Below are 140,684 nucleotides of genomic sequence, written 5' to 3'. Positions count from 1 at the left end.
CCTCTGCATAGAGGGCTAGCACAGACAGCATCTCCTAAAGGGCCTTTCCCACCACCATCCTCAGTCTCTCTGCCGTGTGGCCCTGTCTCATTCCCTTCATAGCACTTAACACTGGCTGAAATTGTCTTGCTCTTTTTCCTTTTTCTTAAATAGGTGACAACTAGAATTCTAGTCCCTGAGGGCAGGACTCTGTCTTCTCCACTGCTGTGTCTCCAGCCACACTTGGTGCATTGCTGCATATTGGAGGCTCTCTGTATCCACAGGGTCCGCATCCTTGGATTCAAGCAATCACAAATCCGATGGGTTGGATCCATGGATGTGGTACCCAGGATAGAGAGGACGTACTGCACAGCACCCTTTTATATAAGGAACTTGAGCTCTGCAGATTTTGGTATCCACTGAGGTTCTTGAACCAATCCCCATGGATATTGAGGGATGACTGTATGTCAGAATCCTCCAGCCACATCCTCCAGAGGCCGCCCGAGGACTAAGTGAGCTAAGAGAGGGGGCTGCTGGCCAAACTGTAGTCTTCTGTCCAGGGTGCTGACAGCCCTGGTGCACCACCGCTGTGCCTTCTCCAGGAGACGAGGAAGAAGGCTGCCCATTCTGGGAGGACGAGCTGCTTTGTGTCACCAGGAGGTTGCCATGGGAACGCCTCACTGTGCAGCAGACTCCCCTGAAAGTTAGAGATATGGAGATATGAAGCGATTGCAGAGTCGATGAAGAATTGACCAGCAGCTGCAGGGCCCTGGCTGTGGGCAGGGAAGGACTTCGGGTCACCCTCAACTGTCCTCAGCTCTCTTGTGAACTCCTCTTCTTCCACTGCCAGTTTCACCGCTCCCCAGCCTGCTCCCACCTAGGGCCAGAGCACTCACCCAGGAGTTGTGAGAAGGAAGTGAGGAGCAGAAGGAGGCCAGGGGTCATGGCGAGGTCATCCCAGGCTTCTGTGATGCTCAGTAATTGTGGGGCTTCACAATTTACACATGCATAGAGCACTCACCACAGGCATGCCGAACACGGGACTTCAATGGAAACATGCTATGGCTCATCAGACCCGTGAAGTAACAGACTGAATCCTCACACAGCCCTTGTCAATCTGATCTTCATTTCACAGATGGGAAAACTAAGGCTCAGAGAGGTTACATGACATTTTGGGTAACTGTCCCCTACTAAAAGGTAGTTCTAGGATTTTAACCCAGGGACTCCAAATCCAGAGTTCAAGGTCTTAACCACACTGTCCTCTTGGCAAGTCTGAACACAAACAAATGAAGTAACTCCTCCCTGTTGAATGGTTACTGTGGGCCAGGTATCCTGCTCAGTGTGTACGTCTGTTATTTCAAACTGGGTAATTGAGGATTGCAGGGATAAGTCACTCACCCAAGTGGAAGAGTTTGGATGTGCACTCTTGTTCAGAGTCCAGGTTCATTTTCCAACATCAGTGAAGGCCTGGAGCTGACCTCCAGGGCCAGAGAAGACCCTCCAGTCTGGCCAACCTGGACTGCAGGAGGGGCTGCTGATATCTGTACCATCTTGGTCAAGCCCAAGGCTCAAGGAAAGGCAATGACCCCTTTTTTCAAAGCCCATCATGGCCTGGGCCTGGGGAGGACACTGAGGATGCCGGACAACCTGCCCACAGCTGATGTCCTGCTGGGCTGCAGGCTGCCGTGGTAGCACAGCCTGGGGGAAGAAGCACCTATCACTGCTTACCAGGGTAAGGCTCTTACCTTGAGCCCAGCTTTCCTTGTCAGGTCTATGGAATAACTCCCCTCCTTCCACTCAGACTCATCAAAGCTGGATGTGACAGTGCTTCCTAACCTGTCAGGGTGAAGATGGCTGCTACAGCATAGGTGAGCCCACTGTTAGAAAATCAGATACACTAGAGTCAATACTTACACTGTGAAGCTTCGTCTCTTCCTTACCCTCCAACTGGATGCTCTAAAAGGCATTTCCAATGGAGATTAAACTATAAAACTTTAATCTACATGCTGTTTTCTAGGAACGTGCCAACTGCACCCAGAAGCTTAGAGCCAAGCAGCTATGTTAGGGCCAAAACCAGCCCAGACCAGTGGCTGCCCCAGGCTAGCTGTGAGGACATGCTCCCAGGACATCTCCTTGGCTCTTCTGCTCTCTGTTTCCTGGTTCCGCCTTCATCCATCATCAGAGAACAGGCAGCAGAGCTCAGCTGGTGTCAGGGGGACTTGGGGTCTCGTTGTTCTCTTGGGGCACATTCTGGTATCTTCCCCCCTCAAAAGAAACCTCTTTTTTCCCAGGCACCCTGGCAAGAAAAGGCATGAAACATCTCTACAGAAAGGATGGTCAGACATCCTTCTAAATTCCAGAGAGCAAAAGGGGCTTTGCGGTGGGGTGGAATCCACCAATATCCTCTCTGAAATTGACACTCTCAGTATGTACATCCAGAATGTCAAAGCTCTAATTAATCTAGCATCTTCTTTGTATTGGCATTAGTCAGCTATTGCTGCAATAATGCTGTGTAGCAAACAACCCTAAAATCTTAGTGGCTTAAATCCACAATTTTTCTTGTCCATAAACTGAGAGTCAGCTGAATGGTTCTGTTTGGGGCCACAGGTTGTGTTCTGCTCTGCTCCACATGTCTCAACTTCTGAGACCAGTGGCTGGGCATGTTCTTTTCATGGTGGCAAGAGGCCAATCTAAACAACACAAACAGATTTAAAGCCTCTGTTCACATCTCATCCCCTAACTAGTTCCACTGGCCAAAGTGGTCACATGGCCAAGCCCAACATCAAAGGGGTGAGTGGGATGCTAAGTCACAAAGCATCCTCAGATCTCAGCCTCTATGTTAAATAAACAGCAAAGCAATAATTAAAATAATAAACCACATGACAGAGGGTATAGCTATACAATTACCTCCCAGGGAGGGGATGGTTACAAACAGGATGAAGTGGGTTTACATTGGTCACTGCCCTCGAGATCACTTTCCTGAGGGGGGATTCATCCCACCCTGTTTGGTACAGACTTGCTCGTGGTTAACGTGAGACTGACCCCCACTACCAGCTCTAGAGGTGGACCTGGACTGGTTCAAGACAATCTGACAGCCTGCCCCACGCCCACAGTCACTGAGTCAAGGATGGTCATGTGACTTAATTCAGGCCACTGAGCAATGCTGAATCCCAGAAAAGAATCCACAAAGTGCCTCCTTTCCTCTCTGGAAAGAACAAAGAAACACGGAATCAGAAGAACTTCTGGCAGCCAACCTGTGATCCTGAGGGGACCCGGGCTTAGGATGAAGCTGTGGAGAAGAGTGCAGAGATCCAGGAAGAAGTCAGGTTTTAGGGGGATGTAATTCAGCTGGATCAGGCAGTACCTGAAACCGGACCTACTGCTTGACTTTTCACTTAGAGGAGCAAATACCTTCCCGTTTTTGTTTAAGCCAGTTCGAGTTTTATCTTCTTATCATTTCCAACCCAAAGATTCCAAGTGATTAGAGATGGTATTAGAGAGGAAATAGGAAGTGAACTGGAAATAGGACATCTCTAGCTATTGTCAGGCCCCTATAGCACAAGCCTGAAACACTGGGGCCAAGAACATCACAGGACTTGGTCAGCTCTGCTTGGACCGTCCAGAGCATCTTTGTCCCCAGGTACCTCGCTGCACCCACCACGGGCCTTCAGTGCCCCTCAAACCACCCTGCTCATCCAGACATGCTCACTGTCTTGATGTGACCTCGAGTCTCTGGCTGGCCCCAAAGCCCTGGGATTCCGGAGCTGCTGCCCCATATATCACAGATGCTTTTGCATGGAGGGAAAAATGTAGGTCATTTTTCAATGCATGTGGCTATCTTCAGGCAACCCTGAATGCCAGAAGTGGGGCTGTGAGGCAGGGCTAGATAAATGGGATTTGTCTCAGAAGGAGCCGCCTACACCTGCCTGCTCTCCCACTCAGGTGGGTGGGGGTGGGGGCATCTGGGAAAGGAGCTTTGACGTTCGTTTCTGCCCCTTACCCACTCCCAGCCGGAGCTCCTGTCTCTCTCGACCTCAACATATTGTCCTCAGCCCTTAGCCACTGAAAGAAGAAAGAACTATCTTTGTTATTGTTATTCTTTTTCAGTCTTGTTTTGTGAACAAGAGGAAGAAAAACGGCAAGTCCATTAAGCCATTTATTCCTAACACTCTAGCCAGAACAGGCTTCTGGTGCTTGAAGAAAAATCAAGAAAATTCGTGCTTGTGAAAGGGAAAGAGCGACAGCCCTGGGCTGGGGCAGCCATAGCTGGGGATCCTCAGGCCCTCTCCACCCCACTCAGCCGGTCCCCGCTCCCTGAAGCCGGCTCTCTGCTCACCCTAAACGTTCAGCGCTCCTTCTTCTCCCAGTCCTCCCCTCCATTCCCCGCCCAACTCCTCCCTGCCAGCCTCTGCACAGCCCACCCCTCCCAGAGCCAGGCCGGCCCTCTCCCGTCCTGCCCTCCCTTGCCTTCTCCCCACTTCACGTTGGTGCTCCGCCCGCTGAGCCGCTCCCCAGCCTGGACACACAGTGCCCCCCTCAGGCCACACTCAGCGTTGGGCTGCAGCGACCCGCGTGACAAAGACAAACACCCCTGGGGGCTTGGGGGAGGACAGAGGCAAGCCTCACCGGTGACCCCAATTCCAGATTCGAACCCAGGCCTCCAGAGGTGAGTATGAAGAAAATGCCTAAATTAAAATGCTAATTACTGTCTTCAGCAGTTCCTTACCAGACAGTCAGTTGTATCTATTATTAACAGCTTCCCGCCACAGCCCCGGCTCGCCAAGAGACTCGGATGATTTAAAGGTTCAGGTGTAAGAGAAAATAACAGAAAGCCCAGTGAGTGCTGCGAAGCTCGGCCTGCAAAAGTGTCACCCCCACTCTGCCCACCCCGCAGAGAGAAGCCCCCTGAGGGCCGCAGGACGGCTTGGCTTCTGGGGGGCCCTGGGGACTCCTCCAGGTGGGAACTTGGGAAGTGGTTAAATCAGCTGAACCCTCGTGTCTAAAGCTATCTGCAGAACTCTTTGAAGCTCACAAAGTACCCCCACATTGCCTTAATTAAGTACTAGAATTTGGTGACGGCAGAAGTCTGAGCCCTGATGCCCAAGTAAAATGCCACCCTTGAGCATTAAAGCCAACCCTGCATGCTCCTGGAATCTGGGAGGGTTTGCTGCTGGCGAACAGCTGGCCCAGGAGCTGGCAGTCCCCAGGAGAAGCATATGATGGCTCCTGGAGAGCCCCAGTGCCCTTGTCTCGACCCTTCTGTCACACTGACCACCAGAAATAAGACAGAGCAGGGCTTATTATTCCCTCCAAGGGAAACCCTGGGGCCTTGGCAGTGGCCATGAAGGGTCTGCCCAGGTGGAGGGCTCAGGTGACTGGGAGAGAAGAGGCAACATGTGATAAGGAGTAGAGAGTTGCAGAAGGACGGAACAGTCAAGCCCAAGCATTCTCTCTCCTCTTTGTTCACTCCAGGCAGAAAGGGACGGGGCTGCCCAAGGTCACGAGGAGATGCCCAGGCAGGGCAGAGGTGGGTTCAGATCTCCTTCCTAGACTCACAGTCCAGTCATCAGAGAGATGACTACAGAGGCCTGGAGGCCACGTCCCCCACCTTCCAGCTCTGTTACGTTGCTGTCACAGTCACTCCATCCCTCTCTGAGATGCTCAGGTCCTGTACCTGTGCGCTCCCAGAAGCGGCGCTGGGTCAGCCTGGTGTTTCCAGAACATGGCTCCAGACACAGAGAGGGTACCATGTGATTTTTCATGAACAATGAATAAATAAATTCAATCCTGTACGTGAACAGCTTAATACACAGGGCATTCTAGGGCTGGCTCCTACCGGCTCTTAGGAACTAACTGTTAAATATTAAAGATTCCTGAGCTGGTTATTTAAAAACTGGTAGCTTGAAATCAGCCTCAGTGAGAGTATTTACACCACAGCAACCAGCTAATATTATAAACCAGAGTTGTTTTCCGTATCCCACCCCTACCCCCAGCAAAACACCTATAACCAAGCTTCTTAAGCTGGGTTAATCTTTCTTAACCTTCAGATCTTCCAAATAAAGGAAAAATTGACACGCCTCCTGCATTTTATTCCCCCATCCCGTTCCCCCTGGTGCATGAGCACTCTACACTCTGAGCCATCCGCTGGCAAGCCCCAGCACCTCTTCCTTATGACAGCTCCCGTCATAAGGCCAGGCTCCCTTCTGGAGACAGTGTTAGATGAGTTAATTTCCCATCACCTCCTACCCCTCTCAGTGCATCACCTGTTCTGCCCAGTCCAGTCCCAGGCAGAGTGTAAACACACCCAGTGATGAATGATCCCACGTGTCGCAGGCTGGAGCCCCCTGCTCCCTCCACCACCTGTTCTGTCCCAGCTAGAGGGAGAGAGGAGGAGGAGGCTCCCATCTGAGTTAGAATCATCCATCCTAGGTAATTAATTGCCAAAGAAAACGCAAACCCGCTGAAGGGGAGTGGAAGTTCCCCCACCAGCTTCTCAAAACTCCTCCTGCCCCAGGCTTGCCTCTGAGGCTGCTGGGAGAACCAGAAACGTGAGGGGGCCAGGGAACCATCTGCCAGGGAACAGGGTCTCCTCCTGGATCAACAGCTAAGACACTGTTTTCAAGCCCTCGCTGTCAGTTCCTACCAAAGCCCAGTCCCCGAAGCTAGTGCTGTGGCCTCTCAACAACCCTCTCCTAGTCTGAAAACAGAAAGTGTGTTAGGCAGACACCATTGGTCATCTGCCAGTGTCCATTTCCTTCTTACCTGACAGCATTCAGGTTGACTGTTGACGATTCCATATCCCAAGGCTCTGATTTGTTTAGGGGGAACGGGAGTGTAGTTCAGTTACAGTCAAAGACACATAAAGGAGAGTCAGAGATTTCTTTAATCCTGTGAGAGAATCACCAGGATGAAAGATATTTTCTTTCATCTCCAAGCACTATGGCATCTGGAGGTGAATCTTGGAGCTTCAGCAGCCTTATTGTGACCCTGAGAGGTGACAGACTGTGGCTGGGACTGCCATACCAACAAAGGCAATGAAGAGGAAGGGAAAGAGCTGAGCTCCCTATGACGTCACTGGCCCTCTGAGTCCCCTGCCTGGAGTCACTCCTTCTCTAGACCTCTTGCAACCTGAGATAAGAAAGGGCCTTATCCATTCTGAGTTGGATGGTTACCTGCAGCTAAAGGCACCCCAACTCAGGGAAAGCAAAGCTGGGACCATCTCAGTCGCCAAGGTAGGAGATGCTGGCACCTGGAGCTCCCCGTGTTCTCTGTAGGTGAATCTTCCATTTGCAAACCTGCCTCTCTCCTCTCTCTGCCTAGGACCAGACTCTGACCTGAAAATGTCATTCCCCTGTCCCTTCACCAGGCTGGAGGTGACCTCTAGCCTAAGACCAATGCCTGAACCCTTGTTGCCCCTGGACACCCCATCTGCAAGGGGACATTCTTGCTCTCTGTGCTTGAGCTTCTCAGGGGCCTCCCAGCCCTACCCCCAGTTCCTCCTGCCCCCTAAGTGAGCAGGCATCACTCCAGACCACAGCACCACTCCCACTCCCCCCGAGACTGAATGGTCAATGTGAAGGGCTCACCTTGCTGACTGAAACCCCTGCTCAGAGCCCAAGGCAATTATCATTTAGAGGCACTGAGGACTCAGGCAGTAGCATTCCCTGAGTTTCTCAGAACACCTTACCCACATTATTTTTCACTCAATACCCGTCAAGAAACCCTTGAGAGAGCTGAAGGACGTCACTTAGCCCTAGTTTACAGAAGGGCTGTACAAACGGAAAGGGATACACATTTTTCAAGAGCCCAGAGTGACAGAGCCCACAATTGTTGGAGCCTAAACTAGCACCAATAACAAATGGGCACAGTTAGGGGAAGACTTGCAAGCCTCATATGAAGGCAAGTGTGCAGGTTTGGACCGCACTGTTCCCTCTGCTGGGAACAGGTACCGCAGACCCAAGGTGGCCCAGATTGCTGGTGAGCAAACACACGGATCAGTCAGAAAAGGCCCTGCTCCTTGAAAATACTCAAGAGAAACTGAGAGCTATGTTCCAGTCCAGGGCAGAAGCAAGGTAGTTAACAAAGGATGGAGAGAAAGAGAATACAAAGCATTCTGGGCAAATCTTTCCATCTCTTTCCACCTCAACCTCCTTATTTGGATAACATGAGAAATACAAGTTCCCTCTCCCAGAGTGGTTGGTGAAACCATGAACACATTTACGGAGTCCAAGCAACAGACTATTCGTTATCCTTCAATATCCGTGGTCCCCTCCCTCTGATCTTTAGCTGGGCCCATGGCTAACTGACACACAGGGCTTCCCTGGCGGCTCACACGGTAAAGAATCTTCCTGCAATGCAGAAGACCTGGGCTTGATCCCTGGGTCGGGAAGATCCCCTGGAGAAGGGAATGGCAACCCACTCCAGGATTCTTGCCTGGAGAATTCCGTGAACAAAGGAGCCTCGTGGGATACACAGTCCATGAGTTTGCAAAGAACTGGACACAACTGAGAGACTAACACTTTCATGGCTACCTGGAATGCAGACTCTCTTCTCAGCCTCCCTTGCCACCATCTTGCCCATCTGACTATTACTAAATTCTGACTCTAACACTGTAAACACACGTAGGGTGTGCAGTTCTGGAGAGCATCCATAACGGGAGGACCTGCGCTTCTTTGTCCCTTTCTCCTTCTGGGATCCAAGCAACCATCTTGGACCATGAAGTGGAAGTCACTGGAAGAAGACTGAATGTAAAAAATGACTGATGCTGACTTTGAGAAACCTCTCGTCCAGACTCTAGGCTCTTGATTAAGAGACAAATGTATTTCTATCATTTTGGCCCTATTTTTCTCTTTGGGATGGTGTTCGTCACTCACAGCTGAATCTACGCTAGCCCCTACAGTCTAGAACCTCGACCAATCTGTCCCCCAAGCCCAGGGGACCACCCGCCACAGGACCCACCACTCCATCATAAATCCTATGGAACGCTACAGTGCTCACACTGGGTAGGTACTGCTCAGCATGTGTCAATAAGCGACCCACTGGAAGGTGGGCCCTGGCTCCAGCTCACCCACCAATACTGAATTCCAGCTCGAACTTGCCGGTGGCCAGCCCGCAGTCTTTCCAAAATGGCTGGAGAGTCGGTTTTTGAGAAGGGCAGGAAAACAGCTTGAAGAATAGGGATGCGGAGGACAGAAGGGCAAATTACTTGCTGCTTGGCTCAGATTCGGAATCTGGAACACAAGAAAATGTGTTTTTAACCAGCCTGCAAATGGCAAAATGACAGCCTCAGATGCCAGACCCCCTCTCTCCCCACCCCTAGAGTGGCTGGTAGGCCAGTCCCTGTGCCCACCACGCAGAAAAGACCCTGTGGTTCCCCTTTCCATCTCCTGGAAGGACAGAGTGCCACAACCCACGAGTGGTCGCATAGTGACCCAGCAGCCCGGCACCTGTTCATTGTTTTCAGTGCTAACAGCAGCCAGTTTTCCCTTAGCAGTCCCTACTCTTCTCTTTCAGTCCCCAGGCTTCAAACAGAGCTGACGCCACTCCGGCTATCATGTGACTCAGGCCTGGCCAATCAGAATGCCTGTATTTCCCCAACCACCCTGATTGGTCAGGGATGAGCATGTGACCCAGAAAGACAGAAACTTACTAAGAGTGTTGACAGAAGAGTAAGCCTTTTTCCCCCTGGGTTTTATTCTGGGAGGTTGTAACCCTCGGGCTGCTGGCAGCACCCTTGCTATCACATGGAGCCTCCGGATACAGCAGGAATTGGCAGAGCCAAGAAGCAGAGAGGCATCCAGGTCCTAGTTGGGTCCCAGCCCGACGTTCACCACCCCTCACATTTGTAGTTATCAATGTTTCTTCCCCCATCACCACCCAGAACCACTTGCCTGTGCAAATTCTGGTCGAGTTGAAACACCATTTCTTCTCGTGCTAGCAAACTCCCCCTCCTGTATCTCAAAGTCCAGCGAAAAGCTGCCTGTTCCCCAAGGAGGCCAGCTCTCAGGCCCCTCGATAGGTGAGCATGGATCATACTGAATGAACATTTCCACGTTACCTCCGCCAGCAGCATGGGGGTCTCTCCAGGACAGGACCTGCATGTCCTCTCACTCTGTATCCAGTGCCCAGCATCCAGTAGGTGCTTACTAAATGCTGGTTGAATAAATAAATGAATGACTGCAGAGAAGCAAGCTAATCGTTCATCAAGTTTATGGATGACATGAAATTGGGAGCAGTTTCTAGCCAGAGGTTAGAATCGTAAAGCAGATTGGCTTTCACAAATGAGAGTATGGCAGGCTGAAACGGAATTGGATGACGTTCATTAAGTAACTAGTTGGAAGAAGTCGTTGCCGGGAGTCTGTGAGAGCTGGGAATGTAATGATTTCTGTGCACATTCCCAGACAAGCTGTGGGTGGCAGGCTGAATGCGGAGTGAAAGAAGCCGGCCATTGAGAGCTGGTCCCCCCACTGAGGTCAGTTCATGGGTTTGTGACAAGCAAGACCTAGGCAGGTCCTTCTGCCTCCAGGAAGGCACTCCTAGCTCTGTATTTTGGGGAACATAGAAGATTCAAGGAAGCAAGTAAAAGAGCATTTAAAATAGTGAAAGGGAAGACAAATTGGATTTCTCCAGCCAGGTTAAAGAGGCTTGGGTTATTGCATTTGGAAAGAGAATGGGCTTTAATGAGGGGCCTCACCTCCCAGCGTGGAGAAGGAGCCCCAAAATGAGAGTGATGGGCAGGGAGGCAGTGGCAGCCTGCCTTGCCCCCACTGCAGCCTCCGGAGCTGCTGCCACCCCTGCTGTTTACACTTTTATCGTTAGCAATGAAAGACGATGATGTGTGTGTGAGCTGTATTGATTGTGCCTCTTAGATTTTTATGTCATTGTGGAAAGTGGCAATTATGCTCGCCCGCTCTGGAGGGAGCAGACAGCCCCGGGGGAGGACAACACAGGGCCGGGATAACTCGGAAGACAGCCAGAGGGGGTCTAGCTCAGGAGCTGGGGGTATGAGACAGGCAGCCTGGGGATGGGGCTGGTTGAGCCTGAGAAGGGACAGGAATCCCACCAAGTGATGCACCTACTCTAGGCCATAGACATTTCTTAAGCACCTACAGAGTGCAAGATGGTCAAGTCATTGTCCCACACTTGTCTGAAAGCCCTCTGATGGCTTCCTTTTTGTGATTAAAATAAATCCATTCTACCTATTGGAGCATATGTCATCAGACCCCCACCTACCTCTCTGGTCTCACCTCCATTCTTTGCCTTTGTCATTCACGACTGCCTAGTCATCTAGCCTTCCTCCTGGTCTGCCCGCACAACAAGCGTGGCCCTGCCTCCGGGTCTTTGCCCTTTGCCCTTGTAGTTCCCTCTCCTGGAATGCTGTCCCCTGTGCTCTGTCCTGCCATTATCTTCACATTCAGGTCTCAGATTAAGTATCACCTTCTCACATATTCCCGTGTTATGTCCACACCAGTCTGTCTGACACATCATGTTCTTTTCTTTTCCTCATAGCGCTTCTCACTCTCATATATTCTTGCCTACTTATGGGTTCATTATCTGTCTTGCCTGCCAACATGTAAATGCAAGAAGAATAGGAACCTTATCTCTTGTTCCCTGCTTTACCACCAGCACCTAGAGGAGTTCCTGGCACATGACTTAAGTGTAATGAATATTGACAAGTATTGTTCCTTCTAGTTAATAGTAGAGGAAACGGAGGCTTCAAGGGTGTATCAATTAGGACTATGTTTGACCAAAAGTAACAGAATATCCAGCTAAGACACAGAGGTGGATGACGATTGATACGGATCCAATTGCTCAATGATGACCTGATAAGCTGAGGAACTTTTCATCATTCTGCCCAGTTTTTCTTAGGCCGTTACTTTGAGCTTGCTTCTCATGGTCACAAAGTGGCTGCTCCTGCTCCTGTGACAACTTGACGTTCAAAGCAGAAAGGAGAGGAGAAGGCAAAATTCTGATCTAGTTGAATATGTTTTCCTTTTTATTAGACCTGTTCCATTTCCAGAACACCCCTCACCAGGATTCTGCTTCCAGCATTGGCTGGATCTGTGTCACTCACTGCAAGAGATACTGGGAAACTCCCTGGGCTCCAAATAGAAGAGGGCAGAAGAGAAGTGGGCTGTACAGGAGTGCTTAGTGAACCATCTTCAGTGATGACCATGAAGAAGTGACCTATGAACAGTGGAACTTGGGTCTGAGCCCACATGGGTCTGACCCCAGAGTCCATGCCCTACTTACCACACCCTGGTGCTTCTCTCCTGGCCTCTGGGTGAGACAGCAAAGATGCTAGGGCTGATCCCAGAAGTGCCATCAGGTCTGTAGCCTAGCACATGTTGTTCTGTGTTACCTGGCCTTTTTCCATCCCAACGCCTCCCCTCCCTCCCACAACACTCCCCAGTGCCCCACCTACAATGATCCATTCAGGGCTCCTAAACTCACCTGACCTTCCCTCCTCTGTCCCTTTGCAAAGATGCTCAGAGCCCCAGCTACCCTTACGCCACTCTGCTCATCCTTCGCAGCCCAGCTGGAGTGTCACCTCCTCTAATTCTTCTGCTTTCTTGCTTAGTCACATGCTAAGGACTCACAGCAGAGAGAAAGGCAGACAATAAGCAAACAAACAAAATAAATAAGACTGTTTCATAGAAGGATAGGTGCAATGAGGAAACAAAACAGGGTGACATGTTAGAGAGCAACTGGGAAGCTGTGGTAGATGGAATAGTGGCCCCAAAGGTGTTTATGTCCTAGTTCTTGGAACCTGTGAATATGAGAGTTTACATGGCAGAGGGAAATTAAGGTTGTGGATGAAATTAAGGTTGTGGATGAAATTAAGGTTGTGTGCAATAAAGACTTGGCTGACCTCAGTCCCTGGTTCCTGGGGACCTCTATGTCCTATATAACCTCTATCCTCTGTAACCTCTATATCCTCAGAAATTCTGGAGGGATAGGACTGTATTTGTTATTCATGGCGGCGCCTTAGACCATGCCTGATAGTTTATGCTCATGAGGTGACTCAAAACGGAGGCTGATGGTGCCATAAAGACCAGCCATGTAATTAGAAGAGTTCGAACTTTGAGCCCCACAAGGAGAAGAGAGCTGGACACTGAGTTTAGTCACATGACCGATGATTCAGTCAAGCAGGTCAGCCATGCCTATGCAATGAAACCTCCATAAAAACTCTGCACACTGAGACTCCAGGGAGCTTCCTGGTTGGTGATACTCTTTGCTGTTGCATGTTGTTGTGCTGGGAGGGTAAAGCATTCCTGACAACATGGGGAGAGAACACAGAAGTTTAACGTTTGGGGCCCCTAAACCTCATCCTCTGCATCTCCCCCCTTGATTTGCTCTGAATTATATCCTTTTGTAGTCAGAAATATGGTACTTTCCTGAGTTCTCTGAGCCATTCCAGCAAATTGTAGCAACTAAGCGGGTAGCGAGAATCCCTGACTTGGTTAGATGTGAGGGTAACCTGGGGGCCCCTGAGTTTGCATCTGGTGTCTGGGGAGATCTGCAACCTTAACTTGTGAAGTTGGCTTAATTCCAGGTGGCTGATGTCACTGGAGGTTGCTCATCAGCTGACCCTGAGTTGGGAAATGACAGGTGTACCTTGGAGAGATTGCAGTTTCCATTCCAAACCACCAGATAAAGCCAACACTGCAATAAACTGAGTCCCATGAATGCTTTGGTTTCCCAGTATACATGAAAGTTACATTTACACTATGCCGTAGTCTGTTAAGTGTGCAACGGCATTATGTCTTTGAAAATGTACCTGAGAAGTATAAGTGTTAGTTGCGCACTTGTGTCTGACTCTTTGTGACCTCATGGACTGTAGCCCGCCAGGCTTCTCTGTCCATAGGTTTCTCCAGACAAGAATATTGGAGTGGGTAGCCATTCCCTTCTCCAGGGAATATTCCCAACCCAGGGATTGAACCTGGGTCACCTGCATTGCAGGCAGAATCTTTACTGTCTGAGCCACCAGGGAAGCCCCAGAAATGTATGTAGCTTAATTTAAAAATAATATATTGCTGAAAAATGCTAACCATCATCTGAGCCTTCAGTGAGTCATAATCTCTCTGCTGGTGGAGGGTCTTGCCTTGATGTTGATGGTTGCTCACTGGTTGAGGCAGTGATTGCTAAAGGTTGGGGTGGTTGTGACAGTAGCTTAAAATAAGATACCAGTGAAGTTTGCAGCATCTATTGACTTCTTTCACGAATAATTTATAGCATACAGTGCTTTCTGACGTCCTTTTACCCATGGTGGAACTTGCTTCAAAATTGGAGTCAATCCTCTGAAACCTCCTAAATCCTGCCACTGCTTTATCAATTAAATTTATGTAATATTCTCAATACTCTTTTGTCATTTCAACAATTAAGTTTGCCATCTTATATGGCATGGTTCATGATGCTCCAAAGCTATTACAATAGTAACATCAAAGATCACTAATCACAGATCACCATAATAAATACAATAATGAAAGAGTTTGAAGTATTTTGAGAATTACCAAAACATGATGCAAAGATATGAAGTGAGCAAATGCTGTTGAAACAATGGTGCCTGTATATTTGCTCGATCAATTGTTGCAACAAATCTTTGATTTGTAAGACATACAATATTTGAGAAGCCAAATAAAACTTGGTATGCTCATATCCTGAATTATCCAGAGGGCCTGATAACAAGGGCCCTTAGAAAGGAAGAGGGAGGCAGAAGAGAGAGAACTAGAGATAGCATCATGAGAGTGACTCAGTGCAACACTGCTGGCTTTGTGGATGGAGGAAGGGGCTGAGAGGGTGGAGGAAAGAGGGCAGCCTCTAGAAGGTGGAAAAGGCAAGAAAACAGATTACCTGCTACAGCCTGCAGAAGGTATGCAGTCCTGCTGACACCTTGGTTTTAGCTGTGTAAGACCTAGTTTGGACTTCTGATCTCTGGGACAGTAGAATAACAGAGCAATGTTGTTTTAAGTCTCTCAGTTGGTGGTCATTTGTTTCAGCAGCAGTGGTGAATTAATACAGGGGTATTGGTGCTGCTGCTGCTGCTGCGTCGCTTCAGTTATGTCTGACTCTGTGTGATCCTAGATTACTTTGTATGTATTGAGGGTTGAGGGTAGTCAGGGAAGGCCTCTCTGAGAAGGAAACAATTAAGTTGAAATCTTTTGTCACATTGTTACTGGCTTTGTTTCTAAGAACCTCAAAAATGTGAACTTTCCGTGATTCTGCTTTGTATACCCACCACTTGCTGGAGACCCAGGAGGGCCAAATTCCTCAGGAACTTTTTCTTTCACATCATTTTCATTTTGTTTTGTTTAACAACTCAGTAAAGTCGTCTTTGTGAGTGTGTGTGTGTATGATCTACGGATTTTAACACATTTATAGATTCATGCAACTACCTCAATAGGATCGAGGCCCATCAACCCCATGAAACTCTGGTACACGCTCCCTTTATCATCACGCACGTTCCACACCCCTACTCCATAACAAGCACTGGCCTGTTCTCCAACACTATCACTTTGTTTTTTTTGAGCAGTTTGCATAAAAGGAATGACACAGTATGCAACCTTTGAGACTGGCTTCTTTCACTCAGCATAATGCCTCTGAGATTCCTTGAAGTCATTGCGTGAATCAATAATTAATTCCTTTTTATTGCAGACTATTATTCCATTGAATGGATATACTGAAGTTTCTCCATTCACCTATTGCGGGACATTTGAATTGCTTCCAGTTTGGGCAATTGCCACCTGCTATGATCATTTATGTTCCAGTTTTCACATGAACATAAGTTTTCATTTCTCTAGGGTAAACACTCTGGAGTGGGATTGCTGGGTCATATGGTAATTATATGTTTACCTTGATAAGAAACTGCCAAGCTATACCGTTTTGCATTCCCACCAGCAGTCCTTGAGAGTTCCAATTGCTCGGCATCCTCACCAGCACTTGGTTTTGTCAGTTTGTTTTGTCCATTTGTAAAAGTGTAGTTATAACATTGCCAGAATGGCTGATAATGATGAACATCTTCATGTATGCTTATTGGCCATCTTTATGTCCTCCTGAATAAAGTTTCTGTTGAAATCTCTTGTCCATCTTTTAATTGGGTTGCTTGTTGTCTTTTTGTTGAATTTTGAGGGTTCTTCATATACTTTGAATAGAAATCTTTTGCCGGACATGTGGTTTGCAAACATTCTCTCCAGGTTTGTAGCTTGCTTTTTCATTTGCTTAACAGTGTCCTTCACAAGAACAGAAAGGTTGATTTTGATGATACTCAATTTATTCTTTTATGGATTGTGCTTTTAATGTGAAAACTCTGCCTACTCCCAAGTCATGAAGACTTTCTCTTAAGTTATCTTCCAGAAGTTTTATCTATAATCTATTTAGAATTAAATTTTGGATAAAGTATAAGACTTAAGATTTTTAAAAATAATAACTTTAGATAGACATACCTGACTTTTCCAGTCCACTTAGAATTAATATTTTACCACTTCATGTGGAATGAAGAACCCTCACCACTCTATATGTCATTATACCCTCTTCCTTTTCTGCTGTATTTGTCTTCTGAATGACGTGTACATTCATTGAAATCCCATTAGGCAATGTCATATTTTGTTTTTAACCATCAGACACATTTTAAAAAGCTCAACAGGAAAGTCAACAGAAGAAAAATAGTCTATAATACACATCCAAATTCTTGCCATTTCTGCTAACCTTCCTTACTCCTGTTCCAAGTTTCTGCTGTTATTCCCCTTCTGTTGAAGAGTTCTTTAGCAATCTTTTAGTCCGGGTCTCCTGGCAACCAATTCCCCTAGCTTTCCTTCATCTGAAAACGTCTTTGTTTTACCTACATTCCCAAAGCACGTTTCCTGTGAGGAATTCTGAGGCGAGAGTTCTTTTCTTGAAGAATTTTAAAATGTTGTTCACTTTCCTCTGGCCTTTGTGGTTTCCACTGAGAACTCTAGTCATGTGAATCATTGTTCCCCTATAGGTTTTCTCTGGTTGTTTTCAAGATGTTTTTTCTTTGTCTTAAGTTTTCAAAAGTTTAATTATGATGTGTCCGGGCATAGATTTCTATGTGTTTATTCTATTTTGGATTCGCTGAGCTTAAATTTGTGTGTTTATATGTTTCATCAGATTTGGAAGATTTGCATCACTGTTTCTTCAAATTTTTCCCCGGATCTCCCTTTGTCTTCTCCTTCCAAGACTCCAGTGACATGAATGTTAGACCTTTGGATATTGTCCCACAGGTCTCTGAGGCTCTCTTCATTTTTCCCCGATCTTCTTTCTCTATGTTATTCATATTAGATAACTTCTGTTAGTCTATCTTCAAGTTTACTGTTTTCTCCATCATTTCCATTTTGCTATTGAGCCCATGCAGTGAGTCTTTAAATTTTTGGTTATTGTATTTTCCACTTCTAAACTTCCATTTGATTCTTCTAGATATCTTTTGTTTTTAGGCTGATGCTTTTTTGTCTTTCCGTGAATTTCAAGAATGTTTGCCCTTATATATTGGACTATTTTTATAATAGCTTCTACTATCTCGGTAAAGTCATCTCAGCATTGGCTACTGTTAATTGTCTTTTCCCAAGTAAGTTGAGATTTCCCTGGTTCTTCCCGTGCAGAGCAGTTTTCTGTTTTTCCTTTAGCAGACAGTTGACCCAGTTGGGTTCAGAACACAAGTTCCCTCCAGCTTCCTGTGGGTTGTGGTTCCAATGGCAGTGCAACTTTCAAAGCTTCCGCAGTGCTGTTTGGGTCTGTCCCCTGTCTGCACCTCCCCACAGCCAATCTGGGATTGAGACAGTGGCCCGTCCTCAGGTGTTCTGTTCTCTAGTTGCTTCTTGCTGTTTAAGGTCAGGCTGTGCAGTTCAATTTCATAAACAGCTTTAAGGGACTGTTTTTCCCAGCTCTTCCCTTCCTGTGATCTCCCCTGGGCTTTCCAGTTTACTGAGGTTTCTCTTGGCCAGTCCCCAGGCCAGAGGCTGGGGCTCTGCTTACTGTGCATACCATGTCTTTCCTGTGGCTGCTAGTGTGGAATCCAAGGGGCTTGCCCACCCTGGTGGGCCATGGCTCCTCCCACTGGAGCTCTGGTTTGCCCCCAGCCCACACTACTATTGCTGCTGCTACCATCAGATGATTTATTGGAGGCTGGGGTGCAAGAGAACGAAAAAAAAGGCAGAGAAAAAAAAAAACAGATGCCTTCTCTTCTGTATCTCACCCTTTTCTTGGTCCTCAAGACAGAATCAGAGGGCTTTTCCTGGAACTCTCTTTGTAGATGCCAATACCCACTTCAAGATTTTGCACTGCATTGGATTCAGCCCAGGAGATATTGAGAGGGGGTAAAAATAATAAATTTACTACTGATTTGTGTTACTTTGATATCTGGTCTTCTCTGAGGCACCATAATGCCTGTAAGCCCTTTATCGTGGGACCCAGCACTTAGTAAGTGCTCAAAAATGGCAGCTATTGTTGATTTTATTATTACCACATACTTGGTTGCAGGCAGAAGAGACTTCACATCCATGCTCTGTCAAGGTTTTATGCTGTATTCAGTGGGGGAGACAGGATGAGTGTGTTTGCCTCATCTTACACGGAACTGGAAACTCCCAGTCAATTTTTTAAAGGACATAAAGCATGCAAGTATACAGAGGTGGTGTGGTGCTAAAGCCAATGTTTAGGAAGCACATAACAGAGCTTCATGTTCGTGCAACTTGGGGTTTGAACCCAGCTGTCCTTTATAGCTGTGTAATGCTGGGCAAGAATCTAAGTGTATATGATCCTCGGGTTCCTCACCTGTAAAATATAGAGTCACGGGGTGTGCGAGAATGATGCAATAATGTCTATAAAGCTCTTTATTTCAGGATTCAGGATATAGTAAGTGCCCAAGACACTAATGGCAACTCTTGGTGTTATTACCACCTGGGATTGCAAGTTACAGAGAGGGACTGCCTATATTAAGCAAAAGGGAAGGCACATTTGGGGCTCCCAGAATCCACAGGAGGTGATGGGCATCAGGTCTAGGAGCACCAGCGACTGCGGGCTGGGTTGAGGTTCACAGTTGAGTTCACTCCTGGCCCCACAGCATGGGACACACAGCCCTCGGGCTCCCACTGTGGGAGGCAGGTGCCATCACTGCCCTCCCCATGAAGACGGTGCTCATTGAGGACCCTCCCAGAGGGAAACAGGAACTCACAAGCAAGAAGAGTAGACTCTGGAAAGCTCTCCTTAACCTCCCCTGCCCCCGCAACCTCTTCCCTTTTACTAGAAATGAGACCACAGGCAATCAACCTAACCTCTCTATACCTATTTTCTTAGCTGTGAAATGAGGCTAGAAATCATATAAACTGAAGATTTCATTCAATAATGTCAGAAAATATTAAGTCAGGATTAGGCAGTGTGCTAGTGCTCAGTTAGTAAATATTATTATTACTACTACAGGTGGCTGCTCCTTCAATCCTCACAACAACCTCTGTGTGTTACTGGCCTGACTCTCCAGGTGGAGAAACCGAGAGAGGTGCAGTGGTTTGGCCGAGGATGCAGGTGGCCTTCTAAACTGGTTTGAATCGTACCTGTTGTGAAGGCGGGGCTGATGCCACCAAAGGTGGGACAGGCCCCCAGGGAATGGCTGGCAGCCAAAAAGGAGCACCATTCAGGGAAGGGGGTCTTGAACTGGGGGTAGAGGAGCCCCCTTCATCTGTGTACCTACCTGCTGTGTGGGTTCCCTTGTGTGTGCAAAGTGTGTCTCCTCTCAGCACACACATGTCCTGCTCTGTGCTTTTCTCACGAAAAACATCAGTGACTTGGATGAGGCATCATGATGAGAAATCTGAGAACCTCCTCATGGGCTAGGGGACAGAACAGGGTCCCCACAGGGCCTGAGGGGTGTGGGGATTGGCAGGAGAAGCCCTAAGTTGACCGGGCACGCTGATCTCATCTGGAAAGCACAGCTGGAGTGGGTGGGCAGGCCAGCACTGGACTGACAGCTAGACAAGAAGGCCAGGGTGGAAAACCAGAGGGACCCATCGTGGGGCGGGAGGTGATGGGGGTGCAGATGGTACCTCTTTTTCTTTCCATGTTATTTTCTTCCACTTAAGCAAAAGCTGTAACGAGGCAGCCTATGGAATGGCAAGATTGATTGTGTCATTCTGGCCTTTGAGGGAAGAAGGGGGAAAAAAATCAAATTATCGGACAGGGTCCTTTTAAGGAGCTGCTGCTTTAATTTATTTTTTTTATATTTTGTCAATAGCTGTTGTTTTTTTCTTACACAAGTGCTGCACTTTATAAATGGATTTTTCTTGGGCAAAACAAACACAGTCATTTCATACCTCCTTCTAAAACTTACCAAAAATGTGGTGAGTGGCTATGATGGACAAAGGGCCAGATCACCACTTGGAAGGGTGACGGGTAGCTTTAGAGACTCCCCCAGCCCTGGGGGAGGGGGGCAGGTGGAGTTGGACATGGCAGCAGACTGTGGCGCAGATCACCACCCCCCGGGCACATGGCCCAGGTTCCAGGCCTGTTGAGGCTCCGTGACCCCCCAGTGGAGGAAAACATTTTTTAAAACAGAGGTTGCTTCCCGCCTTCAAAAGTCTGATTGACTGGGTCTGCAGTGGTCCCTGGATGGTAGTTTTTTAAGCTCAGGTGATTGGACAATAAATCTCAGCTCCTCAGCATGGCCTTCCAGCCACTCCTGAGAGACTGCCGTGCCTCATCCCCACCTCACCCCAGGTGCCCCAGAGTCCTCTGGGTGCCCCCACCTCTGTCCCTCTGCTTCCTTAGCCTGCAGTTCAGACTCACCTTTTCAAATGGCATTCAACCTCCTAACACTGGGTAGGGGTCACCCCCATTTGTTCACTCATTTATTCAACTGCTCATTGAAAATGTATTTATTCAGTCCCTCTATATGCCAGGTATTGGGCCGGGCATTGCAATAAGTAATGTCCAGGGAATATGGGAGGAGAGAGAGTCCTTGTCCTCTAGAAACACACAATACAGCTGAGAGGGAGGGAGGGAGCTGACACTGAGCAGGGGTCTCAAAGCCAGACTCCCCAGGGGTGGCACAGACCCCAGGGGAGCAGAGGCAGGACTATGGCTAAGGCCCACGCAGGCACTTTCCAAACCTTGCTGCAACCACACTGTGGAGAGCAGCTCAGAGCTGACCAGTTTTGCAGGAGAAGCTAAATCCAGGTGTGTATATTAAATCTCCTGGTTTCTAAAAGCAGCTTGAGGAAAGTGAAAGTCGCTCAGCCGTGTCCGACTCTTTGTGACCCCATTGACTGTACAGTCCATGAAATTCTCCAGGCCAGAAAACTGGAGCGGGTAGCCTTTCCCTTCTCCAGGGGATCTTCCCAACCCAGGGATCAAACCCAGTTCTCCCACACTGCAGGCGGATTCTTTACCAGCTGAGCCACCAGGGAAGCCCAGTTGATTTTCTCTAAGTCCATCATCCCTAGGAACCACACAACACAGGCCTGCCTGCCTGGTGGCTGCCTGGCGGCTGGGCCTCTGCATCTCAAATCATCTTGAAACCATTTGGTGTCATTTCAGGGGAGCTCTGAAGAGCTCCAGTACCACAGTTCTTTATGTCTCAACACAGAAAAGAATTCAGTGAGAGGCAAAGAGATAGATAAGATGTGATTTATTAAAATAGGATGCTTGTGAGGTTTACAAGTGGGCAGGCGAGAAATACCACACCCCAAGAACTTACTGGGCCACAGTTTCATAATCAAATGAGAAGTGGGGAGGGGAGAAGACCTTCTATATCTTTCTCAAGTGGATGTCATGCTTCCATCACGAGCTCCTCCTCCAGGTATGGCAGTCCCTACACAGTCAAGCTAGGTCCGCAAATTATTGTTTTTGATGTGTGCAGAGAGCATGTCATTAACTTGCTGAGCTCACTGGACAGGATGTGGGGCTCCTGCCACCGCTGTTTTATTGTCTGAGGGCACGTCTCCTGCTTCTGTTGCATGGTTTTGTTGCTAAGCAAGCCTGCTTGGTTTGGGGGTTAAGCAAACCTGCTTTCTTGAGTAATTTACAGGGGTCTCCCATATTTTTTCCTACTTACAGTCCCCTAGTGGGATTAACTATTTAATCACCTTTAATCAAATCATTACTTTGTCCCTATCACTCTTGGAGTCTGACTGGCAGGCCCCAGAGGGTGGACTGAATGGGGCAGAGGTAGAATGTTCCCCCTGCAAAGGCCACCCTGGATGGGTGCTGTCTGACCAGAGAGCCTGCCCTGGGACTGAGTTCATGTCCCTGGGCCCACATCTGGGCTCAGCTGTCTCCCTGAGACACCCTGGTTCCAGGCCAGGTGCCAGTCCCCTCCCAGCAAGGCAGGTCTCTTTTCTCCACTGCAGCGTCTCCCAGGAAGTGCCGCTTCACCCCAGTCATTCTGCAGACTTAAATAATAAATTGCAGAAGAGAGAGGGGAATTGAGCAATGCACTGTGGAGGCTGGAGGCTGAGATGGAAAATCTGATGAGGAGTCAATGAAGTGAAATGGGATGGCTGGGTGGGCACTGAGACTCCGCCTGCAGCTGCGCGGGTGCTTGGGGTTGTGTTCTTTGCCACCTCACCCCAGGAGCTTAGACGTGGAGCAGAGCTGCATTGCAGCCTCCATCTTGTTGAAACCCGGAACCCGGTTTGGTCCTACAGCTGCTTAAAGCGAGATGAAGCCCACTGTTGGGCCTCTCACCCCTCAACACATCCCTGACAGTAGGAGCGTGGCTCCCTCAGGGCTGGCACCCAGGACTCCTCAGATTGCTCCCCCAGGAGTCCATCCTGACCAGTAGGAGTGATGGTTCTCCACGGGGGTGGGGGAGAGAGGGTGGCATTCTTCCTTGCCCTCCCTTCCTCTCTGCATTTCCATACTCCGAGGACCTCAGGGAGTCCTAGAGGGCCCAAGACTAACATGTATGCCACAAGCAACAAGACAGAGAAAGACCCAGGCTAGGGAGAGCCCCAGAGTGAGATGGAGGAACAGGGAAGGCAGAGCTGGCCTGGTGTGGCGTTTGGGGATCCCAGGGCAGTGGGACTGAACCTCACTTCTGAGATGAGACCTGAGGGGCATCAAGGCCCACAGAGACCCCTTCCCACCTACTTGGCCCCCAGCCAGCGAGACCTCAGAAACTCCTTTTGCAGAAGTCGGTACAGTCAGGCTTAGAGCAGGGCAGAGGGTGCCCATGTGCCCCTGGAGGCAGAATGCTTGTCTTGGTGTGAGACAGTCACCAGAGTGGCCCCGATCATGATGGGGGGACCTCAGTAGCCAGGAAGGGGCCTGTGGCAGGGGGTGGACCCAGGGCCAGGCAGGACTGTGGAACTCAGTGAGAGCCAGTGCGGAGGTGGAGAACTCGGAAAGGCGGACACAGCCTGGATGGGGTGAGCTCAGCCCCAGTCAAGGCCTCCACCCTGTGTGGGTCCCTCCTCCACCACAGGTTTAACTCAAACCCACCATAGGTTTGCAAAGGGGCTTCCCCATGGCTCATCAATAAAGAATCTGTCTGCAATGAAGAAAATGCATGCAGGTTTGATCCCTGGGTCAGGAAAACCTCCTGGAGCAGGAAATGGCCACCTGCTCCAATATTCTTGCCGGGAAAAGCCCAAGGGCAGAGGAGCCTGGTGGGCTACAGTCCATGGGGTCACAAAGAGTCAGACAGGACTGACTGAGCACACTAGTGAAGAGGAGGGACCGACAAGTGACATAGGAGACCCAGAATTGACCAAGAACACCCCGAAATGACTACGCTTATCCTGAGTTTACTATAGCGGAGACTAAGACAAGATTAAGTTCAGTTTTACATGTATACACTACTATATTTAAATTAGAGGAACTTCCCTAGTGGTCCAGGGGTTAAGAATCTGCCTGCCAGTGCAGGGGACACAGGTTCCATTCCTGATCCAGGAGCTAAGATGTTACGTGCTAAGGGGCAGCTAAGCCCATGCCCCGCGACTTCTGAGCCCACATGCCCCAGAGCCCATGCTCTCCAATAACAGAAGTCACCCCAGTGAAAACCCCATGCCCTGCAGCTAGCAGCAGCCCACACGCAGCAACAAAGACCCAGCACAACCAAAAATTAATTAATTAATTAATTAAAAAATAATAGATAACCAACAAGGACCTACTGTATAGCACAGGGAACTCTGTTCAATATTCTGTAATAGCTTAAATGGGAAGAGAATTTGAAAAAGAATATATACATGTAAATGTATAACTGAATCACTTGATTCAGTGATACAGTGTGTAACTGCACAGCGGACACTAACACAACATTGGTCACCATCTATGCTGCAATACAAAAGAAAAAAAATTTTTTTTAAAGATTAAGTTCAGTTTTTGAAAACCTGAGACCATCTTTACACATCTGGGTTTGTAACCTGGAGACTCTACCTGGTGCTTGGCACAGAGCTCTCTAAGGTGGTGCTGTCCGGGCACGGCCTCTACTGAGAGTCTGTCTGTGCTGGGCTCAGTCCTGCAACAGGGTGCAGCAGTGAGCTCAGCTGAGGCGAGGCCCCAGCCCACGGGCACGGACACTACACACGGGGCAGTAACGCGATGGCAGTGAGTGCTGGTAAGAACTATAGCACAGAACCCTGTGTGGAGCCTCAGGGCTGCTGGGGAGGCAATCCAGGAAGACTTCTCTGAGGAGGAGACATGGGACCGAGTCTCAGATGAGGAGAAGGAGCTGAAGGCAAAAGTCAGTGGAGAAGGCTTTCCAGGTGAAGGGGCTGGAGGTGGGATGACTCGTGAGAACACAGTGAAGGGGCCCAGTGGGCCGCAGTGTGGTGTGTGCAGGGGCAGTAGGCTCGGGAAGGCATGGAGAACGGGCGTGTCTGCCCTTCATTCTGTGTGATGGGAAGTGAGGGGTGAGAGGAGGAGAAGCAGGGAAGAGAACCAATCTGATCTGCTTCTTTCAAAGGATGTCTTGGGACTTCGCTGGTGGTCCAGTGGTTAAGAATCTGCCTGCACCAGATTCAGTCCCTAGTCCAGGAAGACCCACATGCTAAGTAGGACAGCTAAACCCATGTGTCATAATTAGCCCACACACCTCAATGAAGACTCAGCACAGTCTCAAATAAGTAAGTAAAATTATTTTAAAAAATATATTAAGGATGTATCAGAAACAAGGGCAATCTGCAGTGAAGCACAGGGCAGTCTGCAGCACCCGCCACCCTGCCCTCCCACCCTGACCCTCTTGGATGGAAAGTCCATGGACTTTCTAGCTACATAAGCCATTCCATTCTAGACCAACATGGTCCGGATTTCAGAGTTCCGTGACAACTGTCATGCTTATTAGACATGTCTGTGCTTAGCGCATGACATATGTGGAAGAAGTGTCAATTTGGTCCCCGGAGAAAAGGTGAGAATGTTTACATGGGGAGGGAGAAGCAGCCCATGGGAAGCTCTCACTCGAGCTCAGCATGCCTGCCAGCCTTGTGGCCTCACCAGCCTGCCCGCAGCCCCTAGCCCACTCTAGGGGCTCACATCCACAAAGTCTCTATCCTTTAATACCACACAGCAAACAAGAACTCAGTTTGCTGGGAACCAAACATTTCCAACAATAAGTCTTGGTTTGTTTTCCCTCTTCTCGATTTTCCCCCAAATAACACTTCTTTTGTCCCTTTGCCATTCTGAATCCTTCCTTCCCTCCCATGCCATGCCTTTCCTCGTCGACTCTTTCTCTCCTGACTGCTTCCCCTCCCCACGTTAAATGTTTTCACCTTTTCCCTAGGACCAAACGAATGCTTCTTCCACACATGTCATGTGCTGAGCACAGACATGTCTAATAAGTATGACAGTTGTCGCAGAACTTTCTTTTGCAACTTACAGAAACCCAAGCTACACCGGTCTAGAATGGAATGACTTATGTAGCCGAAAAGTCAGTGGGAAGGCATAGCTGGATCCAGGGGTAGTACAAACCATGTTTTTAGAACTTTGTTAGGGACTGGATGTTTGTGTCCTCCATAATTTACATCTTGAAACCCCAAACCCTAATGTCACTGTATTTAAAGATAGGGACTTAATGGAAGTAATCAAGGTTAAGTGAGGCCATAAAGATGATACCACAGGCTTAGAATCCTTCTAAGAAGAAGCACAAGAATGCTGGCTGTCCCTCTCTCTCTCTGTCTCTACTTTGTCAACACCTTGATGGTGGATTCTCAGCCTCCAGTGCTGTGAGAAATAAATGTCTGTTGTTCAAGCCACAGTCTATAGTGTTTTGTTATAGCAGCTGAGCTGACTGAGACAGACTCCATTTCTCTCATCTTTCAGCTCTGCTTTCCTCTGAGTTGGAATCATTCTCAGACAAACCTACCTCTTCATGGAGGTGCCCCAACAGCTGCAGGCTGCAAACTCACTGCTCACTACCTGGGGAGAGCCAGTTTCTCTTTGCCAATAAAGTTCCAACAAAGCAAATAGCTCCAACAGAATATAGCCAGAATATGGCTGATAAGAATATAGTGTTGTCAACCAGGGGCATATCATATACGTACCCACGCCTAGTTAGAGGCCAGGGTCAGCCCTGCCTGAACTACTGGGAGAGGTGTGTGTGTGTGTCTGTCTCTGTGTGTATGTGTGTGTGTGTGTGTGTGTGTGTTTTAGTCGCTCAGTCATGTCTGACTCTTTGAGACCCCATGGACTGTAGCCTGCCAGGGGCCTCTGTCCATGGGATTTCCCAGACAAGAATACTGGAGTGGACTGCCATTTCCTTCTCCAGGGATCTCCCCAACCTAGGGGTCCAGCTCAAGTCTCCTGCATTGCAGGCAGATTCCTTCCCATACCAGGGAGATGACAGTCATGCGGGGAAAGGTGTGTGTCAGGCAGGATCCACAGAGCTCACCCTGTTTTGGGTCCTCAGGGGCTTCCCAGGTGATGCTGGTGGTAGAGAATCTGCCTGCCAGTGCAGGAGACGTAAGAGACATGGGTTCGATCCCTGGGTTGGGAAGATCCCCTGGAGAAGGGAAAGGCTACCCACTCCAGCATTCTTGCCTAGAGAATCCCAAGGACAGATGAGCCTGGTGGGCTACAGTCCATGGGGTCACAAAGAGTGAGACATGACTGAGTAACTAAAACCCAGACACCCTGGGGGCTCAGAGAGCTCAGAGACTTGCCGAGGACCCTGGAGTTGATCCACCACCTTCCCCTGCCCCTCTTCCCCTCACCCCTCCCAGTGCCTACACAAGGGTGCCTCCCTCTGTCCAGCAACCAACTCCAGGCCTCTCCTCTCAGACCAGCAGCTCACCCAGCTTCCCTGCCTGCCTCCTTCCTTCCTCCTCACTCATCATGGGCTCCTGTCGTGACCCCAGTCCTGAGTTAAGCTGTTTGTTGTTGGTATGACTATTCAGGCCACTAACCCAAGGGTGCCAAAGCCAAAACCTTATGTTCCTATTATCTATATTCTTCTTTGTTTCAAACCCCCATTTCTTGCCCAGCAGCAGAAAACAGTCTGGGTCAGTTAAGCAATTAGTGTTTATACTCAGTTGTTCCAGGGTTCTCCCTCCCCCATCTCCCAGTCCCTAGATTCCAGCAAATGTGGGTGGTTTCTCAACCTAGGTGGGAGGTGGCAGATGGGTCATAGGTTAGTGTCTGCCCTGCTGACACCCCCAAGACATATGTGGGGACATCTGGCTCTTGGCTGCCATCTCCCTTCAGTGTTGGCTGCCAGTGAGGTGTCTGTGTCCCCATCTGGTCCCTGCTTGTAAAGGCCAAGATGGTTTTGGCAGTGGCCTTTCCTTGTCGTGACTAGGAAGCCCCTCCAAGCCCTCCTGGGGGACTTGGCTGCTGCCCGGGTTTCTCCCGGGCTGGGAAGCTCACTGGTCTGTCTCAGGGCCCTCGCTGTGGGCCACCGCTCACCTCCTGTGTACAGTCAGCACACCTTGTCAGGGCACAGGGGACCTGGGGGTCTCACTTAGCCAGGAAACAAGGCTCAGGTACCCCTGCAGTCAACTCCGCTAAGAGGCTGATCCTCCGCAGCTGCCCCCACTCAGGGATTCCCTCCTCTCCCCACTCAGCAGAACCCAGCTCACCCATTTCATTCCATACACCCTCTTTCTTTCCCAGCCAGACAGAATTTTTAACCTCATCTATCTGTGGCAAAGGCCAAAAACGCACTGGGCAGAGACAGTATTCTGAATTTACTGTTTATGATGGTACCTGGGCCTTTGGGAGCTCAAGAGCTAAGATTTAACTCCTGTTTCTCTCTCCCTCTCTGCAGAGCCTGTAGCCTGCAGGCAGGGTATGGCTGCTCTGGGTGGTAGGGAGTGTGACACGGTAACAAGGGAATCGCTGGCATCACCGGCCCACACGGGGGAAAACATCCCAGTGTCACCCACCCAGGCTGGCAGGGGTGAAGCCACAACCCTGGGGGAGACAAAGCCGTTTCTGGTGTGCCGCTCTGCAAAGGTGAGAGCAATGCAGAGGTGGGGCCTTCCTTGTGGGCAGGCCCATCAAGGCAGCCAGACACTTGGTGAGGAGTGCCTGGCAGGGGCCGGGAAAGCTGCCCTGCCTGCCACCTAGAGGCAAGTGGACCAGGAACACGAGAGAACCAGCCGCAGTTGGTGATCAAGGCCCAGGGGCTGCTATGGGAGCTGGAGGAACCCATCGGGCTGGGCCCGGCCCACGGCTCTTGATTTCTCTGCATGTATACCTTTGTCAAATCCCGCTGTAACAAAGTTGTGCACAGGGGATGCAAAGAAAAAGGTTATTCACACAGGAGCCAGGACATAAAGGGGGCAGCGCTTGCCATGGGCCCCTGAGGCGTGAGTGGCAGGACCCAGAGGGAGAGACCCCGGGGAGAGAGGGGAATTGAAGAAGCAGTCGTGTGGGCTTAAGTCACGGGAGCAGGAGCTCTTTGTAGGACCTCCAACTTCAGTGCAAGGGCTGCAGACTCCAGATACTGGGCCCGTTGGTTTGGCCACCTCTGGGAACATCCCCTGGCCCTGGCGGGTTCCTGGACTCTGAACCTTTTGAAAGTTCTGATGACCTCAGTTAGGGATGTTTCAGTTCTAAGGGGCTAAAGCCCTACTGTCATTGTCAGTTGCAAGAGGAAACACACTGACTCATAATTAAAAGTTAAGAGATGGTGAGCTGGCCACTGGAAGCCTCTGTGAAAGTTAATTTTACACTGACTTGACTGGGCAATCAAACATTACTCTGAATGTCCAGTGTCCATCAACTGATAAATGGATAAACCAAATATGCTCTATCTATGTGATTAACTATTAATCAGCCATAAAAAGAATGAAGTTCTGACACATGTTATCCCATAGATGAGCCATTATGCTAAGTGAATAAAGTCAGACGCAAAAGGCCACATAGTGTATGATTCCATTCAGGTGAAATGTCCAGAATAGGAAGATCTATAGAGATGGATAGTAGATTAGATGTCGCCTAGGGTTGGGGGGACAGGGGGATAATAGCTAAAAGCTAATAGCTAATGCCTAGACAGCATATTAAAAAGCAGAGTCATTATTTTGCTGACAAAGGTCCATACAATCAAAGCTATGGTTTTTCCATGTATGGATGTGAGAGTTGGACCATAAAGAAGGCTGAGCACCAAAGAAATGATGGTTTTAAACTGTGGTGTTGGAGAAGACTCTTGAGAGTCCCTTGGACTGCAAGGAGATCAAACAAGCCCATCCTAAAGGAAATCAGTCCTGAATATTCATTGGAAGGACGGATGCTGAAGCTGAAGCTCCAATACTTTTGTCACCTGATGAGAAGAGCCGACTCATTGGAAAAGACCCTGATGCTGGGAAAGATTGAAGGCAGGAGGAGAAGGAGATGACAGAGGACAAGATGGTTGGATGACATCACTGACTCAATGGACATGAGTTTGAGCAAGCTCTGGGAGATGGTGAAGGACAGGGAAGCCTGGCATGCTGCAGTCCATGGGGTTGCAGAGTCAGACACGACTGAGTGACTGAACAACAGCTAACAGCTTTTGGAGATGATGAAAATTGATTGTGATGATAGCTGCATGTATCTGTGAATATACTAAAAACCATGGAGTGGTTTACTTTTAAATGGGTAAAGTATATGATATGTGAATTAAATGTCAATAAAGGTGTTTTTTGTGGTTGTTGTTTTTTTAAGAAACTCTTTCTTGTGATCTTTGCAATCTGGAATCTGTGTCTTTCTCCCAGGATAAAGAGCCTAGTCTTCATGGGAGCATCTCCCCCATTACTCTAACTGCCCCTCCCACATCCCTGAGTGTGGGACCCCAAATGCTGTCCCATGCATGGGACCCGAGTTAAGTCTCCTACACTCCCCTGGACCCTCATGTCCATGCAGGGGAGCCAGGGCCTCTGGAGGACCCCCTCTATGTCTGTGCTGCGCCCCCCCCACCCTGTGTTGGTACCATCCACAGACTCCAGCTTTGCTTTAGCTGTCTTGTTTGGCCCTGCTGGCCAAACAGCACTCTCTGATTCCCACCCTTACGCACCCTCCAGCCCTTGCCTGTGGCCCTACCATCTTGTCCAGGATCATGCCTGATGGCCCTTTGCTTGCCTTCTTGGACTCCCCCTCCCATCTTGTGGGGTCACGCCTGGAGCTCTGGGGTCAGCCTCCCCACTTCCACCCTGATGCCCTGTCCACCCAGCTCTTTGCTGCTCCCCTCTCTGCCACCCACCTCCAGCCCAGGACGTGACCCTTTGTGCACTTTCACTCATAGGGGAGGTGACTGCCAGCAGTGGGGGGTGCTGGGGGCAGTTGGCTGGGGCCCGCAGTGGGGACCCTTTGGGCAGCGATCCATCGGCGTCTCCTCCATCTGCACGGGCCTCCCCCACCAGTGAGTTCTCTGCTCACCTGCCTCAGCAAGCTGGCCCAGGTGCCAGGAGCCTGGCAGCGTGGTTTCATAATTGTGAAAATCTGGAAACCGCCCAAGTGTTCATCAAGGGGATGCTGCAGGGCTCAAAGGCAGGCTAGTCATGGAAAGGAGAACCACCTGCCAGTCCAGGAAGGATCCAGACCCACGTGGGTCTACGCACACGGAGCTTGCAAAACACAAGAAGCTGCTTATGCAGTATGATACCACTTAAGAAAGGGAAAAAAATCCACAGAGGACTGCTACCTCTTTTAAGGCATCTTGGTATATTTGTAAAATCAAGAGGAGAAAAATCCTTCGTAGTTGCCTCTGGGGAAGGGGAAAAAGGGGCGGGGCTGGGACTGGTGGCCACAGGGGATTTTACCAGGGATGTTCTAATTTTTTTCAAAAGGAGAATAGATCCTTGTATGACACATGTAATTTATCATATCTGAAGAGAGACAAAGAATTCCAACAGCTGGGCCACACGCCCCCCTGGGCCAGACTCGCTCCTGGCTCCCCACCCACCCCGGCCCCTTGGGGTTTCCTGTATCCTCACCCTTCTCGCTGGACCCAGAGCTGAGGGCTGTTAGATCTTCCATTTAAAACTCCTCATCCACACCGCCCGCACTGGGGAGTTTCTTATTCCCTTTCAGATGTAACTGTCTGTCACCAATAATAGTCTTTTTCGATTTCATTTCCTTCAGCTCCTGCCAGCCACTCGAGAGCCGCCTTCCCATCCCCACTGTGGCCGCCCCCCCTCACTCAGCCCCAAGTCAGAGGGAAAAAAAATACATTTTTGCCTTTACCATGATGTATGCGATCCCATAAAATAGTGAAACAGATATGAAAGGTTGAGAGAAGGTAGATAAATGGCTCCTATTATTCTACCAATCAAATGAAATACCTCTCCACGTCCTCATTTGAATGATAATAAAACTCGGAGAGGCTGCTGGTTCGCTGTTGTCATCGCTGGCAGCAGCTCGAGCCACGGAGCCACAGGCCAAGGTAACCTTGGGGTGTCCTCTGCAACCAGCGGGGGACTGCAGCCCCCATCCCCTCCCCTCGCCCCTGACCCGGGGTTTCCCCTACTCCCAGCCCCTCCTGCTTCCCCTGCCCTGCCCCCACCCCCAGCAGCTTACACCCCCAGCCCCCAGCTCCCTTCGAGGGCCAGAGGGCAGAACTAGCCCCAGAATAAAACAGTAGGGTCCCCCGGGGCACGCGCTCCCTCGCTGCCACAGCCTTTTACTGCCCTCTCAGTCTTCCCACCCAGACCTCCTGGGAGAGGTCCTGACCTCCTGTCTAGTCTGAGCACTGGTCCCGAGCAGTCCTGTGGTGCTTGCCACATGCCTCAGTGACGATGTCTTGTTCTGTCTCTAGTCTGGGGGACATCTGTCACCACTGCTGGGCTCAATCCTGATGGCAGGGCCACATGGGACTGGCTTTGCAGTGCCCTCTTGACCTAGACACGTGCACAGAGTTTCATTCATTCCACCTGCATTTACCAAACATGCATGGAGCCCTTCTGGGTTCAAATGGGAAGCCCTGCCCCAGAGTCTACCTTCCCTTCTGAGCCCAGACACACCAAAGCCTTATGTGCCGATGGCTCAGTTTCCCTGGATACTTGTGGGGCCTCCTGTGAGTCCTTGCCTGACAACCAGGGACACTGGGGGCTTTTGCCTTCCCTGTGTTTCCTGCACTTCTTGGGAGCAGCACATGAGGACCCTTCTCCACCACAGGCAGTCCTGGTGGCTGTCAATCATGGGAACTTGGACCCTGGTGGGTACAAGCCCAAGAGGCTCGGCAGGCCCCTCGCTGTGATGCTGACTCTTCAGCAGAACTTTTCATTCTGATAGCCTCCCTCTGAGCCTGTACTTGAGTCCTGAGACCCCGGGTGCTGCTCTGACTCCTGTCCTTTCCTTCCAAATCCCCTTGCCAAGGTCAGTTTCTGGTCCACAGATTCACAGAGGTCTGGACAATGCCCCAAGGTGATCTCCAGGGCACTGGGACTTAGTCCATCACCTCTCCCAAATGTGACATCTCATTGTCTGTCCCCTCTTAGGGCAGGGTTCTGAGTTGTCTCCTCACCTTGTCTCCCCAGCACCATGGACAGCACCTGCCCATATCAATGACCAAGAATGAACCGATTGTAGGGATGCCCTTTGCAGAGATAAGGACAATGCGGGCCCAGAGGGAGAGTGACAAGTCAGGACCCAAGTTTGTGTCTTTTCTCCCCAAGCCTGGGACCCCTCCCTCTTCTGATTGCTCCCAAATACCAGATACTCCCTCTCCTGGGTTTCCTCAAGCCAAGGGGAATTCAAGCCTGCAATGAGGCCATGGGCCCACAAAGCAGAGGAGGGTGGGGAGAGCAAGCGTGGTATGCAGGGCTAACTGATTGCAAGCATCAGGAGGCTCCGGGGTTGCCCTGGGAGGTTGCCAGAAAGCTTCCTGAAGCCACAGCAGTGCGGAGCCTGCTCAGGCCACCTCTCAGTCCTTGTGTCAGGCCTCCCTCTGCTCGGGTTTCAAAGCCCTGGCAGAGACAGGCAGATGATCCTCCTATGGCCAAGGTAAGGCTCTGATGGACAGGCCCCACTGGGCTGCTTGTGTTGAAGGAGAAGCCCGAAGAAGAAAAGAGAGCTGTTACTCCCCAACAAGAGGAGTGAACTCAGGCAACCTAAGTCCCACAGCCCATAAGCCAGGCTACCCAGACTGAATTTCTGGTTTCTGCCTGGCTTAGCCTCCCAAGGGCTATTTTGGGACCCACCCAGTTGTCCAGAATCCCCACAGGGTTAAGGGCACAGACTTGGAGATCGAGGGCTCCTTGGAGGGGACTGACCCTGTACATTCTGTACCAAGGAACCCAAGACCTGTGGAAAGACAGTGACAGAGCCCAGATCCTTCCCACCCCAGCACAGGGCCAACCCTGACTAAAGACCCTCCAGGCTCCACCAGGGATGAGGCAGAATGGATGAGGGCAGGAGAGGTGAGCTGTGTGACCCATGGCAGGCCACTGAGATCTGAGCTTCCATCTCCTCATGTATAAAAGGAGGCTGCTTCTCAGGATTATTGTCAGGATTAGACAAATATGAAGTTTATGTGCTCCTATGAAAACACTTGGAATGCAAGTAAAAACACAAGTCCACACAAACACTTGTGCATGAAAGTTCATAGCAGATTTATTCATAATTGCCAAAAACTGAACATAATTCAGATGCTCCATCAACTGACTAGTGAAAGTGTCTGCAGGATGGAATACTACTCAGCAGTAAAAGGGACCAGCCTCGTATGGGCATGGCAACACTGATGCATCTCAGGAGTATTATGTTAAGAGGCAGAGCCAGACTCTGAAGGCAGGCGGCTACCCTGTGATCTCATACACAGAGGATCATACTCCTATAAAGTCACTGTAGACACTGAATTTGTGACTCTGAACCATCGCTCCTGGGGGAATACACACAGGGTTAGGTTCTAGCAAGCCTTTGGTCACATCTGTGTCAGCCAATCAATACAGAACTTTGTTGTGTGTGTGTTTCTGTTTAGAGAAAGACACTTTAATATATATATAGTTGAGTCATTAACATTGAACTCACAGCCAGCGGCGCTAACTCCTGTCTGAGCAAAGCGTTTCTAACTCGCGTATTCTCTGCGCCTTCCCGCGCTGAGGAATGTTAGACAGCACTTCGGCACCACACTTTGTGTGTGTTAGTTGCCCAGTCATGCCTGACTCTTTGTGACCCCATGGACTGTAGCCTGCCAGTCTCCTCTGTCCGTGGGATTCTCCAGGCAAGAATATTGGAGTGGGTTGCCAGTTCTTCTCCAGGGGAATCTTCCTGACCCAGGGGTCGAACCCAGGTCTCCTACGTTGCAGGTAGCTTCTTTACCACCTGAACCACCAGGGAAGCCCTACACTTTGGGTTCATTTTAAACAGCAAAACCACCACCGACCAAAAAAAAAAAAAATTAAATGCAAAAAATGCAGCACTAAAAAGACTGCAAAGAGAAAACTTGTTTACAATAGGAACTGAAGCAAAAAGAAGAGCCTTGCCTTGTTCAGTCTCAGCTGGGGACGTAAATCAGATGAATTAAATTTTTTACTGCTCTTAATGTGTCCACAAAATGACCACACAAGCACTGTGAGAGTTGATTTCAAGGTTACAAATAAATTTTAGCAAATAGGTGAGTTCTTAAACATGGGATCTGCAAATACTGAGGACTGACTGTATAAGAAAAAATCTAAGCTGCAAGGCAGTGATTGGGGTGGAGGTGGGGGAGGGTGTGAGCAGAGACTAGCCAGGAAGGACCATGGGGCACCTTGTGGGTGTTGGCAATGTTCTTTATCTTGATCGTGGTGGAGGTTACACAGGGAAATACATTTGTAAAACTCATTGAAATATACACTAAAAATGGGTACATTCTATTGTTTGTAAATTATACCTTCAGGAAGTTGAGTTTACAAAAATGACTTAGAAAAGGGATATCGGATTGTTTTTCCATTCCTCTTGGGATCTCAGGGGCCAGCCCCCTTGAAAGAGTCAGCACAGAATAAAGAAAGAGGCAGGGAGTGCTGACTCAGGCTCCATTTGGAAGCTGTTTGCACTGCCCTCCCAGCCTTGCCCCTGTATGAGAGAGAGCATGTATGACTCAGAACTTCAGCTTCTCCAGCTCAGACACTGTCATTTCCACTGGGTCTATCAGAACCTTTTTGGTTGCAGGTAGACAGAAACTCAACTCAAATCAGCTTAGACAAAAAAAAAAAAAGCGGGCGGGGGCGGGGCGTGGTGAGTGGGACGTAGAAAACAAGCTTCAGTTACCAAAGAGGAGAAGGAGGAGGGGGTGGATGATGAATTTGGGTTTAACAGATATACATATAATATATAAAGTAGATAAGCAACAAGGACCGCACAGGGAGCTATACCCAATATTTTGTAACAACCTATATGGTAAAGAATCTAAAAAAGAAGATATTAATATACATATGTACGTACATATATATAACTGGATCACTTTGCTGTACACCTAAAACATTATAAATCAACTATACTTCAATAAAAAAAGGCTTATATACAAATTTTAATAGCAGCTTTATTTGAGGTAGCCCTCAAATAACAAACTGGAAACTGGTGAATGAACAGCAAATTATAGTATATCCATACTATGAAATATTATTTAGCAATAAAGTGAATAAATTTTTGATACATGCAACAACATGGATAAATTTCAAAACAATTAATTCTAGATGAAAGAAGCCATACCAAAAAAGTACATAGTGATTTTATTTATATGAAGTTTTAGAATATGTAAAATCTATGAGGAAAGTAGATCAATAGGGGTAAAGAGAAGAGGGACAGAAGAAAAGAATCCCAAATAATCCCGAGAAAACTTTAGGGATGATGATTTGGGGTGTTCATTTATCGGTCATGATGATGATTTCATGAGTGTATACCTGTTAAAATTGGTCACATTGTACACTTTAAATATGTACTTAATTGTATGTCAATATTACCACAATAAAACTGTTTTAAAGACTGGGGAAAAAAAGAGATGTTATTTGCTCATGTCATTGGGAAGAGCAGGAAAGCTCTGCCATTAGACACGACCAGATCTAGGGTTCAAGTACGGTCGCCAGGCTCTCCTGACTTTACTCCTCTGTGTGAGCTTCACTCTGGGACCATTGACAGGAAGGGGTCACCAGTAACCCCAGAATGCCAAAGAGAGGGAGCTTCTCTGTTATAAAACACCCGGGAGCAGGTGTCCTTTGCCCAACCCTCCACAGCCAAGGGGCCTGGGTCCTGTTCCTATTCCCCTTAAAGAACGTGGACTAAAGGTGGGGGAGATTTCTCTCTAAAAGATAACTCAGGTGCTGTTCCCAGAATATGGGGGAAGAGATGGTGACCAGGCAGAGACAGTAGGTACCCAACAACCAATTTGCCTTGAGCCAGAGCTACCTTTCCTGAACATATAGATACATCAAGAACTGAGCCTGGCAGGGAATGAATGGGACATGGGAATTAAAATCAGCATTCTAGAGCCCCACAGAAAACAGTGGAGTATTCTGACTATGTGTCTCAAGAAACAGCAGAAAGATTTCCTGGGGCCTATGCCTCTAATCCCCAGTTTTCACAGGCTAGAAGATACAGTCTGACTTTACTTCCCAGCTGTTTGCCTTAAATGCAGAATCCAGGTGCCATTTATTCCTCTTGCTACTGAGATTCCACTGACTCAAGTATCTTGCCCCTGTTTTGAGGTCAACATGAATCATTTTTGAAATCTCTCTTCCTGGCACACTAAGAGCTCGCTCACTCGGTTCTGATCTCAGGGAAATACCATATTACGATCTTTTTGGCAGGGCCATGATGATGGACCCTGGAGAAGAGAATGGCAACCCACTCCAGTATTCTTGCCTGGAGGATCCCAAGGACAGAGGAGCCTGATAGGCTACAGTCCATGGGGTCACAAAGAGTAGGACATGGCTGAGTGACTGACACACACATAATGGTGGAACTTCTTGAGCATCAGTGAATTTTCTCAGACTCTTGCTATTAGCAGATCAGTTTTGCCTCCACCTCCTTCAAGAAATTTATTTGAGGACATACGGAGTTTTCTTTAGTTTGACAAACATGTATTAAGTATCTGTTTAATTGGAAGCAAGATGAATGAGATGGTCTCTGCCCTTGTTCCTTCTTTTTTTAATCTTTACACTTATTGATTTTCTTGTGTTATTGCATTGGATAGTTCTCCACTACAATGTCAATACTTGGTATCCTTGTCAGATTCCTGCTACTATTGTTTCAACATTAAGTATAACTGGTAGATGCTCTTTAACAAGTTAAAGAAATTCCCTCTTATCTCTAGTTGCTAAGAAGTTGTGATTTTAAAAACTGATAAATCAGTGTTTAAATTTATCAGATGCTTTTTCTATATCATATTTTCTGGAATCTGTAATTCAAAAGGCATACTACACTGAGCTCTAGTAGAGGGGAGGCATGGGATAAAGAAACATTTGAGTAGGTCCTTCAAGGCTGTGACAAACTCACCAGCCTCAATGAGGGGAACGACACTGTGCACTGGGGAGACAATCTCGGCAAGGTTACGCAAGTGTGAACACACCTTCAGAGAATGGCTTCTAGGCTGAGTGGTTCTTTCAAATGAGAGTCTTTCCCTGGTTTGCAAATATCTGCCCACTGTGGGATCAGGACATGCCTCAGCCTCACAGTAACAGTAACTTGGGCATTCTACAGTGAAGTCTGCACATATGGCAAAAATCAAAAGAACGGTTGAGATTATCCAAGAAAATTACTTAAACTGCCCATAAAAAACATAGATGGGTTTTATGTCTAAAACTCTGTAAGAATTCTAGAGTGCTCCTGCTTGCCTGCCAGGCACACTCCAACCTCCTTCTGGGAGTTGTATTAAGCTTTGCCCTTCAATGTTTATGTTCATTAATATATTTGGTTCTTTTTAAAATATTTATTTATTTGGCTGTGCTGAGTCTTAGTTGTGGCATTCAAGATCTTTGATCTTTGTTGCAACGTGAGGGATCCTTTAGCTGTGGCGTGCAAACTCTCAGCTGCAGCATGTGGGATTCCCTGCCCAGGGATCAAACCTAGTTCCCCCGCACTGGGAGCAAAGAGTCTTAGCCACTGGACCACTGGGGAAGCCCCGATATATTTGTTAGCTGCTGGGAGGGTACTTGAAATGCATCTCAGGTCAACCAGAAGCTAGGTGACACACGATGTCATCGTGCCGTACACAGAGCAGAGACTGGATGCCTTCCCCCAGAATGACCAGCAAGGCCTCTGTGTCTCCTCTCAGTCAGGTTGAGGTCGGCCTGACACCCCTGAAAGTCTGTCCCTCCCTACTCGGTAGGCATATGACCAGAGAGTGACAGGGATCTTGGCAAGCCTGACTCTGGCCCAGCTGACCCAGGCCAGACCTTTCTCTCCGACTTTGCATGTGGCTAACACCACCTGGAACAGGGACCCATCCACCACGACCCCACAAGCCTGGCAACTGGGCTTTTGGCCTTGACCATGATCATCCTTACCTTATTGCCACCAACTTCTCAGCTCATCTCCTCCTCACGGGCCATGCTCTAGCCACACTGGTCCCTTCTTCTTTCTCCAACACCCAAAGCTCCTGTCGGCCTCAGGACCTTTGCTGTGCACATTCCCTTTCCCAGAGTGCTCTTTCCTTGTCGCCACTCAGGTTTAAACTCACATGTTACCTCCCCCAGTCTCTTCCTAAAGCAGCACTCCATTCAGGCATTCCGATCACGTAACCCCGTTTATTTTCATCTGGGCATTTATCACCATCTATTACCATATTAAGTATGTATTTTCCTAGTTACTGTTCATCCCCCTGACCATAAAGAAGCTCTTGACTATTTGGGTCACCTAGCAACTACCCAGTGCCTGGCACATGGTAACCACTTAATAAATACTTGTTGACTGACTGGGCAATGGAATCCGTGGCTGGCCGATTTGGCTCTGGGGTGTCTTGGTCCTTCCTCCACACAAGACTAATTGGGGACCTGCCTTACTTGGGCCCCAGCATTCATATCCTTCCTGGGATGCCATCCCAGAACTCCAGTCCCTCCTTGGAGACTGGCCTCTGCCTCCACACCAGCAGGCAGCTGAATCCAGAGCCCCTCTGCCCACCTGTGTGCTCATCCGGACCCAGGGTCAGATTGAGGGCGGGATGGCAGCCCAGAGGAGTGGGCAGAGGCAGCTGTAGACTGCCCAGCTGACTCGAAGGCCTCCTCAGTGCATCTCCATCTCCGGCCCACCTCTCCGCCCTGCCAGGGCCTCCTGGTGAGCATCCCTCAGAGGCACCTCCTGCGCCATTCATCCCCATTAGCCGCTGTCCATACTGGGCTGGTGGGAGATCAGTTACCAGTGCTGGCCACTGAACCATGTTAATGAGGATGTACGCTCACTCGGCTGGTGGCGGGGATGGGTGGGAGGGGCAGAGAAGGCAGGGGCAGAGAGCGGCAAGGGAGGCTACCTACTAAGGTCTTGGGCAGGGGTTCCCCTCTAAGGACCCTGGGAGATGCTTGGGCAGAGACCCTGGGAATCAAGGCTTAGCTCAAGCTGTGTGTGGGAGCAGAGGAAACAGCCTGGCTGGAGATTCGGGCCTCGGTGGGTAGAGGTGACACTGATGAGAAGAGAGGCTCCTCGGGCTTGGCTTCCCATTCTTTAGAGCCTGTGCTCGGACCCTCCCCTCTACCAAGAATGCCCTCCCTGTGTCTGCCCCATAGCCCAGGGGCCAGCTCACACGACCCTGGCAATGCTTCTGGACCACCTCCACCCTCACCACTGACTGAAAAACCACTCCAGCCTCTTGGCTCCCGGCCCCTCTGGACCTCGCTCTGTGTAATTCTGACTCTACCAGAATCTGGGCTCCCCGATGGCATCAGTGGTAAAGAACCCGCCAATGCAGGAGACATAGCAGACGCAGGTTTGATCCCTGGCCGGGGAAGATCCCCTGGAGAAGGGCATGGCAACGCCCCCTCCACTGTCCTTGCCTGGAGAATCCCACAGAGGAGCCTGGAAGGCTGCAGCCCATGGGTCTCGAAGAGTCAGACACAACTGAAACTATTGTACACCAGATTGTACTGATTTGTGTGAGAAGACATTCAGCCTCTGTCATTAGAGTAACTCGAAGGAAAACCATGAGAGGAGATGGTTCTCCTCTATCAGACTGCGCAGGTAGAAAAGGCGGATGAAGGGGCGCAGGCTCTGACTACTGCAGCGGGAGGGGCAGGTCCCACCTTAGTAACCGGCGGAGTGTGACCTCTTCAGAGGGTAATTGGACAATAGCTATGTAAATTCCAAATGTACCTGCCCTTTGACCTCGCCTTTCACTTCCAAGCATTCATCCTCTGACATACAAGTGCCCAAAGATAAAAGTGCTCACTGCCCGGAAATGTCCTCTGTGTCCATCAGGAGGGGTCGTGAGAGTCACTCAGGCCATACCACGCAATAAGCATCCCTGGTCTCCTGCCTGCGGAGGGAGATAAGCAGAGCGTCCATCTCCAATATTCAGGGAGTCAATCAGTTAATATAAATAAAGTGCTTAGAGGAGCGTCCAGCACAGAGTAAGTATAAGTTCTTGCTATTATTATGGGTTTGCTGTTGTTGAAAAGCATTGGGTGGATCTGTACACGCTGCTATGTAATTATCTCCCAGAAATGCTGGTCAGTGAAAAATGCAGACAGAGGCTGCTGGCGGTGCAGGACGCAGCTTAAGTTCTGCTTTGTTTCTAGAGGAGATCTGCTTTTGAATGCATAGACCATCTCCGGAGGAGTGGTCCAGGCTGACAGCGCTGCTCTCCGGGTAGGGGCAGGAGAGCAGGGGACAGGGACGAGAGGGAGATTTGCACAGAGCCTTCCAGGCAGTCTGCAGTTTCTAACCACATGCCTGCACCACCTATTCAAACAAATAAACCACCTGTAAAGACTGGTGATTCACCTGTCTGTGTCTCCCACCAGACCATGAGCCCCCTGAGGGCAGAAACTGTGTTGGAGCTGCTGCAGAATTCCTGGCCTGGCCAACACTGGCTGATGGGTGAGCCTGGCCACTGTTGGCTGGTGGGTGAGCTGGCTGCAATTCCACATAGCCCATCTGCTGGGAACCACTGCCCCCCACTACCACAAGGCATGATTCCCAGGAGACACCAACAGATTGGGGATGGGGCATGCTGGAGCAGCCTGGGGAGGGTCTGGCCTCAGCAGGAGGCAGGGCTGAAGAGCTAATTCCCTGAAGATCATTTCTGGAAGCAGGATCCAAGTGGCCAGGTGCGTGGCCAGGCCTCCAGGAGCCTAAAGCAGCAGCCTTCCTCAAGGACTGGGCTCTCTCTTGGGCCACAGAGCAGGCCCCTTTGTTTGCAGGAGGCTGATATTCCCATCTGTCTGTGTGGCTGCACAGGGGATCAGGAAGGCATTACCGTGGCAACAGCCTTCACAACACCAAGGGGCTAGCTGTGGGGCTTTCACACCTCTGATGGGCCGAGTTCCAGGCCCCAGATCTGTGGTAATGCAGCCTGCCCAGCCAGTGCCTGGGGCAAGGGGCAGAAATGAGGCCCCTGGGCACAGGAAGGGACCTGCTGGGGCCACCTCTGCAATCAGACCTGACTTAGGGCCACCCTCTGCTGCTGCCCTCATCCTCCTGTTTAGCGAATGGCGGCTGCTCCAGCTGGAAACTCAGGCGAGAGGGCCTAGCTGCCAGAGCCTCGAGGTGCAAAGCGCCCCAGAGCAGGAACAGCTTGACTGCCCACTATCCATGGACAGTCAAGGAAAGGGAGGGAGAGGCAAAACATGACTTATCCCTGCAGGGGGCGTCCCCGAAGGTGAGAAAGGTGGCAGCTTTACATGCACAAGATGTGACTCTGTTCAAAACGCATCACGGTGGGGGTGGGGCGGGGGTGGGGGTAGCCCAGCAGGATGGGGACAGTGTCCTGCCACTTACACTCATAACCACGCTGAACATTTTCTACGAATACACGATATGAGGACAAAATTTTTAAAATGCAAGTGATCCAGAGAGATCTATAGCTCACAGCTTCAATGTCACTGGAAGAGGAGGGGGGAACAGGATGGGGCACTAAGAAGACCATCGTGTTATCCACATTTTAAGTAGTTGTTCAGTCGCTCAGTCGTGTCCGACTCTTTGCAACCGCACGGACTGCAGCACGCCAGGCTTCCCTGTGCATCACCATCTCCCGGAGCTTGCTCAAACTCATGTCCATTGAGTCAGTGATGTCATCCAACCATCTCATTCTCTGTTGTCCCCTTCTCCTCCTGCCTTCAATCTTTCCCAGCATCAGGGTCTTTTCTAATGAGTTTTAAGTAGAATGGGTTCCTAATTTACCTGTCCTATCAAAATTATTTAAAAGTAATATAAAAAGTCATTGCTCCAACTTCCTGTCTCATTGAGGCTCCCTCTGGCCATCCCATTTATCGCTGAGTCCTGACCCACCCCCACACTCTCAGGGCCCCTCATATTTCCAACAACACTCACATCCTCTCCTGGGTGAGGGACTCACCGCCAGGCCAATGCTCCATGGTCTTCTCTCCTCCTGGGGGGGTCTCCCTTCCTGGGCGGGATCTCCCTTGGGGCCGGGAGGGGGGACACATCAGCCTGTGCGTGCAGCCAATCCAGTCCACTGCCTGTTTTTACATAGCTCCAGAGCTATATATATAAAAGAATGGTTTTACGTTTTTTAATTGTTGAAAATCAAAAGAGGCATAGTATTTTGTGACACATTAAAATTATATGAAATTCAAATTTCAGTGTCCAGAAAATGTTATTTGAACATAGCCACGCTCATTTGTCTGTCTTGGCAAAAGCTGCTTTCTGCTATAAAGGCAGAGTTGAGTGATCGTATGACCTGGAAGCCTAAAATATTTACCATTTGGCCCTTTGCAGACAAACGCTGTTGATCCCAAGGTGCACCCACCACAGTGGCACATAGTAGGTGCTCAGTAAATCTGGCTGAATGAATAATGGAGGTGTATGTATTGGAGCATGTCAGTTCGACGTCCTGGAGAAAGTGACCCTCTTCCCAGCCCTGCCTAGCAGACATCACCGCCTGTGGAGACGGGAAGGTGGGCTAAGGTCTCCCTGAGCGACCACTGCACTGCGAGAGGCATCTGTGGAGAAGGAGGTGTCGCTGGCTCTAAGTCCTCGGAGAAGAAAGGACAGAGGGTGACAAGGTCCGGACTTGGCACCTACAGGGTGGGCTGCCAGGTGTCTGGAACGGGGCTTGGCTTTGCTTAGCCACACGGATCTCCCTCCAGGGACCCGCAGCAGACTCGGCTGCACGGGGCGCCCTCTGGTGGCTGCCTGTATCCTTCCAAAGCAAGCGCCGGCCGCCCTCTGGAAGGGAAAGAACCCTGTTCACCGAGTCCCTAGCCCATCTGACCTCCTTGTCCAGATTCAAGGTCTCATTGGTCCAGGCTCAATCTGTCCCTCCAGTACTCCCCCTTCCTCCACAGACGAGGTAGGCTAATATCACAGGACGTCCTCCTGCTGAGTTGCTGGGTGAGCTGCTGGCAGCTTCTCCTCTGGTTAGACCAGGCAGGCCAAGGGCTCCTGAGGGACTCCCAGGTTGCCAGTCAACGCCCAACCGTCACCACGAGTGTCCCCGATAGACGGTGAGAGGGTGACCTTGGTCATGTCTCAGGGACCCACCTAGAGTGATGGGAACTGGGGTGCTTATAAAGCTTCCTTGTGTTTTCTACACACCAAGAGGTCCCATCTGGGTAAGGGCTCCTTAGTACAAGGAAATGAACTGTTCCAAGTTCTATTTTGGGGACAGGAAATTCATCTCTCGTGAGCCTGAAATGCCACGTGGAGTGATCCTCATGTGCTCATCACCACATACATGTTACATCACTAGCAACTGTTCCACCTGTCCCTGCCAAGAGACTGTGGGCTCCAGGAGGGCAAGGGCAAGATGCTCCAGTGACCCCGGCCTCCAGCCTGAGTGGATGGATGGATGTCCTGTAGCAGAACTGAGCTTTGGGGAACTCTGAGTCCCCAGCCAAGGTCACACCCACCCCTTCCAGTCATTCCTATGCATTTCATTGGTCCTATTTCCAAATACATCCTCGTCCCACCACTTCCCTCTATCTGTGCCCTCTGACCTTCACCCACACTTCCCTCTCCAGCACACCAAGCTCCCTTATGCCAAACCCACCAGCTTCAGGGTCCCTAGGGCAACTGTTCCCTTGGAGCTTCCCAGAGATGGGACCCCTTCCACCAAATCAGAAGGTCCCTTCTCCCAGGCCCTCTAGCTACTCCTGTCTGACCATCACTCTTATTTTCTTCATAGCTTGTATGAAGAAAATGCTTGTTTATTTGTGCCTCCCCCACAAGAATGGAGCCCAAGGGCTAGGACTTCGCCCTTCTTGCTCCTCTGCATCCCCAGCACCTGCAAGGAAGCTTAACTCAAGCTTGGGGAATGATGCCTTGCTGCCCCTACTATGACTGCAGGTCACTCGTGTGCATCAGAAAAGCAGGACAGTCTGGTGCAGACCTCCCGTGAGAGGGCTCAGAGCTGGGTGCCTCCTCCAGCTGTGTGCTGTGTGACTCCCCCCACCCGCCCCGCCAGCCCTAGTTTCTTCATCAGGAAAAGAATCTCTACCTCACAGGGGGCGCTGTGGAGGTTTAAGGGGGAAATGAAAAGTGAAAGCTTTTGAAATTAAAAAAGCAAGACACGCACAATACTCTGAGTTGCATTTATTGTGGTACACTGGCATCTGCCAGGGACCCCGGAAACTGTCCAGCTGGCGTCTGGGAGCCACAATGCTGGCTGCATACCCGATACCCTGCCCTCCCAGCGGCAGCTCTCAGCATCCCTGGATGGCAGAGCAGCCAGGACTCCAGCGCATGACTGTCCCAGAGGGATCTGCAGTGTCACAGGCGCCACAGCTGTACCTTTCGTTGGGCTTGCAGCATTTCAATTTTCTTCATTAGTTAACAACTTAAAAATAGGTCTATTTCACATAAAATCCTGAATTCCTGGCTTCTCTGGATTTCTGACATTAGACCTGCATTCCCACTTTATAACAATTAGCCACAACTAAATGACACTCACCAAGCTCAGACGGGGATCTATGCTATGTGAGTCCCCACCATACTCTGTTGTATCTCAAGGTACATCATCAACTCAGTGGCCCAAATATTTCTCTGGTCACAAAGCAACGTCTCTCTGTGTCGTCTTCAGGGACAGTAGGAAAGTCAGTTGCACTGCAAAGGCCTCACAAGTCAAAGGCCTACTTCGTTCATTTATATGACCTACGTGACCTTAAGAGCATCTGAGTTTTAAATCGATGAACTACCCACAAATCCCTTTGATCCACAAAGAGCACCCCCTGGATGGATGGGTGCAGCATTTATATGCCACACACCCCTTCATGCAGCTAAGAGGCAGAGCTGAGAGCAACAGTCAGACTTCCCAAGTCTGAACTCTTTTCAAAGATCTCAAGTTCCCTGAATTGGAAGCACTGGTAAGCAGGGTGGACACACCAGCCACTTGGCTGTACGAGAGGTTGCAGTGTTAAGTCGCCAGACCCAAACAAAGCTGTGCTGGAGTGCCCTCTGGTGGTCATGAGGCAGCTCTGCAGGCCACCATTTGATTCCAAGTGAGACCCAGCATCAACCACCATGGGCCCCAAAGCAGGCTCCCTGCCAACCCTATGGGCGCCAAGTTTTTGACTTCCAATCATTTCCTTCCCCAAACCTTCCTGATCTCCATTCCACACCTCAGCCACTCTACTGGGCACTCATCTCAGTCTCCAGTGGGGTTGGACCCCACCCAAGCTGTGCGGCCTCTGCATTTTTCACATCCCTGTGCCTCACTCCAGGCTTGGCCAACGGCAGCCTCGAGGTGTTTCCAGGGGAAAACCCTACAGCAGAGGGGAGGTCAACCCCAGCCTACAGGGTGAGCAGCACCGGCCAGGCGGGTCTCTCAGAGAATAGGAAGCACGCAGGGGATGATGACGTCCCAAGAGCCGCTGGGGCCGGATGGCCAATCTTCACGAGAAGCTTGGGATCTGGACTTTTACATGAAATACACCATGTTTTAAAGGTTGGCTCAAATGTATATACTACCCAGACCAAGAAAATGCACTGGCGGAGTGGGTCTGGGCCAGGGCCTAAGGTGGAGAGCTCTGCCGAGGCCCTGCAGCTGACAGAACCTTCAGGATGCTGGGCTGAAGCCACTGGTTTTCAAGGATTTGTTTATTTGAGTAGTTTGTAGCCGTCATCATATTTGATCCTGAGAGGCAAGCAAGGGAGAGAAGATTCTTGGACCCATTTCAGAGTCTGAGACATTGAGGCTGAAGTGGGCTCCTGGAGGGGTCACTAGTGAAGAGAACTTTGAGATATGCGAGACTGAGTCCCAGGCAACAGCAGTCCCCAAGCCCACCCCACCTGGCCTGCCCCCTCCTAGCTGGGCCCTTCCTAGTCCCCTGGAGAGCCAACCACCCAACAGCAGCCCAGATGGCAGCTCCCTGTGACACCCACCCTCCGTACACACAGCTCCAGGACAGGCAGCCGGGTAGAGCCATGTGGCTCTCCACGGGCGCACAGTGTAGTGGCCTGCAAGCCCCATGTGGGGTTCAGGTCCAAGCAGAAACACCTCCTGCAGCCTTGCCCATTATGGGCAGAGTGGAGGGTCCCTGGGTCGGCCAGGCGAGGGGCCTTGGCCAGCGTGGCAGCCTCACCAGTTGGCCTTCACTGCCTTGATGTCGCTGACGAGGTTCTGGGCCAGGCAGATGCCAAAGATCTGGAAGACAGAGGGCAGGTGAGGGAGGGGCCACCGGGAGGGCAGACTGCCCAGGACAGAGTGAGGTTGTGCAGGGCCATAGTGGTACCTGGAGAAGGGCGATGCCCACAAAGACCCCTGCCACAACAATCAGGTTGTCCTGCAGCCACTTTTCAAACTGGCCCACGCAGCCTTTGGTGTGGATGAAGCCCTGCTGCTCCAGCTCCTGGGGACAAACGGGCACCAGGCTCGGCTCAGCCCACCCACAGCCACCAGGGGCCCCACCTCAGTCCGGCGTACCAAGCTCAGCCTGGCCCAGGGCCTTATACCTTAGCGCCTGCCACCTGGAGCCCCACCAAAGGGCCTTCTCCTCCCTGGGGTCTCAGCACAGACGGCTTCTCCTCTGAGGCCTTCCCTGACTGCCCTGCCCCAACCCCATTACCTCCCTGCTTTTAGCTTCTTCCTAGTACTTAGGTGAATCTGTCACACTGCTGTTCATTTTTCGCTATCCCTGTCTTCCTGTTTTCCTCCTCTACAGTTCACTGCTTTGGGTTCGGCATTATCAAGACCTCTGTGCCTCCTGGGACTCAGCACTCCCTCCTCCCCAACCCCCGCCCCCCGGAATCCTTGAGGCCTTTTGGCGTGTATGAGGGGCCCCCTTCTTATCCGAATCCCCCCAGTTGCCCCCAGCCCTGTCCCCACCCCTCTCACCAGTTTGAGCCGGACGTCGTAGCCACACTGAGTGTTGAGGACATCCTCCTGAGGAGAAACACGCCAGGGAGCAAGTTGGTAGGGGCACCCATGAGGCCTCAGGGGAAGCGGATGGAACCATGGATTCCGCCACGGCCGCCGCTCCTCAAGGGAAGCTGGCTAGGGCCCCAGCGCCTCTCCCTGTCGCCAAGGCGCATGGCCACAACACCAGCTTGAACTGCTTCCTTTTTAGGAGCCCTGCCTGCCCATGTGTTATAAGAATGGGAAGACACCTGGCCCTCGGTGTCCCTGTGCCCTGTGACTGGAGGGATGTCACTGCAAGAAACTTCTGCTCTTAAAGAAAACCATGAATGTTTCAGAACCCCTACCCCTGCCACCCCAGCATGGTGGGCCAAGAGAAGCAGTCCCCATCCAGCAGGCCTCAACGCCACCCACCAACACAAACTCCCCAGCCCAGCAGGGCTACTACTACACATAAGAGGGCTTCCCGGACATCGGTGGCCCCCAGAGCAGGGCTGAGGCAAGGTCAGGGGTGGGCTGGTTCCAGACTGCGCCTGCACGCTGAGGCCCCGCCCCTCGCCAAGGCACACTCACCGCTGGGTCCCTGACGCAGCAGGAGAAGGGCACCCCGCAGCGCTCCCGGCTGGGGTTCAAGTCAGTGCAGTTGAAGTAGATATTGAGGTTCCAGTCGTTGGGCCCTCGGGCTCCGCAGCAAGACCACTAGAGGGTGGGAAGAGAGCCCGGATGAGCCAGGCCCACCCCAGGAGCCCCATCCTGCTTGAGGACAGGCCCAGGCTGGCTGCCAGTGGCCTGGAGACAGCCAGTCAGGTGGGAACTTCCCCACAGACAGGTCGAGCCTGGGCCCAGGGCCATCAGAGCAGCTCGAGGCTCCTGACCAGGTTGACGGGGGCTGGGGGTAGTGGGAAGGGGCTCCTGAGCCTGTCCCCCAGCCCGAGAGAGGCCGAGCAAAGGGAGTGGGCGAGGACGGTGGCCCAAGGACTGTGGCTTCCTCTAGTCCACCTTGAGGGTTGGGAGTTTCAATAAACCCTGCAGAGAGGCTGAAGGCCCCTATCTGTGCCTGGTCTCCCCACACTTGTCCCACGATTTTTACGAAAGACCTTCACTTTTCCTCTCTCCAGGGACAGGAGAGCAATCCTGCCACCCTCATGATCATGCCCTATCCCACTTCATGGGTGCTATCGTGGGCACCTATATCCCCATGACCCCTAGCCAAGACAATGGACTGCTTCCTTAGGTGGGGCTGCAATGAAGCAAGCAGCTCACAATCTAGTGAGGAGACAGGCAGCCTTAACTCACTGACACAGCACAGGCTGGCAAACAGCTGGCCCTCAAGGGACCAGCTCGGTGGCAGACACAGGTAGGCCCTGTGGACTGAAGAGGGGGAGTGAGGCACAGCCACGCAGCTCTGCCTCCCTCCTCTCTGCTCAGCACCCCTGCTCCCGCTGGAGAACACTGGCTCCTCTCATCACATCCCTGCTCCTTCTCCTCCCCCAGGGCCAGCCCCTAGAGGCCTTCTCCTCCTCCGTGCTTCCCCATTTCAGCCTTTACCACAATTAATAATGCTACACACACACACACACGTTTGTTTTTTTCGCTTGTTTATCATCTGTCTGTTCCCCCAAATCACCATCTGCACAAAGACAGGTCCCTAGCTCTTTCTCCGGAGAAGGCAATGGCACCCCTCTCCAGTACTCTTGCCTGGAAAACCCCATGGACGGAGGAGCCTGGTAGGCTGCAGTCCATGGGGTCGCGAAGAGTCAGACACAACTGAGTGACTTCACTTTCACTTTTCACTTTCATGCACTGGAGAAGGAAATGGCAACCCACTTCAGTGTTCTTGCCTGGAGAATCTCAGGGATGGCAGAGCCTGGTGGGCTGCCATCTATGGGGTCGCACAGAGTTGGACACAACTGAAGTGACTTAGCAGCAGCAGCTCTTTTTCACCCCTGAATCCCCAGCACCTAGCTCAGGACCCAGCACATAGTTGGTCCATCACGATTCTGCGTTAAATGAACAAATAAATCACATCCTAACCACCTGGCTCTTCGTTTACTTCTGCCCTGGGTTGAGAGCTCCTCAAAACAGGCACCAGCTCTGGTTCACCTCTGGATCTCAGAGTTCTTGGGGTGGATGGCATCAAAAGAGCATGACTGTTGAAGTGGGTGCGACTATCAGTGTGTGTGATCAAGTGTGTGAGTAGGTGAGAATGTGCAGGCGGAAAGTGTCTAGGATTTCTTGAACTGTTCACTGACTGCTTCTTCACGGGGGTTAGGTTTGCAAGCTTAAGGGCAGAGCTTCTGGGCAGTGGGGCGGGTCTCAAACCTGAATAAGTTCAGAGGCCAAACAAATAATATAAATGAGAGAGGAGGGCCAACAGGTATAATAAAAGAGAGTGACGGGGATGGTAGCAGAGAACCTCTTTACCGGCAAAGGGGCAATGGCAATGCAGCCCCGGCTGATACTGTGCGCCCAGCTTAGTAGAAGAAGAAATCTATATTTTCATGCCACATTTCTTCCTTTAAGTGTGTCCTAAGCCTGGCCTAGGAGCTACCAGTTTGAAGCCTCTGGCCTTTGCTCCCCAACCCTGTGTCCATGCAGGGTTAGGCACATGGAGATCACCAAGGGCTGGCTTCCTTTCAGAGAGGGGGACACCTGGCTCTCTTCCTTGGGTCTTGCCTGGCCTGGTAGGCAAGGGAATGGTCCCAGCACACAGGGAACTTGCTCCTCCGTTCATCTGCCTGGCAGGTGCCTCCTGTATGTAGCTGGAGCTGGATGCCGGACTTACGTATTCCTGAGCAAAGTCAATGAGGTTCTGGAGGTCAATGTCGTCCCGATAGGCCTTGACATTGTTGTTGATGAAGAGGTTGAGCTGGTCTCGAATCCAGTCCTTGAAGACGAAGGCCAGGATCCCTGTTGCCAGCTCCAGGAAGAAGATGAGGCCAAGAAACACGGAGAACTGGTGGCGGGCAGACAGACAGACCATGGGGGTAAGAGATACAGGGACTGGGGTTGCCACTGAGTGTGGTTTCAACCTCCCTCATCCTGACTCAAGGCAGCCCAGAGTCTCCACCTTTTACCATATTAGTATTGATTTATGATGAAAAAAGATACCTCTGTTCTGACCTACTCTATTGTCTTTGAGAAGCCACCCTCCACACACAACTCCAGTTCCTTTGGTTCCGGAGGAGCCACTTCCATATAGAGGACTAGGCACGCATCAGGAGCCCACCAATCAGAGCACTAACTCCCCTGGGGCCACAGGGATTGGTCCAGAGGTGGCCAATCAGGATTAAGGAGATGCAATTAAAGAACTTTGGCAGAATGGCTGGGAAAGGAAAGACTCAGCCTCCAGCAGAGGCTTGAAGCCAGTACCCCTGCACCACTCCCCTCCCGCCCGCCCGATTCCTGGACATCTTTCCACCCCAAGGGGTCTGGAGCCAACCCAGAGGCACAGAGCTGGGAAACAGAGAGGCTAGGCCAAGTGACACTGTGCTGGCCCCTGGATCCAAAGGCGCTGGCAGCTAACACACCCCTGCGTTTTCCTAATGGCCATTTTCGCTTAGGGCCCAGGCCACTAGGTGTCGGTCACCTAAAACAGCTACTGCTGCTGCTTAGTCACTTCAGTCGTGTTCGACTCTGCGACCCTCAGGGACTGCAGCCTTCCAGGCTCCTCTGTCCATGGGATTCTCCAGACAAGAATACTGGAGTGGGTCACCATGCCCTCCTTCAGGGGATCTTCCCTAGCCAGGGATTGAACTCGCGGCTTCTTTACCGCTGAGCCACAGGGAAGCCCCACTTACAACAGAGATCCTATAAATGTAGTTAACAATGCAAATCCGGTGACCACTGTTAAAATTACACAATGATAAAACTACCATTATTAAGCATGAACTATATATAAGAAGTGGGGGGGAGGAGGTTGGGGTCCCCAGTGAATCTAGGTGGGAGGGCACTCACAAATTTGAGCAGGAAGGTGTTCTCCCGGAGGGCCCCAATGCAGCCGGCAAAGCCCAGCACAGACATGATGCCTCCAACCACCACAAACAGCCACACAGGGTCAAGGCCTCCCAGATCTGTCAGTGCCGAGATGTTGGAGAGAACGCCCTGTGCAGGGGGAACAGAGGCAGGTGGGGGGGACTGGCCCTCCCACCATCTCAGCCCACAGTAGCCCTGCACCACATCCCGCTGCCTTACCTTCTCACTCCAGGCCCAGAGACCAACGGCCAGGAACAGGGCCCCCAGCACCTGCAAGAACAGCAGCGAAGAGCTGAAGGCACCAGCATGCCTTCCCATCCCAGCAGAGGCCCCTCCCCGCTGGTGCTCATGCTCTTCAGGAAGCCACAGGGAGAGAGAGAAAGAGGGGAAAGCACTGTAAATGGGATCCAGGGTCTTTTCCATCTGTCGAAGACTGCATCTCAGTGTTTCTTCCCACAGGGCACAGCTCTTGGAACACTGAACCCTCCCCAGCCCTAAGAAGGGATCCCCTCTTGGAACTTCAGAATTGGAGCAGAGGAAGGCCAAAACAGTCCCACCAAGCAGCAGCGACTGGCTCCTGGGCCTCTTCCCTCACCTCAGGCCTATGGTAGGGTTCCAGTCTCCTGGCATCCTCTCCAGTGTCCTCCCAAGTCTGGTCCTCCTGCTTCCCTGCAATTCTGTGACTGCCACTCTACTCCCGTCCCACCTTTCCAGCCTCCATCTGCCAGAGTACATCTTGGCAGCTCACAGCCAAAGACCTCTGAATGACCAGGAATCCCAGTGAAGAGCTGGATCCACAGGGGGGCCCTGGGCTAGACCTCCTAAACACCACCCACCACCCGACCTCATCTCCGTGCTAGGACAAGCCCGGGATGTTCAGAGCAGCTGCCTGAACCCGAGCAGGACATCTAGTCTCAGAGGGAGAGTGCCCCTCCTGCCCAAGTGAGGCCACGACCCTACCTCTTCAGACCTCCGTCTCCCACTTGCTTTCTCTACAGGCTCCCTCCCTGCCTCAGCGCAGAGCCTCAGCCAGATCCACCCCTGGCCAGCCACCTTTTGCACCCACCCCTTTCTGACCCCAGGCTCCTCTCACTGCTGTACTCGTTTTCCAGAAATACTTTTCCTTCCCTCCCCCACACTGGATCTGGGATGTGAAACCAAACCTCACTTCTCCTGCCTCATCCCATCTGACCCGCCCATGGCCTTTAGACAGGTGAATGATTACCACTTTCTCTTTTTCGAACCTCCCCACGGCTAACGCAATGCCATTCCTCCTCCAGCCCTTTCTCAGCCTCCCTCCTACAAGGCTCTGCTTCAGTGGTGCCAGGCACAAGGCCAACCCCTCCTCCACCAGGTTCCAACCTCAACCTCCAACCTACCCTTCTTCTTCTCAAACTCATCTTTCACCTCATCATGACACTGGCAATCTCCCAATCTCCAAGCAAACCTCTCTCTGGCTCTAGAGCCCTTAGTCCACCTGCCTGCTGCAAAAGCCTCTGAGTGCCAGGCTCCATGTCATGCACCGACAATACATCAGTGAAAAGGGCACATGAGCTCTCAGCCTTCATGGCGTTTACACTCCAGTGGGGGAAACCCATAGTGAGCAAACAAGGTAGTTTCAGATACCAACAGAGCCTTTAAAGAAAATCAAACAGAATGGGATGGGAAGTGATAGGGTGGTGGGGGGGGGGGCAGCATGTTTCAGTTAGGGAGCATGGTGACATTTTACCTGAGGCCTGAATGATGAAACAGGGCATTGAAGAGAAAACAATTCCAGGCAGTACTGAATTCTAGGTAGAAGTACTGAATTTCAGGCAGAAGTACTGAATTTCGGTCGGAAGTACTGGCAAAGGCCCAGGGGTAAGATCATGGTTGGTGGTGCACGGGACAAACTGAAGACATCAAGCCAGACCCTGGGCCAGTCCTGTCAACTCAGCCTGATAACCTCCCCTGAAACCTTCCTCACCTTGTCCACCTGCCATCACCCCTCCTTTGCCCTAGCCTGCCTCCCTGGTCTCCTTGCCCATGGCAGTCAGGCAGATCTGCCTCTAATACAGAAACTAAAACAAATCCATCCCCACTGCCCTCAACATGAAACTCAAACTCTGCCCCAGCCCTGGGGCATTTCACACTTAAGAGTCCCATCCTGGGGAACCCTGGAACAAGCCTGGGTCTCTCATGCCTCGCTCCCCCCGACCCCCACTGCCGCTGACATTTGGCGGCTCCCTCTGCTCAATGCTCAGCCTCACCTCCACCTACTGCCCACCGAGCTGCCACCTTGGCTCTGCACTTCCTGGCTGTGCGACTCTGGGTTACATGACTTAACCTCTCTGTGCCTGTTCCTTCACCTATAAAACGTAGATATAATTAAAGTGACTGGGAGAATACAGTAAGTTATAACTCATGTCATCTGCCTAACAGCCCTGAGGAGCAGGCTTCATCATCCCCGACTCCCTGTTAGGGAAGCTGAAGCCCAGAGAGAAGCGACTTGCCCACTGTCTCACAGCTAGGCCCGAGACAACTAGAGCCCCAGACTTTCCCACCAGACCAGCTCTCTGCACATGGCCCACACTCTTGAGGCTGTGGCACTGCAGGGGTCAAAGGACACCCACACTGCCGGAGCAGCTTGTGGGCAGAGGGCAGTGCCACTGATTCCTGCTAAACAAAACTGAGTGGGCCTGACATTCTGACCAAGGCGTCAGGAATAGAGGCTGAAGAGTCAGCAAGCAGCCTTGGAGAGATGGGATGGGGGAGGGAGAAGGGAAAGATGACTTGGCAACCCCAGGGATATGGATTCCACCCTGGGAGGGGCACCAGCAGTTCCCTTCTCCAGACAGGGACAGCCTGGCCCTGACACCTCCATTTGTTCAGCTGTGGAATGCTGAATTCTGTTCCCCAAGGCCAGCTCTCCTGGCCTTTCATTAGGGAATATCCCCCTGTCCTCGGCTGAGAACTAGGGCGATTGCCCTCCTTGCCTGCAAGCCTCTTAGTTTGGGGGTGGGAGTTTGACCTATTCCCGCGCCCCTCGCCCCCCACCTCTTTATAAGGGCTTAAGGCGAAGCGGTAGGCCCAGGTACTGGAGCGGTAAAAGGGCTGGAGAGGGAATCCAGCCCTTCGCGGAGGCTTTCCTCCCTATCGGCAAAACCAGAGGTGGGGCTCCGCGGACCCCTTACACCTCAGGGTAAGAGAGGGAGAGCGGGCGACCCGCACCAAGCAGGGCCGCGGGGTCTTCACCGAAACACCTCCCATTTCTCCGCTGAGCCCTGAAAAGACCCCGGAAGACTACCCCTCCCCATCCTACTACCGCAGTGGCTGGGACCCGCCCCCTGCAATCCGGGCCTCTCTAATTCCCTCAGGTGCTCCACAGGGTGGGCGTGGAGGTGGGAAGGGGAGGAAGAAGTTAGGGGACGGTCCCAAGGCCTTGTGGCAAAGAGTGTCTCCCCCAAGTAGGGGACTGAGCCTCCTCCTTCCGCCACCGCCAGCACAGGGCCCAGAACCCACCCCGCGCTCACCCAGAAGACGATGTTGAAGCCAAACAGGAAGTATTTCCCGCAGCAGCCGACCTCGGGTTCCTGGAAGTGCTGGTGCTTGCCGGGCATCGTGAGTGGCCGCACGCCGGCCCGGCAACCGGCCCGGAGGCTGGGCCCAGCCCTCCGCGGGCCGCCCTGGGCTAGAGCCGCCCGGGGCCTAGCCCGGCGGCTGCGGCTTCATGGCCGCGGCCACACAGAGAGCCCGTCGGGCCCCGCCCGCCCCGCAGGGACCGCCCCCGGCGCTCGAACAATCCCCGCTCGGTCCACTCAGAGCCCCTCCTCTATGCCTGATTCCGCCCCGCCCTAGGCTCCGCCCCTAGCCCCACTCAGTCCCCTTTGGAGCCCCGCCTCTGGGTCTGTCTCCGCCCCCTCCCGACTGTTCCCCTCCGGGCCCCGCCCCCATACAGGCACACCACCCCAAGTCCGGGCCCCTCCCCACTGCCCGACTCAGCCCCCTGGGAGCCCCGCCTCTAGGCCTGACTCTGCCCCTACGCTGGCTGCTGCTGCGTCCTTCGGACCCACCTCAGATGCTTGCTGAAAGCTCCGCAAGTCGCAGGCACTAAAGACCCCCGGTTCCCCCCACACCACAAGGATCAGTACCAGCGCCACCCCAACCCCCGGCCTTGCGGTCGGTGCCCATCCCTGAAAAGGAGTAACGACCGCGTTGGTGAGCGAACAGAGAATAGTTATATGGGTGGTGTTTTTTAGCACACGTGCAGGACGTTTTATTACAGGGGAGTCGAATCAGAAGTGCTTTTCACTCGGAAATTCATTTCAGTCTCTACTGGTTCAAACTCAGACGGGATGACACTTGGGTCTTGTGAGAGCTGCGCCTGCTGCTCCCTGCCCCTTCAGTTTTGCTGGGGGGCATATACCGCAGCCCCCAGTTCAAACCCCTTTGGTGGCTGAAGCACCGCCCCGCACCGTCTAACCCCTCTTCCCCATACCAGCGTCTCCCTCGATCAGGCTCCTTGTTACCGAAGGGGTCTCACATGACTCCTCTCAAGGCAAGACTGGAGCAGACCAAGGTTTAGGGGGGCGAATTTTAGAGTCCTCTTTAAAAATAATTCCAACTTTGGGCTTCCCTGCTGGCTCAGTGATAAAGAATCCTCCTGCCAATCCAGGAGACCCAGGTTCGATCCCTGATCTGGGAAGATCCTACATGCCACGGAGCAACTAAGTTCGCGTACCACAACTATCGAGCCTGTGCTCTACAGCCCCAAAGCTGCAGCTACTGAGGCGGGCGCGCCCTGGGGCCCATACTCCACAAGGAAGCCACCGCAGTGAGAAGCCTCTGCCCTGCAACCAGAGAGTAGCCCCCGCTACCCTCAGAGGAAAACCCACGCAGCAACAAAGATCCAGCACAGCCAAAATAAGTCACTTTAAACAAAACCTGAATTTTTAAAAAATCTTGTTTAAAGTATTTATTTAGAACAGGAAGAGAAAGGGGCTTAAACTTCACCTTCCGGTTAATCCACCTCTGGCAGAGCCACCGTAAGGCCTGATCACCTCTCCTGGGCCAGGCCTTCATCAACCCCACCCCTCTACCCTAGGGACCCACACACAGCTGACTGAGTGAAGGTGTGGGATAAAGCATAGGCTCCACGGCTACAAATCCGATGAGAGGCAACCCATAAGTTTTTAAAGAAGAATGATCACTCAGAGCCCCCACTCTTGTCCCTGAGCTCCAGCTCTGTCAGTGGCCTTGAACCCCCTCCCCCAAATGGAAGAGACTGGCCTTCAGAACACCTAACTTCTTTCCAAGGTGGGGGGCATGGAGTTAGTCCTGAATCCTAGGATTCTCTCCTGTTCTCTTTCCACTTGCCGTCCCACCTCCTCCACCAATGACTCACCACACCACACTGTATCCAACCCAGCCCCCCAGGGTTAAAAAGCCCAGGGTTTTCTCCACCTTTCCACTGCCCTGGGCTCTCAAGTTGGTTACTCACCCCTAGGCCTGAGCCCCAGGATAGGGGAGAAACATGCCATCTTCCCTCAGCCCAGCCCAGCCCCCTTGAGAAATAAATGCACACAGCAATGGGAGGCTCAGGGTCCTCTCACACCACAAATTTGTTCTTGGCTAAGGAGTTGCTCTTGGTGGCTGTGTCTGCGTGGGCCTGGTACCCAATGATGGTCTTTGTGGAGAGGCCCAGGCGCTCTTTGTAGACACGCCTGGGAGGTAAGTGGGAGAGGAAAGGAGACAGGCAGTCAGCAGCAGGTCCTGCAGTTAACCTGGGACCATGGGTCCTATGCCCAGAGCCCCTACCCTGGTTCCAGCCACAGTAACTCCTGTTGTGTGTGTCTTACCCGTGTGGAAACATGAAATGTGACTCATTCAAAAGAAAAGAGGTCTGCAAGAAATAGGTGGAAATGTAGACTCCACACCCTTTGCACAAGTTGTGGAAGTAAGAAGGGAGAGACAGCATGGAGGATTCTAGAGGTCTCTCTTGCAGGCCAAGCCATTCCCCTTCCACCTTCTCCCCTAGAAGAGGCTCAGCCCCCACCCTATGCCAGAGATACCCCTCACCCAATGTGTAGCACGCCCTCCTGGTTCTCTGCCTCTCGTGTCCACACAGCAATCTTGTCCCCCTTGGCTCGGATGTTGATGACGGCCCCACACACTTCCTGGCTGTGCTCCCCAAAGCTCTCCCCGATGAGACACAGCAGCTGGACCCAAAAAGGAGGAGGATGAGGCCTTCTGGTAGGCACAGAGACTGCCCCCACCATCCTTGAGACCACTGCTACCACACCAGCCCAGCCCCTTCCCTTGGGAACCCTCCCCACCCAGCCTCCTGCCCAACCCCCCACTCACTGTCTCCAGCCACAGGTGGTCCAGCTCAATGTGGCGCTGCTGCTTGGTGAGGCTGACCAGCCAGCGGCCACCCCGCTTATTCCTGCTGTCTTCCCACATGGGCTTAATGCCATCCTGGGAGGCAGGTTGGTGAATCAACCACCTCCCTTTGTTCGAAGGGAAGTGAGTGCCTGGCCACCTCCCCAGGCCCTGCTCCAGCCCCTCCACAGACTAGGTCTTCTGTCTTCACCCTTCAGTACAAGCAGGGTCAGCCCTGCAGACCCTCCTGTGAGCTCCCGTGGGCCCCTAAGCCTCAATATAGGTCACCTCATGTAGCCTTGCATAGATGTGTTTTTGTCTCCTTTGCTGAACCAAGATCCTTGAGATGAGAGTTCAGATGTGGGTGATTAAAGGAAGTGTCTGGGGCAACCCCAATGTGGCCAGGGACAGACATCCCAGGCTCGCTGGGCATGAGTCACCTAGGAAAATCTGCAAACGTGGACATCAGGGCGCCACTGCCCAGCCCCTCCAAGGACAGGCCTGGACATTGACGAGTGTCCTCAGGCAATCCTGATGCAGTCCCCAAGTTAAAGAGCCAGGCGAGATACCTAGACCCCCTTCATTGCTCCCCCTTGTTCCCCCCCTCCCCTGTTCTTCAAGATGGGGCTCAGGTCTGACACTCTGCCCCAGCTTCTGGACAGCAGTCCTCCAACTGGAAGTTATGCTTGGCCCCAAGGAAGGCTGTCCTCAATACCGCACTGTCAAAGCCCCTGTGAGGGAGGAAGCTTGGAAGAAACCAGCCCCACTGTGTCCTGGGGAGTGGGGGAAGCCGAGCTTACCTTGAACAGGGCGTAGTCACAGCCGGAAGAGAGCTTACTGGCCAGCTGGATATTATTATATATCCTGGAGAGAGACCCCCACCCCAGGCTGAAAGGCTAAGCTTTTTAGGGCCTGGTTTCAACTTGCCTCAGATCCCTCAACTTCTTACCCCACTGTTTTCCACCCACCTTCCAGCTTCCAAGCCTTAATTCATACTGGTGCCCCCTGCCAAAAACTTCCATCCCCATTTACCCAGACCCTCAAATCCCACCTTGTCACCCACCCCCAGGGTTTGTGAAGCACCTGGCAGACCCCCTCACTGGATCACCACAGATGAAACAGTCTGAAACTCATTCAGTAGCTGAGACAAGCTCAGAGAGGGGAAGGAACTCGCCCAGGGTCACAAGGCATAAGGCAGCAGAGTCATGGTCAACTCTTTGCTTCTCCCACTTCCCAGGCTTTCTCCCTGAGTCCCAGGAAGGCTTGCAGGCAGGGGCTGTGACCCAGCCCAAACTCCCCACCACTTCCCTTCAGAGCCCACCAAGCCCCAGCCCTCAGGAGATGCTGTAAGACCTCAGAAAGGGCTGGGAAAGCGGTGTAGGCAACAGCTCCCTGGAGGGGTCGGGTCTGGGAAGGATCCACAGCTAAGGCCCCCTGACCTCAGCCTCCTCCATGAGGGACAGACACTCACGCCCAGAAGTCCTCCACGGTGTTGAACTTGGTGACCCGATGCAGGTTGTTCTGCCAGGCTCGGCTGCGGTCATTTTTGAAGAACCACAGAGCCCACCTGGGGGGTGGGGGAGGGCGCAGGAGGAAGCAAGAGTGCATCCACCTGCCCGCCCCACCCCACCTCCACAGCAGTAGGTTGGCCCGGAAGTCCGGCTCCTTCCCGAGCCAACAGGGAGGTAGGGTTTGTAGCACCGGCCCCATAAGGTGATGGGGACAGTGATCCTGAGAGGCTGGGGGAGGCTTTAACTCGGAATCTCAGCTGGATTAAGGCTGAAAGGGCCAGCTGGGCCCAAGTCTTAGGGCAGCTCTGGCCTTTCCCAGATAAGGAAGTGAGGTCAAAGCCAAGGGTAGGGCCTGCCCTACCTGTTGAGCAGTGGGTGTAAGTCCAGCTTGCCCTCCTCCGGGGCGTTCCTCAGAGCCTCCTCTTCCATGCATGGCCCCGCGGCTGCCTCCTCCTCCTCCTTCTCCTCCTCTTTCTTCCACTTTTGGATCCCATCCTCAGCCTCTTCTGCCTGACCAAGTAGAGGAGTCAAGCTGGGCGGTGAGCCCAGGCCCTCGATGCCCAAGGGGGCAGATGGGTGGACTTACAGGGCAGGCGGCAGCCATGCTGTAGCCTGAGCTCCACAGGCACCAGCCATCCGAGGGGTCCTCCAGCAGCCGGCCTTAAACCCACCATCGCCCCGCCCAGCTCACCCCGGGCAGGCGACTGGGAGGAGCCAGCGTGGGGGTAGGGGGTGTGGTGTTCCGAGGAGGAAGGGCTTACACTATTAGTTCCATCAGCAAGCATTTAGTGAGCACCTTCTGCATGCAGGCTGGGCTCTGGGGACACAGCTTGTGACCAGGCAGACCTAGCCTCGGCCCACATGGCACTGGTCATTTGGGGGCTGAGACAGGATGGCAAGGGTCAGTGTTAGGGGTCTGCCCTTAGTGAAACCACATCCCCTGAAATTAAAGTGGATTGACCCAGACATGGCAGAAGGTGGAGGGGAGCAGGGCGGGGCCAGGTCAGAGACAATGCAGACATTGTGGTCTCCCTTTGGACTCTGCTGTCATTCACCCCTCAATTTTTGCCACCAATGTCATTTGACACAGGCATATATCTAGTCTCTGGAAACATCTGTGGGTTTTCTTTTTTATGTGATTATTTAGAAACAAGAAGCTTGTATATTAGAAATCCACATTTTGAAATTTTAGGTTTGGGAACTCCAGGGCCTCCTTCTCCCAATCTGTTGCAGCCAACGCTGCCTTTTGGAAAAGCAAATGCGGATCCACATGGCCCCTGTGTCCACTGCACTCATGTTCCTTCCCTCCCGTCCACCTGAGCATTCTTCACCTGGCCACGGTTGGCAAGGGCCAGTGCACCTGTCCACAGCCGGAGCAAGTCCTCCTTGCCCCCACCTCAGCCAAGTACATGAACCTCATTGAGTCTCAGTCTTCCTCTCTGTAAAACTGGAACATTAATGAAACACAACTCAGAAGCTTACTGTATTAAGTGATATAAAACCAGTCCACAGAACAAGGCCTGCTCAGTAGTCAATGGCAGTCAGCTGAGGGCCTGCCCGGGGTGGAGGAGGGACTGGGCAAGAGAGGGAGGGAAAGCTGGGTATCCTTTCCCCGCCTTCTGAACAGCAGCCTTTTCTGCAGGGGCTGAAACCTCCCCAAGTTTCTTAAGGTTTCTCACACTCCCCTTGGCCCAGCTCTGTAAGAGACCAGTGTCTTCCCCTCTGCCACACACAGGAGAGCCATGGGTGACAGTTAATATCCATTCAACCTGCATCTCTAAGCTCCAGGTGGTGCTGCCAGGCCTGTGGGGGGCTGGGTGCTGGGAGGCAATGAGGAGCAGATGAGTGTCCCTTGTGCTCTGGTCTGTCAGGGGAGCAGACACCAGATCATCTCACAAAGACCTGTGTTACAGCAAACGCAAGCCTCCGAGCGAAACGGATTCTCAGATGGGAGCAGACCAAGCCCATGACCTGAACTGGGGGCTCTAGAGCAGCACTTCTCAAGAGCATGGATCAGAATCACCTGCAAGGCTTGCTAAATACTGACCACCTCACTCTGCCTCTGAGGTGGCGCCAGTGGTCAAGAACCCGCCTGCCAATGCAGGATATGTAAGAGATGTGAGTTCGATCCCTGGGTGAGGAAGATCTCCTGGAGGAGGGCATGGCAACTCACTCCAGCATTCTTGCGTGGAGAATCCCATGGACAGAAGAGCCTGATGGGCTACAGTCCATGGGGTCGCAAAGAGTCAGACAGGACTGAAGTGACTTAGCATAAACAAATGAATACCTGGCTTGGGCTTGAGAACTGGCATTTCTAACAAGTTCCTGGATGAGCTGGTCAGGAACCTCATTTTGAGAGCTACCAACTCAGAGGCAGTTCACAGAAGAGGTGATGTTTGAGCGAGAGTTAATGAGCCCAGTGGAGGGGGTATCTCTGGGAGAGGAAGCGGCATGGCAGAGGCCCTGGGGCAAAGGGAGCATTAGGTACTGGAGGAAGAGAATAAAGACCAGTGCAGCTGCCGCCTAAAGGGGAAAGGATGGTGAGTCTTGATGTTAGGAGAGTGGAGAGCCACTGGGTGCTTCAAGGGCTGGGGAGGTAATCAGATGGGCTTTCTAGCAAGTTCTCTGGCTGCTGTGTAGGAAACAGACCCTGCTCAATTAAGAGTGAATGGAAGGAGAGCTATCTGGATGCAAACATGGTTGTCCAGGTGACGAATGGGGCAGCTGGAAAGATGAGAGCATATGATTGATTTCAGAGGTATTTAAAAGGAAGACTCAGTGGTGTTTGGTTTAGGCTCTGGAGGGCCTTCCCTGGTGGCTCAGATGGTAAAGAATATGCCTGCAGGGTAGGAGATCCAGGTTTGATCCCTGGGTAGGGAAGATCCCCTGAAGGAGGGCAATGGCAACCAACTCCAGTTTTCTTGTCTGGAGAACTCCATGCATAGAGGAGCCTGGCAGGCTCCAGTCCATGCGTCACAAAGAGTCAGACACGACTGAGCAACTAACACACACAAACACACAGGCTCTGGAGAGGTGGGCATGGAGTCCCCGCTTCCTGTTGCTGTATAATAAACCACCCGAAATCCAGTGACTTAAAACTACAATAATCACTTATTTTGCTCACAGACCTGCAGTTTGGGTAACACTTGATAGGGATGGTCCCTCTCTACTCCAAAGCCCTGTCGATTGGAATGGCTCACAGGCTGGGACAGGGGCCGTCTGCTCACTCTAGCGGGGCAGTCTTCGCTGGCTGTCAGATGGAACCTCAGCTGGGGTGTCAACTGGGATAGATCTTTGTGGCCTCTGCACGTGACCACTTGGCTTCCTCATGGCACAATGGCTGGGTTCACAGGATGAGTGTCCCAAGAGATGAGAGGCAGAGGCTGCCTGTTTCTTAAGGCACCAGCCTGAAACCTGGCACAGCTTCACCACCACTGTATCCTATTAGAGTCCCAGGGTCCATGTCCAAGGCACTGTTTTAGGCACTGAGGAACACAGATGTGAACAAAATTTCTCTTTGCCTTGGAAGTTCCCAGGACTGAGCCCTTGGACCTCAGCTGTGCTCTGTCAGCACTTGCCATTTCATGATCCCATTCAGGCATGGGCATTGGATGTCACATGCACAGAACACCTGTGGCCTGGCATGAAATCCTGAAGAGCACATCCAACTGCCTGCTCACAGCTCCACCTGGGCATCTTACATGCACCTGTCTCACACCTATTGCATTCAAAGCTGAATTCCTGGCTTTCCCCTATCCCCCAACTTTCTCCTCCCATAATCTTCTCCATCCTTCCACCTACTCAGCCAAAAATCCTGGACTGGTCCTGACTCATCTCTTTCTAACCCATCAGCACATTCCCTATTCAGCTCTACCTACAAAATATCCAGGATCCAGCCGCTTCTCTCCATCTCCCTCGCCGCACCCCAGCCCAAATGGACTGCCATCTTCCCTGTACTGTGGCAATGGTATGCATGCTGGCTCCAGCTTCCTCCGTGGCCCAAGAACCATCTACTGTCTACACAGGTCACTTCAGTTCTGTTCAGTCACTCAGTTGTGTCTGACTCTGTAACACCATGGACTACAGCACGCCAGGCCTCCCTGTCCATCACCAAAGTTTACTCAAACTCATGTCCATTGAGTCAGTGATGCCATCCAACCATCTCATCCTCTGTCATCTCCTTCTCCTCCTGCCTTCAATCTTTCTCAGCATCAGGTTCTTTTCCGATGAGTCAGTTCTTCGCATCAGGTGGCCAAAGTATTAGAGTTTCAGTTTCAGCATCAGTCCTTCCAATGAATATTCAGGACTGATTTCCTTTAGGACTGACTGGTTGGATCTCTTTGCTGTCCAAGGGACTCTCAAGAGTCTTCTCCAACATCACAGTTCAAAAGCATCAATTCTTCAGTGCTCAGCTTTCTTTATAGTCCAACTCTCACATCCATACATGACTACCGGAAAAACCATAGCTTTGACTAGACAGACCTTTGTCGGCAATGTCTCTGCTTTTTAATATGCTGTCTAGGTTGGTCGTAGCTTTTCTTCCAAGGAGCAAGCGTCTTTTAATTTCATGGCTGCAGTCACCATCTGCAGTGATTTTTGAGCCCAGAAAAATAAAGTCTCTCACTGTTTCATTGTTTCCCCATCTATTTGCCATGAAGTGATGGGACCAGATGCCATGATCTTAGTTTTCTGAATGCTGAATTTTAAGCCAGCTTTTTCACTCTCCTCTTTTATTTTCATCAAGAGGCTCTTTAGTTCTTCTTCGCTTTCTGCCATAAGGGTGGTGTCATCTGCATATCTGGGGTTATTGATATTTCTCCCAGCTTCCCTGATAGTTCAGTTGGTAAAGAATCCACCTGTAATGCAGGAGACCCTGGTTCAAGTCCTGGGTTGGGAAGATCCGCTGGAGAAGGGATAGGCTACCCACTCCAGTATTCCTGGGCTTCCCTTGTGGTTCAGTTGGTAAAGAATCCGCCTGCAATGCAGGAGACCTGAGTTCGATCCCTGGGTTGGGAAGATCCCCTGGAGAAGGGAAAGACTACCCACTCCAGTATTCTGGCCTGGAGATGTCCATGGGGTTGCAAAGAGTCGGACATGACTGAGCGACTGTCTACACAGCGAACCTTAAAAAGGAAAGTGAGATTACATCACTCCTGTGCTCACAGCCCAAGGGTCTGTAAGGCCCCACCAGCTCTCAGCAGCCCCTCTCCATGACTCTCCACCCCTACAGCCACACTGGCTGCCTTGCAGGTCTTCAAACATGCCAGACCCGCACCTGCCCTAGGACTTTACACTGGCTGCTTCCTCAATTCCTACCTCAAGCCAGTCCTTCCCTGCCCACTGCATTTAACTGGTCAAGCGCTCAGCCCCCGCTGCAGCACTCCCATGCCCTTTCTCTTCTTTGCTTTCTCTCCAAGCACTTCCACTTCCTGACACACCCTGTATTTTACTTATTTATTTTACTCATCATCTGCCTTCTGGTGCTAGAACATAAGGTCCCCAGGGCCTCTTTCACTCACGACTCTGTTCTGCAGTTCCTAGGGCAGGGCCTGGCTCATGGCAAGTACTCAGAAGTCAGAGCCACAGGGAGAACTGACATTAGACTTAGTGAGGTAAGTGTTACGGATTTTGACAAAAGTAACACAGTCTAAGGGATCTTATTTGGTCACTGCTGCTGCTGCTGCCAAGTCGCTTCAGTCGTGTCCGACTCTGTGCGACCCCAGAGATGGCAGTCCATCAGGCTCCCCTGTCCCTGGGATTCTCCAGGTAAGAACACTGGAGTGGGTTGCCATTTCCTTCTCCAATGCATGAAAGTGAAAAAAGTGAAGTCGCTCAGTCGTGTCCGACCCTCAGCGACCCCATGGACTGCAGCCCACCAGGCTCCTCCATCCATGGGAGTTTCCAGGCAAGAGTACTGGAGTGAGATGCCATTGCCTTCTCCCTAGTCATTTGTCAATTATCTGCCGCCTTCTTGAACAGTAAGCTCTAGAAGAGCAAGAACTTCATGCGTCTTTTCTGCTGAGTCTCCAGTACCTAGAACAGTACCTCGCACACAGTAGACACTCAAGAAAGACCGACTGAAAAGACTAGATGCCAAGGACCAGTTACTTTTCCTCTCTGAGTATTGGTTCTTTCATCTGTAAAGTGGGAATGTAAATGCCTGCTTTAAAGGATTGACTTTAGGACTTAGTGATATAATGGATATAGTGCCTGGCAGACAGGTGTTCAATCAGTATTACCCCCCACCCCTGCCTGATCTTAGGCCGCCCATCCTGCCTGCCTTCCTCCCCATCCTGAGGCCTGGACAGCAGGAATGTTGGTAAATGTCCAGTCACATGGTTAGGCCCCACATGCAGAGTTATAAAGGCACAACTGGATTTTTATGGAAACCCAAGCAGAAACTAGGATCCTGGGACTCTCTTACGAGAACCCCTGCTGCTCCAGTTGAGATTTTTCTCCCATCCCCTTCCCCACGCTCTCCCAGGCTTCCCTCTCCAGAAGCTTCTTAGTACATTCTTAAGAAGGGGAGAGAAAAGAGGAATAGAGGGGCCTATTTTCCAGGTCAGAGAGAGAACAGAAACAAACAGAGGGCCCTGAGAACTCACAGGTTTAGGATCTGGCCAGAAAGAGTCCCAGGGGTCCGGACTCTGCCATCCTATACCCTAAAAGAGGGCCAACCATGTGACACGGGGTAAAGAGTCCAGCATGCTGGCAAGTGGTGACCCAGTAACCATGCCACCTTCTTCTGGAGACAGCCCATATGCAGACAGAGAAGGAAAGATGTAGCAAATGTTAACATCTGGCAAACCTAGGTGAGGATATCTGGGTATTCATTGTGCTAATATTATGACTTTTCTAAAGGTTTTGTTCATTGTATTATGTTTGGGTTCCCTGTTGGCTCGGACAGTAAAGTGTCTGCCTGCAGTGCAGGAGACCTGGATTCGATCCCTGGTTTGGGAAGATCCCCCGGAGAAGCAAATGGCAACCCAACAGTCCATGGGGTCACAAAGAGTTGGACACTACTGAGCAACTTCACATTATGTTTGGAACTTTTTTCGAGGCTTGAGGTTTTTAAAAATAAAAAAATTGGAGGCAAAAACCTTTCGCGGGGCAGAGGGGCTAGTGGCTCACTCAGTAACTATTCTTTCCTTTTCATACTTTGATTCGAGGAAGTCATAAGCCCAGAGAGATCACCAAACTTTTCTAATGCCCCTGCAGTTAGGTGTAGCCAATGACAGATTGGCTTCCAGGAAAATTCCTCAAGAAAAAGACAGAAAACTGGCAGGTCTTCTTTTTACCCTACTTCCCTTCCTCCTGCTTTCTGCATGGACATGATGGATGGATCTGCAGCAGCCATCGTAGGCCATGAAGTGGCCTTGAAGGTGGAATCGAGGTACTAAGAATAATTGAATAGGAAGATAGGATTCTGGGTCTCTGATGGTTGTGAAGTCATCACACCAACTATGGGCTGCCTGCTGCATGACCTCTTTAAGTGAAAGAATAAATACCTGCTTTGCTAAGCTTCTGATGAGCAGCCAAATGAACTTCCTACCTGATTCAGAATTTAATCCATTTTCTGTTCCCTCTACACTCTGGATTTTTCCACCTGCTGGATCCCCTGCTGGGAAAGTTCACCACCACATTGTAAGGTCCTTCTCATTTTTCAAAACCCAGCTTGAATGTCCCTTTCTCCTGGAGGTTTTCCCTGGATGCTTCCTCTCTCCTGGACTCACGATGCCTCCTGCTGTTGTTCAGCCACTTAGTCGTGTCTGACTCTTTGTGACCCCATGGACTGCAGCATGTCCTTCACTATCTCCTGGAGTTTGCTCAAGCACATGTCCACTGAGTCGGTGATGCCATCCCACCATCTCATCCTCGGTCGTCCCCTTCTCCTGCCTTCAGTCTTTCCCAGCATCAGGGGCTTTTCCAAGGAGTCTTTTCCTGGTGCTGCTGTTAAACTCCTCCACAGCCCACTTGCTGCCCATCTGAGGATTCTTTATTACTTGTTTTGGCTTCTCTTTAACATTTGTCCACTTGTCCTCTAATCCCCTTGGTTTCCCGGCCACCTCACTCTCCAACTTCTCCTCCTCTCTGCGCTGCTTCTTCTCAGCCTTTCCCTGGGCTCCTCTGCCCCTGGCCACTCAGGAGGTTTGCACTGACTCTGCATTCTGTTCAGACCCTCCATTCTTTTCACTCTTCCTGTTCCTCTGGGCAGTTGCATCCTCCTCATGACTCCAGCCACCACCTCCATGCAAATAACTCCAAATCCAACGGTGTCCTGGGCTGGCTTGGATCAGCTTGTGAGAACGAAGTTTTAGGAATTTTGTAAGACAGACATTAAAGCCATTATTAAAAATTAAATAAACTTATGATTATATAAATGTATAAAACAAAGATAACAAGCACTTAAAACACAACTTCCTAATTATTTTACTATTATCTATGCTTTTCAGATTATTCTATATCTATTTTACCGGAATGGTGGAAATGCTGTATAAAGGAGTGCTACCACATGTCTCTTCCCAACTCTCTGCTCAGAGACATCACAGTGACAGCTTGAAACAAACCACAGGGGTAGAATTTACACCACGGATATGGGCAAACTTTACAAGGTGCTTCTCTGCTTGGAAAGCCATGTATTAAAGACTTCCCAGTAAACCATGGCCCAAATAAATACCTGAAGCCAGTATGGAGTAGCTTCCTGAGTTCCAGGCTCAGATAACTCTTGGCAGTACACCTTGTCTATCAGGCAGTGATAGCCTGATAGCTAGTCTATCAGGCACGGCACATTCAGTGTGCCCTAAACAAGCTCACCCTCCAAAGCTGCCCCACCCCCTCAATGCCTATTTCCATTTTTTGCAGCAGCATCACTCACCCCATTGTCCAAGCCAGAAACCTGGGGATCTTCCTGGATTTATTCCGCTTTCTCTTCCCCAACATCCAATAAGTTACATCTGAAATGATGTTCAGATCTCCCCTCCAGTCCTGTTCCAGTCTCACTGAGACTTCCCTGGTCCAGGCTTAATCATTCTTCCTGTGGATTCTGCCTCAGGTCCCTCATTGCTCTTGCTACGTCTAGCGGTACCTCCCTCCAACCCACCTCCATTTGGACCCCATAAAATGCAGATCTCATTTAGGTTTCTCTTGGGCTTAAAATCCTTCAGTGACTTCCCAATTCCTACAATAGGAAGATGACACCCTTCATATGGTCTTCTTTCTCTCTTCTTCCTCTCTCCTTCCTACTGCCTGGTCCTTCCTCATTTGACATTCAGGGAATCTTAGTCAAGAGTCACAAACATCACTTCTTGGCTTATTAACCAGATACAGAGTTTACTAGCCAATAGTGGGCAGCTCAGAAACTTTCCTGGAAGGCCAGAGTCCCCTTGGAGACTAGGCAGCCTGGAATGATGCCTAAATCACATCATCAAGCAGTCCCAGGAAGACTCCCCAGATGCTACAGCCGAGCACAGACAGTACAGCTTGCCCTGTTGGTGCTAGGTGCTCCCAGAAGCAGTGTCACAGCTGCCCCCCATCCCTGGCAGGAACTGCCACCACCGCTTGCCTTTAACTAAATAGACTCTCCTCCTCTGCTGCTTCTTCCTGGCATTAGGCTCAGGTTCCTGGTCTGGGGCTGGGATGTTGGGGCTGAGGTCACATGTCCTGGAAGCAAGGAAAGCTGGGAAAGCATTGTCAGCTCCTAGAAGGGGAGGAGGGCTCTACCTCACAAGGTGGGGAATCCCCCAGACATAGGAGGGAGGCAGTTTCAATGATGAGAGGCCAGCAATAACAACAGCTGTCCCCCATGCTAGCTTTTAAAATTACACAAGTAAAACACTCTTCAAGGTGAAATAGTCAAACAGCGCAAGAATAAAGATGATGAAATGTACAAGCTTCTTTCCTTGAGTTCTCTCAGTCCCATTTGCCAGGGGCAACTACTGTTAACAGTGTTTTGGAAGTTCTTATAGGTATGTTCTTTGTATATCCAGATGTCTGTATTTATATTTAAGGTGTCTGTATATAACTGTGTGACTGCAAATGCTTTCTTTGGGTCAAAATTGACTAGCTCCATAAGAAAAGGGAACCCTCCTATACTGTTAATGAGACTGTAAATTGATTAAACCAGTATAGAAAACAATATGGAAGATTCACAAAAAAGTAAAAATAGAGTTGTGATATGATCCTATGAAGCCACTCCTAGGCATATATTGGGAGAAAACTATAATTCAAAATGATACATCCACCCTAATGTTCATAGCAGCATTATTTACAATAGCCAGGGCATAGAAACATCTAAATGTCCAGTGAAAGATGAATGGACAAAGAAGTTGTGGTACAGGTATACAATGGAATATTACTCAGCCATAAAAAATGATATAATGTTGTTTGCAGAGATATAGATGGACCAGGAGATTGTCATACTAAGTGAAGTAAGTCAGAATGAGAAAGACAAATACTATATGATATCACTTAAAATATAACACACAGGAACTTAATCTCTGAAAGTCAAAGTCACTCAGTCATGTCCGACTCTGCGACCCCACGGACTTTACAGTCCATGGAATTCTCCAGGCCAGAATACTGGAGTGGGTAGCCTTTCCCTTCTCCAGGGATCAAACCCACATCTCTTACATCTCCTGCATTGGCAGGCAGATTCTTTACCAGCTGAGCCACACGGGAAGCCCAGGAATACTGGAGTGGGTAGCCTATTCCTTCTCCAGCGGATCTTCCCAACCCAGGACTTGAACCAGGGTCTCCTGCATTGCAGGTGGATTCTTTACCAACTGAGCTATTAGAGAAGCCAATAAATAAAGTCACAGTCATAGAGAATAGACTTGTGGTTTCCAAGGGGGCAGGGAGTGAGGGGGGGATGGATTGGGAGTTTGGGATTAGCAGATGCAAGCTATTATATATATATATATAATGGATAAACAATAATGTCCTACTGTATAGAACAGGGAACTATATTCGATGTCCTGTGATAAACCATAATGGAAAAGAATATGAAGAAGAATATATATATGTATAACTGATCACTTTGCTCTATAGTAGAAATTAACACACTGTAAATCAACTATATTTCCATAAAATAATTTTTAAAAAATCAGTTAGCTGCTCACATTACAGTTTGGTACCCTGGCTTCTCTCACCTCACACCATGTCTTGTACTCCTATATCAGTGCACATGGGTCTAACCCATCCCTTCTAATGACAGCATTGCACTGAATGGATGAACCATAATTAACTAGCCAGTCCTCTACAGATAGACATTTAGATTATTTTCAGTTTTTTGTTGCAATAAACTATGCTGCAGTGAACAGCCTTGTACACATGTCTTTGTGTGCTTGTGAGAGTAGAGATCCAAAGGATGAATTCCTGGAAGGGGAACTGACTGTTGGCTCTAAAGGAGCATGCATTTATGTCTTTGGTAAACATTGCCAAATTGTCTTCCAAAAAGCATGTGCCAGTTTGCAGCTCTACCAGCAATCTGTGAACAATTTTTTCCAGGCCCTGCATAGTCTGGCTCCTGGCTGCCCTCTCACCTCATCATCTGACACTTACACACCCTACCTTTCCAACCACAGTGCCTTTGCGGATGCTGTGTCCACAACCCAAAATGTCCTTCCTCCCTTGCCTGCCAGATGAAATTCCACAAGGCCCAGCTCAGATGTCACCTCCTCTGTAGCTGTCAGAGACCGCTTCCTCTGGTATCCCACAGTTTCCTGGGCATAATTCTGACATACACCAACTAAGGACCTATGTGTGACTGGCACTCTAGGGTCATTTTGACAATCCAGACCGTAACCACAGGAAAAAAGATCATGTCCACCTCCTTCTCCTTCCTTGTTGTTTCTTCAGCTACATTGTGTTTTATCTGTTATCAAGCACAGTCCTGCCTCAGGGCCTTGGCACATACAGTTCCCTCTCTATGGATCTTGCCCTCAAGCATCCTGGTGTTGGTGCTTCTCTGGGATCTCTGCTGCCATTCACCTCCTCACAGAGGCCTTCCCTGACCACCAGATCTCAAGCGCCCCTATTGTAGTAAGTCTCGTCCATCTCCATTTTATCATCTCTGTGACTCTTATCACAAGCTGAAATAACCTTTGGTTTAAGCATTGATGTTTATTTTCTCTCCTGTATCCCATCTCTGCACACACACAAATTCACCACTGCAAACTCCCCAAAAAGGAGGGGTCTAGTTTTCCTTTTGTGCTGTCTCCAGCCTCAAATCTGCCTGGTACCTAAGAGCTCAGAAAACGTTCGCTGAATGAACCATCCATATTTTACAGAAGAGGAAACTGACATTCAGAAAGGAGAGCTGAGTAGCCAAGGTCCCACAGTTAATAAAGACCTCCAAACCCATCTAAACACTAAAACCAACTGCTGTATTTCTCCCGTACTCAGCACGCCGCATTGTGTCTCCCACCAGACTAGGTTCCTGGGGGACAGGACTTGAGTCCGATGACGCTCCGGGGTCCCCAGCGGCGTGTCCCGGGCCCGCCCCATGAGGCTAGCGGGCTCCGCGGAGATGTCACCCTCCCCGCCTCCTGTCAGTCAGGCCGAGGGGGTGGCGCGGCTGCCGGGGGGGGGGGGGGGGGCGGCGCTGAGCTCAGAGCTGCCGCAGCGCCCCAGCCGGAGCAGGAGCGCGCGAGACAGCAGGGCGCTAGGAGCGAGCGGCGGCTGGCGAAGCACTCCAGGCCCGGACACTACTGCTCCTCGGCTCAGGGCTCGTGCCTCGTCTGCTGCAGACCAGCCTGAACGCCTGGCCACGGCCCGATTCCTCATCGGCCGGAGCCCACCTCGGCCCAGCCCAGCCGAATCAGTGCGTCCGCCTGCTGCAGCCTCTGCCGCAGCCGCCACTCCATCCCCAACCCGGGCCCCGCATCTAGGTGAGGCGGCCGCGCTCCGGGCGCCCCAGGCTGAGGAGAAGGGTAAAGGACTGGGAATGGAGTGGAGGGGGAACGGGATGGGATGGGGAAGGGGCCGGAGAACGTAAACAGGACGCCGCGGGGTGCGTGTCCGTATGCGCCCCGGGGTAGGTATCTCTCTTGCTTGGTGTCTGCAGCTGCCTGGATGGCCGTGTGGCCGTGCGCCCGCGCCCGTGTGCCCCGTGGTGTGTCCGCGTGTCCGTGCGCGTTCGAATGTCTGAGGGTCCTGTGTGTGCACGTGAGCGTGTCCAAGGAGTATGTTTGTTTGCGTGGCCGTGTGTCTGTCGCGTGTGCACAGGCAGGCCCCCGGGCTTCGCGCCGTGCCCAGCTCTGATTCCGCGGGGCGGCAGGTTGCAGGGCCCCGGATAACCGAGGCGGGGGGCCCCTCCTGCGTCCACGGGCTTCAAGGACGCTAGGACTCGCTGCGGCCCTGTGGCCTGGCACTGGGGAAGGGAGTAAGGTGGGAGGAGGTTCCGGGCCAGAAGGGCGCCTTCGGTCTCAGGGGGAGGGGATGGGACACCTGCGGTCTCTTCACAAGGGCTGGGATGAGGATTCCGGCGAGTGCACCGGTGCCCGTGTGTTCGTCCTCCCCAGGCCGCCAGGATGGACGTGTTCATGAAGGGCCTGTCCATGGCCAAGGAAGGCGTCGTGGCTGCCGCGGAGAAAACCAAGCAGGGAGTCACCGAGGCCGCGGAGAAGACCAAGGAGGGTGTCCTCTACGTCGGTGGGCGAGGGGCGGGGCTTCCGGGGCTGCGAGGTTTGGGGGTCCTCAGAGGGGACAGAGCCGAGGTCCTTAGAGCGAGGAAGTGGGGGGTCTGGGCCAGAGAATATGAGTCAGCAGATGGGGCCGGGTTAGCAGGGGTCACTGAGGACATAGCCAGCCGATGGAAACCTGGGTCAGTGATGACACGAACTGTCGCGGGGAATGGAGGAAGGGCTGATGAGGGTGGAGTTCAGCTGAAAGTCCAGAGAAGCAAGGCAGGGATCAAAGGAGACAGCCTTCTTCTGCTTCTTCCCAGTAATAGTTGCCTGGTGTTGAACTCTTATTGTCTGCCAAGAAAAGTGTGAAATACTTCTGCAGTATCTATTACCTCATTCAACGCTCCCTGCCCATCCACAGACCAGGGAAACCCCTGCTTCCCAGAGCTTTAATAATCTTACTCAAGGTCACAGCTGATAAGACCTGAAGCTGAAGTTTGAGCCAAGCTTTATGGATTCCAAAATGCCCCCCTCCCCTTACCACTCTCCTTCCTGTATTGTTGGGGCTCCCTCCCAGCACAGCTCGCCACCTCTGAATCTCTCCTCCCAGTGGTTCCACCATTGGCATCTCTCCTAGGGGTCCACTGTCCTTGCAACTGCCAGCCGTCATCAGGAGAAAGGCCAAGTGGTTAAAATATCTCACCCTAAGTGGGGGGGGGGGGGGGGGGGGGAGAGGGAGCCTTCAGGGTCATTTGCATAAAGGGAGGCAAGAAACTCTGCATGCAGTCTCCTGATTCAGGGCTTACTTTTGTGTGATAGAATTTTCTATGCAGGCTGCAGAGGGTTGGTTAACCTGCCCAGGGCTGTGGCAGATTTGGAATGGTGGTAATTTGAAAAATACTTATTGATCACCTACTCTGTGCTGGTAGGTGCCGGCTCTGCTGATGGTGAGGTCAAGTATTCCAGTCTCGGGCTTTGACACCCAGTGGCTGGGGTGGGGAGCCACTTTGGTAATCAAAGAGGGTAGCATTTGAGCTGAGCCGAGAAAATGAGGGTGGTTGGGGAGGGAGGTGCAGAAAAGGCAGGTGCCAAGGGCCCTGGGATGGGGCGAAAGATACTGGGTTTGAGAGCAGAGGGCAGAAAGCAAGGGTAAGAAATGAGATCAGCAACAGCCAGTTCATGAGGGGCCCTTGCAGGCAAAGCATTAGTCTGACTGCCATGCCAGACTGTGAGCCAGGGACCGACATGATCTGGCTTCAGTATAGAGAGTCCCCTAGGACTCTGGGGACAGAACAAATTACAGGGAGGCCCGCTGGGAGGTAACATAGCCACGAGATGAGGCTGGTTAGAGCTAGGGCAGAGGTGATGGAGACCGGGAGAAGGCTTCAGCCCACACCTTCTGGCCTCCCTCTTCCCTCAGCCCTTTCACTCCTGTGGACCCCTGACATCCCTGATGCTGTCTCCCTGCTAACAGACTCAACAACCACCTCCTTTTCCCCCAGGTTGTCACCTCCTGCTCCTCTCCCTGAGCAGGAACTCCTGATGGTCCCCTGCTCCTACTCATCAAAGACTCAGCTCCTCGTAGCCTAGCATTCAACCTGCCTTGTGGTTCCATCTCAGTCTCCATCACTCTGAGCACACAGACCACATCAACGTGCTTCATGCAGACCCTGAAATCACACCTCTCTAGGTTCCCCGTCCCTCCTCAGTCCCCTTTCTGTGTATCCACTGCTCCCCATTTGTCAAGACCCGGGAAACACCCCCCACATCCTGCACCCCCCAGAGGCCCAAACTTCCTCTCCCCACTACTTTGAGGTCGAAGGCACCAACTTTCCTCTTCTCTGTCCCTCATCTGACAGTGAGCCATCAGCCTGGGACTTGAATCAGAGATGGTGCCAACAAGTGTTCATGCGAGGAATAAATGGAAGTGCTTGCACAACTCCGCCCCCAGCCACCGGTCTCTGGATGTGGCTGGCCTTAGCCCTGAGAAGCCTGTCTGCTTGCATCCTCCTCCTGCCAGCCTCAGCTGGCCCACACTCCCATTTCTGGCTCTATCAGCTGTTGTCTGGGTTGCCAGATCCTCAGGATTGGAGACATCCCACTCTCCCGAGGGTTCCCACCCCCACCTCAGGACAGGCTCTCTTGCCTTTCCCAGTTGCTACCCTCCTGGGAAGACCCAGCCAATGCCGTAGCTGTCAGTCACCATCTTCACGTCACCCTTAGACCCATCCTTCATCTAAGACACCTGCTACTTTGGCCAGAAGGAGAGATTTGTACCCTATTTAAAAGAGAGTCTTAAGAAATGGAGCAGGGGGTGTGGGGATGTGAGTGTACCGGGGCAGGATGTGGGCAGTTGTGCACCAGGGGCATCTTTCCAAAGACAGAATCTTTTCGCCCCACCCCCAGGTCCATCCCCACCCCCACCTGCTCCCATCCAGGGCAGAGGATTAAATGAACCGGCAGGCAGAGTGCTTTCCCAGTGCTGGATCATGGGCAACATCCAGGGGAGGGTGGGTGGGTCAGGGCGTGGGAGGCCGGGGTGGGGGGCGGTGGGGCGGGGACAGACAATGGGGAGAACTGGACATCCAGATGACGCAGGCATGGAAGGGGGCACTTGTGAGATTTGGAGGCCCAAGAAGGCAGGGAAGGACCAGGATGCCCATGCTGCCTGGGTCCCTCTGCCCACTCTGTAACCACTGTGCTTGCTGGCATCTGTTCCCTCGGCCCTTAAATGTGCTCCGTCTTGTCCCTACAGGAAGCAAAACCCGAGAAGGGGTGGTGCAAGGAGTGGCCTCAGGTACTAGCCCAGCCCTGCCCACTTTTTCCCTCACCCTGGCCCAGGGTCTGCTGACATCCAGAGAGTGGGGGCAGAGGGTGGCGGGAGAGGGCACCCCCACAGCTTTCTGCAGGGTGTAGTGCTCTGTGGGAAGTCAGGCCCTGGGACACTACGGAGGAGGAGGGCATCTATGTCTGCTTGACCTTTGCCCCCAACCCTCTCCCTGACGCAGTGGCTGAGAAAACCAAGGAGCAGGCATCACACCTGGGAGGAGCCGTGTTCTCTGGGGCTGGGAACATTGCAGCAGCCACAGGTCTGGTGAAGAAGGAGGAGTTCCCCACTGATCTGAAGGTGAGCTATCCTTCCAACACACACACACACACACACACCAGGTACACCCACAAATCTGCCACCAGGCTCCCTGCTCCCCCAGCCGGCCTGGGGCACAAGCCACCTTGCCTAACATTCTGCAGGGCCCAGATAGACACAGCTCGGCAGGAGTCTGCATGTGGCTGTGTGCAGGCATGGCGCTCCCCGTGACTGTGACCCAGATTTGGATTGGATGCATGTATCCTGCTCGTGAGTGTGGTCTGGCCTGCTTTTGGCCTCATCTGCATAAGTCACTGATTGTTCCCTCATATCTTTTCAGTCAACAAGTATTCATGCCAGGGAGGGATTGTTCTAGGGGTTACCACGGTGAATGGGTTCCTACATTCACGGAGCTGACTCTGCAGTGGGAGAAGATACAGTAAACAGCTAACCTGTACACAAGATGAGTTCAGACAGGGATATGTGCTATGAAGAAAACAAGAGTGATGGGATGGAGAGTCAAGGGGTGAGGGGCAACTTTAATTGGGAGGGCTTCTCTGAGAAGGTGACATTAGAACTGACACCCAAGTGATGAGGCACACCGTGTGGGAAGTCTATTTCAGGCAGGAGGAACAGCACGTGCAAAGGCCCTGAGGCAGGCGTGAGCAGAAGTGGGCCATGGGGAGGGGTGAACTGTGTCTCACAGATTTGTGCAATGTTACCCCAGGCAAGTGGTGGCAGCAACCCATGTGTGCACAAAGTCAGGTACCTTCCTTGGGACATGCTGCAGGGTAAGGGCTGTGAGCTCTGGAGCCCCACAGAGCTGGATCTGAATCTCAGCTCCATTACTTCTTGACTGCCTGGCCCTGGGCACATCCCGTCATGTCTCTGAGCCTGATTCTTTGCCTCTAAGACAGGAGATGAATACAAGAGGACTTTTGTGTAGATTAGAAATAATGTAGCTTAGAGGTGTTCAAAAACCTAAATGTGCATCAGATCACCAGGAGGCCAGGTTAACATACAGACTGTTGGTCCTATTCCTAGAATTTCTGATTCAGTAGGTCTGAGGTAGGGCTAGAATGTACACTTCTAAAAGGTATCTGGGCGATGTTGATGCTGCAGGTCCAGGGATCACATCTTGAGAACCACTGATGTAAAGAGCCTGGATGGCATACAGTGAATGCTCAGTAAGAGATGATGGCCCCACAATCACAGGATCAGCCTGTGTGTGCCCCTAGGGGCTTGTGTCACAGGTGTGCTAGGACGTTGAACTCTGTGGATCTATACACCATCTGCACAGACACCTCCTGTGCAGTGCTCCATGTTTTCCACGTACAAATGCAGGATCTGCCTCCATGGGGGTGGGGCCTCCTTCCGTGTGATCTCGGCACGAGCGGATCCATCCACTGGCTGGGGGAGGAGACCACACAGCACCCTCTGCTCTAGACATTCTGCTCAGTTGGTCCCTTCTCTCCGCTCAGAAGTTCTGGTTCAAGTCCTGTCTCTGCATTTTACCAGCTGTGTGAATTCCCATTTCTTAGCCTTGTTTCCAGTGATCACTCCCATTCATTGATCTCTTGTGTGGGCAGGTGCTGTTCTAAATATTGTACATGGAGTCATTCAATGAATCTTCACAACGTCCCTATAAAAAAGGCATCACAATTAGCACATCTTATAGGTAAAAGAACTGAGGCTCAGAGAGGTGAAGTGACTTACTCAAGATCCCAAATCCTGCCTGCCCCCCTGAGAAGGTAGTTGGGAGATGCTAAGCTCAGGTTCATGTCACTGTAGTCCCTTGATGCCAACATGGGACCAGGCCGCAGAGAAAGCAGAGCCGTCAGCTTGAGGCTTGGTGAGGGGGCCTTTGCACACAACCATTTTTCTCAGGCTGCCTTCCTCTTACCTGCACTTGTTGACATTTCAAACCTCCTGCCTCAAAAGAACTCAAGATCATAGACTTACAAGCCAAAGCCAGGTGTTTGGGGCCACTGGCCCCATGGAGAACTCATGGAAGCTAAGAGTGTGAGTTTCTGTCTCTACCTCTCAGTCTACCCACACATAGTATTGTGGAAGCCTCCCCACACGCATACAAAGCAAAGACACCATCCCACTTCCCATCCGAGGCAGCTGAGATTAGAGGTGAAGCAACAGACCTGATGCCAAAGAGGTAGTGAATAGCAAGGCTGGGGTGGTTTTTAAGTGAACTTCTTACTGAAGTATATTATGCAGAAAACACACAGATCCATGGAATTTTCACAAACTCAGCTCTCCCCAGGTAATCAAGCACCCAAATCAAGACATAAAACACAAGACATAGCTCGTTAGAAGCCCCCCTTACACTCCCTGCCACCCCTACTCCCAGGGCTAAGAATAGGGTGAGGGAAGTGAAGTGCCTGGGGCACAAAATTTAAGGGGGCGCTTATTCCAGGGTCTTGTTTATCCCAGGCACCTGATTCTCCTCACCTTTATCCTGTCCCCCTCCACAGTTAATTGCTTCTATCACCACAGATTATCTGAGTGTCTGTCAACTTCACGTAAACGTTATCCTAAAGCACATGTTCTTTAGTACCCGGGTTCTTTCACTCATCGCCAAGAAGGGGAGTCAACCACGCCTCGGTGTGCACTGGGAGTCCCCATCCTAGACGTGCAGTGCCCGCTGTGTGATAGGACCGTAATGCACATATCCATTCTCCTGCTGTTGGACATTTGTTTCCAAGCAATGCGCAGAGCTGGGATTCTTCACATTCTGTTTCTTCCCTGGGTTCTGGTCATAGCTGGGTGACTTTGGGCAAACTAACATTTCCCCGCCTCCTGGGCTGTGGTGGACTCCCTGTAACTAGGGGAAGTGAGCTACGCCGGGAGTATAAACTCATGTTGTCACAGGGCCCACCTAGACAGGTAATGTGAAGGAGCTGAAGCTGCCTGGATGGAGCTGGAGCAACTAGAGTGCCGAGGTGCCAGCCCTCATGGGTCCCAAGATTCTTACCTCTGCCCAGTAGGGAGGGACAGTGGTTACATGTGCAACTGGGGGACGGGGTGGGGCCTCTTGCCTACAGAGCATGAACCTCAGGTTACTGTGTGTGCCCACGTGTGCAATCAGCTCAGTCTCGTGTTCGTGCACATATATGTGCTCACTCACAGGGGACTGGCCATGTGTCTGGCAGCCCCCTATTTGCATATATGCTGGCCTGCACAGGTCTGGGCAGCAGATGCTATGGGGAGGGGAGAGTCTTAGCTCACACATCCAAGCAACACCATGAGCTGTTGCTTCCAGCTTATCTTAAAATAGCAACAGCTGAAGAAACCAGGCCACACAGGGCCCTGGGGGAGGGATGGGTGGAAAGTGGCAGGGGAATGGCTCAGAGCCCCTGCTCAGCTCTGTCCCTGAGCCTCCATCTCCCTCCAGCCCTGAGGAGCCTCCAGGGTTATCTTGGGGTCCTCATAAGCAGCCCCCACCTATAGAGCTGACACCAAGAGGGACAAATGGATGATTATGTGTGCTATCTCCCCATCCCATCCAGTCCCATCAAGGGAAGCACAGGAGGCTGTCAGCTGCAGGGAGAGGGGTATGGGTACCCACAACCCCTGGACACCCCCAGCTTCAAGCCGTGATTGGAGGGATTTCACTGCTCCATCCCATTTCCAAGGCACTCTAAATACACAATTAAAAATTCTGGTTGCACTGCCAACAAAGCCCAGCCTTCCCCCGATCAGCCAAAATCTTCCCAGGGTAGGAATCTGGGGGGCATGCCCAGCTGGCCTCAAAGGCCTTGTCTCTTCTCTTCCTGCAGCCAGAGGAAGTGGCCCAGGAAGCTGCTGAGGAGCCGCTGATCGAGCCACTGATGGAGCCTGAAGGAGAGAGTTATGAGGAACAGCCGCAGGTGAGGGGTGGGGCTTTGGGCATCCCCAGCTGGGGTGGGAGGTTCCTGGCAGGATAAGTTCGGGCCAGTGAGTTTTCAAGCTCCCAGACCCCAGACCCCAGAGACGGCAGCAGGGAGGGAGGACAGTTGGAGCCTGTCGCTGGGTCTCAGGCACCCCTTCCCAGGAACATCCCAGCCGTCCCCAGATTCTAGGTCTCTCCCCTGCCTAGAGGGAGGGGCGTTCACTATTCCTCCTGGTGGGCGAAGGGACTCGGGGCGCGGCCGGGCCACTTGGTCTCCAACCCCTTCCTCTTTTGCTCTTCTCCACTCTACCCCCATCCCTCTAATGCAGGAGGAGTATCAGGAGTATGAGCCAGAGGCGTAAGGGCCCAGGACGGCCCCCCACCAGCAGCACAATCCCTTCCCGGCCCCCGGCCCCGCCCCCCAGAGCCAGGGCTGTCCTTCTACCCCTTCTCCTCAAAACACGAGATCTTCCTTCGCTCCGAGGTGCCCCCTCGGAGCCCGTGTTTGAGTCTGTCTGTCTATCCTTCCCGCCCGCGTCCAACCCTGGGGCGTGGACAGGGCTGGGGCTGCGGCCAAGGCTGGGAGTTTCGCAGCACGTATGTTGCCCCTTCCGCGCCCCATCCCGTCTGGTGTCTGCGCGGTTGTAGCATGTTCTATGTGTTTTTAAACGAACAGGAAAGCAACGGCTCCCCTCCACCCCCCGATAGAGGCTCTCTGAAGGGCCTCCGGGCACCCCCGCCAAAGCCCTCCAGCGCACTCCCACATCGACCCCAAGAACCTTTTTTTTTTCTTTTAAACCAAAACCAGGAGCCAGGCTGTGCCATGACCCCTCCCCCAGCCGACCCGGTCCGAGCGCGGGCGTCATGTGTCGTGATTGTAGCATGGAGAGTCCCCCACCCTCGTGTGAGCGTGTTCCGGGAGGGCGGGTCCGGCCGCCCCCCTCCCCGCGTGTCCATGAATAAAGCCAATCTGTCTGTAGCAGGCGCCGCACGGGCAGGGCAGGGCAGGTCTGGGCTGGGCGCTGGATGGGGGCGGCCGACAGACTTCCAGGTTACAGCCTGCCTCACTCCACTCTTTGGGGCTCGGCACACCCAGCCCAGGTGTAAGACTGACCACCTCGGGCCTCAGCTCCTACCCTCCCCCATGGACGATCTGGACAGACGCGGCACACCCCACGCCTCGCTCGCAGGCTGGGACATGCTGCTGGCAGGGAGGCGGCCTCGGGCGCCACCTACTGGACCATAAAGCACCTACTGGGCGTGCTGGGCGGAAGGAAACCCAGTGCAGCCGAGGTGCAGGGCCCACAGGCTCACACCTCAAGGCACAGGCGGTGCAGGAGCATCGACGGCTACGCGCGCGCGGACTTGTGTGCACTTATGCTGGTCCTTGCGCGCCAACCAGAGTGTACGCACGGGATAGGCACGCACCTGCGCTCACGCGCGCAGCTCGCTGGCCGACAAGTGCAGAACCGGGCGCGCACTGAGTTGCACGCGCACCGCGAAGCTCTGGGAAAACAGCAGCGTGATCACTGGAAGAAGCTGCTGACCCTAAACTCCCCCCATCCCTCGCCAAGAACACTGACATGCACATACCCCTGCGCACACCGGCCCGCTGCAGAAAAACTCATCCCGGAGGAGAGGAAATGGACAGTTGTCCCCCCAAAAAAGGCAGAGTTCGGGCAACGAGTGCTCCACCCTTCCCAGAAAAGCCTCGGAATGTTTGCGACCTCGGCTGAGGTGAGCTAGGGTCTGCAGAAATCTGGGAAGCCGGCCCGGAACCTTGCGCTGAACGGTATCTGCACTGCTGCTGCTGCTGCTGCTAAGTTGCTTCAGTCGTGTCCGACTGTGCGACCCCATAGACGGCTACCCACCAGGCTCCTCTGTCCCTGGGATTCTCCAGGCAAGAATACTGGAGTGGGTTGCCATTTCTTTCTCCGGGTATCTGCACTAGAGGGCCCCCAACACCGCCTCAGCACTGGGAAGTAGCGGGCGGAGAAACCGCGGTGCTGCACAGAGGCCCCGCCCCAACCAGGGCGAAAGCACCGCTCTGATTGGCATAGAACACAACGCGCCCGCGTCGAGGCCCCGCCCCAGCCAGGGCTAGGCCCCGCCCCCGCCGATGCGGCGCCCTTGCTCTCTTTCGCCGCAGCAGTAGCTTAACCTGGCTCAGACCCAGGCCACCACCCCTACCCATGCGGAAGCCCAGCACCTCCTTGCCACGGTAGCCCCTAAACCTCGCCTGATCAAGACGCCGTCCTTTCTCTGCCAAGTCCGACCTCCTTTCCGACTCAAACCTTGCTTCGCCCTTGCAAACCTAAGGGCTAGAAAAAGCTTGCTCTATTTATTCAACCCCCAAGTGTTTAGCGCCCCCTCCTTCCCTGAGTTGTTGGGGGCGGTAGGGTGCAGAAGGCCCTGAACTCTGGGGGACACCAGGGTCACTTGAGTCACTTTGGCCTGCAGTGACGGAGCCTTTACTTCCGGAAGTAGGAGGCCGCTGGCAGACGTGTGTGTGTGTGTGTGTGTGTGTGTGGGTGGGTGGGTGGGTGGGTGGGTGGGTGTGTGTGTGGGTGTGTGTGTGTGTAGGGAGAACGAATGGGGGTGGGGTGGGGCCGTGGGGGGTCTCTAATTCTCTAACTCAACATGCGAGTACTAGGATGTCCAGATCATCTTTGTCCGAATTAAGACATTATTTGCAACCCACAGTCCGCAGGGACTGCAGACTTGTGGTCCTCAGGTTGAATTTGGCCTGTAGAGATGTTTAATTTGCTAGCACAAGGTTTAAATATTTCTCATTTGATTCCAGTTGGCCACAGTCCCTTTCCCTCCCTGTTGTGTTCCTTCCATCCACTTCACTCATTTTCATGAACTGCTTCGCCTCTGAGGAATTTGAGTTTGTCACCCCCTCGCCAGCTACCAGCACCTGATCCCCATTTTTAGATGCCAAAACCAGGTTCACCATCTGCTTGTGAAGGGCTTTATTCCTCCTTCCTGGGTGCCAAGCCACGCACCTGGTTTTCTGAGCTCGATTTTCTGCTCAGAGACTAATGTTCTCATCTGCAGGGGTCACTTTAAATGCATTCCAGGCACAAGCCCAGAAGCGTCAGCAGAAGATGCCAGCCCTGTGTCAGACCCAAGTCCTGACTGTGAGTGCTTGTGTGGGAACACACAGCTAGCTCCTTGGTGCCCCCCTCATGACAGGGACTGAGCCATTTCCCCAGTGCACAGCATTTCCCAGGCATCCAGCACTTGCCTCCATTCATTTCACTTGAAACCATCCTCAAAGATTCCTTGTTATTTGCCCTAATTTACAGTTGAGAAAATGGAGGCCAGAGAGGCAAACTTACCCGCCCTAGATCACATCGCTGGGAAGTGGCAAAGGCCACATTCAGCCCCAAGCCTGACTCCGAAGCTCTCTTTCTTTGGAGTTTTCCAAAAGGGACTTGCTCTGAGGCGAGACAAAACCCACCAACAACAGGAAAATGTGAAGCAGCAGAGTGGAGATAACAGGTGCTCGTGCAGTTTCAGGGAGGCAAGTGAGTGTGTGTGTGGTGGGGTTGAGCTGTGTATCACACTTACATATAGATACAGGCATATTTCTGTTCACACGTGAAAAAGGAGGTTGTCCACGTGTTGGGTGCCTTTAGTCATTCAACAGTGTGTGGTGCTCACCTGCTCTGGTCCTAGAAGTAAGGGGCTACAGGGAACAGCCCTGGGGTCACTGCCCCAGAAGAACTCATGTCCATGGATCAGTGAATACATGGATCGAGACAATTTGGGGTTTTATGGAGAACATAAAATAGAGCCATGTGATAGAATGTGACACAGTAAGGGTAGTGACCAAGATTCAATTGGGTGGAGCAGCTCAGGTGTCTGAGAGGCTGAAACCTGAATAAAAAGGAGGTGCCCGGAAAACCTGGGGAGGGCGAGCATTGCAGCGCAGGAAGAGCCCACCTGTGTTTGCATGGACATGGGGTGTGAGGTCGGCGAGACTGAGCTCAGCCAGGCCTTGGAGATCTGGGAGTCTGGCCCACCCTGGCTGATCTACACCTTCCAGTCCTTTGCCGGCTTCTTTCCTTCACCTGGACATCTGCCTGCCACTCTGCCTGTTGAAATCTTTCCTGCCGCTGAGCTTCCCCTATTTCTCCAGCCATAATAGACTTCTCCTTGTCACCCCCATCTGGCTCAGCTATGCACACGAAGACCCCCTCCTCACCTGTGTCAGCACTCTGCGGACCACTGCCAGCTGGCTAACCTGAGACTACCGTCTTCTCTGATGAAGGCTCAGCGGCTGTTTCCCTGCGCCCCACCCTTCACTCATTTCCCTCCCCATCTCCCCGCCCCCACCTCTAGTAATACAGCTCCACTGCTTTCTCTGGAACTTTATTTTTGTTTTCTCCCTTCCCTATTTATAGCTCTCTCCCCTCCGAACCATCCCTGCATCCATCCTGTTGCCTAGAAACCGGCTCTGGGCTGAGGGTGGGGGAAGGCCAGGCTGAGACCAGGCTGGGGGAAGGAAGAGCTGTCACCCACTCCCCCTCTCAGCACCGCCCACAGGTTCCCAGAAGCCCACCCACCCCTCTGTCCAGCACTCATAGACGTTTTTAAAAAGATAAAACAAAATGTGAAAAACATCAGCCTTTGTGAAGTCCTTCGTGGCTTCTAAAGGGCATGATGCACACAACTGCACGCATGCCTCTCAACACCCTACCACACCAGAGGCCCGGACCCATCATTTCAGATGAGCAAACCAAGGCTTTGGAAAGCAAAGGTCCTATAGGTCAAGTCTTCTTAGTAGAAACTCTATGGCTCTGCGCTTGTCATTGTTCAGTTGCTCAGTCGTGTCTGACTCTTTGCGACCCCATGAACTACAGCACGCCAAGCTTCCCTGTCCTTCACTATCTTCCGGAGTTTGCCCAGACTCGTGTCCATTGAGTTGGTAATGGACCTGTTAAGCTTAGGATATCGGCTTGAAACATGGAAAAGAAGATTTTAAAGCATAAATGATTCCATAATCTATTAACTGCAGAAGGGTAAAGAGAATAATTTTGTCATGATCCTCACACACCGAGCCACCAGGCATGCCTCCTCCATACACTCCGCATACCCCCTATTTTGCCATGCCCCTGTGCTACTTCTGATGCCCCAGCCATGGCCCCACCATGGCCCTGCCATGCCCCATATACTCGTGCCCTCCCCACGCCCAACTGCAGCTCAACTCCAGCCTTAATGCTTACCTTTCACAGGTTGGACCAAGAAGCCTAAAGTTTGGTTCCTAGCTCTGTCGTTTTACCCACTGTGTGACCTTAGAGAGTTCACATAAGCTCAAACCTAAGGATACTAATTTCCATTCCTAAGGATGCTATTAGTCCACTCTAGAACTAATAAGAGAATTAAATGCAATACTGATGAGAAAGTGCTTTGAAAACTGTAGAATATTGTAACATGTGAGTAATCCATTAGAATAGTAAATATTGTTATCATTGTTATTAAAGCCAAAAAGTGGGACAAGGGAGCCAATGTGGGTCCTGGAATCAGAGAGGGAGACCCATGCTCATGTCCAGGCAAAAGGGTCCTCTTTCCGGGAGAACAAGGGGCATGGGCAGGGGCTGCCTGAGCGCCTGCAGACCACTGAGGAGTAGAAGTGGGCACAGAGGCCTTCTTGTGCCTGATTCCTCCTTCTCAAGTGCCCATGCTTCCTGTCCTCCACCCAAGGCCCATCTCTGCCTTCAAAATAGGCTCTCTGGGCAGAGTAGGGGAGAGGGCTGCCAAGGAGCAGCTGGGCCATGATTCAGCCTGAGTCACCCAGCCAAATCCCAGGGCCGCCCCCAGCTGGGCCGGGGCCTACAGCTGCTGGGGGGAGGAGACCTTTGTGGGCAGCAAGCTGTGCTCATAGGTGTCTGAGCCAGGGGCGCTCCTGAAAATCAGGGCAGTGCTGTGAGGGGTTGGGAGTGATGCACATGAGGAGGTCAGAGAGAGGAGGAGGAAGATTACCTCATGGCATCAATTCCCTGCACTGACTAAGGAGGCAGGGTTTGCTTATGTATGTGTGTGTGTGTGTGCGCACACACACACCTGTGCACACATGCATGTTGCATGTCTATCTGACTAAATGAAGAAAGTCTCATAGTGTGGGCAGGATTCTTCTCCTGACTTTGTCACTTTCTAACTTTGTGACCCTGGCAAGTTACCTAACCTCTCTGAACTTCTGTTCTCTCAGCTATGAGATGGGAATAGCAATAATATCAATTTCAGATGATTTTTCTTAAGGCTGAAATATAATGAGATGATGACTGTAAAACACTTAGGCAGTCAGTAAATTGTACACCACCACCATCATCACCTGTAGGATTCCGGGTTAACCCCCCTGCATGTATGAGGACCGATACATATGTGAACGTTTGTACCCAGTGTCGTGTGCATACAAGCCTGGAGGAGGGTGGCTAGGTGAGTGTTTCTTGAAGGAGCAGGTGCCTGTCTGTTGAGTGTACATCTCTGAAGCAAAGAGAAGAACTTTCTAGGAAGTTGGGTTTATATAGTATTGCCTGCCATGTGATTCTGTCCCCCTCCCTCACCTCTCTCTTCCATCTCTCTCTCTGTTTCCATCTCCCCTCCACCCCCCCCCCACACACACACACACTTCCCTAGAGGCTATGATTTGCTAAAATTTGGCCTACATCAGGACCAGTGTCCAGAAAGGGATGAGGAGCCATGGATGCTATTATATTAGAAATCTCAGACCTTCTCAAAAGCCTTTAGCCTCTAGCAAAACTGAAATGGGGGCAGATCCCAAGGGTGGTGTGCCTGGGTGTGGAAGCAGGACGGTGCGTGATGGAGTGGATACGAATATGATCTGAACATGAGAAGTGCTGTGTATGTGTGTGTGTTTGTGCACAAGAGAGGTATCAGGGGGGTGGCTGCTGCCCGTGCTCCGGTACAGTCTGCTTGTCTCCATGGCGCCTGTTGCCACACACGCTTGCTTTTCAGAAAGTCGCTGGGATTGTTTATTCCACCCCCGGCCTGGGCGCCAGCCAAAGAACTGAAGGCACTTGTTTATCTTCTGGTGTGCACGAGTGTGTGTGGCTTCCCAGAGGCAGACCAACCCAAGATTCACATACACGCATACTCACATGGGTGTGGGTGACCATGTTGGTTGTCATAGGATGAACCTGAACCCCAAGACAAGCCACAATCTGGGCCCAGGCAGACTCTCCACATGGGGACAAAGACGACCCTCAGTAGCTCCAGGCAGACACATCATCAATTTAGCAACCCCTAAAGCTCCAGGGAAGTGGGAGACTGGTTGCCCTGGCTATGATCCTGTGCTCTGCCTCCATCCATGAAACGAATCACCACAAACTGATTGGCCAGGACAGGGTCACTGCCCACCCCTAAAGATGGCAGTGGGGCCCATCCCACTCCACCACATGGACTGGAGTGAGGAGGTGGGTCCCCAAGGAAAACAGAGGTGCCGTGGCCAGATAAGGGTACAGAGTGCTGGGCTTGCCGTACCCTGGCAGCCACCAGGAGTGTTACACTATGCTTGGTGCTTGAGGACTTTTTCCTCCCTTCATCCTCCTCAGAGCTCTGAGAAGTAAGAATTACAAATGATGAAGCTGAGGCCTAGAGAGATCTCAGTCAAGGCCACACACACTAGTAACTGGCAAAGTCGGGATCTGAATCTACACTGCTTACGTCCAAGTCCTTTTTGACCTTCCACTCTACCTTAGCAAGTGTTTTATTCTGTTGTCTGGAAATTTTCATTTTTAAACATGTATTTATCAGCAAGTCCTCATGAAACAAGAGTTGTTGAAGAGTGGCAAAGGGCACAGATGGAAAGAGGCCCTGACTGTACTCATGTAGCAGACAAGGCCGGAGTTCTCTCCACATCTCCTCTGGTGATTTTACTATCTCTGTGCCCACCAGTCAGACTCCCAACACCAAGGTTATTGTTCAGTCACTAAATTGTGTCTGACTCTTTGCAACCCCATGGACTTCAGCTTGCTAGGCTTCCCTGACCCTCAGTCTCCCAGAGTTTGCTCACATTTATGTGCACTGAATTGCTGATGCTATCTAACCATCTCATCCTCTGCTGGCCCCTTCTTTTGCCTTCTGATGCTTTCCCAGCATCAGAATCTTTTCCAGTGAGTTGGTTCTTTGCATCAGGTGGCCAAAGTATTGGAGCTTCAGCTTCTGTATCAGTCCTTCCAATGAATATTCAGGGTTGATTTCCTTTGGGATTGACTAGTTTGATCTCCTTGCAGTGCAAGGGCCTCTCAAGAGTCTTCCCCAGCACCACAATTCAAAAGCATCAATACTTTGGCACTCAGCCTTCTTTATGGTCCAACTCTCACATCCATACATGACTACTGGAAAAATCATAGCTTTGACTATATGGACCTTTGTCAGCAAATTATGTCTCTGTTTTTTAAAACACTATCTAGGTTTGTCATAGCTTTCCTTCCAAGAAGCAAGAGTCTTTTAATTTTGTGGCTGCAGTCACTTTCCGCAGTGATTTTGGAACCCAAGAAAATAAAGTCTGCCACTGTTTCCATTGTTTCCCCATCTATTTGCCATGAAGTGATGGGACCAGATACCGTGATCGTAGTTTTCTGAATGTTAAGTTTTAAACCAGCTTTTTCACTCTCCTCTTTCACCCTCCACAAGAGGCTCTTTAGTTCCTTTTCACTTTCTGCCATTAGAATGGCATCTGAGATTATTGATATGTCTCCTGGCAATCTTGATTCCAGTGATTCATCCAGCCCAGCAGTTCACGTGATTTACTCTGCATATAAATTAAATAAGCAGGGTGACAATATACAGCCTTGATGTACTCCTTTCCCAATTTGGAACCAGTCCATTGTTCCATGTCTGGTTCTAACAGTTGCTTCTTGACCTGCATACAGGTTTCTCAGGAGGCAGGTAAGGTGGTCTGGTATTCCCATCTCTTTAAGAATCTTCCACAGTTTATTGTGATCCACATAGTCAAAGGCTCTAGCATAATCAACAAAGCAGAAGTAGATGTTTTTCTGCATCTTTGTCAAAGAACTGTATCAGGCTGTGGAAACCACTTTGTCTACCTGCACTGTGGGCTAGAAGTGCCTGGGAATTAGCACACAGCCCGTGGGCTGGCTCTTCCCCTCGGTCTGCCAGATACTGGGATCTAAATACACAAGCTCCCTTGCTCTTGACCAGGGGAATTCTAGATGTGCATTTACCCCATTTCTCAAGACTTCCTGCAGGATTAAGCCTCAGTCACCCACCATGGTAGCTGGCTTGATAAGCATCTCTCATTGGATGCCTTCTCTGCCTGAGTCACCTTCCCACTTGCCTGCTGGTGTCCCTGCACTTCCCAAATAAACCACATTTCCTCAAGCTTCATTTCAGGGTCTGTGAGCTGCCCCAGGGTGCTGGATCCCATCCTATCCTTCCACACTGAGCATCTGGACCCAGCCATTATGATCTCCTTTCTTGGCATCTCCCTTTCCCTCTTTACTGCCCGCCCCCCCCCCCCCCCATCGAATCAGGACTTAAATACCTCCAATGACCTGGAGAGACTATCAAATCTCCTTTCTTGCTCTAAACCCAAACTTTAGAGTCATCTACTTGTCTTCTCCACTTCCTTGGTTCCATTAATTCATCAGTTCCTGCCCTGCCTCCCCAGTCTGGCTTCCACCCCCACCACTCCACTGACTGCGCTTTCGTCAAATTTCCATTGTCTTTTTTTCAAGTCCAGAGGATATCTCTCAGGCTGTATTTTGTCTTCCTGATGCAGTTGACTCTGACCTCCTTCTAGAATGTTCTCTCCCCTTGGCTTCTGAGACATCACACTCTCCTGGGTTTCTTCTGGGTTTTCTCATACTACTCTCTCATTCTTTGCAGCCTCCTTTCCCCTTAATGTTGGTGTTCCTCGGGGTGGGCCTAGGGTACCTTGTCTCACCCTATTTGTTCTATACTCTCCCCTCGTGTCCCAGCACACCTCTCATGACTTCCATCATCAGCTCCCTGCCCTGTCTCCAGCCTTGGCTACTTCAGAGCTCAGTTTTGGACTCAGATGTCTCAGTGTAGCTGTTTCACAAGTCCCTTCTTTCCTCGGGGTTCATCTGATTCTGCATCCATTTGGCTCCCCAAGGCAAGCCCTCAGAGAGGCAGTAGAATCCTCTCACACTCACATTCACCACATGACCAAGACCTGTTGACTTTACCCCTAAATAGTTATCAAATCTGGCCCCTAGTCTCCATTCCAATGGTTCAGGCATCATCACCTTTCATCTGCTACGGCCTCCTCACTCATGCCCTGATCCTGCTCTCATCCACACTCGCCCTGCCCCCTCCCCCCGGGGGGTGGGAGTGCTTTTTAGATTATAGCCACGTTCCTGCTACTGCTTGTGTCTTGTGAACCTACACAAAGCTTGTCTTCATGTGTATCATGGGGCCAACGATGTATACCTTGAAGGGCTGCAGGGAAGATAAAATGAAACGTTGAGTGTAGAATAGAGTTCGTAAACTGTGAAGCGAAATGCTTTTGTGGTAAATGAGCAATTTTCAGGGCTAAAGACGCCGGTTCCTTGGTGCTGTCCGTGGTGCTGAAAGTTGGTTGGTCACTCCCCATTTTCTGCTTCCCTGGGATGCTAACTGAAGACGTCAGTCCGATAGGTTTTGGGGGGTTTTTTTGTATGTGTGCCATCTAGATTTTTTTTTAATTTTTTTTTTCTTTTAACGATCACAGTGACTTGTGGCTCACCAGGTAAGTCAGAGGAATAGAAAGTAAAGGTGAAGCCTGAAGTTTCAGGAGTTAGCTTCATTACTAACAAACAAGTGACCTATCACCAGTATCTGTTTTCTTATCTGATAAACGGGATATAATACATTCACATGAACTTGCTTATAAGTGATTGGAAATGGAAATTAGATGAAACCTGAAAACAAGGTAACGTTACTGGTTACTTTAACTTGTGGGCTTTAAGCATATTAACGTTAGTTGCTACCACTCTTAGTAGGTGATTTTACAGTACACGTGAGAGGGTTTTATCACCTTTTGGCAATTACAGACTTATTTTTCCCCTTCTGGGAAATCAAAGGGGAGGGGGCTATTGCTCGGCTGAGAAACGTCAAGGTGGGGTGGGCAACAAGTCCTCCCGTCCTTGGCAATTCAAATTCAGCTAAAAGCCTCTGAACACCTACTTCAGGCTCCTTCATCCTTCCAAGACTACTCACTGTAAGGTGATTCATGTTAGTCCCATCTTACAGATGGAGAAATTGAGACTCTGAAAGGTGAAATGATTTGCTGGAGGGTGGAGGAGAACCCGGCTTGCACAGACTAGGTGAGCGGGCACCCTGGCTAGGGAGGACGATAGCGGGGAAATCAAAGGCTCTCTCCCTCCTCCCACAACCACGCAGGTCCCTCCACTCCCGAGAGCGTGGGTGGCGGCGAGACAAAGGGGACGGGGGCGGGGCGAAGTGGGGGTGTGGGAGAAGGCCGGAAGTGCGGCCAAGGAGGAGGCGGGAAATTCCGTGCAGGGGGAGCTCGGACATGGCGCAGACCTGGGTCTCTATTCAGAGGCCGAGTATCCTTGGACAAGTGGCCTCCCCTCTCTGGGCCCCAGTTTTCTCCTCGGTGAAACAAGCAGAGGGCGTTCGCGGGGCTGGATTGAGTGAGATCTGAGTGACAGCGTGCCCCGCCCTCAACAGGCGCGCAGCAAGTCGGCAGCCTCTCCGCCCCTCGGTATCCAGTCTGTGAAACGCTAACCGGGTCGAGGAGGGCGGGGAACCCAGGAGCCTAGCGGTCGCAGTGAGGGGCTGCGGGCGAGGGGCGCCTCTCCCTCCTTTGGGCCCCTGCTTCCCTGCCGGCACCGCCCCCTCCCGGGTTCTGAGGCCGCCAGTCAGCTAGCGCGCATGCCCGGGGCGGGGCGCGGGGTGGGAGCGCAGAGCTGGCGCGGGGGACGGCTGCGCCGAGTCCGCGGGTCCGCCCGCCAGCCCGGCCGGAGGCAGCCGAGGCAGCTCGGGCAGCGGCGGTGGCGGTGGCGGGAGCCAGAGCGCAGCGCGCCGAGGAGACGGAACGGCGACAGAGCCCGGTAAGCGCTGCTCCTGCATCTGCTGCTCGCTACAAACGGGCGGTGTCGACCCCCTTCTGCCGCTCGCAGCAGCCCCAGAGCCGCTGTCCAGGGTCCTCGAACCGCCTGGGTGGCGGGGTTTGGGCACAGCGCGCGGCTTGTGTCTGGCGTGCGCCTGGGTGAAGGTACGCGCGCTACTGGGGCGGCGGGTGTCCATTTCTAGGTTCCTCTCTGGGGCGGGGCGGGGGCGGGTCCGCAGTCCTGGCCGAGCACCCGAGGGGCCCTGCGGGCCATCCCGCCCTGTGTGTAAGACCCCGGCCCCGCGCCTGGCCTCGCCTCTGACTGCCGCTTTGTTTGGCACCGTGGTGCGGGAGGGGGCGCTTCCCGCCACCGCGGGGAAAGGGTCCGCCCGCGTTGATTCATTTTCCCCATGGAGCGAGCTCGGCGATCGAGTGGCTCTATTGGCACCATCAAGCACACTCGCTGTCGCACGCTCGGTGTGGCACACACTCTGGGGGTCCACCACAAATACTGTCACACGCTCACCACTCGAGGCCACAGGTTTACACACACTATGGTCCTTGATCATTCCATCAGACTCATACACATGGCCACCTGTGCACCCACCCAGTACATCTTTGCGTACACACCCAGGCATTGCTACGCACTCACAGCAGCCATCGCCTATCATAGCACACACTCAACTCAGCAGTAGTCCCCATCACAACGCACTCGCAGCCACCCTGCTCTGGCCTGCTTGCGCCTGTTCACACCTGCACATCATGGTGTCCCTCAGGTACCCCCAGACCCTGGAGTAGGTGTGTCATACACGCCATCACACACTTTTAGCTTGCTCTCCACCCCTCAACTCCTGCATGTCCACTCTTGCCCTCCTGTGAGTGTATGGACAGCTGCCCTTAAGGCTATTTCTGGAAGGAAGACTGGATATCACCCTTTGCTAGACTCCTTCTCCCATCCAGGCCCAGGCAGGACGCTTTACTGCTCTGACAGTAGAAGACAAGGGGATGAGAGGGTGAGGCACAGCACACCTAGACTGTCACACACACACACCTGCTGAAGTACCACAAGCCTTTGTCAATCTTATCACCATGGGGAGAGGTGATTGCAGGTGCCTGGCAGTCCTGGCTCCAATTCGGAAAGAAATCCTAAAGGGGAAATAACAGGCTGGCCAGGTCTCTGGGCTTGAGTGAGCATTCACAGGGACTTCTCTGCCTGGGAGCAGGGCATAACAACGCTTGTGCACATACCGGCCAGCTCTCCCATGAATGAGGCTCTGAGGCCAGGTGGCCGTGAATGTGCATACCCACAGGGTCCAAATGGCCACCAGGAGACACAGACACATAGGGCATTCTGCACATACAGACTGCACATGTGCACACCAAATTCTTGAGCAAAACGCAGGAGCCGGACTCTGGCTCCCCAGGCTGGCCTAAGCTGGCGCAGATGTCGACAAGCCATCTACGTGCTCCGCTGCATGCCGGGTGAGCCAGCCCACACAACTGGGGGTCATTTCAACCTTTTACCTCCATCAGGAGGCAGAAGTGTGCAGGATCATCTGCCCAAAGGGTGTGCCCACAAGTGGGTTCTCACACAGAAGACACTCTTGCTTCCTCTTCTAGACACCTCCTTGTGCTGTTGCCTGTTAGATCCAGGGGACTGGGAGGACCCTTGGCGTGACCCTGAAGAGCATAAAGGGGTTTTAAGAGCCATGCATCAATGTCCAAGATCTTGGCTGATGTGAGTAGGAAGAACCAGGGTTTGGATTCAGAGAAAACAGGCTTTGAATCCTCTCCCAGCTTTGTGCCCTTGGTCAAGTCTTTTCTGCCTCTAACTTCAGCATCCTCATCTGTGAAATGGGATGATAATGCCCCCCTCCTGAGACTGTTGTGGAGTCCAGATGCAAAAACAAGCCTGAGAATACTGGGCCCAGGGCTGAGCACACAGTGGGAGAGTGATGGAGCTGAGTCCAGTGGGAGATGGGAGGCGAGAATATGAGACCCCAGGCGTGGGTTGCCTTTTGGAGAAATGACTTGAGAATACCAAGGCTTTCTTGAGAGCTGGGTAAAGCCTAGCAGAACTGCAAGGGGTAGAGCCTCTAGGAATAGTATCCTGGCAGATCGTAAACCCAGGCCTCAGCCAGTTCTACTAGTATAACTACATCCTCTCCCCTTTGTGGCTTCCCAGGTGATGCTAGCGGTAAAGAACCCACTTGCTAATGCAGGAGATGTAAGAGACGTGGATTCAATTACTGGGTCAGGAAGATCCTCTGGAAAAGGGCATGGCAACCCACTCCAGCATTCTTGCCTGGAGAATTCCTCTGATAGAGGAGCCTGGCAGTCTACAGTCCATAGGATTGCAAAGAGTCAAACACGACTGAAGCGACTTAGCATGCATGCATCTCCCCCATTTGAAAGATTGGGAAACTGAGGTTCAGTGTGGAAAAACTCACCCAAAGTCATGTAACAAGTCAATGACTAGGCTGGGGCTTGACCCCCACATCTTTCTAACTATGTGGCCAGGCTCTTTGTCCCAACTTGGACCTTATTCCACATCAGAGAATTGTGGACTGACAACTAAGAAGGTAGCCTCTTATGGAACTTTCAGAAGGCATGCCAGCTTGGCCATGCCTGCCTCTTCGAACCTCAGTGTCCTTCTCTGGAAAATAAGACCAGAGCATCTGCCCAGAAAGTGTCCAGGATTTGCACATAATAAGCCTTGTAAGAACTTCATGTGTGCAGGGCCACCTCCCGCCTTCTTGGCATCTAGGTCAAGAGCCAGAACTCAGGTGGCTACAGGCCAGGTGAATAACACCCACGAGGGGCTGCTATAAGAAAAATGATGGTGCAATCAGTGATCAATGGCAGCAGGCAGTCAACCTCAGTGCCCAGGACACCACTGGGAGGGGTAGAGACGGTGGCTGATTGGATCCATCTAAGGAGGCAGCCACTGCTCGCTGCTGCTATGAAGGAAGCACACGCAGACTGCCAAATCTTAGTTTTCCAAGAGGAGCTAGAAATCTGATTTTCACATGAACTCTTCTAATTTTTAAATGTTGATCGATAACTTAAAAAAAATTTTTTTTCAGCACTCCAAGTTGATCAGGCATGTCCAAGGGCGAGGTTTTGCCAGTTTGTACCTGTGTTGCTGGCCCTCGCTCCCCTGCCCCCTCCTGGGAGCACAGCTGGGCTCTGACAGACTGAGTAGATAAAAACAGGCCTTGCATGTACACAGCCCAGCCCTGAAGTAGCAGGAACGTGCACACCCTTCATCTTCTTTAATTCTCCCTGCAGCCCTGGGGGAGCAGGGGGTAGGTTTGTTAGGGTCCCCAGTGGGGAGAAGGCACTTGCCTAAGGTCATAGAGCTGGTATAAAATCAGGAAGCTGGTAAGTTGGGGAGCTGTCCTGACTTCTGGCCCATGCCTCACCTGGGGGAGGGAGCCTGTTGGAGGGGCCGGTGTGAGAGGACACCGGGGCTGGGCTACCAGGGGTGAAAAGAAGGTTGGTGAGGACTCAGAGCATACCTCCTATAGCCCTTGGCAACTCCTTCCAGTTCCAGCCCAAGCTCCCTATTTTGTTGTTGTTTAGTCTCTAAGTCATTTTCGACTCTTTTGGAACCCCATAGACTATAGCCCACAGGCTTCTCTGACAATGGGATTTCCCAGGTAAGAATTCTGGAGTGGGTTGCCATTTCCTTCTCCAGGGGATCTTCCCTGGGATCCAACCCAGGGATCGAACCACTTCTCCTGCATTGGCAGGCAGATTCTTTACCACTGAGCCACCTGGGAAGCCCCAAGCTCCCCATATACCTGCTGTTTTTATGCTGATGAAAACCAGATCCAAAGAATTCCAGCAGACCTCTCCTGTGTTTCAAACCTGTCTCCCAGAAGCCTCCTGGATATCTCCCCTATGAGACCCTCAGACACCCCACTTAAACTTCCCAAAACCCAGTCCCCCACCATCCTCTGCAAGACTGCTTCTCCTCCCATCCCCCTATTTTAGTGAAATCCTCACCCCCCAAGTCCCATAAGCCCAAAGCTTGGGGGACCCAGTGGTGAACAATAGCAACTGAATCCCCATCCAGGCACCTGAGGGCCAGGTGGGGATCCAGAGGTGTAAAGGGCTATAGGCAGAATGACAAGAGTCTGGTTAGGAGTAGAACAAGAGGCCACAGGAACCCCAAGGAAGGTGGTATGCAAAGAAGGTCATTGGAGGAGGTGGCATTTAAACTGAGAACTGAAGGTTTAATAAAACCCAAGCAGGAAAGTTGTAGAGGCCAAGATGGGAGAGAATTTGAACCCCTGGTTGAACCCAAAGCATTTTTGAGTGTGTGTGTGTGTGTACACATGCTGTGGGGGATGGAGTGCATAATGAAAGATAAAGCCCACCAAGTGAGTAAATACACAGGGGCTTAGAAGCACATTAAAGAGTTGGACTTGACCCTAAAGATAACAAGAAGTCATTAAGTTTCTTTTTCCCTGTTTTCTTTAAAAATGATATGTGCACACATAATCAAAATTCAAGCATTGCAAAGCAGCATTAATAAAATGGTTTCTTCTACCTCCAGATTCTCTGGTCTCACTTCCCAAAGGCAATCACTGCTAACAGTTTCATGGGTTTCCTTCCAGAAATTTTCTCTTTATAAATACACCTACAGATGTGTATCTATCCTTTTCCTTGCCTACACTCACAGAAACCCACTAGCCATGCTGTCCCCTGGTTTTTTTCCTTGACTTACCTTGAGCATCTTTCCTCATCACTCCACCCATTCTAACAGCTGTGGGAGGTGGAGTGTTTCCCATATGTTTGTCCCACATTTTACAAACACACTTCCTGGTTTTCTTCTCATTACCAGCCATGTTCTCATGCACCATTAGTCTGATATTGATAAATGTCCTTCCAAAAAGATTGCAACCAATTTATTTCCCCTAAAAGAGCAAAGAGGGCTTTGAGCCAAGAGTGGCATGGTGGGACCAACGTCACAGAAAGGGCATTCAGTCATTTATTTAACAAACATGTATTGGAAACCACTTGCTTACTATGTGCCAGTCATTGTTCTCAACCCTGAGACTACATCAGTTAACATGGCAAAGTCCCCACACTCCTGGAGCGGACATTCTCATGGTAGAGACACATCATGAGCAATAAACAAGCATGTGCAATTTGAGGATGAAGACAGGTACCAGAAAGAAAAATGGAGCAAGGCAAGGGGGGAGGAGAGCACCAGCCCATGTTGGGAAGGAGGCTACTTTATACTGGATATGTCAGGGAAAGCTTCAGGGAGATGCAGATGTTGGGAGCGAAAGCATTTCGGGCAGAGAGGAGAGAGCCAGTGCAAAGGCCCCAAGGTATTGGGTTCAGGGGCCAACAGGGCAGACGGGTCGCTGAAGCAGGGTAATCAGGGGAGAGCAGTAGGAGACAAGACCAAGAGCTGTGACAGGGCCAGAAAATGCAGGAACTTGTGGGCTATGGTGAGGAGTTTCCCTGGTGGCACAGATGGTAAAGAATCTGCCTGTAATTCGGGAGATCCACATTCAGTCCCTGGGTTGGGAAGATCCCCTGGAGAAGGGAATGGCTACCCACTCCAGTATTCTTGCATGGAGAATTCCATGGACAGAAGAGCCTGGCAGTCCGTGGGGTTGCAAAGAGCTGGACACAGCTGAGTGACTAACATTTTTACATTGCATGAAATGGGGACACTACATGGTTCTGGGCAAAGGAGGTCTGCCTTGAATTTTACTAAGATCCCTCTGGCTGCTGTGTTGAGAATAAACAAATAGAGTGAAGAATAAAGCAGGAATAATTCCGGTCAGAGATGGTGTGGGTTTGGCTCAGGATAGTTGCCAAATTCTGGATTTCTTTTGAAGGTAGATCCATTATGTTTTGCTCGAATGTTGGGCTGGAGGGTTTCAGAAGTCAAGGGATCTTGGCCTGAGCACTACAATGTGGCTTTGGAGATGTCGGGAGGAAGAGATCTGGGGGAATCAGAGCTCTGCTTGCATTGGCTGCTGAGTGTATGAAAAAACTGAATTGCATCCTGATCCAGCGGCCTGCGAGATCCTCTCCCTGGGTGTATCCCAGGTACCACACACTCAGTTTGTCCAAAATGCAACTCTCCCTTTCCCCAGATGTCTTGCCCAGCAGCCCCCCAACCTAGCCAGAATCCTGCAGACCACCGCCACGATCACCTCTTACATCCAGTTGGTTCCTGTCAGTTGCCCTCAGACCTCTCAAAACTGCCAGCTCTTCGCCACCACCTTTGCTGTACCGTCTCTCATCTAGACCATCACAGGGAAAGGGCTGGGTAAATGAATGAAGAGCAGGATGCATGAGAGGTTGAATAAATGATTGGCCAACCCCTCCTCTCCAGCCTCCACACCACCCCTAAGCAATCTTTGAAAACACACGTTTCAGACTGTGCCCTTTCCTCAACCGTAAACCATTCCCATCTCCCCAGGGCCTACACAGACATAAACTAGTGATCCACAGACATACTTTGGCCCACATACCAGAGTTTTTAAATCTTGAATTAATTGGGATATTTTACATTAAACTTCTGTATTTCCCACTTCTGACTGATACTACCAGGTTGCATTTCTCCAGGACAGTACTTGGCTAATGGAATATGGTCCCCCCTTTAGACAAGGCACGTGCTCTCCAGTTTGCCTTAGTCCCGACCACTCCCTACTGTTTAGGACCCAGTCTGCTTCCCTCAATTAGATTACCTACCTGGCCCCTATAGCATCAGAATTTGTGACCCATGGCCTAAAGGAGAACAGCATAACTTCTAGGTAGCATGTTGCATGGGGTGGGCTGAAAAGGGAGGGTGAAAAGTTAGATTGTGGCCAAGTTGTAAACGGCCTTGATTGCCCTTTTAAGAAGCCTGGCCTTTATCCAGAGGGCCAGTGGGAGCAGTGAAGCAGGGAAATGGTATGGTTGGGTTCATTTATTAGCCCAGACCCTATGGACAGGAGGGGATCAGACAAAGGTAGAGAATGTGGTAAGAAGGCCTGGCGGCCTTCTTAGAAATAGTGAGAAATAGTGTTAGAAATAGTGAGAGGGAAGAGGCCTAGATAGATGCTCCTCCCACTGGATCTCCTCTAAGTCTGAGTCTGCTCTTTCTATGTTTCAGAACCAGACAGAAGCCTGGGGCACAAGCATGGTCATGAGGGCAACTGGGCAGTGCTGAAGACCCAGCCTGGCTCCAGCTGCTTCGAAAGGACTCCAGACCCCCAGGACCCCAGCCCACAGCCTTCTGCTGCCCACAGGATGGGAGCCTGGGGGCTGGGAGCCAGGCCATGAGGGACTGCTGCCCCTCCCAGCAAAAGGCCATCCCTACACACCCAAGGCACACCCCCGCCCAAAGCCCAAGCATGGACTCTAGACACAGCAGCCCCAGTGGGGCTGGGGAAGGGGCGTCCTTCTCTGAGGACCTTGGCAGGAGTGTGGCCTACCCCTCCATGACCCACATCCCTTCCCAAGAGGCAGCCACCAAGGAGACATTAGGGACACAAGGAGCCTTGATCTCAGGAACACCAGAAACCACCTTCTCTGGGAGGCCAGAGCCTGTGTCCTCAGTGAAAACTGATCCTTCACCCTCAGAGAACAGAAATCTGATGTTCTTAGAGAATATGGATTCCAAGTCTTCAAAACAGGTAGATTCCGTTTCCATAGGAAAGGAAGATGCTGAGTCCTTGAGGAAGACAGATCCTATGTTGACAGGAAAGACAGAGCCTGCAATCGTAGGGAAAGGGGATTCTGTGGCTTCTGGAAGGAAGGATCCTGTGACCCCAGGAAAAGAGGAGCCTGGATCCTTGGGAAAGGTGGATCCTCAGTGCTCCAGAAAGATGGATACAGTGTCCCTAAGGAAGGAGGAGCCTGGATCCTTGGGCAAAGTGGATCCTGTATTCCCAAGAAAGGAGGAGCCCAGGTATTCAGGAAAAGAACTTCGAGTGTCCTCAGAAGAGGTGGGGCCTGCATTTGCAGAAAAGACAGATCTTGTAGCCTTGGGAAAGAGAGATCCCGAGCTCTCAGCAAACGCGGATCCTGTGTCCTTGGAAATGCTGATTCCAGGGTCACCAGGCAAAATCATGCCTGGAACAGTGGCTCTGGGGCCATCAGGAAGGGTAGATCCTACTCACTTGGGGATGACAGATCCTGCATCTATGGTAAATGCAGAAATTATGTCCTCCACAAAAGAGGACCCTCAGTTCCTAGGAAAGATGGACCCTGCCTCCTCAGGAAAGCAAGGCTCCATGTCTGTGCGAATGACAAAAACCATGTCTACTGGACAGGTGGAGCCCATGTCTTTGAAAAATATGGACCCCGTGACTTCAGGCGAAGTGGGTTCGGTTTCTTTGGCAAAAGTGGATCCTGTGTCCTCAGGAAAGCCAGAGACCTTGTCTCCCGTGCAGGCAGAACTGATGTCAGTGGGAAAGACAGAAACCGCATCCTCAAGAAAGGAGGACCTAGTGTCCTCCAGAAAGGGGGATCCCATTTCTGTGGGAAATACAAAAACATCACCTCCTGGAAAAGTAAATCCTGAATCATCAGGAAAGATAGACTCTGCGTCCTCTGGTCCCATGGGTCCTCCTTCCTCTGAAAGAGCTGAGGCGGTGACTAGGGGGAAAGCAGACACATTGTCCTCGGAAAAGACAGGTCCCCTGGCCCCTGTAAAGGTGGGTCCCTCAGCCTTGGGGAAGGCTGATCCCCCCACCTCAGGGAAAGTGGACCCTGTGATCAAGGGAAAGCCAGAAGCTGTTCTCCCCGGAGACGTAGACTCCGAGTCCGCAGGAAAGGTGACCCTCGCGAGCCTAGGAAAAACAGTCCCGGCATCCTCGGGAAAGGCAGAAGCTGTCCCAGAGGGAAAGGTGGATGCTCTGCCCCTCGAGAAGGGCAATCCTATGAACTCCACGAAGGTGGATCCCAGGGCCTCCGGAAAAGCAGAATCCAAGTCCGAGGGCAAAGGGGAAACCACGCCCTCTGGGCAGGAGGGCACCGTCTCAGCCGGGAAAGTAGAGGCTACATCTTCGCTGAACGAGAAGCCACTGGCCCCAGAGAAGCCGGATCCTGGATCCTCAGAATCAGCAGGCTCTATTGCCTCTGGAAAGGTGGCGCCTGTAGCCCTGGACAAGACTGACTCTGTGCCTCCAAGAAAGGGGGAGCCCCCATCCTCGGGGAAGGGGGACAGCCTGACTCTGGAGAAGGCCTCCTCCAGGCAGGCAGATGACAAACCCTGTGACTCCGCTCCTTCTCCCGCAGACGGCGGGGGCCGCGTGGAGCCAGCGTCACTGCCCAGCTCCGAGGCCTCCAGCCTCGTCCGGAAGGACCCGGCGGCTGCCAGGGCCGAGAGAAGCCCCGGCCTGGAGGCGGTCGCGCCGCCGCCGCCCGGGCCGCGGACTCGCGACAACTTCACCAAGGTGCCGTCGTGGGAGGCGAGCGCCCCGCCGCCACGCGAGGACGCGGGCACGCAGGCGGGCTCGCAGGCCTGCGTATCGGTGGCCGTGAGCCCCATGTCTCCGCAGGACGGCGCGGGCGGCCCGGCCTTCAGCTTCCAGGGGGCGCCGCGCGCGCCCAGCCCCGCGCCCGGGCCGCCCTCTCGCCGGGACGCGGGCCTGCAAGTGTCCCTGGGCGCCGCCGAGACGCGCTCCGTGGCCACTGGGCCCATGACGCCGCAGGCCGCCGCGCCGCCCGCCTTCCCCGAAGTGCGGGTGCGGCCGGGCTCCGCGCTGGCGGCCGCCGCGGCGCCCCCCGAGGCGGTCGAGCCGGTGCGCGACGTAAGCTGGGACGAAAAGGGCATGACGTGGGAGGTGTACGGCGCCGCCATGGAGGTGGAGGTGCTGGGCATGGCCATCCAGAAGCATCTGGAGCGACAGATCGAGGAGCACGGTCGCCAGGGGGCGCCCGCGCCGCCACCTCCCGCTGCGCGCCCGGGTCCTGGCCGCGCGGGCTCCGTCCGCACCGCGCCCCCTGAGGGAGCCGCCAAGCGCCCGCCGGGCCTCTTCCGCGCGCTGCTGCAGAGTGTGCGGCGCCCGCGATGCTGCTCGCGGGCCGGGCCCACGGCCGAGTGATCGGCTCCGCTTTTGTACGCCCGGGTTTCCAACCTTCTCAGGCTCCCTTCTCGATCCCAGGCCCCTAGAAGGGATCCCCTAAACGCGCGACAGGCCTCCAAGGGGCGGGCAGCATCTAGGGCCTTCTCATCCTTTCAAGCCCCTCTTTCCCTTCCTAAACACACCAATGAATGCCCTCTACCCAGCTCCCTCGTGGTCAGGAGCCCACGAACCCAGCACCGACACCCCCATCCCCTCATAGCCCTCAGCGCCACCCCCTCCCTGCCACACTAGGCCACCTCTGGGAACCTAGCCTTGAGAGCTAGGGCAGGCTCCTGAGATGTCCAGACAGGTGCGCTGTGGTCTCCAGAGGCAGCCAGGTCCCCAGAACGGGAGAAACTGTGTACAAAAGCCCCAAGTATGTGAGGATTGGCATGTGAGACCCCCAATGTGCAAGCCCGGGGTGTATGCGAGTGCGTGTCCACGCGGCGGGCTGGCCCCATGGCCTGGGCATCTCTTGCATGCTGGTAGTTGTCCCCTGTTCCCGTCTCCCCCTCACCTGGCCCTATCCCCACCCTCACTGGACACCACTCCACAATTCCCAGACAGGCCAAAGGCAGCTGCAGGAGTGCCCTGTGGGCGCAGCTGCCAGAGTCACAGAAACGCCGGAGGGTCATGGTCAGAGGCCCACAGCCTGGTGACAGCTGGCCTTGGGTGCTGGGGACACGACAGAAAGCTCACTCTACAGCCACCGTAGTCCCTAAAAGACCACCCTCTCTGGTCCCTCATCCCCCAGTGCCGTGAGCCCCACAAGTCCCTTGTGACCACTCAGTACCCCTGTCCCCCAACCCTCCAGCCACGGTTTTTGGCTACAAACTGTCACAATACATTGGTAATAAAATACTCCCCCAACCCTTGTCAGTTGTGATTGGCTACAAGCAGATGGGGGTGGAGCAGCTTATCTTATTATGATCAGGGAAGGGTAGGTGTAATTTGGGGGTAATAAGGCCTCTTTGGAGGTGGATCAGCAGAGTGGGGGCCCATGTGGAGCTCTGTGGCCAGGATCTGCTGGCTGCGCCCCCATCACAGATCTGTGGTGTCCAGGCCAAGGTTGGTGAAGGCCAGCTCCTCCTTCTGCTCTGAGCCCGCCTTCCTCCCGGACAGCTCACTGTTCCAGGGCTCTGGATCTGGCCCCATGGGACCATTCAGGGGCTCCTTCTGTGGAAAGAGGGAGGGGAGGGGTCAGACCAGGGCAAAGATGGAGTGATCTCTCCAGTCCTTAGGAGAATGAATGGGCCTTCAAGCTCACGACCAGATGGCTCCTTGGCTGGGGTCTCAGTTTCCTGACTCTGTCCCAGAGGCGGCCATGACTACTGGTGGTGCAGATGGGTTCAGGTGATGGGGTGGGCCTCAGGGGTCTACTGCAGCCTTTGTCTTGCCCAAGAACATGGCGGCATTTTGGTCTTCTGCCAGGTCCTGAATAAGTCAGGCCCTGTGTCCTGTGCCAGAGCCAGTCCAGCCACAGTCCTTGCCACCTGTACCTCATGGCATGCACGGTGGGTGCTGGGCACAGCCATCCATAACCTGAGGTACTCATAGGACCCCCTGAGGGAGGGATAATGTCCCCCAGTTTACAGATGAGGAAACCAAGGCTTGGAAGGCTCTCTGGCCCAGAAGGGGCACAGCAAGGTTTGGACCGCTTGTCTTGCTGACTCTAAAGCCTGTCCACAACTCCACGCTGCCCCTGGTTGAATTTGGCAGGTCCTTCTGCCATCCCAGAGGGATACATCACACCCAGGTCCTGCCTGCTGGCCATCACGGCATACACTAACTTGTCTCCTGCCCTCCCTCTTCCCCCTCACCATGTGACATGTCACACTCACACCTTCACAAGACTCCCTCCTGTGGACCAGCCAGGCCCCCAGGCTCAGTTACTCCACCATGAGAACACCCATGGGAGCAAAGTCCCAACCACCACCACCACCTCTACCCTCCCTAGGGCTCACTAAGGGCTTTTTCCAGACTGGGGTTGTTCTGGTCCCTGGTAAACAGTGGAACATCTGAGGGGGTCCCAGGAGGAGCTAAACAGTCTGCCATGCTCCCCAGAGCCCTCCACACAGACCCCCATTGGGAACAGTTGGCACACTGCAGCCCAGGAAACATGGCCTGGCCTGGGAGATAGGAGACCTGGGTTCTGGGCTGCCCTGACCTTGCGAACTTTCTGATCTTGGGCAGTTCAACACCCCTCCCTGGCCTTGGTTGCTTGAAAAACTCAGACTGGATGAGCCCTCAGGTCTTTCAGACCTTCCACAGAAACATTTATGGAAGGCTTAGGTGAGTTGGCACCAAGGGGTCTGTGGAAAAAGGCCCCACCTGCTTTCCGCACTTGGAGACCTCAAGGCCCGCTTTCCGCTGCAGGATTCTCGGAGACTGAACCCCACTCCCTGCCTTCACAGGATTGGCTTTTTCCCGGCCTGAAGACAGAAGACACTCAGTCCTCTGATCCTCCTCCCTCTCCAGACTCCCTGGGAGTTCCCTGGCCCTCCCCAACCCCCAGGTCCAGCCCCACTGCTGGGGTCTCTGACTCCACTCCCCTCCCCACTCCACTCTCCTCCACTAGGGTCAACCTTAGCCTCCATTAGGGGCCACCTGCCCAGTCACCGGCTCCAGCCCTCAAGACTGTTTCCCTCCACCTAAGCGGGAGCTTTTGCTCCAAACCATCTTGAACCCAGAGATGAGCCATCCAACCAGAGGCCTCCAGCATTGCCTGGCGGCCTGAACCCCCATCCATCACCTTCATCCTTGGGGGCCCATTTGGAGGCCTTCAAGTGACAGCCAGGTCCTTGGGCAGCATTCTGATATTTTAACACCTGTGAGAGGCTTTGGTTCACCAAATCTTTTCAAGTAAGGGATCCTCAAGGGAAAATAAGTTGTGAAGCATGAGGCTTCCCTGATGGTCCAGTGATTAAGAATCCGCCTGCCAATGCAGGGAAATTAGGTTTGATCTCTGCTCCAGGAAAATCCCATATGTCTTGAGGCAACTAAGGCCCTGTGCCACAACTACTGAGCTGGCGCTCTGGAACCTGCAAACTTCAACTATGGCGTCTGTGTGCTGCAACTGCTGAAGGCCGCTTGCCCTAGAGCCTGTGCTGTGCAACAAGAGAAGCTACAACAATGAGATGCCCATGCACCACAACTAGAGAAAGCCCTCACACAGCAATAAAGACCCAGCACAGCCCAGATTCCTTACCAACTGAGCTATCAGGGAAGCCGCAGCACAGCCAATAACAAATAAATAATTTTTTTTTTTTAAGTAAAAGTCTTGAAGCATGAAGGGTGGCTGTGGATCCCCAAGAGGGCAGGGCTAGGCTGAGGGTAGGACCCAAAGTAGAGTGGATAAGGTGAATGGTGGGAGGATACCCATCCCTACACACACACACACACACACACACACACACACACACACACAACCAGAGACTATCAAATGTCAGTGGGCCTTAGAGCTTCTACTCCAGTGGTGGCTTTCAAAGTGGGAAGGAGAGGATAGTTGCTCCTGGTTCTGGCACCCCATCCCCCACCCAGCCCTCTGATCTACTTTCCCAGTTGCGAGGTTCTCACTCACCTGCACATTAGAATCCTAGGAGCTTTAGCAGCACCTTCCTTCCCAGGCCCACCCCAGCTGATCAGAATCTCTGGGCTGTGACCTGATACACTCACATCTAAAGAGCTCCCCATGTCAGCAGCCCAGGCTATGCAAATGCTCGATCTAACTGAACCAACTAGCGCACTGAACAAACAATGGCGCTGTTGTTCACTCGAGCCTACCTTTGCTCTTCAGTTGGATTATGTTCATCTCCGGATCTCCTCTTCCCACCCCACCAGCTTTTATATAAAGGATATAAAGGGAAGGAACCAGATTTCTGAGCACTTGCTTTGTGCCAGATGGTTTTTATACCCACTCTTATTTCATCCTCACAACAGTTTTGAATAGTTGGTGTTCTGATCCCCATTTATAGATTAGAAAACTGAGAACCAGAGGGAAGAAGTCACCCACCCAGGGTCACAGTGAATGAGTAGAGGAATAAGGATTGGGTCCCATTCCAAAGCTGTGGGATTTCCCAGGGCTGAGTGCAGAGACACACCCATGTCAGCAGCAGGTCCCTCGAGCTCTGTCCTGAACCCCACCTCTGAAGAGAAGCACCCTAAGTCAGAAACCCCCGGTACCAACTCATCCCCCATCTTGCCTTGATTTCCTGCGTGCAGTTTTCCAGATCCACAGAATTGTCATCCAGGGAGTTGATGCTGTAGGGGAGACAATGGAGCTCAGATGGTTGGCAGGCCCAGTCCAACCTGTCTGTGGCCAACAACTTCCACTACCACCATCACCATCACCATCACCACCACCATCACCATCACCACCACCATCACCATCACCATCATCACCACCACCATCACCATCACCACCACCACCACCACCATCACCATCACCACCACCACCATCACCATCACCACCACCACCATCACCACCACCACCATCACCACCACCACCACCATCACCACCACCATCACCATCACCATCACCATCACCACCACCACCACCATCACCATCACCACCACCACCATCACCATCACCACCATCACCACCACCACCACCATCACCACCACCATCACCACCACCACCATCACCATCACCACCACCACCACCACCACCACCATCACCATCACCACCACCATCACCATCATCACCACCACCATCACCATCACCACCATCACCATCACCACCACCATCACCACCACCATCACCACCACCACCACCACCATCACCACCATCACCACCACCACCACCATCACCACCACCATCACCATCACCATCACCACCACCATCACCACCACCACCACCATCACCATCACCACCACCATCACCATCACCATCATCACCACCACCATCACCATCACCACCACCACCACCACCATCACCATCACCACCACCACCATCACCACCACCACCATCACCATCACCACCATCACCACCACCACCACCATCACCACCACCACCATCACCATCACCACCATCACCACCACCACCATCACCATCACCACCACCACCATCACCATCACCACCACCACCATCACCATCACCACCATCACCACCACCACCACCATCACCACCACCATCACCATCACCATCACCACCACCATCACCACCACCACCACCATCACCATCACCACCACCATCACCATCACCACCACCACCACCACCATCACCATCACCACCACCACCATCACCACCACCATCACCATCACCACCACCACCATCACCATCATCATCATCACCCTTCCCCACACCATGAATATTACCACCAACCAGCCTGGCTGCCAGGGGCACTGCTCACCTGATGTGGTCCAAGTCGCTGGAGGAAGATTGGGACTCAAAGCCCAGGTCCTTGGCGGGGAGGTTCAGCATGGGATTGGCCCTGGAGAGAAGGCCCAGTCCAGTAACCATGGGCTTAACCACCCCATGGGGTCTCTTACCCACCCTTTGATCCCCACGTACCTCTCAGTGTTGTACACATTAGTCCCAGGGATGGCAGAGCCTGGGGGCATCACCCCCACTGCTGTCTTCCGGGCCTCCTTGGCAGCTTTCACAGCCCGAAGCTTCCGCTGGTAGCTATGGGGAACCCAGATCGGAAGGTCACTACTTTCCCTATTCACCTACTGTGTGCCCAGTACAGGCCCTGAGAGTGTGATTTCACAACCACCTTGCTGGTGGAGTGTTAGCTCCATCTTACAGAGGGTAAGAATCTCGGAAGGGAAATCATTCCTGAAGACCACACAGCTGATCAGTGGAAAAGCCTAGCATCACACTCAGATATGTCTACTGCCTCCATATGCATTAGAAAGGGGCAAAAAAGCAGCATTTATTAAAGGCATAGCATGTGCCAGTGCCCCTGTCCCCGAGTCAGGCCACTGCCAACTCACTGTCACTCTCAGGCACTGGCGGCAGCAATCCTAGGAGGGGTATGTTGGCATAAGTCCTTTTGCAGCTTGCTACCTTAGAGCCCGCCTTAGAGCCTGTAGACTCCAGGACTGGGCTGCCTCAGGCCAAACAACTGACAGGAAGGGAGCACCCCACTCATCAGCAGAAAATTGGATTAAGGATTTACTGAGCATGGCCCTGCCCAACAGAGGATGGTTGGTGCCCAAATTTTCCCACAGCCAGTCCCTCCCATCAGGAAGTTTGCACAAGCCTCTTACCTTCTTCCATCAGAGTACAGACAGAAGAAGCAAGAACTACAGTCCCACAGCCTCCAGAATGAAAACTATAATCACAGAAAGCTAACCAAAGTGATCACACGGATCACAGCCTTGTGTAACTCAGTGAAACTATGAGCCATGCTGTGCAGAGCCACCCTAGATGGACGGGTCACGGTGGAAAGTTCTGACAAAACATGGCTCACTGGAGAAGGGAATGGCAAACCACTCTAGTATGCTTGCCTTGAGAACTCCATGAACAGTATGAAAAGACAAAAAGATGTGAATAACACTGGAAGATGAGCCCCACCAGATTGGTAGGTGTCCAGAAAGCTACCGGGGAAGAGTGGAGAAATAGCTCCAGAAAGAATGAAGAGGCTGGGCCAAAGCACAACTGGCACTCAGCTGTGGATGTGTCTGGTGGTGAAAGTAAACTCCGATGCTGTAAAGAACAATATTGCATCGGACCCTGGAATGTTAGGTCCATGACCATGGGTGTGGTCAAGCAGGAGATGGCAAGAGTGAACATCCACATTTTAGGAATCAGTGAACTAAAATGGATAGGAACGGGCATATTTAAGGGCAAGAATCCCTTAGAAGAAATGTAATAGCCCTCATAGTCAACAAAAGAGTGCAAAATGCAGTACTTGCATGAAATCTAAAAAAAAAAAAACCAAAACAAAACAGAATGATCTCAGTTTGCTTCCAAAGCAAACTATTCAACATCACAGTAATCCAAGTCTATACCACAACCACTAATGCCACAGAAGCTGAAGTTGATCAGTTCTATAAAGACCTACAAGACCTTCTAGAACTAACAAAAAAGGGTGTCCCTTTCATCATAGGGGACTGGAATGCAAAGGTATGAAGTCAAGAGATACCTGGAGAAACAAGCAAGTTCGCCCTAAGAATACAAAATGAAGCAGGGCAAAGGCTAACAGAGTTTTGCCAAGAGAACATGCTGGTCATAGCAAACACCCTTTTCCAAAAACCCAAGAGTCATCCAAGAGATGACTCTACACGTGGACATCACCAGATGGTTAACACCAATATCAGATTGATTGTGTTCTTTGCAGCCAAAGATGGAGACGCTCTCTACAGTCAGCAGAAACAAGACCTGGAGCTGTGGCTCAGACCATAGGCTCCTTATTGCAAAATTCAGACTTAAATTGAAGAAAGTAGGGAAAACCATTAGACCATTCAGGTATGACCTAAGTCAAATCACTTACGATGATACAGTGGAGGTGATGAGTAGATTCAAGTGATTAGATCTGGTAGACAGAGTGCCTGAAGAACTATGGATGGAGGTTTGTAACACCGTACAGGAGGCAGTGACCAAAACCGTCCCCAAGGAAAAGAAATGCAAGAAGGCAAAGTTGTTGACTGAGGAGGCCTAACAAATAGCTGAGAAAAGAAGAGAAACTAAAGCCAAAGGAGAAAAGGAAGGATAAACCCATCTGAATGCAGAGTTCCAGAGAATAGCAAGGAGAGATGAGAAAGTCTTCCTAAGTGAACAACACAAAGAAATAGAGGAAAACAGTAGTATGGGAAAGATTAGAGATCTCTTTAAGAAAATTAGAGATACCAAGGGAACATCTCATGCAAAGATGGGCAAAATAAAGGACAGAAATGTCAAGGGCCTAAAAGAAACAGAAGAGTTTAAGAAGAGGTGGCAAGAATACACAGACCTCTACAAAATGGTCTCAGTGACCTGGATAAGCTTGATGATGAGATCACTCATCTAGAGCCAGACATCCTGGAGTGTGATGCCAAGTGGGCCTTAGGAAGCATTACTATGAACAAAGCTAGTGGAGGTGATGGAATTCCAGCTGATGTACTTCAAATCCTAAAAGATGATGCTGTTCAAGTACCGCACTCAATATGTTAGCAAATTTGGAAAACTCAGCCACAAGTGGCCACAGTACTGGAAAAGGCCAGTTTTCATTCCAATCCCAAAGCAAGGCAATGGCAAAGAATGTTCAAACTACCATACAGTTGTGCTCATTTCATGCGCTAGCAAGGTAATGCTCAAAATCCTTCAAACTATGCTTCAAAAGCATATAAACCAAGAACTTCCAAATGTACAAGCTGGTTTTAGAAAAGGCAGAGGAACCAGATACCAAATTGCCAACATCCACTGGATCATAGAGAAAGCAAGGAAATTCCAGAAAAACACCCACTTCTGCCCCATTAACTAGGCTAAAGCCTTTGACTATGGATCACAACAAACTGTAGAAAATTCTGAAAGAGATGGGAATACCAGACCACCTTACCTGCCTCCTGAGAAACCTATATGCAGGTCAAGAAACAACAGTTAGAACAACGGACTGGTTCAAAATTGGTAAAGGAGTACATAAAGGCTGTATATTGTCACCCTGCTTATTTAACTTATATGCAGAGTACATCACATGAAATGCCAGGCTGGATGACTCACAAGCTGGAATCAAGATTGCTGGGAGAAATTTAAACAACTTCAGATACGCAGATGATACCACTCTAATGGCAGAAAGCAAAGAGGAATTAAAGAGCCTCTTGATGAAGGTAAAAAGAGGAGAGTGAAAGAAAGCTGGCTTAAAACTCAGTGTTCAAAGAATGAAGATCATGGCATTCAGTCCCATCACTTCATGGCAAATAGATGGGGAAAAAGTGGAAACAGTGACAGACTATTTTCTTGGGTTCCCAAATCACTGTGGACAGTGACTGCAGCCATGAAATTAAAAGACACTTGCTCCTTGGAAGAAAAGCTATGACCAATCTAGACAGCATATTAAAAAGCAGAGACATCACTTTGCCGACAAAAGTCTGTGTAGTCAAAGCTATGGTTTTTCCTGTAGTCATGTATGGATGTGAGTGTTGGACCATAAAGAAGGCTGAGCACTGAAGAATTGATGCTTTTGAACTGTGATTCTGGGGAAGACTCTTGAGAGTCTTAGAATGCAAGAAGATCAAATCAGTCAATGCTAAAGAAAATCAACCCTGAATACTCATTGGAAGGACTGATGTTGGAGCTCCAATACCTTGGCCACCTGATGCAAAGAGCTGACTCATTGGAAAAGACCCTGATGCTGGGAAAAATTGAAGGCAGGAGGAGGAGGCAACAGAGGATGAGATGGTTGGATGGCATCACCGACTCAATGGACATGAGTTTGAACAAACTCTGGGAGATAGTGAAGGACAAGGAAGCCTGGGGTGCCACAGTCCATGGGGTTGCAGACAGTCAGACAAGACTGAGTGACTGAACAACAGCAACATATGCCAGATCTCTGCTGGTATGAGATGCACATGGATCCCTGAAATGATTTGGGGAATGTAGCATCAAGCCTATTCTGCAAATGAGGAAACTGAGGCTTGGGAAGGGGAGATGACCTACCCAAGGGGTCATAAGGAGTCACTGGGGATTGAATACAGATGTACCTGACACCTAAGCCCCAGGTCTCTCTACCCCTAGATATCTTGGGTGGTGAGAGAGGGGAGGCTGGAGACACAGAGGGTGATGGGAGCAGCACCTCTTCTGGGTACACATGATGATCATGCTAAAGATCACAATGACCAGCAGCAAAGCCACTCCCAGTCCTATGGTGACGTTGCGGAGTGTGTCCGGTGACTCCGACTCTTGGCTCTCCTGGGAGCCCTGGAGAAGAAGGAGTGTGATGGGAGGAGGCTTTGGGTCAGTCTCCCACCTTCCTGCTCCCCCATTACCTCTGTCCCGCCAACACTCACCAGTACCACCAGCCCCAGCTGCAGCAGCTGCGTCAGGGAGTCCTGGTCATTCCGGATCATCCTGGCCACAAAGCCCCACTCAGGCCCGAGGGACATTGGCATCCCCCAGGCTTCTTGCTTACCCTCCTGCCCACCCCAAGGGCAGCCCCACTCACATATTCAGCTGGTCAAGGGTCAAGGCCGACCCATTTGAGAAGACAAAATATGCATCAAGGTAGGAACGTCCTCGGGCCCTGGAATGGGGCAGAGGTGAAGCCCACAGCCCAGGACCACTCAGCCACAGCCCTGCTGCTGTTCCTCTCTTCCTTGCCCCATCCACCGAGTGGGCACTCACCGAACCGGGGAGGCTATGTTCTGAATGTCCACAATGTAGACGGTAGTCCTGGTTGCCTGAGCAAGAGCCCTGCAAAGGGGGCAGATGTCACGGAGGGCTGGGGTAGGGGCCTTAGCCCAGGCCTGTGGCCAGGGCTCTGGCAGTGAAATTAGGGATTGTGTGAGGGTCACCTCCTCTGTACAGCTCCACTGGCTAAGCAAGTAGCACTCTTGCACAAATTAGACAAGGAAGCCCCTTCCTTTAGGACTGGGTTTATAGTTTAGCAAGCAGAGTGCCCTTGTGCAGTGTACTGCCTTTGCAACTGTATGTGGCAGCCCTACTTAGGCCTGTCTCTGCCCAGCCAATCACAGGCTTCTGGGGGCATGCAGAATGGAAGTGCAGGTACAGGTATAGGGTCAAAGACAAGGACCAGATCAAACGTGGGTCACGGACAGGGTTGAAAGATATTCCATTCAGATTTCTGTCAGGGACTAGGCTCCCAAGCCCTGTTCTTCCCCACAGGCTACCCACCCCCCTGGCTCCCGAGACCTACGCCTTAATCTCTTCCGAGTTGGCGCCCACGTCCTCCTTGCTCAGTGAGAACTGCAGCCTCACACGGTAACTCTGGTCCACGGTGAAGAGCTATGGGAGGGGGACGCGGGGAAGATGAGACGCAAGGGACCCTGGGGCCGGCAGAGGGCGCTGGGGACTGAGCCAGAACCTAACACTCACGTTTAGGGTGATGCTGGCTTCCTGGGCAAGACCCTCAGAAGGATTGTCTTGGGCCTTGACCGTCACTTGGTAGGTGCCTTGGAGAGTGGAATCAAGGCTGGTCAACAGGCTACGGAAGGTAGGAGGGCACCACTCAGTTCTGAAACCCAAGCTGGAGTCCTCTCAGAACCTCCCTGGACCCCTCCCAGGATGGGGAACTCACTGCCCTGAGGCCCCGCTTGGCTCCCCCACCCCTGTCCAGGGGCTGCCCGCAGTTACTCAATGTTGCCAGTGAACACGCTGGCCTCCGAGGAAGTGGAAACCCGGAAGAAGCCCTGGAAAGCGATCACGGCCCCGTCCTTAGCGATGAAATCCACTTGAAGGATGGAGAACAGGATGGCCGCGTTGTTCCCTGAGTCGTCATCTCTGGCCTGGGAGCAAGACGGAGTGAACAAACTCTGGCAGCTGGGCCAGCAGGAATCTGAAGCTAGGGTAGCCTGGGAGCCTGGCCCCGCCATGACCTCTATTGGCCTTCCCCAGGCCACTGACCAAATGCTTTAAACAAACAGTGTTTGAACATATCCCTGCTTCAACTCAACAGGTCATTGCCCAAGTCTCTCCCGGGTAGAAGGTGACCCTGGGAAGGTCCCTCCTCTCACTTCCATACACGCACAAGCCTAGGGACACTCACTTGTCCTGAGCACCTACTGTGTACCAAGCACCTTCCCCCAGACCCCTCCTTTCAGTGCTTGCTAACAGGAGTATGAATTCCCCCAGCGGACCATGAAATGAGGCATTTTTATTCACTCTAGTGCCTTTTGGAGAAGAATACAACCAACACATAGAGCTGTGAGGCCACTGATGTTACTGTTCAGGATGAGGCTAAAGCTGGTGTTGATGTTTCAAAAGGGAGTTGATTTAAAGAAAATTGCTCAAAGCCAGGGCCACACTCCTGACGTTGGAATGAACGTCTTTAGCCAGGGCTGAAGATTGGAAAACTGACCGTTTGAGCCTAGAAAGAACCTAGAGAGGAAGAATTGCATGCGTGCTAAGTGGCTTCAGTCGTGTCCAACTCTCTGCGACCCCATGGTAGCCTGCCAGGCTCCTCTGTCCATGGGATTCTCCAGGCAAGAATACTGGAATGGGTTGCCATGCCCTCCTCCAGGGGATCTTCCCAACCCAGGGATCAAACCCACATCTTTATGTCTCCTGCATTGGCAGGCGGGTTCTTTACCACTAGCGCCACCCGGGAAGCCCCAGAAAGGGAGAATTACTATTCCCCTTTTATGGGAGGACACTGGGGTTCTGACAGAGACCTATCCTCCCCAGGGCACATTCGGCTGTAAGTGGGGAGGGCCAGACCCATCCATCTCCACACCCATGCCCTTTCCATAACTCAAGGAGGGCCACCCACATATAAAACGCCTGACCCCTAAGGAGTTACCGCCAAGGGCTGACAGCTTCTTGTCTGGAAGGGAAAGTGAGTTCCAAAAAGGCACAGCAGCTCCCCAGCTCAGTTAAAAGGCCTGGCCAGGCCCAGGCCCCAGGGCTGTGGGGGAGACCTCAGCCCCTACCCACTGCGGGCACAGCCACCACCCTCTAATGTAAACATATCCACTGCCATAAAAATTGAAAGCATTTTTGCAGCTTGCTCTGGAAATTATTTAATATGAGGAACTTGTTTAATTTTCAGTTATTGTGATTTCTCTATAACAGTCCAGAATTCTGAAGAAAAACACTGCAAGTGGTTTTTAAGGTCATGAATTTTTTATAAATACCACATTTAACAATTAATGGAGTTTAATGATATCAATTAAGCAGGTGCTTCGTTTCCATTCCAGAGAGTTAATACATTTTCTTTCTAGTGTTAAAACATTTGGAGGATGGCTGAAAGACCTAAAGGCCTGGGCCCTGTGTCTCCTGGGGCTAATGTGACTGACAAAAGGCTGAAGCCAAGGACTTACCCGGACAGACGCCACCTGCTGGTTGGGCAATACGAGTTCTGGGATAATCACTGCAAGTGTAGACGGGAAGAGGTCAGTGGCATCAGGGCCAGTGCCCCCTTGGCCAACTGCTGACCATAATAAGCCCAGCTTGGGGCTCATCCCTCCAAACCTGCCCTTAAGCTCTCTACTGCCAGACCCCCACTACAGCTACCCCTGAGCCACTAGTTAGCAGGTCCTCCACCTCGCATTGGAGAAGGAAATGGCAACCCACTCCAGTGTTCTTGCCTGGAGAAGAACAGGGATGGGGGAGCCGGGTGGGCTGCCATCTACGGGGTAGCACAGAGTCGGACACGACTGAAGCGACTTAGCGGCAGCGGCAGCAGCCACCTCCCATTGTGCAGATGGGGAAACTGAGGCCCAGAGAAGGAGGGCCGGGCCCAGGGTCAGATGTGAGTTGGGACAGAGATAGAGTGAAAACTCAGGTCTCTCCTCCTGTTGAATCCCTGAGAGAGAGGCAGGGCTGGAGGTCTTCCTCCCTTTTCAGGGGCACACCTGGGGGTCTGAGCAGCATCTGTGGGAGCTGCCCAAAGGTAGTTCTGGCAGAGTACAGGGGATGAAGGGGCTTGCAGCTTACCAAAAGTCTTATCCTCAGGCAGAAAGTAAGGCGCATTGTCATTCACATCCTCGATGGTGATGGGGAGGCTTCCTAGAGGGAAAAGATTGGCTGGCTTTGGTCTCTAAGTAAGGCTTGACCCACAAAGCCTGGTCCTCAGGCTTGTTCCCAGCAGCCTCCCTACCATGCATCTCCCATGCTCAGGCCGCTCCCCTACTAACTCAGCCTCCTCTGGCCTGTGTAGGAGGGAGCATCCTCCCCAGACCTCAGAGAGGATAAGCAACTTGTCCAAAGTCACACAGTGAGGCCACTGGGCCAGGACTGAGCCCAGCCCAGGTATGTGCCACCTGGCCGCAACATTATTCTGACCCTGCTTAGCTGTGTAAGCTAGATTATTGAACTGCACACTCTGTACCTCAGTTTCCTCATCTATAAAATTGTCTAGGGCTCAATTACCACATGGATTGTATGGCAGTAAAACGGTGAAATGCTTGCAAGGTGCCTAGCATAGGCTGGGCTGTAGTAAGGATTCAGTATATGCTGGCTGTTGATGTGACTGTTATTGCTGCTGCTGCTGCTGCTGCTGCTGCTGCTGCCGCTAAGTCGCTTCAGTCGTGTCCGACTCTGTGCGACCCCACAGATGGCAGCCCACCAGGCTCCCCCGTCCCTGGGATTCCCCAGGCAAGAACACTGGAGTGGGTTGCCATTTCCTTCTCCAATGCATAAAAGTGAAAGTGAAGTCACTCAGTTGCATCCGACACTCCGCGACCCCATGGACTGCAGCCCACCAGGCTCCTCCATCCATGGGATTCTCCACGCAAGGGTACTGGAGTGGGTCGCCATCGCCTTCTGTGTCAGAGGTGGGATCTGAGCACACACCTGGCTCTGAAGAGTCTCTTTACACTGCCTCTCAGCATCACAGCATTAAGTGCTAAAGTCCCTTGGACAACAAGGAGATCAAACCAATTGATCTTAAAGGAAATCAACCCTGAATACTCGTTGGAAGGACTAATGCTGAAGCTGAAGCTCCAGTATTTTGTTCATCTGATGCGAACAGCCAACTCATTAGAAAAGACCCTGATGCTGGGAAAGATTGAAGGCAGGAGGAGAAGAGGGAGTGAGACGATGAGATGGCTGGATGGCATCACCAACGCAATGGACATGAACTTGGGCAAATTTGGGGAGATGGTTAGAGAGAGGGAGGCCTGGCATGCTGCAATCCATGGGGTCGCAAAGAGTCAGACACGACTGGGCAACTGAACAACAGCATGCCAAGCACTGCACTCAATGCCTTCCATACATATTCTCAGGTACTCTTCACAGGCAACCTACTACCCAGCTCCACTTGACCGATGCGGCAACTCAAGCTCAGGGCAGTGTCGTGACTTTCCCAGGGGCACAGCTCGTTGGGGCTGGAGCCAGGATTGAACCCAGACCTTAGAAATTCCAGTTCTTCCCCACAGCCCCTGTGTTGCAGCCTGCTGAGCCCTGCAGGCCAGGCTGCCTCACCATTGTCACTGTAGGCCTGGAAGCGGGGGTCTGTTGTGAGGTCATAGGCCCGCACGACCAGCGTGACCAAGTCACAGGCCTCATAGTCGATGGCCTCGCTCTGGTTGATGAACACCGAGCCGTTGGCCAGCACAGAGAACCAGCCGTGGCACAGGCTGCCCACGTCAACTCCAGCCTTGGTGCAGATGACATTCACAAGCTGTACCTCCACCTGGGACATGGTATCCCTGTCCTGGGCCACCACGTTGCCCAGGATGCCGTGCTGTGAGCCATTCTCGGCCACCCGGATGCCCTGGAGCGAGGCTGAGTCCAGGGTGGGGGGCACGTCATTCACGTCCTCCACAGCCACAAGCACTTCTGCTGTAGTCTCATGCCCCTGGGCGTCCGCGTTCTCCGCTCTCACGATCAGACTGAAGGAGGCCTGTGTCTCGTAGTCCAGGCTCACATCCGAGGGCAACGAGAGGCGGCCTGCTGCCTGCCCAGACCCCAGCACCGAGCCTCGGACCATGAAGTTGTTGGCGCCGCTCCCTGACAGGCTGAAGCTGATGCGGTTGTTGGCTTCCGTCTGGTCTGCATCCCAGGCCTCCACCACGCCCACCTGCACTTCTGTGGATGAGGGGCAGAGTGCAGAGGGACGCCTGGCCCGGCAGCCACCGGGGGCATCCTCCGTCCTCACCCACCTTGGGGGCCTCAGGCCTGCCCTTGACTTACCCAGGGAGCCCCAGGGAGGACTTACCTGGGTCTCTCTCCCTCACCCAGAAGGAATATCTGGACTGGTTGAAGATGGGCAGATTATCATTGATGTCCTGCAGACAGAGGCAGTTCTGAGCCCAGGGAACTGAGGCCCCCAGGTTGGGCCTCCCCAGACACAGCCTGAGAAGCCAATATTTCCCCTGACCTGCGGCCCATTCTCTCTGTCCATCTCCTCAGACAGCAGCTGCCCACTTCAGAGATGATGAAACAGACTTCAGGAGAACAGAGCTAGCCCAGACCCTGCCCCCGCGGGGCTCCGAGGTCCGTGGCGGGCCCTCTGAAGTTGGTGCACACTTTGTTTCCCTGTCCACCACTCACCGCTGTCTCAGACCCTGCTCTCCAGAAGGATGGTTCTGCATCCCCACCTGTGTCTCCGCCTGGCCCAGCTTCACTCCCCATCTCTCGGATTTACTGTGTTGGTGCTAATACCACCATGATCCCACAAATGCCCAAGTTTTTCCTGGTCCCCTCCTGCCTCCTGTCCCTTCTACCCTTGGTTGGCCCCACCACACTTGCTCTGAGCTCAGGTGGGGAGGCGCTGGGGGCATATGCCAGGGCTGGACCTGGTCCTGCCCTCAGATGCCCACTGCCTTCTGTTCTCGCCTTCCCCTCCCAGTGGCCTCTCCCATGCAGAGTGCTGCCTCCGTGTGACAGAGTCAGGCCAACTCCGCCTGCACCTCCTCCCCTGACGCTGGTATGCTGAGTGCTCTTGGCTCTCCGGGTCTTTCCCCAGGGCAGCCCATGGACTTCTGCTTTCAGCTTTTTCTAAACGGTAGGAACATCTTTGAAAACCAGAGCCCTCTCCTTCTTAACCAGATGGAATTTCTGATGGAGATTTCCCAGAGATGGCATCACTGCACCATGTCCACGGCCAGCTGCCTTCTCAAGGTCGTCCTTACAGGAGGAGCTACGAGCTCAGCTCCAAGCTCAACCCGGCTCCACCTCTTCCTCGTGGTGTGACTCTGACCTCTCTGGGCCTCAGCGTCTTCATCTGCAGATTGGGGTCGTCATCCCTACTCACAGGGCTCATGGGTGTGACAGAAGCTTGATGGCTCAAGAAAGGCAGTTTTGCTTTTTTCCCTTCTTTGTGGCCTATTCTCCCCCACCCCCAAAGACAGCTGGTGAGTCCTCACCTGGCTTCCGTTCCTCTGTTTTCCCTGATGTCTCATTCTGATCCTTGTAGGAAAGTGTTACATCCCAACCCAGTGGGAGACAGGGCTGCTGTGTGCAGGGCCACAGGCTGTGCACTGCAAAACCCACGGGGGCGCCAACTACGTCATGGACATGAGGTGCTTGTGAGGGGAGAGCAGCCTTAGAACCAGACAGACTGGATTCAAAGCCCCATTCTGTGACCCAGGCAAGCTACTGACCCTCTGTGCGCCTTAGTTTTTTGATCAACATGACGGAGCTAACCCCCTCTGCCTCTCAAGGCCAGGTGTGCACTGAGTGTTTTCTCCAGGCCGGGCATTCTTTGCAACACTTTCCATTTATTAACTCATATTATTTTCATCCCCATTTTACAGATGAGGAACTTGAGGACACAGGGAGGCTCACTGATTGCCTAAGGTTACACAACCAATGAGCCAGGACTCTAACCCATCAGCTCGGCTCCAGAACTCTTTTACCCACCATATTCAGTTCAGTTCAGTTCAGTTCAGTCGCTCAGTTGTGTCCGACTCTTTGCAACCCCATGAATCACAGCACGCCATATTGCAAGGGCAGAAATGTGATTTGAGTGGGCAGGAGGGAGAACAGGCCACCTTCTCGGTAGCCTCCCAATAGGGGGTTCATCCCAAAACCCGTCCCTAGCTGAGCTGGGCCTTACCTCCACGGTGATGGTGACGCTGACAGTGGTACAGAGGGCAGGTTCGCCAGAGTCAGACACGTTCACGCTCAGCACGATGCGGCCCCCCAGAGCGGGGTTGATGGCCTCTCGGTCCAAGGGCCCCAGGTTTCTGAGGATGCCTTTGTCGGGGTCCACTGAGAAGTTGTGGCTGTAGGGGCTGGGCAGGAGGCTGAAGTGCAGCAGGCTGTTGTTGGTGTCTGGCTGGTCATTGTCGTGAGCCTGGGCAGGTAGGCAGGGTTGGGATGCCCGCCATGAGGTGCTTGCCCACCCATGGGCCTCCACCTCTTAAAATCAGAGGGATGCTCCCCAATTCCCAGCCCCTGTCTCCCAGCTAAGAGAACAGGACCAACAAGAGCTTGCAAGAGCTTCTGAGGTCTTAAACACTGAGGTCATTCCTTCATCCCACACATGTTTACCTACCACATGCCCAGCCCTGTTCTAGGAACTGGGACTAGAGCTGTGATCAAGACAGTTCCCGTATGGAGCTGATATTCTAGTGAGGTGAGAGGTATGGGGCAATATACTAGTCAAAAGTAAAAATAAACCAACAGAAATAAGTGTAAGGGAATTCTGTGGTGGCCTGGTGGTTATGATTCTGGACTTTGCCTCCTGGGGCCCAGATTCAGTTCCTGGCCGGGGGGTTGGGGAGGAGGGGAGGGACTGAGATCCCACAGGCCACGTGGTGCAGCCAAAAAAAGTAAGTGTGAAGTCCAACAAGATTCTGATTCATCATGACTACTTCGGTGCTTTTTTTTTTTTTTTTAAGTAGCTGAAATTCTTCACCCAATCTGTGTGTGTGTGTATTCCTGTCCTGCCAGGCTCCTGAGCACACGCTTGGTGTGCCTTTAGGGTGACTGGGCACAGAGAGCCCAAGAGGCTCTCCCCTGCCATCAGGGCTTTGCGCACACACATGGATGCCTTCTACACCGTGTCTGCTTGACTCCAGGTCAGGTTGGTCCCTCCGCTGGGCTTCCCCCAGCCCTGTGCCACCTTGCATACAGCACAAGTGACACCCTTGCAGAATGGGCTGCCACCCTCCCTGGAAGCAGGAATTATGGTGAATTCATCTCGGAGGACCCAGGACTCAGCAAAGGGCCTGTTGCATGTAGGTGCTGAGCAAATGTGGCTTTGAATCCAGAGCTGGGCTAGTCTGACTCGGACCCAATTCTTTCATCTCCTCCCTGCACACCTCCACCTTCAGCTCTTTTTGTTTCAGATCTGTCGGGGTCTCGTTTATGAAATGAAAAACCCTGGTTGTTCATCCCTCAGCACTCTGAACTCAGGCCGGCTGATTCACCAAGCACTTCTCAGGGCTGAAACCAGGCACTGTGGTTCCAGCAGCATACCTGAGATGCTCTGGCCCCAAAGAGTTCTCAGACCAGCGTGAGAAGCATTGAGGTGCATGGAGAAAGACCCAGGTTTCAGCACTGCCACTGACTGGCTGTACAACCACATAAAAGTCACTTAACCTCTTTAAGCCTGTTTTCTCCTTCTGTGAAATGGGGACCATTAGAACAGCTACTTCACAAGGTTGTCAAGAGATCAGGAAACCACAAGCCCCAGAAAGACGGGAGGGCCCCGTGGCCACGTGACTGTCATTCTGAAGATTTTGTTTCCTGCTTCTCACAAGACCTCCTTATAGATGATTCAGTGCAGGAGCTTCTCCCCAGCCTTCCTCTGCAGCCAACAGTTGGTTCTTATCTCCTCGTCTCTGAGAATCTGGCCACTGGTCTCATTTCCATTTTTGCTCTGGCCATTATGAAGCTGAGAACTGAGTTTTCAGCCCTCTCCTAGCAATTGTATGGCTTCGGGTTTAACCCTACCTTTGTGCTTACACCGCCTGGTAGCTCAGATGGTAAAGAATCTCCCTGTGATGCAGGAGACCTGGGTTCAATCCCTGGGTCAGGAAGATCCCATGGAGAAGGGAATGGCAACCCATTCCAGTATTCTTTCCTGGAGAATTCCAGGGATAGAGGAGCCTGACAGGCTACAGTCTATGAGGTCACATAGAGTTGGACAGGATTTGTGTTTATTTTCTCTTTTTCTTCATTTGTTTTATGATACTTTTAAATCTAAGCCTCCCGAATCCTTTTTGGAGTGAGGCCGGGACCTGCATTTTAACGAGCAGTGTGGTTTTTGAGGGCTCGCTCTGTGCTAGCTGGCACTTTATATCCTTTATGACCCTGGGAATAAGTTCTATGATTGACCTTATTTTCCAAAGAAGAAATGGAGGCCCAGAGAGACTGGAGTGACTTTCTCAGGGCCACACAGCAGAGCCCAGATTCCAGCACAGGGCCACCATGGCAACAGAGCCAGGCTTGGTGCCCTGGGCCTGTTCCCTCCACCCCCCCACTAGTTTCAGGCCAGCTCGCACCTGGATGGCCACGGAGACATTTCCCTCCTCCTCCTGGACAAAGATGTTGTAGGAGCCACTGACCACAGGACTGTTATCGTTGATGTCTAGCACGTGGATCTGTAGCGTGGTCGAGGACGACAGGTTCCCGCCGTCCGTGGCCTGCAGCGTGAGGTAGTACACGGCCTGCTTCTCCCGGTCCAGCAGCTCGCGGTTTCTCACCGTCACCTTCCCCGAGTCTGGATCCACTGCAAAGATGTCCGCCCTGCGGCCAGATGGAGCGAAAAAAGATACAGGATGCCCACTTCAATTTGAATTTCAGATAAACAATGAAAAGTATTTTAGGACGTCCCGTGGAATATTTGCAACCTACTTACACAACCAAAAAAAAATGAATAATTTATTTATCTGAAATTGAAATGTAACCGGGTACCCTATGTTTTATCTGGCTCCTCTAGCCCCACTGTGAGGCAGAAAGGCGAACCTGGGTCCCCCTTACCACCCGCCCCGCTCCCATCAGAGACGTTACCCGTTCCCTGGAAGCAGGCTGTAGGTGACGCGGCCCCCCTCTCCTGTGTCGGGATCAGAGGCCTGTGAGGCAGAGAGACAGGTAATGGGACACTGAGTGGAAGCCATGCCCTCGCTGCCGACCATGCAGTTGATGAGGACAGGGCAGGCTTGCATCCTGAGCCGAAGGGAGAAGCCCCTGATGCACTCAGACTGACACGCTCACCCTTGCACACTCACATGTACATGCACACTTGCTGGGATCCGATGACCCCAGATGACGCAGAGACTCTGGCAGGGACAGCCCCAGGCCTGCCCATCTCCACGTCTCTCCCAGCCCAGTCCAGCCCTGTCCCCTGTCACTCACGTGGATGCTGTCGGTGACCACATAGCCGACAGCACTGTGCTCAAAGACGCTGAGGTTGTACATGCTGAGGGGGAACGTGGGCCTGTGGTCATTGGTGTCTCGAAGGTGGATGGTCACTGAGGCGACAGAGGCGTTCCCGCTGACAGAGTCAGTGGCTGTGACCTAAGCACAGAGGGAGAGGCAGCGGCATGGGGGTGGGAGCGCCCCACGGCCGGCCCCCCCGGGCCGCCAAGCACCGCTCACCTGCACCAGCATCACCGACTGCCTCTCGTAGTCCACCAGCGACGGCTCCCTCACCAGCACCTGCACATCCACTGAGCCCACTGCCCGCTGCGGGGAGACGCTGAAGGCTGCAGCATCTGGGCCCCCCAAGGTCAGCAGGAAGGTGCCGTTGTTGCCCTGTAGAGGTGGGCTGTAAGTAGGGACCCCAGTCCTGCAGTGTCCCCACCTGCGTCTTTCTCCCAGTCCCTGCCCACAGGCCCCGGGAGGGTGGACTGGTCATTCCTGCAGACGTGGGCTCATCAGAAGACTTCCCTGAGGCGCTGTGGGCCCCAGCCTGGGCTGCAGAGCCTGGACACACACCGCTCACTCCCTTTGAGTCTTCCATACCAGCCACCCTCCACCATGCACTCCAACCCCAAACACCATCGGTGCCCAACATCGGCCCATTACACACATGCCCCTTCTAGTCTATAGCCTCTCCACTTAATGCCGACCATAAACTCCACACACCACCCCACCACCACCACCACCCAAAATCATCCTCCACTCAACATTTTGTACCAACTCATTGTCGCTACCACTGTTGTTATTCAGCGTTCAGTACTACCCAAATCATCCACCACTTAGTACCAACCTCTCTCAAGAATACCTTCCAATTTGACACCCATTTAGAAGCGTCTGTGCTCAACACCTCCCACATCCCCCAATATCCAATACCAGCTCCCCTCAACTTCACCATCTACCCGTCACTACCCTCTACACAACACCTCTACAAAGTGACATTCCACCCAACCTTACCCAGCGTCCGGCCTTTCTACTCCCCACCACTGAGCTCCGCCCTGAACACAAGACCTCCCACCAGCTCAGCATCACTCAGCAGTTCCAGTGTCGCTCAAACTCTGATCATCACCACCACCCGTGGTTGGCACCGCTGTCGCTCACTGCGACACTGTGTACCACGGTCGGTGCTCTGCTGGCCACTCTCCACCTCCCCTCCCCAGTGACCCCCCATCATCACTTCCGCCCACCCTGCCTATGATCTGGGTGCTCCTGCCTTGTCTGGGTCGTAGACCACCATGGCGAGGTCCTCAATGGGGATGCGCGTGGAGGCGTGCTCATCCACGTAGCCAGTGAAGTTGGCTTGAGTCTCATCGGGAGTGAAGGCGCAGTCTTGGAGGCTGCAGTTGTAAAACTCAGGTACGTGGTCATTGACGTCTGTCACTCTCAGCGTGACCCATATGCTCGCCTTGGCCTCCTGCCCATGGATGTTGGGGTGCATCTCGGTGGCCTGAGAGCAGAGTTGAAGCCGGAAGGCAGAGGTCAGAGAACCAGCATCCCAAAAGAGCTGAGATCAAAGATCAAAGTGGGGGTGCAGAGAGTGGGGGTGCAGAGAGTGGGGGTGCAGAGAGTGGGGGTGCAAAGGGGGCAGTGGCCCCTCACTCACCGTGACCTGCACTTGCACTTCCTCATCCTCCTCCAGCAGTTGCTCTCTGTCGAGGGGACTGTTGACTGCGATCACCCCATCTTGCTTGCCAATATCAAACCAGCCAGGCCTTGTGGAATCTGGGAAAAGGCAGCAGGAACAGCTCCTTCTGGTGGCTCTGAAGGAGCCCCCACCCCTCCGCTTGCCCAGCGCCAGCCTGGGGACACCCCGTTCTCACTGGAGATGCTGTAGATCACAGGGTCATTGATGCCTCTGTCACCATCCATGGCCTCCACCTTCAGCACCGAGGTTCCCTGCAGGGAGGCACAGTCAGGAGCCAGGCCCTGTCCCTACCTCTCAGCTCCCCCCAGGCCCTCCCCCAGGTGCCCAGCATACGTGGGGTGCATCCTCAGCCACGGAGGCTGAGTAAAACTCCCGAACAAACTGGGGGTCCAGGTCTGGCTTGTCGATTACAGAGATGGACACGAAGACAGATGAGGAGCACTGGAAGACGGTGCGATGGTTGTACAGGCCGCCCGAGTCCTGCAGGGAGACGGGTCTCCATGAATCTGGGCCTCGGGTCCCCATGCCCCCAGCCCCCTCCAGCGCCCCCACTCACACAGGCCTTCAGCTCCAGCTGGTAGAAGGAACTCTTGCTGTTGTAGTTGAGGCTGCCATTGAGGATGATGGAACCATTGGGTAGGATCCTGAAGAGGTACTCACTGCCCTCCGTGGCAGGAATGACCTGAGGCACAGCACAGTCAGGCCAGGCTGCCCCAGGATGGCTCTGCCCCCAGGACCTGCTCTCAGAGGTCTGGGGTCGAATCCTGGCTCTGCTCTTGACCTCACCATGTCACATAACCTCTCTGATACTCAGTTTCTGCCTCTGAGAAGTGGGCGAGATACTGCCTCAGCACTCTGGGTGAGAGGGTGGGGAGAAGGGTTCGGTCTTCAGCAGGTACGCTTCTTAGGCGACTGACCAAACGGGGCCAGAGGGGGCCAGAGGGCGGTGTGGGGACCAGGGCTGGGCCATGGCAGAGCTCCTGGTCTGCAAGGTGCCTGCAGGTTGTGTGGGAGATGCTGCCCCCTGGTGGCCACGAGGAGCGGCAGCGCCCACACTCCCACGTGGACCATACACACTCACATTTTCTATGGAGTATACCACCGCGCCGGACGAGCCTGTATCTTTGTCTGTGGCCAGCACAGATAACACCACGGAGCCCACCGGCAGGGTCTGTAACAAAAGAAAGTGAAAGTGAAGTCTCTCAGTCGTGTCCGACTCTTTGCGACCCTGTGGACTGAGGCTACCAGGCTCCTCTGTCCATGGGATTCTCCAGGCAAGAATACTGGAGTGGGTTGACATTTCCTTCTCCAGGGGATCTTCCGGACACAGGGATTGAACTCAGGTCTCCCACATTGTAGGCAGATGCTTTAACCTCTGAGCCACCAGGGAAGCCCCTCTATAACAAAAGGTTTCATCAACTCTGAGTTCCAATCCATTTTCTTTCTTTTTTTTTTCCAATCCATTTTCTTCATGCCCAAGCACATGCTCCAACCTGGAGTTCCAGGGCCCACAGCCCTACCACGGGGAGCGTGACAGACCTTCCAGAACCTGAAGCCCAGTGTTTGTTCCACAGGTGCCCCCTTTTTTTCCCCTGGGCTGAGCCTCTGGGGGCATCTGGACATCGGCAGGAAGCCGAGTTCCCCTGTCTCCTCTCTCCAATGCAGCCCCCTTACCACATGAACTAGCTTCTGATTTGCTGAGCCCCACAGGGCCAGTATAAATGATCATTCCAGAACTCAGGTTTTGCCACTCCCCTGCTTAAACTTCCCTGTGGGTTCTCTGTAGCCTCCAGCCCAGGTTGCAGACAGTACTCTTCAGAGCTGAAAGTTTCTTTTGGATGCCTTTGCCCCAGGACCTGTCCACACACTCACTAATTCCACAAGGGGGCCAGAGAGATCTCTGAAAATCCTGAACCAGACCACATCACTCTCATGCTCAAAATCCACCAGTGGTTTCCCCATTCCACTCAGAATATAGTCCAGACTGCCTCCATGGACCTCTGGGGTCAGGCCCACCTCTCTGACCTCACCTGTTCCTCACACTCCACCCTCCTTCCACAGCTGCTTTCTTGCTATGCCTACAACTCTCCAGGCTGATTCACACCTCAGAGCAGTTGCTATTCCCTGCCTGGAAAATCCTTTTCCTGAAGCAGCCCAGGCAGGCTCCTTGACATTTAGTTCTGCTCAGATGTCACCCACCCAGAGAAGACTTTCCTGACTGGCTCAACCTGGAAGCAGCCCATTATGCTCTTCACTGAGCACAATGCCCTCTGAAATAATCCTATCTGTTTAATGTTTTGTTCATTAGTATCTGTGATCTTCACTACAATGTGAGCTACTGAGGGTGGCAACCAAGTCTATCATCTCCAGATATCTTCAGCACCAAGGACAGTGCCAGACACATAGTAGGCATTCGATCAGAGCGTGTTGAAGGTCTGTCTGGGCCTCACCAGCCTCTTGTCTGGCCTGGGGGGTAGGGCACACCCCTCAGGTCTTTGAATCCGTGTAGTAATGAAGACTCAGGAGTGGTGTGTTTCCTGCTTGTGGACCACTGGAGAACCTCCTCCCTGCCCAAGCAGTTCAAGTCAAGCTGTCACCCTTGCTGAAGGGGAAGGCCCATGATGCCAGCTTTGACAACTGGAGCATGCCGCACCCCTCAGCTGATGGACATGCATGCATGCTAGGTCGCTTCAGTCATGTCCGACTCTGTGACCCCATGGACTGTAGCCCAACAGGCTCCTCTGTCCACAGGATTTTCCAAGCCAGAATATTAGAGTGGGTTACCATTTCCTTCTCCAGGGGATCTTCCCAACCCAGGGATCAACCCTGGGTCTCTTATATCTCCTGCATTGCAGGTGGATTCTTTACCACTAGAGCCACCTGGGAAGCCCAGCAAACAATGCTGGCATGTGCACGTGACCCAAAATGGGTCAGTGAGAGTCAGCCCTGGGGTGTGGGTTGGGACCACTGAGAAAGAGACAGTCTGTGTTGCAATTCAAAGCCAGTGGGATGTGAGCCTGGAGCTGCTGGGGGCACTTTCATCATCACGAGAGAGAACTTCTCCCCCAGGCCCAGGATGAAGACAACAAGAGTCACAGAGGTGCAAGGTGGAAAGAAGTCTCTTCTTGATGACTGGCTCGAGTGCCTAGATCCAGCCATGTTTGAAGCCAGATAGACCATTCACATGTCCAGACACATGAGAAAATCAATTTCTTCCTCTCCACCTGGGATGATCATAACTTGAAGAACTCCAATCCAGTGTGATGGATTGAAAAATGTTGTTTGTAACTATTGTACATGGGGTCACATGCAACCCCCTGAATTTGGTTCCTGCGGCTGCCCTTTCTAGGAGGCACTCTTCCCAATCCTGGATGACCTGCTGACTGTCTCCGGTCCTTTCCTCTCTGAGCAGATTTGTGGGATGTCTGCATTCTATACACCCACCCTGGGAAGGCAGATGTTACCTCGCTGACGTTGGTGGAGAAGCTTACGCTCTGGAAAACAGGCGCATTGTCGTTTCTGTCCTCTACGATCACCTGCATTTCCCTCTGCACCTGCAAGTGAGAAGCAAGCCCAGGTAAGCCAGAAAACATGGGAGTCTGAGAAAACAAATTCAGGAGTGCCTGGACAGGAATGCAAGTTGGCATAGCGTCTCAGGAGAACAATCAGGCAGTGTCTGGGTTGATTCTTTATTTGATACCATTTCAAATGCCAGAAAAGTTGCAAGTACAGAACAAAGAACTCCTGATACTCTTCATGCAGATTTACCCCTTATTTAGTTTCTCTCTCTCTCTTCCCACATGTTTGCTGAACCACTGGAGAGTACATTAGGTCATTTAAGAAATCTAAGACACAGCAGTCTTATTACTAGAATCTTCCTTTTAGCTTTGTTAGCCACAAAATAAAGCCGTGAACAACGTAAGTGTTGAGGAGACCAACTAAGCACCATGGTAGGTCCCCACACTGGGCCATAGACATACAGGAAATGGGAGACTTGTGTGCAGATTCAGAAAGGCTCCAAAGCTGATTGTTGAGTGGACAAGTCAGTGCAAGACCATAAAGGCAGCAGGATTCCATTCGGGTTTAAGAAAATACACTGAAAACTACAATCTTTCTGCTATGGATGCATATATGTATGCCAGTGCTTAGCAAGGGATGAAAAACACAGTGATGGTGGATACTTTAGATGGGAGTGGGTTGGGAAGTATTACAGAGAGAAAGTATCTCTCTTACAGAGAGAAATTATGAATATCCAAGTCATCTTTTAATGCATAGGTTTTAAGGAATAGGTCATAAAGAGAAAACCCCCAACTTTCACAGACACAGACATAGCTGTATAAGCGTGTTATTGAGAAACATGAACACTGAGACCAGCCCATTAGTCAAAGGAGTTGAAGATGATGATCTCAGTGGAGAGAAGGTAGGGAGTTATTTGGCATCTGTTTTCTTACTAATACATGCATTAATATGAATTAATAATGCAATTCATGATAACAGTAGATATGCAAATATACAAACAATATATCTATAAGCAGTAGATATGCAAAATAGATACACCATAAATATATATACACATATGCATATAATTAAAACAAATTAGTAGTAAATACTAAAATCTTGGTAATACTGTATGATGAAAAAGGGACAAGTATAATTTTGATAAAAATAAACATTCAATTTGTTTTTTGTTAGCCGAGGCTCGCTCTGCTTGTCTGAGGTCGGGACACCACTAGCCGCGGACCCTCAGGCCCCTGTCCTCTGATCCTGGGACCATCACGCTTCCCTCCCCCTGCTGACTCACTCGGTTGTTGTAGCTGTCGCTCACGGAGATGGTGATGGCGAACCAGTAGAGTGTCTGCAGTGGGCAGAGAGACAGGCACCAAGCTGAGCCCTGTTTGGGTATCCACCAGGGCCCTGCCCACCACCCTGCCCCTCAGAAAGCCTTCCCAAGCTGTTTTCCCTTACCTCATAGTCCAGAAGGCTGGCCAGCTTCACTTCCCCAGTATTTGAAGTGACACTGAAGAAGTAGGCATTGGAGCCACTAATCCCATATTCCAGCTCGTCATTTTCTTGGTCCCGAGCTACCAACCAGAAGGCCTCAGCACCTGCAGATGGGACAGGGAATGCCCAGGGTCCACGGCCACCTAGCTTGATGCTGGCCTGTCCAAGCTGCCCACGAAGCCCGCAGGTACATTTAACTTCTTTTAAAATTAGGAGGGCCACGACATCAGAGGATGTCTATCAATGGATGAGTGGATAAAGACGATGTGGTATACATGTGTGTGTGTGAATATTTTGTACATTTTGTACAAAATGGAATATTTTCAGCCATAAAAAAAGAATGACGTCTTGCCATTTGCCACATGGATGGACCTGAAGAGGGCATTCAGCTAAGGGGAAAAAGTCAGAGAAAGACAGATATTGTATGATGATCTCACGCACACGTGGGATCTGAAACCAGAAATCCAAGTTCATTGATTCAGAGAGCAGACTGGTGGTTCCCAGACGTGGGGTGAGGAGACTGAACAATGGGTGAAGAGGGTCAAAAGGTACAAATTTTCAGTTATAAAATAAATAAATCCTGGGGATACAATGTACAGCATGGTGACTATAATTAATAATACTGTATTTGGTATTTGAAAGTTGCTGAGAGGGTAGGTCTTAAAAGTTCTCACAGCAAGGGAAAAATATTCTGTAACTACGTGTGGTAACAGATATTAGCTAGACTTATTGGGGTAATTATTTTGAAATATATACAAATATATCAGTATGTTGTACACCTGAAGCTAATATCACGTTGTATGTCAATTATATCTTGTTCTTTTTAATTACGGAAGAGGCCCACAAAGGCAAAAATGCTAGAATGGTGACGTGATGGTGGGGTCAGCCTGAAGCCTGAGTGTCTCAGAGAACCAGCTTGCTCCTTCTTGCCCACGATGGCCCTTCAGGGACAGTCTGGGCAACGCACCTGGAGCCTGCTCTTTGATCAGTCTTGCCTCTACCAGAAACTCCTTGGAAACCTCGGTCTCTCCCTACCCAGCCCCCCTCCTCCAGGAAGACCATCGGGCTAGGAAAATGTTGGTGTCTACGTTGCGTTTCCTCTGCTGTGAGACACCCTGTCAAGTTAAAGCATGCTGGGATGAGGGTGGGGAGTCATTCTGTGTTAAGTGACTATCTCAAATATAAGATACATCCTGACTCAGAAACGCCAAGGTGTAAACTGATATGGCTCTTATACTCAAGGAAATATGGGAGGTGAGTGGGTGTGTATAAATTTTTCTCTGTACACGTGTCCCTGGTCACAGAAAGATGGATCAGGGAGAAAATGCTTTTCTAAAAGTCTGCCTGAAAAAAGTCAAATGTAACAAATAATAAGAGCTATGAAATAAAAGACATATATTGGGTCTCTGTCACTAAACTCGAATTTGATATTTAAAATACAATGTATTTTTTGAAGTCTGGAGAAAAAAGAGTCTGCTTGACAGAACTAAACTAGTAAACAGTGTTAGTGTTAGTGTCAGGAAAACAGGTCTTATGCAGGATGGAGAGTGACGAGAAGGGGAGAGAGGGGGTTGAGGTGTAGGTGTTCCTGGCAGTTGAAGTGAAAGTGGCTCAGTCGTGTCCAGCTCTTTGAAACCCCATGGACAGTAGCCCGTCAGGCTCCTCTGTCCATGGGGATTCTCCAGGCAAGAATACTGGGGTGGGTTGCCATGCCTTCCTCCAGGGCATCTTCTCCACACAGGGGTCGAGCCTGGGTCTCCCGCAGTGCAGGCGATTCTTTACCCTCTGAGCCACCAGGGAGTGTACTTCCCTGTACATTTCCATATACTATACTTCAAAATAAAAGGTCTAAATAACATTTTTTAAAAACCTGACTGAAAATGCTTTCTCATCCCTAGAGAGCCATGGAATTCATCTCAGAAAGGAAAAAATTGCTCTTTGGTTTAAGAAAGCCCAGAGAGGGGGCCCCGGGGTTACAGAAGAAAAGACCCTTGGGACTTCCCTGGTGGTACAGTGGATAAGAATCTGCCTGCCAACAGGGGACACTGGTGTGATCCTTGGTCCGGGAAGAGTCCACACTCCACGGAGCAACTAAGCTTGTAAGCCACAACTACTGAGCCAGCCTGCTGTAACTACTGCAGCCTGTGTGCCCGGAGCCTGCGCTCCGCAACAAGAGAAGCTCCACAGGGGGAAGCCCGAGCACCACAACGAGGAGCAGCCCCCTCTCGCTGCAACTGGAGAAAGCCTGCACGCAGCTACAAAGGCCCAGCGCAACCAAGACACACAGATAAGTAAATTTTATATTTTAAAAAGACCCTCATTTGGTCTGGCTGAGATCCTACTTGATTTTAAAGGGTTACCCAAGAGAATGGAGATCATGAGGGCATTTGGATTACATGTATTTGTGACATTTGTTTGGAAGGGTGTGTGTGTGTGTGGGTGTGTGTGTCTGTGTCTGTGTCTGTGTGTGTGTGTTTATCCATGCAAGGAGATCCAACCAGTCCATTCTGAAGGAGATCAGCCCTGGGATTTCTTTAGAAGGAATGATGCTAAAGCTGAAACTCCAGTACTTTGGCCACCTCATGCGAAGAGCTGACTCATTGGAAAAGACTCTGATGCTGGGAGGGATTGGGGGCAGAAGGAGAAGGGGACGACAGAGGATGAGATGGCTGGATGGCATCACTGACTCGATGGACATGAATCTGAGTGAACTCTGGGAGTTGGTGATGAACAGGGAGGCCTGGCGTGCTGTGATTGATGAGGTCGCAAAGAGTCGGACATGACTGAGCGACTGAACTGAACTGAAACAGCTATGAAAATGTGTGTAAAATACCATTAACACATATATACTACTTCTCTGTTGCATTCATAGATATCGAATAGTTTAACCTCAGCCCAGTCCTCCAGAGAGGATTGTGCCATCTCAGGATTTAGTAAGACTATCACCTCCCTCATCTTGGCCTCTAAATCTTTATTAATATAACCCTTATGCTGTCCTGACAGCCACATGCAAATGGATGTAGCCCTTGTGGCTGCAAAGCCCATCGCCCACCCTCTCTTCGTGTACCCAGACCTGGGCTTCTGGACCCCAAGGCAGACTCTGGATTTCAGCTTTCTTGACACCGTCTCTTGCATCATCTGGTAGCTTTGGATATCTGACACTGCAACAAGGACTAAATTGTTCCCCAGTATTCACACCGCCTTTTTCTCTTAGGCAAATAGAACCCCAGAGTTTGAGCTGGGCACATGGGTAACTGAAATAACAAAAGCCCTCATTTCTCCAGTCGCCTTTCAGCTAGGGCATGAAGCTAAGTTCTGGCCAATGAGATGTGGGCAGAAGCGTGTGTGAAATCTGGAGGCCTGTCCTTGGGAGAAAGAAGTGAGTCTTCCTGGCCCTTTCCTCCCCCAGCTTCTCACAGGGACAGGGTGTGGCACTAGCCATCTGGGACCCTGTGGATGAAGTCCACGCCACAGGGGAGGCAGAGCCTAGAAATGGAAGGAGGGTCCCTGACACCCAAAGCAGAGACCAAGAACCAGCTTGACTGAACAGACCCTCCAGCAGCCCTGAGCTCACTGCTCTGGGAGACTATGTAAGAGAACAGTAAACCTTGGCCTTGTTTACACTTCTATTATTTGGGGTCTGTTATGAGCAGCTAGGGCTTCCCTGGTGACTCAGACAGTAAAGAATCTGCCTGCAGTGCAGGAGACCTGAGTCCCATCCCTGTATTGGGAGGGTCCCCTGGAGAAGGGAATGGCTACCCACTCCAGTATTCTCGCCTGGTGAATTCCATGGACAGAGGAGCCTGGGGGTCTGCAGTCCGTGGATCACAAAGAGTCATACACGACTGAGCGACTAACACTTTCTGCGCAGCTGACCCTATATCCCAGTGAATGCAGCCATCTATCCTCTCAGCTTCTTCAACCCCCATCCTGCCTGCTGGGAATTTGGCATCCAGTCCCTGTGGCTTCATCCAAGACACTGCTTTGTGAACGTCATTCGCTCCTCTGCACTGCCAAGATCTTTGCTACCAACCGTGTCTCATTATTTATGACCCTGCTTTTAACTGACTTACTATTTTATGCAAATACATTTATTTTAGAAGCGAACTTTAGATTGTTACTGTACATGGAAAACCTGTCTCACTCGCCACAGATGGAAGATAACTCTACAAAGACAACAAAAACAAAGCAAAAGTGTCGACTTCTGATGAAATGTGTCCGTGAAAGGCGCTGAGCCTCAAGTCTGCTCTCTGTCTGTTTAAGAAAAAAAGAAAAAAAAATAGCAAGGGATGGAGGAAGATGAGCAAGTGAGAGAGATAGAAGAAGAAGAAGAATGGTACCAAATGGGTACTTTCTCCCTAGGGAAATCAGAAAGCCTGAAAGAGATGGGAAGCAGGAGCGGTGTTCTCTTGGGGTGGGTCTTAATTATTTGATGCTGTGTGAGGGTCTTTGACCAAAAAGCTGAAAAGAAACTTCTGGAACAAACTCCCTTCGGGCCATCTTTGCTGCATGAGCTGCTGTGGAGCTGCAGGGATGGGGAGCAAGCCCACAGGGGACCCTGGACCCTCTTATGGGTAAGGGTTTGGCACGATCTGGACACAGGAACTCGTACTCACCGACTGGCAGGTCTTCGGGCAGGCTCACTGTCGACATGTTGGCCGCGAACATTGGGGCCGTATTGGCCGCCACTGCAGGGACAAGGGGTGCGGGGACATTGGGACACCTCTGGAAAGACTGAACCCCATCTACCCCCATGGGAGCCTGTCCCAGTCCCAGTGGCCAGCCTTCAGCCCACCTCACCAGTCTGGGGCTGGATTCCTCCGCAGGCCTCCCCACGGCAGCCAAGCATAGAGCTGGGCTGTAGGAACTAGGTTTTTGCTGATGGAGCAGCCCGGCCTTCTAGAGGGTTCTGCTGAGGGCCCCTGATTAGTGCTGATGGGAGAGGGGAGGTACCTACCAGACACCACAAGGGCAGGAAGCAAGAGGCAGGACAGCCACGGCCACCCCATCATGTCTGGAGGGACCTGCGGGAAGAGACGCCAGGAAAGGGGCTCCGGAACCCAGGCCTCCCTCGTCTGGTGGAGCCTTGTCTGTGGGTCCAGCCCTGGCCCACTCACCACCATCACTCAGGGTTCTCCCCCAGGCCCCTATCAAACTCTGCGCATTTGCCAGATGTGCCCCGGGAGGGGAAGGGGTATTGGCATGAGAGGGAGGGCAGGGTAGCTGGGCCTGGTCTAGAGCTTCAGCCTGAGACTGAGCCTGAACTTGACCCCAGAGTTCAGGGTCCACTGTGTAGCAGGCCTGGCCCCAGGCAGACTGGATGCACAATCTTATTCCTGCAGCGACAAAGTGACTGCTAAAGAACCAAGTCTGAGAGAGGAGGGGGCTTGCCTGAGGCCACACAGAGTCGGCGTCAAGACCCTGCTCTGAACACAGGTGGACTCCAGAATCCATTCCCTCAACCCCTATGCTGCCCTGCCTATTTGAAGTGTCCAAGCTAAAATCAGGGGCCTAGAGAGGGACTGTGACTTGTCCAGGACCATCCAGAGACTCTACGGGTGGGCGGGGGCCTTTGTCCTACTTGCTGACACAATAAATGGCTGCCTTGGCATCCTTTCTCAAAGTGTGCTCCACGGAACCCCAGCCCTGGAAGATGCCCGTAGCAGAGAGGTCCCTGGTCAAGTCAGTATGGGAAGGACTCTGTGCTCCTCTTGCTGAGAGCTGGGCAGGGAACTTTGGAAGACCCTGCCTGGCCCAGTCTTCTTGGTCGTCTTACGTTGCAAGCTGTCCTTCATCCAGGAAGAGGGGGACTTGGATTCACTATCATCAAGAGATGCCTGAAGTGCCAAGGTTCTTTCATCCCAAAAGATGATGGGCACCAAAGCCAAGGGAGAGCAAGATAGTTCCGCAGACGTTCCCTGCTCTCTGTCAAGAAAGTGTGCGCATGCCTGCATCTGTGTAATTATTCCATAAAACAGGACGTTGTACTGTATAGCCTTTTGTGCCTTTTGAATTGTGTGCTAAGTGAATACGTGAACTTTTCCAAAGATAAATTGAAGCTGTAAAGTGCGCAAAACTATGGCTGATTCATGCTGATGTTTGGTAGAAATCAATGCAATACTGTAAAGCAATTATCCTTCAGTTAAGAATAAATGCGTGCATGTGTACTAAGTCACTTCAGTCCTGTCTGATTCTTTGTGACCCCATGGACTGTGGCCTGCCAGTCTCCTCTGTCCGTGGGGATTCTCCAGGCAGGAATACTGGGGTGGGTTGTCGTGCCCTCCTCCAGGGGATCTTCCCGACCCAGGGGTCAAACCCACATCTCTTGCATCTCCTGCATTGTCAGGAGGGTTCTTTACCATTAGGGCCACCTGGGAAGCCCTAAAAATCAATAAATAAATAAAAATAAAAGTACCCCAAAGAACACGGTCATTGTCAGGCACCCTAACTGGGTCCCAGGCAGCTCCCTGTCCTGCCCCAGTGCGGCTGAGGCCAGTGGCCTGCCATTTTCCAGAGGAGACTGGCTCCAAAGCTCTGAGAGAACCAAGAGGGAGGGATCCCAACCCACAGTGGGCTCCATATGACGGGCCCTCTGTGGAGAGCAGAAGGGCTTCCAGAGCTGAACCTTGACCAGAAACCAAAAGGCCTCTCCCTCCCGCCACCCACCCCTCCTCTGAGTTCCCACCTCAGGGACACCCACTTCCCCATCACCCTTGATGTCCCCTCTCCTGAATGCCCTGCTTTCAATCCAATTCCTGCAAATCTTACACTTATTCTCCATCCTACAGCAGGCTTCTCTCCCCGGCTCAGCCCTCTTCAAGGGCTCCTTTCCTTCCTTCTCTTTAATCCAGTCCTCTCAACCAAAATTGTCCCTCCTCACTTCCTCTAATCACCTCTCTCGCCTGCTCCAAACCTTACAATGGCTCCTTTTGCCAAACTGCACAAAAAGGCTTCACAGAGACCATCCACACCCTGAGAGCTGCCGCCACCGCCCTCCTGCCGCCGCCCTCCCTCGCCCAGCTTCCTCTCTAACCATGCCCTGCCTCCCTCCCTCACACCTCTCCCTAGGAGACCACCCTGCTTTCCGTTACTCTGCATATGAAGTGTCCTCTTTCTGGAATGCCCTCCCTCTCCTTGCTGCCTGGTCCTCCCTGGTGAGCAGTTGCAGGGTTATGTTCCGTTCAATGTTCCAGGGAGGAGCTGACTTCCTGTGCCAGCCCAGAGACCTCACGAGGTGCTGCTCAGATCCCAGCCTGAACTCTGTGGCTCTCAGGGCCCATTATCTTTTTGCAGATCAGCCTCTCCCTTTCAGACCAGGAGAGATGTGAAGGTAAGGTCCAGGTCTGATTCATCTCTCTGATCCCAGGACCAAGCCCAGGGATGAGCCCACAGCAAACTCAGGGGGCATTTCTGAATCGAATGAATGAGTGTGCCTGTGAATCACTGTAACCCCAGTGGCCTGACGTGGAACACACCTGAGAGAGGGGGCCAGGTGTGAGAGGTAAGCATATAGGCTGGAGAGCTTGGGTGCAAATTCAGTGTAATCTTGGGCAAGTAACTTAACCAACCTTTCTGGGCCTCAGCTCCCCCATCTGTAAACTGGAAATAATAATAGCACCTACAGTACAAGGTCTGTGGGAGGCTTCCACTGTGCCCGGCTCAAAGTAAGTGAGCCAAAAACGTCAGCAATTTTTTTTCTTATTATCATGGCAGAATAAAGGCACACCTCATATTCTGCCCTGGCCAGCCTTGGTCACTTCAGAAGCCCCTCTCAGTCAGTCACCCTGAGATGGCCAGAGGGACCCTGGCTCCAATCTGGCTACTCTCTTCTGGGGTTGACTTGCCGCAACCTGCCGTCAAGTTCCATCCTGAGCCTTCCCCCTTTAACTCAGAGTTATCTTTGCCCCAACTTTGCCCAGACCTGCTGAGGCATTGACAGGGTTGGTAATTTTAAATATCTGCTAACAGGACTTCCTGAGTGGTCCAGTGGTAAAGAATCCACCTGCCAATGTAGGGGACACTGGTTCAATCCCTGGTCTTGGAAGGTTCCACATGTTGCAGAGCAACTAAGTCCATGTGTCAGAACGAGAGCCTGTGCTTCAGAGCCCAAGTTCCGCAACAAGAGAAGCTATCATGATGAGAAGCCAGTGCACCGCAACAAAGCTTAGCCCCTGCTCGCCACAGCTAGAGAAAGCCCACGCAGCAACGAAGACCCAATGCAGCCAAAAATTAATTAATTAGTTAATAAAAGAAACAGAGAGAGAATCTACCTTCCGAAGCAGGGCACATGGGTTCAATCTCTGATTGGGGAACTAAGACCACATGCATGGAGCAACTGAGCCCATGCAGTCTGGAGCCCACATGCAGCAATAGAGAGCCCATTCACCACAAGGAAAGACCTTACAGACCTCAGCGAAGACCCCATGTGCCACAACTGAGACCTGACACAGCCACGCGGAAAAAAATACGCTGACATTCAGGTGCACCTGCTATGTGCTGAGTACCCTGACCTATCCATCCATTCCCCTAACAAATACTTATTGGCTGTCCCAGATCCACAATGTGCCAGACCTTGTTCTCAGCACTGGGTATACAGTGGTGAGTGTAACAGTCAAGGCTTCCCTCGTGGCTCAGATGGTAAGGAACTTGCCTGCAATGCAGGAGACCTGGGTTCAGTCCCTGGGTTGGGAAGAGCCCCTGGAGAAGGGAATGGCAACCCACTCTGGTATTCTTGCCTGGAGAATTCCATGGACAGACGAGACTGGCGGGCGACAGTCTATTGGGTTACTAAGAGTCAGACGACTAATACTTTCAGTTTCAAACAAGCAAGGAAAATATTGTCTAATTGTTTACTGCACTAAGTGCTATGAAGGAAGAGAATCTGGGCATTGTGAGGGTGCAGTAAAGGGACACGACCTTAGGCGGCCTGGCAGATAAAGTGGGCTGTAGCCTTTCTAACATTCCTCCTAGCAGTAGATGAGAACGGCTCCACTTGAATCTGGTGCGTTCATCGTGTTTTTCTTTTCTGTATTTTATGATTTAACATCTCAGAGGCCTTGCTGATCTGGGAGAGGCTGCTTGCCCATCTCAGGGCTAGCTAACTCCTAGAGATAACAAATGATTTGCCTGCTTATAAACCAACCAATTCAAAGCCTGTACTCCCAACTGCCACCTTTATCAACCCTCACACACCAAGTCAATATTCCTGGTGCTTTAAATCTCCCCAGCGCCAGGTACTAGATGACTAAGGGGAACTCCTGTGAGCTGCCAAAATTAGGCAAACTGTCCAATCTTGAGCCTATTCAGCTGCTTAACCTACAGCTTCCTTCCCACCTTCCTTCCCATGGAAAACGCAGTAAGCGCTCTGAGCCCTGCTCTCCCCTGGCCCCTCCTGCCTCCTGGCTAACCCTGGGGCTTCCCCATGTGGCCCAGCATCGTGTGGCAGCCCCTTTCCTCTAGGGAACAGTGAGTAATAAAATCTTCCTTCAGTGGGTTTTGCTTTTCCAGGTCATCACTCCATCATCTGCATAAATTAAAAATCTCAGGAAATTACCTGGCAGTTCAATGGTTAGGATGCCAAGCTTTCACTGCCAAAGCCCTGGGTTCAATTCCTGTCCAGTGAACTAAATTGCCACAAGTCATGCAGCACAGTCAAGAAAAAAAAGTCCCACAAGAATATACAATGGAAAAAAAGACAGTCTGTTCAATAACCAGCACTGGGAAAACTGGATAGGTACATGTGAAAGAATGAAATTAGAAAATTCTCACACCATATATATAAAATAAACTCAAAATGGATTAAAGACCTAAATGCAAGACTGGAAATCATAAATCTCCTTGTAAAAAAACATAGGCAGAACACTCTTTGACATAAATTGTAGCAATATTTTTTGGATCTGTCTCCTAAAGTAAAGGAAACAGAAGTAGAAATAAACAAACAGGACCTAATTAAACTTAAAAGCTTTTGTACAGAAAAGGAAACCATTGACAAAAAGAAAAGACAACGTATGGAAGAGGAGAAAATATTTGTAAATGATGTGACTGATGATGGCTTAGTATCCAAAATACATAAACAGTTCACACAACTTAATAAAAAAAAAAATTAAAGAATGGGCAGAAGATGAGAATAGATATTTTTCCAAAGAAGACATACAGATGGCCAACAGGCACACAGAAAGATGTTCAGTACTGAGCATCTTCAGATTAATGCAAATTAAAGCCACAGTGAGATATCACTTCACAACTGTCAGAACAGCTATCATCAAAAAGAACACAAACAACAAATGTTGATGAGAATGTGGAGAAGAGGGAACCCTTGTGCACTGTTGGTGGGAATGTGAATTGGTGCAGCCATTATGGAGAACAGCATGGAGGTTTCTCAAAAAATTAAATATAGTACCATTAAAGTACCATTAAATAGTACCAAAAAACTAAAAAATACTACCATATGACCCAGAAATTCTACTCCTGAGGATATATCTGAAAAAATGAACACTAATTCAAAAAGATAAATGCAACCCAGTGTTCACAGCAGTATCACATACAATTGCCAAAATATGGAAGCAAACTGTCTATCAACAAACAACAGATGAATGAATAAAGAAGATGTGGCATGTATATGGAATATTATTCATCCATAAAAAAGAATGAAAATTTGCCATTTACAATAACATGGGTGGACTTGGAGGGTATTGTACTAAATGAAATGTCAGGCAGAGAAAGACAAACACTATACAATATAGAATTTATATAGAATTTAA

At 51.7% G+C, this 140,684-nt stretch overlaps 5 protein-coding genes across 10 annotated transcripts; 2 read left to right on the top strand and 3 right to left on the bottom strand.

Annotated features, from left to right (window-relative positions):
* Positions 1-46,302: 46,302 nt before the first annotated feature.
* On the bottom strand, positions 46,303-55,418 carry TSPAN17 (tetraspanin 17). 4 transcript variants are annotated; one of them, XM_068979761.1, is made up of 9 exons: positions 55,258-55,418; positions 51,965-52,015; positions 51,728-51,874; positions 50,556-50,726; positions 48,344-48,469; positions 47,741-47,797; positions 47,148-47,264; positions 46,996-47,059; positions 46,303-46,528 (listed from the first exon to the last, which is right to left on the bottom strand). In XM_068979761.1, the coding sequence occupies exons 1-9, from the start codon at positions 55,342-55,344 to the stop codon at positions 46,428-46,430; spliced, it is 921 nt and encodes a 306-aa protein (XP_068835862.1). In that variant the 5' UTR covers positions 55,345-55,418; the 3' UTR covers positions 46,303-46,427. The 4 variants fall into 4 exon arrangements, with proteins under 4 accessions (XP_068835862.1, XP_068835861.1, XP_068835865.1 ...); XM_068979760.1 differs by having other exon boundaries at positions 47,750-47,797; XM_068979763.1 differs by having other exon boundaries at positions 46,388-46,549; positions 46,998-47,059; positions 47,750-47,797.
* A 1,914-nt stretch (positions 55,419-57,332) lies between these two features.
* On the bottom strand, positions 57,333-60,220 carry EIF4E1B (eukaryotic translation initiation factor 4E family member 1B). Its single transcript, XM_068981032.1, has 7 exons — positions 60,203-60,220; positions 59,978-60,126; positions 59,577-59,672; positions 58,906-58,969; positions 58,088-58,201; positions 57,803-57,942; positions 57,333-57,447 (listed from the first exon to the last, which is right to left on the bottom strand). Exons 1-7 carry the CDS (start codon positions 60,218-60,220, stop codon positions 57,333-57,335), a joined length of 696 nt encoding a protein of 231 aa, XP_068837133.1.
* Positions 60,221-73,145: 12,925 nt separating this feature from the next.
* SNCB (synuclein beta) lies at positions 73,146-80,571 on the top strand. Of its 3 annotated transcripts, XM_068980915.1 has the most exons (5): positions 73,146-73,266; positions 75,997-76,038; positions 76,250-76,368; positions 80,118-80,207; positions 80,539-80,571. In XM_068980915.1, the coding sequence occupies exons 1-5, from the start codon at positions 73,146-73,148 to the stop codon at positions 80,569-80,571; spliced, it is 405 nt and encodes a 134-aa protein (XP_068837016.1). The 3 variants fall into 3 exon arrangements, with proteins under 3 accessions (XP_068837016.1, XP_068837017.1, XP_068837018.1); XM_068980916.1 differs by lacking the exon at positions 75,997-76,038; XM_068980917.1 differs by lacking the exon at positions 80,118-80,207.
* Positions 80,572-93,041: 12,470 nt separating this feature from the next.
* GPRIN1 (G protein regulated inducer of neurite outgrowth 1) lies at positions 93,042-102,346 on the top strand. The gene is made up of 3 exons (XM_068981031.1): positions 93,042-93,055; positions 93,724-93,761; positions 99,447-102,346. Exons 1-3 carry the CDS (start codon positions 93,042-93,044, stop codon positions 102,344-102,346), a joined length of 2,952 nt encoding a protein of 983 aa, XP_068837132.1.
* Positions 102,347-103,319: 973 nt separating this feature from the next.
* CDHR2 (cadherin related family member 2) lies at positions 103,320-134,933 on the bottom strand. The gene is made up of 31 exons (XM_068980097.1): positions 134,882-134,933; positions 134,541-134,612; positions 129,889-130,028; positions 129,736-129,778; positions 128,388-128,485; positions 126,005-126,094; positions 125,480-125,605; positions 125,257-125,403; positions 125,099-125,174; positions 124,882-125,000; positions 124,492-124,725; positions 123,459-123,614; positions 123,216-123,377; positions 122,871-122,932; positions 122,363-122,606; positions 119,968-120,207; positions 118,126-118,195; positions 117,390-117,995; positions 115,902-115,973; positions 115,286-115,335; positions 113,601-113,752; positions 113,343-113,451; positions 113,164-113,252; positions 112,632-112,700; positions 112,453-112,530; positions 112,298-112,358; positions 112,084-112,208; positions 107,880-107,993; positions 107,719-107,799; positions 106,570-106,627; positions 103,320-103,540 (listed from the first exon to the last, which is right to left on the bottom strand). Exons 1-31 carry the CDS (start codon positions 134,931-134,933, stop codon positions 103,409-103,411), a joined length of 3,927 nt encoding a protein of 1,308 aa, XP_068836198.1. The 3' UTR covers positions 103,320-103,408.
* Between the last annotated feature and the right edge of the window lie 5,751 nt (positions 134,934-140,684).

Source organism: Capricornis sumatraensis, chromosome 9 (genome assembly GCF_032405125.1).
Source record: "Capricornis sumatraensis isolate serow.1 chromosome 9, serow.2, whole genome shotgun sequence".
NCBI classification, from domain to species: domain Eukaryota; kingdom Metazoa; phylum Chordata; class Mammalia; order Artiodactyla; family Bovidae; genus Capricornis; species Capricornis sumatraensis.
This window is presented reverse-complemented; position numbering and strand designations above follow the sequence as displayed.

What these genes read in the sequence shown, in the direction of transcription:
- TSPAN17 (XM_068979761.1), bottom strand. Translation starts at nt 55,344, where the DNA reads ATGCCCGGCAAGCACCAGCACTTCCAGGAACCCGAGGTCGGCTGCTGC. An exon ending in TCTGGGCCTGGAGTGAGAAG is followed by an intron (nt 51,875 to 51,964) that starts GTAAGGCAGCGG and finishes CCCCCTGCACAG; the next exon opens with GGCGTTCTCTCCAACATCTC. An exon ending in GCTGCGTCAGGGACCCAGCG is followed by an intron (nt 47,798 to 48,343) that starts GTGAGTGTGCCT and finishes GTTTCTCCTCAG; the next exon opens with GAGGATGTCCTCAACACTCA.
- EIF4E1B (XM_068981032.1), bottom strand. An exon ending in ACCGTGGAGGACTTCTGGGC is followed by an intron (nt 58,970 to 59,576) that starts GTGAGTGTCTGT and finishes GTCTCTCTCCAG; the next exon opens with GATATATAATAATATCCAGC. An exon ending in ACCACCTGTGGCTGGAGACA is followed by an intron (nt 57,943 to 58,087) that starts GTGAGTGGGGGG and finishes TTTTGGGTCCAG; the next exon opens with CTGCTGTGTCTCATCGGGGA.
- SNCB (XM_068980915.1), top strand. Translation starts at nt 73,146, where the DNA reads ATGGACGTGTTCATGAAGGGCCTGTCCATGGCCAAGGAAGGCGTCGTG. An exon ending in GGAGGGTGTCCTCTACGTCG is followed by an intron (nt 73,267 to 75,996) that starts GTGGGCGAGGGG and finishes TTGTCCCTACAG; the next exon opens with GAAGCAAAACCCGAGAAGGG. An exon ending in GGTGCAAGGAGTGGCCTCAG is followed by an intron (nt 76,039 to 76,249) that starts GTACTAGCCCAG and finishes TCCCTGACGCAG; the next exon opens with TGGCTGAGAAAACCAAGGAG.
- GPRIN1 (XM_068981031.1), top strand. An exon ending in CGTGCTCCGCTGCATGCCGG is followed by an intron (nt 93,762 to 99,446) that starts GTGAGCCAGCCC and finishes CATGGTCATGAG; the next exon opens with GGCAACTGGGCAGTGCTGAA.
- CDHR2 (XM_068980097.1), bottom strand. Translation starts at nt 134,933, where the DNA reads ATGGGGTGGCCGTGGCTGTCCTGCCTCTTGCTTCCTGCCCTTGTGGTG. An exon ending in CCAGCCTTCTGGACTATGAG is followed by an intron (nt 129,779 to 129,888) that starts GTAAGGGAAAAC and finishes TGCCCACTGCAG; the next exon opens with ACACTCTACTGGTTCGCCAT. An exon ending in AGCCTGCTTCCAGGGAACGG is followed by an intron (nt 122,607 to 122,870) that starts GTAACGTCTCTG and finishes ATCTGGCCGCAG; the next exon opens with GGCGGACATCTTTGCAGTGG.